The 133908-nt window shown below is 43.2% G+C and overlaps 3 protein-coding genes across 5 annotated transcripts; 2 read left to right on the forward strand and 1 right to left on the reverse strand.

Moving 5' to 3' along the window:
• The first annotated feature begins 13032 nt into the window (after nucleotides 1-13032).
• lifra (LIF receptor subunit alpha a) lies at nucleotides 13033-36258 on the forward strand. Its single transcript, XM_065011377.1, has 18 exons — nucleotides 13033-13237; nucleotides 18255-18408; nucleotides 18614-18750; nucleotides 18985-19138; nucleotides 21453-21728; nucleotides 21900-22029; nucleotides 22573-22703; nucleotides 22848-22993; nucleotides 23774-23927; nucleotides 24407-24471; nucleotides 24687-24903; nucleotides 25715-25900; nucleotides 26042-26143; nucleotides 29754-29903; nucleotides 30951-31088; nucleotides 31409-31502; nucleotides 31999-32065; nucleotides 32191-36258. The coding sequence occupies exons 2-18, from the start codon at nucleotides 18345-18347 to the stop codon at nucleotides 32839-32841; spliced, it is 2862 nt and encodes a 953-aa protein (XP_064867449.1). The 5' UTR covers nucleotides 13033-13237; nucleotides 18255-18344; the 3' UTR covers nucleotides 32842-36258.
• A 356-nt stretch (nucleotides 36259-36614) lies between these two features.
• spef2 (sperm flagellar 2) lies at nucleotides 36615-92578 on the forward strand. Its single transcript, XM_065011126.1, has 38 exons — nucleotides 36615-36791; nucleotides 37376-37478; nucleotides 37567-37819; nucleotides 38347-38517; nucleotides 41848-41988; nucleotides 45648-45730; nucleotides 45958-46165; nucleotides 46526-46714; nucleotides 51554-51741; nucleotides 53053-53221; nucleotides 53728-53947; nucleotides 54719-54792; nucleotides 54990-55080; nucleotides 56355-56404; nucleotides 61587-61690; nucleotides 61818-61883; nucleotides 69098-69232; nucleotides 69719-69873; nucleotides 70028-70201; nucleotides 70371-70445; nucleotides 70673-70815; nucleotides 71605-71732; nucleotides 77304-77442; nucleotides 77647-77784; nucleotides 80128-80291; nucleotides 80811-80879; nucleotides 81125-81254; nucleotides 81354-81516; nucleotides 81923-82048; nucleotides 82637-82775; nucleotides 82929-83158; nucleotides 87813-87919; nucleotides 88973-89155; nucleotides 89562-89654; nucleotides 89862-90032; nucleotides 90995-91189; nucleotides 91856-91978; nucleotides 92304-92578. The coding sequence occupies exons 1-38, from the start codon at nucleotides 36734-36736 to the stop codon at nucleotides 92367-92369; spliced, it is 5214 nt and encodes a 1737-aa protein (XP_064867198.1). The 5' UTR covers nucleotides 36615-36733; the 3' UTR covers nucleotides 92370-92578.
• Nucleotides 92579-99003: 6425 nt separating this feature from the next.
• LOC115111243 (G-protein coupled receptor-associated protein LMBRD2B-like) lies at nucleotides 99004-111845 on the reverse strand. 3 transcript variants are annotated; one of them, XR_003860785.1, is made up of 19 exons: nucleotides 111696-111845; nucleotides 111169-111422; nucleotides 110813-110913; nucleotides 108764-108862; nucleotides 108485-108652; nucleotides 108128-108338; nucleotides 107381-107455; nucleotides 107132-107245; nucleotides 106787-106970; nucleotides 106071-106252; nucleotides 105636-105769; nucleotides 105283-105388; nucleotides 101653-101750; nucleotides 101309-101415; nucleotides 101020-101066; nucleotides 100658-100757; nucleotides 100299-100427; nucleotides 100200-100266; nucleotides 99004-100108 (listed from the first exon to the last, which is right to left on the reverse strand). XR_003860785.1 is itself a non-coding variant. In XM_029637106.1 (18 exons), the coding sequence occupies exons 2-18, from the start codon at nucleotides 111340-111342 to the stop codon at nucleotides 100045-100047; spliced, it is 2061 nt and encodes a 686-aa protein (XP_029492966.1). In that variant the 5' UTR covers nucleotides 111343-111422; nucleotides 111696-111843; the 3' UTR covers nucleotides 99004-100044. The 3 variants fall into 3 exon arrangements, 2 of the variants coding, with proteins under 2 accessions (XP_029492966.1, XP_029492967.1); XM_029637106.1 differs by lacking the exon at nucleotides 100200-100266 and having other exon boundaries at nucleotides 100331-100427; nucleotides 111696-111843; XM_029637107.2 differs by lacking the exons at nucleotides 100200-100266; nucleotides 111696-111845 and having other exon boundaries at nucleotides 100331-100427; nucleotides 111169-111689.
• Between the last annotated feature and the right edge of the window lie 22063 nt (nucleotides 111846-133908).

Below are 133908 nucleotides of genomic sequence, written 5' to 3' on the forward strand. Positions count from 1 at the left end.
CTCCCGCTTTATGACATCGACCAGTATTGAAATCTGACATGTTTGATGTTTTCGCGATCTAAAGGTCGTATTCATATTCATGTCCAGTGTACTGAAGACGTTGTCGTTGTGCTGTGGATTTTGACTCTTGTAAAATAAATTATATAGATCGGTTTATAATGGATTAAGCGTACCCTTTCTTTAACTAATTTGTTAGTAAAATTCCAACTCCCTCAAATTTGTGCCATCAGAGCAGTGCCCCACCTTTCTAGCTAGCTATAAAAACAAAAACATGCCTATTTTGGCATTAATACGTGTCACATATCAGTTTGTAAAAAATATATATACAACAATTTAGTTAATAAAGCAGCATACAAACTAAGATCTCTTTTTTGCTTTCTTGAGTAAGGCAGCTCCAAAATGCAGGTGTTTCAGCCTAGCTCAGTGCTTTCTGTGGTGGTGGGGCAGCCAGTGGAAATACGGAGTGTTTGGGTTGGTAATGTTCTCTAGTAGCTTGGGGACACTACGTCATCACCAAATCTAAGGGTAGAGCTTGAAAATCAAATCAAATTTTATTAGTCACATACACATGGTTAGCAGATGTTAATGCGTGTGTAGCGACATGCCTGTGCTTTTAGTTCCAACAGTGCAGTAATATCTAACAAGTAATCTAACAATTCCTCAACAACTACCTAATACACACAAATCTAAAGCGGTGAATGAGAATATGTACATATATGTATATGGATGAGCGATCGCCGAGCGGCGTAGACAAGGTGCAGTAGATGGTATAAAATACGGTATATACATGTGATGTGAGTAATGTAAGATATGTAAACATTAAAGTGGAATTATTGGAAGCGTTGTTTAAAGTGACTAGTGATCCGTTTATTAAAGTGTCCAGTGATTGGGTCTCAATGTAGTCAGCAGCCTCTCTGGGTTAGTGATTGCTGTTTGGCAGTCTGATGGCCTTGAGATGGAAGCTGTTTTTCAATCTCTCTGTCTCAGCTTTGATGCACCTGCACTGACCTCGCCTTCTGGATGATAGCGGTGTGAAAAGGCAGTGGCTCGGGTGGTTGTCCTTGATGATCTTTTTGGCCTCCCTGTGACATCAAGTGCTGTAGGTGTCATGGAGGGCAGGTAGTTTGCCCCAGGTGATGTGTTGTGCAGACCGCACCACCCTCTGGAGAGCCTTGTGGTTGAGGTTGAGGGCGGTGCAGTTGCCGTACCAAATAAAACGTATCGGTGCTCATCGGCCATTGGACATAAACATTGCATAAGTTGGAAATCGCAAATTCAACAATGAGTGGTTTGGAAGGAATTGGTGTTAAGTGGAGTGGGTGTTTAGTCCCAAGTCTGGGTTTAAGGGTCTCTTTTCCAAGCTTAAAATGATAAACATTCAACATTGGCTATGGTGTCAATCCAGCACGACTTCTGCCACGCTCAAAACAACTGGAAACTCAGAACTTAGGAAATCTGATTTCAGTGAGTTCAAGACAACTGGAAACTCTGAAAAAAAATAGTTTAGACTGGGAAAATACATTTTGAACGGTCATCCAACTCGGAATTGCAAGTCGGGAACTCGGGCCTCTTTCTAGAGCTCTGACCTGAAGATTACTGACATCATCACGATTCCACCTTTTTTTCTGGGTTCCCAGTTGTCTTGAAGCATCATCAATCCAGAGAATGCCAGACTTTGATGACAAAGTTTGATGACAAAATTTAATCACGAAGGACCACCACGCCACCTTCTTGTTCAAGTGATCATAGCACAACAAGGTGAGTCCAAAAATGTATTGTATGCTGCTTCATGAATGATGTAATATGGGAGATATTTATACTGTAGCTAAGAAGGTAATACTACGTGTTTTGTTGTGCAGTAAGCTGTACGTAGCTCACGTGCCTCATCATAATAGTTTGGTCCCGTTTCCCCTCCTAATTTTGCCTACAGTTCTGGCTTGGTGGTGCACATGTAGCCTTTAGCCTGTTTTAGAGAAATGTAACAATTTAATATTGTAAGAGCTTTCATTGTCTGCTTAAATGCCCCCTTTATTTATCCTACGGTTCTGACTTGGTGTACAGGGAGAATACTGTAAGAATGTTCTGAATTCTGTCGCTGTACACTTCAGGGGCTCCCGAGTGGCACAGTGGTCTAAGGCACTGCATCTCAGTGCTACAGGTGTCACTCCAGACCCTGGTTCGATTCCAGGCTGTATCACAACCGGCCGTGATTGGGAGTCCCATAGGGCGGCGCACAATTGGCCCAGCGTCGTCCGGGGTTTGGCCGGGGTAGGCCGTCATTGTAAATAAGAATTTGTTCTTAACTGACTTGCCTAGTTAAATAAAGGTTAAATAAAAAATAAAAAACATTTCAAAAGTCCTGAACAAATTGTTATATTGACTGTTAATCCTAGCTCGCTCATTAATGTCTTAATTGAAATTACATATTGCCTCTTAAACACTGGTCGTCCTCGAATGCCATAGTTTGTACATCTCAATTGTCAGTAGAAAAAAACATTTGTTTAAGCAAGTCAGCCATATTAGCTTTGTTTTTTTTAAAGGCAGTAAATGAGGCTGAATGAACTGTTTCGCTGCCAGACAAGGCTCCGCTGATAGCCAGGTGTAGCAGTGGTAAGGTGTTGGGACTACTGTGTGGTCACCGTTTGTCACTGTTATAGTGCAATTAATGTATTGTTTAGTGTTGTGTCGTGGGTTTGCTGGCATGCATCTTAAACCAACAAAAACGTTTTGCCCCACAAAGATTTACATGCTAAAATCGCCACTGCAACAGGGGTGCAACTTTGATATTAGAATTTTGGGGGGCATCTAAAGCTAATATCCTGCAGTTCTACACTAATATGTAATATATATGTAATACTAATATATTATTTATAATATGACCCATTTAGCAGTCTCTATTTTAAACAAGAAAAAAGTAAGAAAAAAGGCCCACAGTCAGCAAGCTAGGTAAGATATCATTATTAAATATGTTTAAGTGATTGATAATTCAATTATCCTGGCCAAACTGAGCAATCAGTCGAGAAGGGCCTTGGTCAGGGAGATGACCAAGGACCTGATGGTCACTTTGACAGAGCTCCAGAATTCCTCTGTGAAGATGGGAGAATCTTCCAGAAGGGCAACCATCTCTGCAGCACTCCACCAATCAGGCCTTTATGGTAGAGTGGCGAGATGGAAGCCACTCCTCAGTAAAAGTTACATGACAGGGTTTGCCAAAAGGCACGGAAAGGACTCTCAGAGCATGAGAAACAAGATTATCTGGTCTAATGAATCCAAGATTGATCTTGGATTCATTGAACTTGGCCTGAATGCCAAGCGTCACGTCTGGAGGAAACCAGTCACCGCTCATCGCCTGGCCAATACCATCTCTACGGTGAAGCATGGTGGTGGCAGCATCATGCTGTGAGGATGTTTTTCAGTGGCAGGGACTGGGGGACTAGTCAGGATGAAGGGAAAGAAAAACGTAGCAAAGTACATAGAGATCCTTGATGAAAACCTGCTCCAGAGCACTCAGAACCTCAGATTGGGGCAAAGGTTTACCTTCCAACAGGACAATAACCCTAAGCGCACAGTCAATACAAAGTAGGAGTGGCTTCAGGACAAGTCTCTGAAAGTCCTTGAGTGGCCCAGCCAAAGGCCGGACTTGAACCTGATCAAACATCTCTGGAAAGACCTGAAAATAGCTGTGCAGCCACCCCTCCATCCAAACTGATAGAGCTTGAGAGGATCTGCAGAGAAGAATGGGAGAAACTCCCCAGATACAGGTGTGCCAAGCTTGTAGCATCATACCCAAGAAGACTCAAGGTTGTAATCGCTGCTAAAGGTGCTTCAACAAAGTACATGGAAACATGGAAAACGTGAAGGGGTGTGAATACTTTCCGAATACACTGTATTTCATAGCTTAAGCCTAATAGTACTGTAGAGCTCTTTTAACTTAATAACAGTCTCCAGTATCAACATTTCCAAGCAAACAAAAACAGGGAGAAGGGAGAATCTGTAGACATGCTGAGATAAAAGAACATACTCTTTGCCAGAATTCAGCCAGCCTTCACAAGAGCATAACATACTGTAGGCAATATGTCCCCTTTTGTGTTTTACACCTCCAGCAGCAGAATTACATGATATTCAGTTTAACTGGCATATACAGTGCCTTGCGAGAGTATTCAGCCCCCTTGAACTTTGCGACCTTTTGCCACATTTCAGGCTTCAAACATAAAGATATAAAACTGTATTTTTTTGTGAAGAATCAACAACAAGTGGGACACAATCATGAAGTGGAACGACATTTATTGGCTATTTCAAACTTTTTTAACAAATCAAAAACAGAAAAATTGGGCGTGCAAAATTATTCAGCCCCCTTAAGTTAATACTTTGTAGCGCCACCTTTTGCTGCGATTACAGCTGTAAGTCGCTTGGGGTATGTCTCTATCAGTTTTGCACATCGAGAGACTGAATTTTTTCCCATTCCTCCTTGCAAAACAGCTCGAGCTCAGTGAGGTTGGATGGAGAGCATTTGTGAACAGCAGTTTTCAGTTCTTTCCACAGATTCTCGATTGGATTCAGGTCTAGACTTTGACTTGGCCATTCTAACACCTGGATATGTTTATTTTTGAACCATTCCATTGTAGATGTTGCTTTATGTTTTGGATCATTGTGTTGTTGGAAGACAAATCTCCGTCCCAGTCTCAGGTCTTTTGCAGACTCCATCTTCCAGAATGGTCCTGTATTTGGCTCCATCCATCTTCCCATCAATTTTAACCATCTTCCCTGTCCCTGCTGAAGAAAAGCAGGCCCAAACCATGATGCTGCCACCACCATGTTTGACAGTGGGGATGGTGTGTTCAGGGTGATGAGCTGTGTTGCTTTTACGCCAAACATAACGTTTTGCATTGTTGCCAAAAAGTTCAATTTTGGTTTCATCTGACCAGAGCACCTTCTTCCACATGTTTGGTGTGTCTCCCAGGTGGCTTGTGGCAAACTTTAAACGACACTTTTTATGGATATCTTTAAGAAATGGCTTTCTTCTTGCCACTCTTCCATAAAGGCCAGATTTGTGCAATATACGACTGATTGTTGTCCTATGGACAGAGTCTCCCACCTCAGCTGTAGATCTCTGCAGTTCATCCAGAGTGATCATGGGCCTCTTGGCTGCATCTCTGATCAGTCTTCTCCTTGTATGAGCTGAACGTTTAGAGGGACGGCCAGGTCTTGGTAGATTTGCAGTGGTCTGATACTCCTTCCATTTCAATATTATCACTTGCACAGTGCTCCTTGGGATGTTTAAAGCTTGGGAAATCTTTTGTATCCAAATCCGGCTTTAAACTTCTTCACAACAGTATCTCGGACCTGCCTGGTGTGTTCCTTGTTCTTCATGATGCTCTCTGCGCTTTTAACGGACCTCTGAGACTATCACAGTGCAGGTGCATTTATACGGAGACTTGATTACACACAGGTGGATTGTATTTATCATCATTAGTCATTTAGGTCAACATTGGATCATTCAGAGATCCTCACTGAACTTCTGGAGAGAGTTTGCTGCACTGAAAGTAAAGGGGCTGAATAATTTTGCACGCCCAATTTTTCAGTTTTTGATTTGTTAAAAAAGTTTGAAATATCCAATAAATGTCGTTCCACTTCATGATGGTGTCCCACTTGTTGTTGATTCTTCACAAAAAAATACAGTTTTATATCTTTATGTTTGAAGCCTGAAATGTGTCAAAAGGTCGCAAAGTTCAAGGGGGCCGAATACTTTCGCAAGGCACTGTAGTACATTCTATGGGTGGTCTTAAACTGCAGTAATTTATGTGTGAGATTATATGAACATGACTGGACATTCTAACATATCTGTATCCATTCTTCATCATCTCCCAGGTCTTCTTCAGATATTGGTTTGATACAGTTTGGAAATCAACTTTGGAGGTTTGTCAGACTGCCTTAAAATAGTTGCAAATGTTGGTGCGTTAGCTAGATAGCTAACTTAAGCCAACTTTTGGCTAGCTCTTGCTAATGGTACAGTGGTATATCATCAAATATACTTCTGTTGAAATGGGACAAAACAAAGGCTACAAAACATTTTCATATACACAACATCTGTTTGATACTACTAAATCAAATCAAATCAAATGTATTTCTATAGTGCTTCGTACATCAGCTGATATCTCAAAGTGCTGTACAGAAACCCAGCCTAATAACACCCCAAACAGCAAGCAATGCAGGTGTTGAAGCACTACCTGACAGATAACTAGCTAGAGCTGAACTGGGTATGGTAGTTAATTCACTTCAGTTAAGAGGGAATGAAACATTAACAAACGTAACATGTCAGTTACACTACTAGCTCAGCACTGTGAATATTTTTTTCTTCTTCTGTCAAACAGCAGTTACCTTGCCAGCTAGGTCAGTCAACTAAAGAGTAGCCAGTTTCTGCTCTGCTTGCTTTTACAACTCAGAGTAAATGCGCAACACAGACAGCAGCTGCCTCTGTTAACCTCTGCTATGCTGGTCCTAAACTCCAGCCTTTCAGAAGCTTTGCCTTCTCACAGCCTGTCTGCATGCTCTGTGGTGTCCGTGTAGTTGCAGTCCTTAATCCAGCCAGCTGAAACTGGAAAACAGCCTACTCAACTGCTCTGAGGCGTCTACATGGTCCTAAAGCACACAGGCGCTGCATTTTGTATCACAGTGCAATGATAAAATTGGGGGGGACAAAAATGCCATTTCAGAATGTGAGGGGGTCATGTCCCGCCCGCACCCAGTGAAAGTTGCGACCCTGTGTGCGAATATCAGTTATTTTAAAGTCTTGGTTCCAATAGTTTCTATTTTTTCTAAAAGATTGTCAGTTGGGTAGGCAAGGTTTTGTGTATCTGAACAATCATATGAATATTCTTTTATGACTCAAATAGGATTCCCCCAAGATTGCTCTGGTGTCCAAAATATTTAAAATCAAGATTTTGTGATATGAACATTTTTAGTTGCATGTATTGGAAAATACCTGCATTGGTTTGTCAAAAATAGCTTTTTAATTCTGTCATGAAAATGAATCTATTTCCTATTAACAAGTAATTTACGGTTTCTATGCCTTTAGTTTTCCACGTGGGACAATTTATTGGTGCATTCTGAAAAGCTATCCAAGGATTGTTCCATAGGGTTGTGTTTTAGGGAGTGATATTGGTTCTTGTAGAATCCGTTTCATTTTATTCCATATTGTTATAGTGTTCTTAACTATGTTCTTAGCTTTATCATTTCAAATAAACATGTGAAAAGATTTTTGGGGGTGAGCATGTACATCTTCAATAATTACCCATTGTTCCTATTTAGTGCATTAAACAATATGTCTCAAGTAAAAGCCTTGGGTGGCGAGTCGATACAATACCAAGTCTGGGAGGCTATAAGGCTTTCCTTTTTATTCTATGAATTCTATGTGCCCATATAAAGTCTGTTATGGCCCAGAACGTTGTTGGTGGGGTAATTGGTATTATCAATGTGTATTTATCACCATGTAAGTTACAATTCAACATTGGAAAATGTCCTTCTTGATCTGTGAGCTGCGATATTAAGGGAAACGTGTATTCTTATTCGGCAGGACGCCTACACCTCTGCTGTTACTGTAGGTGGCAGCATAGACCTCACCAACCCAGCTCCTCTTTAAATATTACATTTCTCCTTTTTTGAAATGTAATTTTTTTTCTTCAGGAAAGCCACATCTGCTGATAATCTCTTGAAGTGTTCAAGAAACTTGTTCTCTTTTTTCTTCTTCTTTTTTTTCCCATCATGGAGCCCGTGCACATTCCATGGAAGGAGTTGGATTTTGTTGCTCTTTACTTGTATAGAATCAAAGTGAACCTCGTCTGTTTTGTCAATCATTGAAGAGCCAGATAAAACATTTCAGCAGACATGTCATATGAGGACGGTCAACATTCCATGGAATGGGAGAATCATCATTATAAAACATTACCTATATAGAGCGTGTGAGCAAGCCAATATGTCATTCATAGGCCTACAGTGTATTGCATTGGAGTGGGTGGATGAGAAAGTGTAGCTTCTTCCCCCAAGCTATAAGGCTGCTGAACAATTCATCAAATGGCCACCGGACTGTTTACATTGACCCCTCCCCGCACACACACACACACACTTTTTTTTGTTTTTAAACTGCTGCTACTCGCTGTTTATTATCTATGCATAGTCATTTTACCCCTACCTACATGTACAAATTACCTCGACTAACCTGTACCCTCACATATTGACCCCGCATATTGACCCCACATATTGACCCCGCATATTGACCCCGCATATTGACGCCGCATATTGACCCCGCATATTGACCCCACATATTGACCCCGCGCATTCTTAACTCTATTTCTTGAACTGCATTGTTGGTTAAGGGCTTGTAAGTAAGCATTTCACGGTAAGGTCTACACCTATTGTTTTCGGCGCATGTGACAAATACAATTTGATTAGATATATAGATTCTACAGACCCTACTGAGTAATTCTAACCCCACTGTTACATCGGCACATAGAATATATGTTTTTCTCTATAAACCAATATGACATTTTAAAGGCCTACAATACAGTGGTGTTCCATTGGGACCAATGGAATGGGTGGAGTAGAAAGGGTTGCTGGGTATTTAGACCACAGTTCCCCATGATATAACACCATATATAGATTCTAGTGCTAGATCAATAGCGTCTGTAGAATATTATGTTCTTTACATTAATTTACTTAAGCTTCAACCATTTTTCAATGTGCTCTACCGTATGTTCATATGGGATACAGTATGCCTACAATTCATTCATGGAATATATGGTGTCACTGCAGCTTCAGAATGGGTGGAAGCTTAATTGTCAATTTCATTGTTGTCATGATATCACAACAGGTAGTTTTATCTTTTTGTAAACATTATAAGCACATTGTGAAGATGAAATACACGTTGCTTTAAATGTTATACTCTATCCATGGATTTGGAAGTCAGAGGTGCTCCTGAGAAGAATGTATCAGATCTCCTAAGCCTGTGTTAACCTCAGACTTTATTTTCAGGGTGTTTATCCCAAAACCCCTTTTCGTTCCCCATGAATTTTTCACATAGGAATGGCAGAACAAACCAGAGGTAACTCATTTCCAGGTTTTAGGTCTACAAACTGGCGAGCTCTATTCTTGCTAGGTCTTGCTTATTCTTGCTGGAATAATGGAGGTCAGATTGGCACTATCGCTGCAATGCCAGCAAAATAATTAGGGACTTCCGAGTCACAGATTTTTGGAATCCTTCAGAATAAGAGTCCTGTCCCATGTTAGTTTTTGTGTACCTGGGTCTATGACCTAGATCAGGTGGTATTCAACTCTTACCCTACGAGGTCCGGAGCATGCTGATTCTCTGTTCTAACTGGTAATTTATTGCACTCACCTGGTGTCCCAGGTCTAAATTAGAGGGGAACAATGAAAAAATGCAGTGGAACTGTCCTCGAGATCCAGAGTTGAGTTTGAGGGACCTAAATATTTGTTCAAAACTGGATACTGTGGACTCTAATGAGTAGACTGAACCTTGGATTTATAGACCCACAATCAATATATTTTCCTGTAGTGCAATATTTGTACCACATTTATATTTGTATTTATTTATTAGAGATCCCCATTAGCTGCTGCCAAGGCAACAGGGAAAATCATAGCTGGCTCACAGAACGGTAGAAATTATAGAATACATTGTAAGCTTTTTTGTTTACTGTTAAAATAGCATTGTATCTGTTAAAATAAAATGTTAGGGTTGGTAACAGGCTGGTTGGTCGGCTATTTGAGCCAGTAAAGGGGCTTTACTATTCTTTGGTAGCGGAATGACTTTTGCTTCCCTCCAGGCCTGAGGACACACACTTTCTAGTAGGCTTAATTTGAAAGTATGGCAAATAGGAGTGTCAATATCATCCGATATTATCCTCAGTAACTTTCCATCCAAGTTGTCAGACCCCGGTGGCTTGTCATTGTTGATATACAACAATACTTTTTTCACCTCTTCCATACTCACTTTACAGAATTCAAAATGACAATGCTTGTCTTTCATAATTTGGTCAGATTTACTTGGATGTGTAGTGTCAGCATTATTTGCTGGCATGTCATGCCTAAATTTGCTAATCTTGCCAATGAAAAAAATCATTCAAGTAGTTGGCAACATCAGTCGGTTTTGTGATGAATGAGCCATCTGATTCAATGAAAGATGGAGCCGAGTTTGCCTTTTTCACAATTTAATTTAAGGCGCTCCAAACTTTTTACTGTCATTCTTTATGTTATTTATCTTTGTTTCATAGTGTACTGTAGTTTATTCTTCATTTTATTCAGTTTAGTCACATGATTTCTCAACTGACTTGCCTAGTTTAAATAAAGGTAACATTTTTTGTTCTTAAATTTAAAAAAATGTTAGCTTATCAAGCTAGGTAAAATCTTATTGGTTGAAGAATTGTTCCGCCCAAAAATAACATTTAACTGGGCAAGTCAGTTAAGAACTAATTATTATTTACCATGATGGCCAACCCTGGCCAAACCCAGATGACGCCAATTGTGCTCCGCCCTATGCAACTCCCGATCACGACTGGATGTGATGCAGTCTGGATTTGAACCAAGGACTGCAGTGATGCCTCTTGCACTGAGATGCAGTGCCTTAGACCACTGCACCACTCGGGAGCCAAACAAATGAAAAAAACGTTGTATTTCCGACATCACAACAAGGAAATAGAAAGCTCTGACAAGCAAGTGAAGCGTTTAGTTTGTGTACACGGGAAGCGTAATTCGGATATGTTGCCCAATTATAGTCAAAAGACCAATCAGTAGCAAACAAACAGAATTGTGCGGCGTTCAGATGCTAGTCGGAACTATAAAACTCTGACATTTCGACTTGCTATCTCGTTTTATAAAGATGATCCCGAGTTTACCACTTGGAAAGTATCAGAATCAACCAATATGAAGCTCTAAGCAGATAACTTATGTTAATTTTTACTCGGAGGTTCCGAGTTTCCGATAGCAAGTAAACATGGCATTGGACTGCCTGTGTAAACGAAGCGGAAGGTCTGAAGAATGCAAAAAATAACTTGCACTGTATTCATTTAACGAAAATTATCTCTGTAATTTGGTATGATAAAGAAGTGAAAACCCTATTCGCGCGGGACTAGTATTACAAGAGAACGTTGGTTATGTAATTATTACCATAGAATTACCATTATTCCAGTCGGCGATTATAAAAAAAAAAAAAAAAGTTTTAACTGTCTCCTGCAATAAGTAATTTAAAAAAATGGACAGTTATGACTGAAGCCTGGACGTTTTTTAAAATCTAGGCGTGAAGATATTTCAACATGTCTACGTGATAACAGGAAACAATGATAACTCCAGTTTGGCTCCCAAGTTTCTAAACCATACCGAAGCATCCTCGGAATAGTGTCGCCAAAATATCTGGATTGAGGAAGTGTAATTATAATCATTTGGATAGTTTCGCGATCCGCAGTAGAAGACGTCCTAAATGGCCCCAACTTGCAGATGTGAGCTAAAAAGCGCACTTGCACTTGAGATGCATTTTTAGGCTATAAATGAGAAAGTGCACTTGTCATTTCCAAACGTTTAGCTCAGTTGTAATACTGATTTGCGATGTATTAACAGCAAGATTGGAGACTTTTATCTCCCTCACCAACTTCAAACATCTGCTATCTGAGCAGCTAACCGATCGCTGCAGCTGTACATAGTCTATTGGTAAATAGCCCACCCATTTTCACCTACCTCATCCCCGTACTGTTTTTATTTATTTAATTTTCTGCTCTTTTGCACACCAATATCTCTACCTGTACATGACCATCTGATCATTTATCACTCCAGTGTTAATCTGCAAAATTGTAATTATTCGCCTACCTCCTCATGCCTTTTGCACACATTGTATAGAGACTCCCCCTTTTTTTTCTACTGACTTGTTAATTGTTTACTCCATGTGTAACTAACTCTGTGTTGTCTGTTCACACTGCTGTGCTTTATCTTGGCCAGGTCGCAGTTGCAAATGAGAACTTGTTCTCAACTAGCCTACCTGGTTAAATAAAGGTGAAATTAAATAAATAAAAAGGGTTGCATTACATAGGCGCAATGTTTTTACAACTGACGCATTTGGCGATGTCCAATTCATTGGCACACCTATAAGCAAACGCATTCACTGAAAGTTGATACATAGGCTTTTCATATATTGGCTATGCGCAGCACTTCGTTTCAAGCATCAAATGATCGAATAAGTTACTGTTTTCTTGCTGAAACCGCGAGAAACACTTGAGAGAAATGTAAAGCTCAGACATTTCTCTCAAAACACATGGATGTCGATTTGCACGGGACTAGTATTATTAGAGGACCTCGGTAGAGTTCGTCAATAAACTGTTGTTATTTCCGGCTGCAATCATTTCTCTCCTGCTATGTAAAAAATGACCGATATTACAGATAAGGACGAAATTTAAATTACAGATGTGGTTATTTGTGCTCGTGCACATAATTACATAACCAATATCCCCCAGTAATAACCAATCCCGTGCGACTCGTGCTTTCCTTGACCTGCATGGCACAGCAGGGGTTCTTGTGAGGGAGCTGTGTTTCTTTATACACTACCTTACATAAAGCTATCTGAATTCTTTCAAACATATAAACATATATTTGTACTTCTTTGCAAATATATTTATTGGCCACTGTGAAATACTACGGCAAAGGAAAATGATCTAACGTCAGCAAAGTGGATGGTCAATAAAATTATTCAATATAGGCGAGACCGGAAATGCTCTCCAGTTGTCGCCAATTTGACGTTTTCAGGCCCAGTTCCATTTCAGTCTCTAGCCTCTTATTCTTCAATCCCTTTGATGCACTGGACTTGAAAGCTCTTAATATATCAAATTAATTCGATGGCCAATCAAGATAATGTATGTAATCCATCACCATATTGATCTTAACTTTCAAATAACCTCAGATTTGCAAACCAGCTAAGGAACAAACGAGTAGGGAAGGGAGGCTCGTCACCGAAATGGAATCGGACGTGTATCGTAAGCCTTTTCCAGTAAATCCGACATTCTGGAATTCTGAATTCTCTGTACTCACGGAGAAGCTTGACAAGACCGCTAGCTCGTTGAAACTCACATTTCAACTCTCTCTCTACATTTGTTTTTATATCTAATATCCACCGGTTGTTGATCATTAAAAAGGTTAATTGTTATAGAAATAAACCAACTACTGCGTGATCCCAGGTCGGTGTAAGGTAATGTCTGATTTTTAAATGTTTTATTATTGGGTTGACGCGCTCTCCATAACATGAAACAACATCATGTCTGCGTGTAACGGAGTTAGCTAGAAAGCTAAATATATTTTGCTGGCAAGTAGCCTAGTAGAATTGAGTTAAACTATAAACTAGTTAGCTAACGTTATAGTGAGGTTGTTATTATTATGGTGTTGGTCTAGATACATTTTGTACAGAATCATTGGTGTGTAGGTAGCATCAAGGCCTAACGTTAGCTACTGATCTAAAATCAGCCAAAATATAAAACCTTAAAGTTAGCTAAAGTAAAGGCCATGGCATGTTTTGAAATACAACGTGTTATTATAATCATAACTAACCTTACTGGTTATCATGAGTTTTCTAACCATTTACTAATATTAATTTATGGTTAGCTATTTGAATATGAACATAGCTAACGTTAGTTTAGTAAAACAGGTATCAAAAACAGATTTAGCTCATTTTAATAGGCAGGTAACGTTAGATGGCTAGGTAGCCCCCCACCCTACAATTGCATTAATATCCTTAATAGCTCATATTCAACCATTATTTACATTTTAAAAATCTCTAGAAATTACATTTATTGTAACTAAACTAAATTACGAAATACAATGTTAACAGTACCCACTGGTGTTTTGGATTGCTAAATGGAATGGCCCGTTACTACATCTCTACATGAACACATGCTAGCTACCTCAAAGTGTGTTGATTTACAATAGGTATTTATCACTGAATAGTGTCAACTAACAAGCTAGTGCATGTAGGCTAGATGAAAATACTATTAAGTGGATCTAGAATGGGAGGAACGGATCACTTTACTCAAAAACAATATTTTGGTATCTTGTTCAATGGTCAATTTTGCATTTTAGCACTGTTTTCAAGATGGAGTACTTTCAGTACAGAGTTTAAACTGTGATCATTAGGCTTTCCTCTAGCATCCCAGCTCTGACTCAACATGACTTAAAATGCATAAAAAGGATGCGGTGTGAATTGTTCGACTTGTGTATTTAAAAATACAATGACCATCTTAATTTTTTCTCACTCGGCTGATTATTTACACAAGTGGAAGAATAGTTCCGTGTTCAAGTGAGGTGCTGCTGCAAGCTTTTGAAATTATACCCCTTTTCATTTAGGATACGTGCTAGCCTTATTATTCTGTCTGATAGTGAGTTGTATTTTCCCCAGAAAGAGAACAGGAAGGAAGGAAACAAATTAGTTGGTCATTTTCCTAAGACTGCCAAGTACTTGATCTGCTCCTTCCATTAAAACAGAAGCATACTGTTTCACATCCTTGGTTCCACAGAAATGCATTACGGAACATGGTTCTTATCGAAAGCAATCAGTTGTGGGATGCAGGCTGTTGTGGTGTTTGGTCTCTAGGCATTTGATGCTGTAAGAGGAGTAGACATAGCAGCCAATATTGGTTCCTCTACTCTGCATTTGTACTTCCTTCTCCTTATGGGACTTTGTGCTTGTGTGTTTTATCACACAAGCACGTCATTTTCCACAGAATTCTGAGGTTGTTTGGATGTGAAGGGTCACTTTATTATACACCTGTAGACTAGAGAGACCTTGTTCATTTCTGGGGGATGTGTGGACCAAACCATGCAATGCTTGGTTTTTATATTTTACCTTTATTTAACTATGCAAGTAATTTAAGAACAGATTCTTATTGTCAATGCCCTGCCTTGTTCAGAGGCATAACAACGGATTTTTACCTTGTCAGCTCGGGGATTTGAATTTGCAACCTTCCGTTTATTAGTCCAACGCTCTAACCACTAGGCTACCTATTGCCCCATGTCTTTTTCATTGTTCAGAAGGGAGATCTGCTTTAGGGCTGGGCTCTATTTAACCTCACCTGTACAGTCTTCTATTTTCTAATAATAGCAAACCCAGTTAACTGCCTACAATGTTCCTTTAATGGGTTTGGAAGAGATGGACACTCCTTTAAGTTACGGTTGTGTTATCATTGTAATGCAGGATGATAAGCCTGCTCAAGCTTGTCCCAGGGAACTGGACCAACTGGAGTGGAGTCATGACAACAACACAATGTTGATTTAACCCCAAATCTCTGTCTCGAGCACCTAGATGCGTCGCACCTAAGGGCATTTTATAGCCCGCTCCCAGAACTGTTTCTGCTCTCATGTCAACTCCTTGTATGTTTGGTATGACAGTGAATTGACATGATAGAACCAACAGATCTGGGACCAGGATACAGTTAACAGCTGTCTGATCCTAATTTGAGCCAGTTTGCTACAGCATGAAAATATTCCTGGATCAACAGGAAATGTGAATTAATATGTGGATTATAATTAATGGCCATTTTTTGGGGGGGAGGGGTTGATACATTTTATTTATTTGGGGTCATTCCACCTCAAAAAGTACAAGAACGATGATTCTGACACCCACCATCTGATTGTTCTGAAATTGTTTCTCTTCTTAGAAACAGATAAGATTTAGCATTCCTGCAGCATTATTTGTGGATTCATATAATATTCAATAAAAAAAGTGGGGCCTCCCGGGTGGCGCAGTGGTCTAAGGCACTGCATTGCATCGCAGTGCCACCAGAGACTCGGGGTTCGAGCCCAGGCTCTGTCGCAGCCGGCCGCGACCGCAAGGCCCATGGGGTGGCGCACAATTGGACCACTGTCGTCCGGGTTAGGGAGGGCCTTTGCAGGGATATCCTTGTCTCATTGTGCACTAGCAACTTGTGTGGCGGGCTGTGCGCAGTGCACGCTGTTTCCTCCGACACATTGGCTGGCTTCCGGGTTGGATGCGCGCTGTTAAGAAGCAGTGCGGCTTGGTTGGGTTGTGTTTTGGAGGACGCATGGTTCGCCTCTCCTGAGTCCGTACGTGAGTTGCAGCGATAAGACAGTAACAATTGGATACCATGAATTTGGGGTAAAAATAAATAAAGTACCGATTTGGACAACGAGTTAGACATGAGGAATCCAAAAAACTGGTAAAAAGCCACCCACGGACACAGCACATTAGTCATTGAAACTGTTGGGTTTACAAGGCTTTCAGAAAGTATTCACACCCCTTTACTCAGGGTGTAACACATTTTTTTGTTGTGTTGCACCCTGAATTGAATATGTATTAAATTGATCTGGCCTAAACAAAATACCCCATAATATGGAATTATGTTTTTAGACATTTCTGGCCTTGAGTCAATAAGTATTCATACCTTTGTTACGACAAGGCTAAATAAGTTCAGGAGTAAAAATGTGTTGAACAAGTCACATAATAAGTTGCATGGACTCAATCTGTGTCAAATAATAGTCTTTAACGTGATTTTTTTGAATGACTACCTCATCTCAGTACCCCACACATACATACATACATACATACATACATACATACATACAGATAATTGTAAAGCCCCTCAGTCGAGCAATGAATTTCAAACACAGATTCAACCATAAAGACCAGGGAAGGGCACCTATTGGTAGATGGGTATATATATTTTTATAAAGCAGACATTGGTTATTCCTTTGAGCATGGTGAAGTTATTAATTACACTTTGGATGGTGTATCAATACACCCAGTCACTACAAAGATACTGGCGTCCTTCCAAACTCTGTTGCCGGAGAGGAAGGAAACAGCTCAGGGATTTCACCATGAGGCCAATGGTGACTTTAAAACAGTTTAATGGCTCTGATAGGAGAACTGAGGATGGATCAACAACATTGTAGTTACTACACAATACTAACCTAATTGAGAGTGAAAAGAAGGAAACCTGTATAGAATAAAAAATATCCCAAAACATGCATCCTGTTTGCAAGGTTTTTTTCTCTGTTTATTTAGAACCGAACAATAGTATGAAGAAACGATACTACATGCCAGACATAGAGACCTGATACTAAATACTCATTGGCTTTTGACCATTTCTTTGTTTTCCCCATGTCTTACTCATTGTAAGAAAAAATCTTAGCCCAAATCAGATATTAGGTACTCTATCTATTGAATATTATATGAATTCTATAAATTAAAATGGCCAATTTGGGTGCAATCAATTAACACAATTGATTGCTTTCTCAGATATTCAAAGATTTGAATGCTAATCTTTTCTGTTTCTAACTACAGAAACGATTTCAGAACAATATGAGATTGCTGATGTGACATGGAACAATCCTTAGGGCAAATCAAGTCTTGACATTTTAAAGTTGAAATTGCAAATTTTATAAGCCTTTTTAAAGTTGTTTTAAACCTCGAATACACTACAAGTTTGCATTTCTTGTTGTGTAGGAACATTCTCAGCAACACAAGTCTGATCATGTTAAGATGCCACATATGTACCACTACAGTAAACACATCTGGCTATGTTCATGTGTAATGGAATAATGAAGAATCTGATCTGCATAGGCCTATCACTGTCTACTAAAAGCTCACTTAAACTTATTCACATGCATGTATTTACAGTCTGACGTTTCTCAAAACAAATCTAGCAATTTAATGACATTTTAAGCAGAACCAAGTCAAGTCATCCAAAATGTTGTTCACACCTCTTTAATTCTTCCACATTTTGTTAGGTTAATCATAACAAGCTTGTATCTTGTTAATTATTAGGCTATAGTAAGAGCTTACGAGTTCCCTCTGCTTTCTTTGTAAAGGGATGTGTACTAAGGCATTGTGCCAGAGCATGCAAATCTACTGTAGGGGAAATGGGAACAATTTGTCCGTGACATTTGTTTTACTAGTGCAGCTGCTAGTTGTATATTTATGCTGGTCACAGCATTTTTTTGTAGACTTTAAAGAAAACATTACATTATCTTGTACGTAATAGTCTAATATTTGTTTCTACTTTTTCTCGAAAATTGAAGTGGCTCTGCTGAATTCAAGTCAGAACAGCCACGTCGACTTGTACCACGTCATTACAGGGTGTCTGTAACTGGCATTGTAATTTTGGGGTCTCAGGTAAATTACGTGATGCAGAGACTAAGGCTCTTTTTATTCTTATTTTAATTTTATTCTAATATTATCTTATTGTGTGTGTCAACAGGGAAGTGCGGTTGTCTCCCGTTGCCATGTCTCAACTGCTGTTGCAGTAAACCACAGACTGCATCACCTGGAAGGATCTAACTTCACCACCATGCCAAGTCTGTTCTTCTGCATTCTGCTCCTGGGCCTGAGGGTCACAGAGAGCCAGGCCAGTGGTAAGTCTATCCAGTGAGATGGGATTAGTGTTTATAACATATTATATAAGCCTTCTAATAAGACTTTAGAAAGGTTACATGCACATAACAAGTCATAAAGCGCCATAACGTTTTATTATCAGATCATATTGATGCTCAGGACTTGATAGAGTCACTAACTGAAGCGTTCTGTATTTGGGTTTTCAAACTGTCGATGTGTCTGCAGGACTCACACCTCCACAGCAAGTGAGGCTGGATGCAGACAAGGAAACACAAACGCTATCGGTCACATGGGAGGACGGCCACGCCTCTACATTTGACGTGGAGATTCTACGCACTGAACTCATGGAGATGGTGCTGAATGTGAGTGAAGTATTATGTTTGATCAAGACTGTGTTTTAATTTTTTTTAAAGTATATTGTAACAGATCCTTACGCTTTCTTAGCATCGGTAGACTACATGTTCACTTGTAGTGTCTTGCTCTTCAGTCGTGTCTCTTGACTGGCGCACGTGCTTTTGTCATGGGTGTGATCTGAACCCTGGTCTCCCGCTCAGGAAAGCCAACGTCTTAACAATTCGACCTGTTTGTTTTGGTAGGAAACAGTGGGTGTAACAGAAGACCAGAGCACCGGGAAGCACCAATGGAACTGGACCTCTCCAGTACCCCTGGAGTGTACCTCTCTGTCGGTCAAAGTACGCTCCAGAGACGGCCAAGATGTCAGCGAATGGAGTTCTCAACAGATACTTCCAGGTTGGTCTCTCGCTGCACACGGGGGGGGGGGGGGGGGCTTGAACAACTCCCTATATGTTGTTCCTCCTAGAGGAGGGTAAGATTCACGCAATCAGACTGGAATGAGCACATATCCGGAATCCTCCAACCAGAATTTCTGGAAAACCTGGGGATTTTTGGGGAACGTTCCTGGAATTTTGCATAAAACAGGAATATCACATTTTCACCAATAGCATTATGTACTCTGGAAAACAATAGGTGTGGTGAGCCGTAGATGTCCTTTTTATGGACAGAATTGTTTTGATGCCTTTTTAGATGCCAGTAATGTCTGGTGGTTTAGGAGGATTTGATGACGATGTGAGTGGATGGGTGTGGTATGGTGTCGTGGTTGTTGCAGACCTACTCAAACTAATTGCCCCTCTGGAATAAATAAAGTGTTTTTACAGTGGGGCAGGCCTCTGCTGCCATAATCAGGGTTTCTTCTGCATAGAAAAGTATTGGGCGGGTCGCCTAAGTGTTTTTTTGTGGCCGCCTATGTCCAAACAGTTAAAAAAAATTAAAAAACATTAAGTGTAAACTTAAAGTAATAATACCGTGTGTGTGTCTGTGTGTGTGTATATGTGTGTGTGTATCCGATGTGAAATGGCTAGCTAGTTAGTGGGGTTCACGCTAATAGCGTTTCAATCGGTGACGTCACTCGCTCTGAGACCTTGAAGTAGTTGTTCCCCCCCGCGGCTTTTGTGGAGCGATGGGTAACGATTCTTTGTGGGTGTCAGTTGTTGATGTGTGCAGAGGGTCCCTGGTTTGAGCCCAGGTCGGGGCGAGGAGAGGGGCGGAAGCTATACTGTTACATATGTGTATATATTTATATATATGTATGTGTGTACAGTTGAAGTCGGAAGTTTAGAATGATTTATTTCAGCTTTTATTTATTTCATTACATTCCCAGTGGGTCAGAAGTTTACATACTAATTGAATGTATTTGGTAGCATTGCCTTTAAATTGTTTAATTGCTTAAACAATTGCTTCCCACAATAAGTTGGGTGAATTTTGGCCCAGCTGGTGTAACTGAGTCAGGTTTGTAGGCCTCCTTGCTCGCACAGTTCTTCCCACAAATTTTCTATGGGATTGAGGTCAGTGCTTTCTGATGGCCACTCCAATACCTTAACTTTGTTGTCCTTAAGCCATTTTGCCACAACTTTGGAAGTATGCTTGGGGTCATTGTCCATTTAGAAGACCCATTTGTGACCAAGCTTTAACTTCCTGACTGATGTTTTGAGATGTTGCTTCAATATGTCCACATCATTTTCCTACCTCATGATGCCATCTATTTTGTGAAGTGCATCAGTCCCTCCTGTAGTCTGGCCTTTTGTATGGCAGTTTTGGAGCAGTGGCTTCTTCCTTTCTGAGCGGCCATTCAGGTTATGTCGATATAGGACTCGTTTTACTGTGGATATAGATACTTTTGTACCCGTTTCCTCCAGCATCTTCACAACGTCCTTTGCTGCTGTTCTTGGATTGATTTGCACTTTTCACACCAAAGTACGTTCATCTCTAGGAGACAGAACACGTCTCCTTGCTGAGCGGTATGATGGCTGTGTGGTCCCATGGTGTTTATACTGATGAACGTGGTACCTTCAGGCGTTTGGAAATTGCTCCCAAGGATGAACCAGACTTGTGGAGGTCTACAATTTTTGGGGCTGATTTCTTTTGATGTCAAGCAAAGAGGCACTGAGTTTGAAGGTAGACCTTGAAATACATCTACAGGTAAACCTCTAAATGACTCAAATGATGTCAATTAGCCTAACAGAAGCTTCTAAAGCCATGACATCATTTTCTGGAATTTTCCAAACTGTTTAAAGGCACAGTCAACTTATTGTATGTAAACTTCTGATCCACTGGAATTGTGATACAGTGAATTATAAGTTAAATAATCTGTCTGTAAACAATTGTTGAAATTACTTGTCATGCACCAAGTAGATGTCCTAACCGACTTGCCAAAACTATAGTTTGTTCGTTTTCATGACTCCAACCTAAGTATATATATATATATATATATATATAACTAACTGTGTGTGTGTGTGTGTAAAAGATAAAAGCTCGAAAGGCCCTAAGTATATATATATATATAACTAACTGTGTGTGTGTGTGTGTAAAAGATAAAAGCTGGAAAGGCAGGAGTATTTTATTGATTTTGTTATGTTCAAGTCGTGTATTGCAGGAAATTTGCATTAAAACAGCTCAATAAGAGGGCCTCTTCAGTGTTCAGTCAGCGACCGTACCATTGGTGATGTCCACCATTCCATTTTGACCTCCATTTTGTTTCTTCTCCCAGGGTTGGATCTCCCAGACAACACAGACTCACAAATGTACCCAGAGGGGAAAACGGTTCCCGTGGGCAGCAACATGACGTTCTGCTGCATCGTGGAAGAGGGTCAACAGTTTGGAAGCCTGTGGTACAAAGACACACTCGTGAAAGAGAACATGCTGAGTAGGCGGACCTACGCTACCACGATGACCAATCAGGGCCCGTCCAACCCCTCCGGGACCAATGTGGTCTGCAGCAACGAGAAGAAAATGATTATCGCCGGCGCTGTTGTCTTTGTGGGGTGTAAGTCCACTTTGTAGTGTTGCTTCTACTCTCTCATACTGTCGTGTTCAATGTAGAATTGTGAATCAATCGCGGCTAATTTGCATTGTATGTCTTATCTATTGTATGTGAATGCCTATTGGCTAAACATGTTGAGATTTTCCTTGACCATATCCCCCCCACCATCTCTAGACCCCCCTTTGCCCAGTGACTTGGTGTGTGAAACCCATGACCTGATCTCCGTGGACTGTCAGTGGTCAAAGGGCCGAGATACCTACCTGTTTGGAATGACCCGTCAGACGTACTACACCCTGAATGGAAGGTACAGTCTTACAAACATTCACCTTTCATCCTCTATGTTTGCTGAAGGTGCAATAGGCAGAAATCACTCTGCCATTTCCTGGTTGCTAAAATTTGAATAATTCGCCTAATTTCAGTTTATGTGAGAAAATAAGCACTCGGGAGTGTAGAGAATCATTGTACCATCATAACCGCTGTGAAATATATTTTCAATAACAAAAATATTGTATTTTCAGCTGTTTGAAACTGGTGTACAAAACTGAAAGTAAAAGATGCAAAAATGAAACTTAAGCATGGGAAGCAGAGAAATAGTGCACATAGATCTACCGCTTCTTAGACTTGTTTCTAAAATCTATAACTCACATTTCTATGTGAATTTGGTTGAATCGCACAGAAAAAGTTACATATTGCAGCTTTAGATATGTCTGTGTTGCAAATGGCCTCTAGTCAAAAGTAGTTCACTGTATAGGAAATAGGATGTCATTCAGGACTCGTCCCTATTGCATAACATAAGCTTCCAATAATGTCTACTTTCATCACTTTTCATTGCCATTGCAATGTTCAGGAACTGCCCCAAAGCCAGGAACAGCAACATGCGTTGTGGTTTGGAGCAGTGGGATGGGAACTGGACCCTAGTCGCACGCAACCTGCTGGGCGAGTTCAGGCTTACAGACGCAGCCGAGCTGGGTCACAGAGGTCAGTGCTGCTGTTCTATACGGTCTCATTATTACTAAATAGGATTCCTATTAGATGACTGTATGTAAATCTCAATACAACAAGTCCACAGCATCAGCAGAGCGAGGTCTTTACACACTCTTTTGAATGTAATGTTGTTGCCAGTCCGCCCAGTGGCCCCTGTGAATTTGACCACCCCAGAGGTCTATAGCTGGAATGCCAGTGTGGGTTGGCTGTGGAAGGATAAGGGTTTCGAGAGGCTGTCCCTTATCTGCCAGGTGCAACGGACCAGCCACTTGAACAGCAGCACGGTGAGTGGACTTTAAAGGGGATTATTTATCAAATATACATGTTTGGTTTACATTAAAAGGACAAGTTTGTTTATTTTTCTGCGATTTCACTTGGTTTTGAGAAACTTAACTTAAGTGAAATCGTAAAACAGGTGTCTGTCTGGTCACGTTTATAACCTGCCATTTACATCAAATGGAGATTTGATTGAAAAAAAGCAAACGGGTCCTTTTAATCTTACCTTGAGTTGTCTCTGTAAGCCAGTAGTAACAGCATCCACAATATGTTGTTTACCTTTTGCTACAGGCAGTAGCTAGCATGATTTAGCATCAACCTCAAAAATGGATGTAATCCAATATCCCTGATGTTACCAAACGTCCTCACAAATGTGTGTGATACATTGTTTGGAATGTTATTTAAATTATAAGAGAGAGACATTTAAGGGGGAGAATGGAACATCTCAAAATATTCGACCACTACCACCTTTATTCGGCAGGGTAGCCTAGTGGTTAGAGCGTTGGACTAGTATCCGAAAGGTTGCAAGTTCGAATCCCCGAGCTGACAAGGTACAAATCTGTCATTCTGCCCCTGAACAGGCAGTTAACCCACTGTTCCTAGGCCATCATTGAAAATAAGAATTTGTTCTTAACTGACTTGCCTGGTTAAATAAAATTTCAACGAGGCAGTAACCATGAAAACATGTAGGAAAGGATCATGTGACTAGGTGTATGACATTGAAATAATTGATTGTATGATTATGGCTTTGTGTTGTTTAAAAACATGTTGTTTTTTTATGAATCTAGCAAACCTACACTGGTTACGGACTAAACACAGTGGTACTGAAGGACCTGCAGCCCGATGAAAAGTACAGCGTTAAGGTTCGCTGTGGATCCCAGAAGAACTTCTGGAAATGGGGAGAGTGGAGTTTGCCGCTGAATTTCCAAACCAAAATGGACCGTAAGCACACACCCCTGTCATTGGAGATATTTTTGTGAACATTATTTTATTTAAATAGAAATAGTGGTATTGAGATGAAATGCTATACTGAGTTCCATTGACCTGGTCATGAAGCATTGATATGTTTGGTTACATGGCGTTGCTGTTTCCACACATACTGCTTTCATTAGACAATGAGGAAAACACTGAAATACAGAACTAAAGATGGAATTCTGCAGTAGGGGGAAACGGCGCCACTAGCGGCTCCACTACCGTTGTTATTGTTTTAGTTTAGTTGAGGAAGCAGCGCTGGGGAGCATGGTGCATCATGGTAAAACATGTTGCAGTACATATGCTGCTGTTCTGTCACGCGTGTCAGTGGGGGAAAACAGTGTTCATTGTTTGCAGTCTTTGTTGTAATGTCACCAACGGCCGTGGCAGTTTCACCATTTAAGGATTCCCAGCTTTTAAGCTCTGTTTTTTTTCTTCTCCTGTGCCAGGCCCTGTTGCTCCTGACATATGGCTGTGGATGGACAGCGACAACCTAGGCCGTGTTTTGTGGAAAGTGAGTACTACCTAGCTGCTTATCATAATATTCTGGGTTTCTGTGTGTGTGAGTGGTCATGTGAGAAAGTAGCTACAATACTAGTCCTGGATTAAAAAGCACTTTCAATAGAAATACCCCATTAAGCATATTTTTTTGTCTAGCACGAGCCTTAATCTGTGTCTGCAAAACCGTTCCTAAATGTATTCCTCACCGGCTATCCATTTCTCCTCAAGCCTCTAACAAAGAGCGAGAGCCACGGCCAGATCAGCGGTTATGAGGTGATCCTGGGGAGCCCCGAGGAGAACAGCCAACAGACTCTCACCCTTCCCCAGAGCGTGTATAGTCTCCCCATCAACGTGACTGACCGCGGGAGTAAGGTCACGGTCACCGCTCGGAATCCTGCAGGAGTCTCCCTCCCAGCGAACGTTGTCATCCCCAGATACTTACCCGGTAAGAATGGGGGGAAACGGGTCGTCATCCCCAGACACTTACCCGGTAAGAATGGGGGGAAACGGGTCGTCATCCCCAGACACTTACCCGGTAAGAATGGGGGGAAACGGGTCGTCATCCCCAGACACTTACCCGGTAAGAATGGGGGAAAACGGGTCGTCATCCCCAGACACTTACCCGGTAAGAATGGGGGAAAACGGGTCGTCATCCCCAGACACTTACCCGGTAAGAATGGGGGGAAACGGGTCGTCATCCCCAGACACTTACCCGGTAAGAATGGGGGAAAACGGGTCGTCATCCCCAGACACTTACCCGGTAAGAATGGGGGAAAACGGGTCGTCATCCCCAGACACTTACCCGGTAAGAATGGGGGAAAACGTGTCGTCGTCCCCAGACACTTACCCGGTAAGAATGGGGGAAAACGGGTCGTCGTCCCCAGACACTTACCCGGTAAGAATGGGGGAAAACGGGTCGTCGTCCCCAGACACTTACCCGGTAAGAATGGGGGAAAGCGGGTCGTCGTCCCCAGACACTTACCCAGTAAGAATGGGGGGAAACGGGTCGTCATCCCCAGACACTTACCCGGTAAGAATGGGGGGGAAAGGGGGCCGAATTCAGCGTCTCAGAATAGGACTCCGGATCTACGACCAGTTTGGCTTTTGAAATCATCAACGATAGGGCACTCCTGCTCTGAGCCCATTTATGAATACTTGCCTTTGCACTCTCTCCTTTACACATGTAACTTTAAAAGTGATGCATGTTGGGAAAACTAGGTCTCCTGGAATGAGACTGAACTCCGACTATCTTTTAGACGCAGAGGACACCACCATCTCCAAGGTCGCATTCAATGGCAGTGGGTTCCCCCTGTCCTGGGTGTCCCATGCTAACGCTAGCTGTGGCTACGTGGTGGACTGGTACAACACTAGCTGCACACAGGACTGCAATGTGGAGTGGACCAGGGTGGCAGCGGACAACACCAACACCATGGTTCAATCCGGTGAGTCTGGGAAGATAATTATTATTATTTTTTTCAAGTTTACATAATGGATTTAGTGTGTGACTGGCCCGTCTGCGTTTGCCAGAAAGCCAGTCTATCACAGAGTGTGTCTCAATAAATGCATTTTTTTCTCCTTCACAGGGAACTTTTTTGCAGGAGTGAGATACACGTTTTCTTTGTATGCCTGTTCATCGGAGTCCACGGTGTTGCTAGAGAGGTGGCATGGGTACATGCAGGAACTGGGTAGGTTGGCTATGCCTGTTCATCGGAGTCCACGGTGTTGCTAGAGAGGTGGCATGGGTACATGCAGGAACTGGGTAGGTTGGCTATGCCTGTTCATCAGAGTCCACGGTGTTGCTAGAGAGGTGGCATGGGTACATGCAGGAACTGGGTAGGTTGGCTATGCCTGTTCATCGGAGTCCACGGTGTTGCTAGAGAGGTGGCATGGGTACATGCAGGAACTGGGTAGGTTGGCTGGCAATTGAATGACTGCAATTGAATGACAGCAATTGAATGACTGCAATTGAGCATATTGTAGTTGTCTTTTCTGGGATATTTTACTAAAAAAAAACACATTTGAGTATTTTGTTCGTTAATACACTACGCTTGTTTTAAATTATATATTAAATTGCTTAGATCATAGGAATCACTGTGCTGCCATATTTATATACCTATCCAAGGCCTTAGATACTGTCGACCATCGCCCTACTCATTCAATGGTTGTCTGAAATGGGCCTCGACCAATCGTCTTGCAAGTGGTTTGGGAACTATCTGTCAGACAGGAGACCATGTGTGCGTTGATGGTGTCAAGTTACCTCGATATTACTAAAGGTGTCCCGCATGGATCGATTTTGGGACCTGACCTCTTTACTATTTATATAAATAATGTTGGACTATTTGCAAAGACCTGTACTATTCCTCAGTATGTAGATGACACTTGTGTACTCTATTGTCCCTACGGCTACTGTCGGAGCTGCACTCAGATTTTGTCCCTTGTTGATTTAAAATTGTTACTTAATGTGGGAAAAACTAAATGTTATTTTCTCGTAGCAATATTTTAGATGGCTTACACATTTATGCATTGGATGGTTCTTTCATCGAGCATGTTCCAGCCTACAAATATTTGGGCTTTTGGAATTACAATAATTTGACGTTTAAAAAAAACATACAGATGAGCTAGTTAAGAAGCTGAGATTTAAAGTGGGCTTCTTTTTATAGAAATAGATCGTGCCTCTCCCTAAACAGCAGGAAGCAGATTGTACAGTCCACTTTCCTGCCAGTTCTTGACTATATGGTGACACTATTTACTGGAATGCAGAAGCCACTGCTCTTAAACCTCTGGATGCCATCTACCATAGTGCCCTCCGCTTTATCACAGGAGACCGTTTTAATATGTGTCAGTGCTTCCTGTATCAAAGGATTGACTGGTCGTCATCAATGTCCATTACTCCATTTTTGTTTATAAAGCTCTATAAAGCTCTACTACTAAAAGTTTCCAACCTACCTCACTTCACTGTTAAAATATAAAAACATATTTATTTATAATTTTTTACCTTTCTTTAACTAGGAAAGTCAGTTAAGAACAAATTCTTATTTTCAATGACAGCCTAGCAACAGTGGGTTAACTGCCTGTTCAGGGGCAGAACGACAGATTTGTACCTTGTCAGCTTGGGGGTTTGAACTTGCAACCTTCCGGTTACTAGTCCAATGCTCTAACCACTAGGCTACCCTGCCGCCCCGATATACCAAACACGTTCACAGGGATGGTTAACTCAAGGTTCCACTAGTAAGTATCGATCTACAGTGGCAAGAAAAAGTATGTGAACCTTTTGAAATTAACTGGATTTCTGCATAAATTTGACCTGATCTTCATCTAAGTCACAACAATAGACAGACACAGTGTGCTTAAACTAATACATTATTGTATTTTTCTATATTGAATACATCATTTAAACATTCACAGTGTAGGTTGGAAAATTATGTGAACCCCAGGGCTAATGACTTCTCCAAAAGCTAATTGGAGTCAGGTGTCAACTAACCTGGAGTCTAATCAATGAGACGAGATTGGAGATGTTGGTTAGAGCTGCCTTCCCCATAAACACTCACAAAATTAGAGTTTGTTATTCATGAGAAGCATTGCCTGAAGTGAACCATGCCTCGAACAAAAGAGATCTCAAGACCTAAGATTAAGAATTGTTAACTCTAAAAGTCAGTCCACGGTATGACAAATTGTCTAAAATTTGAGCCCTGTTGCTACTCTCCTTAGGAGTTGCTGCCCTGCAAAGATGATTGCAAGAGCACAGTGCAGAATGCTCAATGAGGTTAAGAAGAATCCTAGAGTGTCAGCTAAAGATTTACAGAAATCTCTGGAACATGCTAACATCTCTGTTGACGAGTCTACGATATTTAATACACTAAACAAGAATGGTGTTCATGGGAGGACACTACGGAAGAAACCACTGCTGTCCAAAAATAACATTGCTGCACATCTGAAGTTTGCAAAAGAGCACCTGGATGTTCCACAGCTCTACTGGCAAAATATTCTGCGGACAGATTAAACTAATGTGGAGTTGTTTGGAAGGAACACACAACATGAAAACCTCATCCCAACTGTAACGTATGGTGGAGGGAGCATCATGGTTGGGACTGCCTTAGGGCCTGGACAGCATGCGAAGTTTATCAAGACATTTTGCAGGAGAATGTAAGGCTCTGTCCGCCAATTGAAGCTTTGAATTGAACAGAAGTTGGGTGATGAAATAGGATAATGACCCAAAACACAGAAGTAAATCAACAACAGAATTGCTTGAACAGAAGAAAATACGCCTTCTGGAGTGGCCCAGTCAGAGTCCTGACCTTCTGGAGTGGCTCAGTCAGAGTCCTGACCTTCTGGAGTGGCCCAGTCAGAGTCCTGACATCAACCCCACTGAGATGCTGTGGTATGACCTCAAGAGAGACGTTCACACCAGACATTCCAAGAATATTGTGGCACTGAAACAGTTTTGTAAAGAGGAATGGTCCAAAATTCCTCCTGCCGTTGTGCAGGTCTGATCCGCAACGACAGAAAACATTTGGTTGAGGTTATTGCTGCCAAAGGAGGGTCAACCTGTTATTAAATCCAAGGGTTCACATACTTTTCCCACCCTGCACTGTGAATGTTTACACGGTGTGTTCAATAAAGACATTAACAATTATAATTGTTATTAGTTTAAGCAGACTGTTTGTCTATTGTTGTGACTTAGATTAAAAAGATCCTAAAATTTTATGATCAATTTATGCAGAAATCCAGGTAATTATAAAGGGTTCATATACTTTTTCTTCCCACTGTTGGTAAATCCTCCTTCAGTTTTAGTGCCCCTCATATTTGGAAAACTGGTCTCTCTGGGGGCAGTTTAGGACTTCAATGTTGAGTGGATTTAAAGAAAATTGCAACTGTTTGGATTGAATATAATTAATTGTATTTGTGGTGTTTTGAAGTTGTAGTATGTAATTTTTATGGATCATTTAGAATTGGTTGTATTGTTGTCCTCAGGGTAGCATTGTAAATGACTCCCTGGTCTCCAATGGGTTCCCCTGAATAAATAAAGTAAAAACAACATATGGTCTCAACAGTTGAAGATAAATCAAAAAGTATGCTGATGAAGCGTTATGCGTCATATGATGCATTTTCTATTACCACACTTTTCCTTCTGAAAAGTGCTCTATCTACAGTAACATGACAGCTGACATGTACAATTTTATGGGACAGTATCAACAGTGGACTAATGAACAAAATACTAAAATGTGTTTTGAGTGCACTATCCCTTTTTAAATATCTCCTTGTCACATCTGACCCTCCCTCTCCCCTCCTTTTCAGTCCCGTCGCGGACCGTCCCCAGGCTGTCACCCAACCAGGAGGGTGCTGATGTCCAGCTGACCTGGGATCAGATTCCACTGGAGCATCAGAGAGGCTTCATCCTGGGATATACCGTCTACCTGACCAACGCATCCCACCTCGCACTACTGGGTAACCCTTCACCCCTAACCCTGCCGGGCAACCCTTCAGACTTTACCCTACTGGGTAACCCTTCACCCCTAACCCTGCCGGGCAACCCTTCAGACTTTACCCTACTGGGTAACCCTTCACCCCTAACCCTGCCGGGCAACCCTTCAGACTTTACCCTACTGGGTAACCCTTCACCCCTAACCCTGCCGGGCAACCCTTCAGACTTTACCCTACTGGGTAATTCTTCGAAATAGCCCCTGGGCCTGGATTTATAAACGTCTTAGAGTAGGAGTGCTGATCTAGGATCAGACCCCGTCCCCGTCTATTATTCATTACTATGTAAATCAAATAAATATAAAAGGCTAAACTGATCTTAGATCAGCTCTCCTACTGTAGGACACTTTAGGAAGTTTTGTCATTCAGTTAATCATTGACGGAACACTGGTCTGCGCTAGCTAGAAAAACTCTGCCTCACACTGTGTATTATAGAGCTGGGCCATACGGACAAAATCGATATCGCCATAAATTGACACATTGTGTGTGTGGGGGGGGGGGGGGGGGTGCTAGAGCTGGGCGATAAATGTAACTATTTTGCTCGATAACAACAGAACAATAAAAGGTTTTAATGGAGTTAGGCCTACTTTACATTAGCATCAGGGCTCTCAACGAGAAAAAAAAATCCGTGCCAAGTAAGACAACTGAGATGGTAGCCTATGATGATAAATTAAAAAGCTATTTCATCTAACATATCCAGGAAATGCATGCATACATACATGATCTATGCATACATATACTGTACATACATCAGTGGAGGCTGTTGAGGGGAGGACGGCTAATAATGGCTAGAATGGCATCAAACCATGTGTTTGATTTATTTGATACTATTCCGCTCTAGTCATTAACACGAGCCAATCCTCCCCAATTAAGGTGCCACCAACCTCCTGTGACAAACATACATCCATCCATCAACAAGGACATATCAGTTGGCTGTGTTTAAGCCTCTCAACCTGAGGAACTCACCAGTGGTAACCATGGACAACATCTATGTTTCCTCTCTCTGATTGACAGCCAACATCACAGATCCACAGCTCACCAACCACACAGTCAGGAACCTGGTCCTAGGTTCCTACAAGTTCACTGTCAAGGCCTACACCGCAGCAGGGGAGGACGGAGGCGCCACAGTGTCCATCACACTGGAGCCCTACAGTATGTTCTGTCGACATTCTCTCACAGTTCTCACAGCTGTTTTTAGGCCTCACAGTTTAACAGTATGTTCTGTCTGTCTCACTGTTCTACAGTATGTTCTCTCACATTTGTTTGTTGTACTCTTGGATTCAAATTGATCAGTGCTGGAAGTAATGTGTTAGTATTTGACTGCTAGTATGTGTAGCTGTCATTGTGTGAGTTTCATGATAGTGGTTTTAGTCTGCTCCGATTGAACCAGGATGGAAAGATATGTAAAATATAGTTTTATTTCTCCAGCACAGCACCATGGCATCTCTAATATATCCCTTTCTTTCCTGTAGCCTATTGGCTGATCATGGAGATCCTGGTTGCTCTGGGCACCATGACCTGTCTCCTCATCGTCATCACCATCGCTTGCTACAGGAAGAGGAAATGGTAGGCTCGTGTTTCTCACTGCTTTGGCAGAGTCAAAATTAATGAGTTGAAGTTGCCCATAGAGACACTGATTTTGGGTCACTTTTGCATTTGTTGGCCATTAATGGTTGTAAAGCCATCGGATTGGGGGAGGGGAAGCTGATCCCATATCTGAACCTAGAGGAAACTTCACCCCGGAGCCAGTAAACTAAATCACCAACACCAGATTGTCTGTTATAATTAAGCAATAAGGCCTGAGGAGGTGTGGTATATGGTCAATATACCACGGCTAAGGGCTGTTCTTATGCACGGTGCAAAGCAGAGTGCCTGGATACCTCGCTTAGCTGTGGTATATTGGCCATATCACAAACCCCCGAGCAGTAAAAATAAATGTTTTGTCATACCCATGGTATACGGTCTGATATACCACGGCTTTCAGCCAAATCAGCATTTAGGGCTCGATCCACCCAGTTTATAAACAGAGTATAATGTTCTGTTTTTTGTTCTTCTTGAAAAGGGTGAAGAAGGCCTTCTACCCTGAGATTCCAGAACCCAAGCTACCAGGAGATTGGGGGATAACACAGGTAAGCTCTCTGTTCTTATACTATCAGTGGCCTAATCCCTTCTAGTCACTGGGTTCTCTTTCTCCATCTTCACCATCTTGTGGAAAACGATGCCAGGCACAGGACTAATATGTGTTTGTTTCCAGGGGACGTTGGATGTGAAGCCCTCTCCCCACAGCATGGTGCACATCGTGGAGGACTCTGTGTGGGACTCCAGCAAGGAGGCTCTAGTGACCGTTCCCGAGGAGGACGAGGAGGGTACCGGCGACGAGGCGGCCGACACCGACGAGCCCACCTCGCTTCGCTACTACAACCAGGTGGTGGAGGAAGGCTCCTCCTCCCAGCGTCGTCCTCATGCTTCTGACTCCTCAGCCTCCTCCACCGGCTCCATGGACTCAGGACACACCGACGTTACCTACACCGGCATCCAGACCTCGGCCTGCTCCCTGGCCCCCATGGCCCACTTCCAGCCTCAGCCTGATGCATCCCAATGCGTTGGCGGTGGAGGTTACCGGCCCCAAATGCAGTCTGCATCATGCCCCGAGGAGCCCCAAACTGGCCCTGAGGAGCACCTTCAGCCCCCTGTGGGTTCTTTTGGAGGGTACCAGCCCCAGTGCTCCTGGAAACAGGACTCTCCCGAGGCTGATGGCGACGGCTTGGACCAAACCTGTCTGGGCAGCCCTACCTCGGTCACCTCCTCCCAGTTCCTGCTCCCTTATGACACCTCAGAGGAGGGCAAGGAGCACCCGTCATCAGCAAGCACCTGGTTCCATAATCTCCTGACAGGCAAACCCTGAGGCAGCCCAATGTCATGACGACGAGTCATGAGCTTCACGTCCAATTCGCCACTGCCTTCTCTCACCTTCCCAACCGGCATTTGTTGATGTTACAATACACATTTCAATGTTATGTTTCTAAGCTCATGTTGGTGTGAATTTACAAATGGACACTCTTAAGAGAACACTAATTACACTAATCCTAGTTTTGCTGGACTGCATTTGTGGAGATTGAGCAGTTTGTGCTACTGAAAGAGTTGAAGGCATTCTAGTTCAAAGAAAGTTGACAGCATTTTCTTAAACATATGCCCTGAAAATCACCGTGACGTCTGCTACACACACTAGCAGTTAGATTCTAACATCATTAATGAAAAAGTCTGAATTACTTATTGTTGTCCTCTGGAACTTTCTGGAAATAGCAAATATTCACTGAAATAAGCTAGTAGTATATGGAAAAATGTACTATCATGTTATATTTTGTGGTGTATTTTTGTGTTTTCGTTCCAAGCCGGGGGCATCAGAAGGTGCCCTTGCTAAATGTGGAAGATAAGTTAGTCCCCATTGTTTTAAGTGTGCATTTGAAAAACACCACTTTTCACTTGCACATTCTAAGATATAACACAATTTGTTTCTGTGTTTTGCATGTTTGTATTGTTAAATATATTCCAGATATGTTGGGCCTCCACTATTGAACTGTTGATTGTTCTACAGCCCTTTACCAAAATCACGTCTTGACAGTTTAAACAAACATAAGTGTTGCCTTGAAAATGTTGTGCTTCCAATCATTTTGGCCTGTTTTCAAACAAACCTTTTTTGCCTTGTAGATGGATATGGGGTATCAAAACAACTGAACACATTATGCAGATTTGCATCATGGGATCTGGAGTTTACCCTCCAATGCAGTGGGATATGGATATAGAGGTAATCCTCCATAATAGTGCAATGCCAGCTTGTGGTCAATTTCAATGTAGTCAATTCAGGAAGTACACTCAAATTGAAATTAAACATTTCCTCAATGCTTTTCAACAAAAAGGAATTGGACTTTTCTGTTTACTTCCAGAATTGAAGTGGAATTGACCCCAAGCCTAGCGCAGTTTAAAAATAGATTATTGGCCAACGGTTTTACTTTGAAATAGTAATTAACACTATTTTTGGCATTATTCAGACATACTACATACATATGCCTATGGAATTGTTACTGTGAAGTGAAGACACATGCACTACGTAAATACAGGCTTGGGAGTTATTGTTGGTGTTTGAGAACAGCTGTTCTAAGTTAGCCTGGATCGCTAGTTGAAGTGGTTGCAGTGGATTTGCTGTGAGTGCCTGTTGATGTGTTTCAGGGAGATCCAGATGAACGTGTGTATAGTGTATTATAAACTGGGTGGTTCGAGCACTGAATGCTGATTGGCTGAAAGCCGTGGCATATCAGGTTATGACAAAATATGACTTTTAACTGCTCTAATTACGTTGGTAACCAGTTTATAATAGCAATAAGGCAGTTCGGAGGTTTGTGGTAAATGGCCAATATACCACGGCTAAGGGCTGTGTCCAGGCGCTCCACGTTGCGTTGTGCAAGAACAGCCCTTAGCCGTGGTACATGAGCTATATAATACACCCCCTGGGGCCTTATTGCTTATAGCATAGTATTTCCTGGGTTGTTGTCAGAGAATACAGGACAATCTGGGAGCTGGTGTCAAACTTTACAGCGAACATTGATATCTTGTCATAGCCTGGTCCCAGATCTGTTTATGCACTTGCCAGCTCCATTGACAAGGAGCTTGGCATGATGTCACTCTTCCATTTTCTGAGCACCTCCAGCAACAAAGCTTTGAGTACTACTGTGACATAGGTAGAAGGTTAATAGATTAACCATAATAAATGGTTTTAATAGACACGCTCCTCTGAAGTTGTCTTCGGAGTATTAGAGACTATCCTAATGCTATGCGTTAACATTTTGTTGATTTTTGTTTAACTCTGCACTTTCCTCTTGCTCGGAAGTTAGTTATTTTTCTTTTTATATATCGTTAATTGTGTATTTCCTATCTTCTCTGTCTCACCACGACTCTGTTCTGGAGTTCTAGAAGTCTGTTTTTTTTTGGGGGGGGGGTCAACAGACAATGTATCCATCTTGTTAAGTCTGTTATGTTACAAGCCATATCACTCACTCTGATGCAAGATATGTATTTGTCCAAACAGTCCTTGTAATGGCATTGACAGCTTCAGCTTGCTTGGGTTGTGTTGTAGGGATTTATAGTGATAGGAATCGTGATGTCTGCTAATGGCTCATTGCTTCTTGTTTTGCCTGTAAGTTTGTGCATGTTGTATAAGCTATTAACCATTTTAGAGTGGAATTTCCTTCAATGTCAAAATAATGAAGATATATATACTATATACTACTTAATATGTAAACACTAATAATGGCATTGTGCTTGACTCATGTCTTTCAGAAAATGATGCAGCTCTTATTCTTAACACTGAAAATGCTTGGTTTGGTTATGCCCAAAATGGTACCCAATTCACTATATAGTGCACTGCTCTACATAGGGAATAGAGCCACACAGTGGAGGTTTCATAATACCTATAAAACCTAGCGGTCAAACAGGGAAATGGTTCCAATCGTTTTTCCACCATTCATTTTTCCCTTAGTGGATTTTTAGAAACAATTAAAACAAGGGCTGTGTTTAATGTAGGCTTACCATGGTGTGACGTTTTAATAACCATGCAAATCTCTCTCGGACAAGGTGACCGACCCATCAATATATTCGGCACTATTTACTCTCAGGTTTCGAAAATATTAATTAGCATCAATGTAGACATCATACAAAACTACAAATCCCTGCAAGCTCCTTTATGTCATCTCTATATAAAACTTGCACAAGACAGTTCACAGAATTTACCATTTAAAGAAATGTAGACAATTTATTCATTACTACATTTAGCTAACATTAGATTAATCCAGAGATTCTTACCTTTGCCTCGATTCGGCAGTCCCGTCCAGATCATCATGGCATTTGTAGTTAGCCACATTAGCATCTAATTAGCATTTCATTTTGGGCGGATGAATATATTGATAAAAGTCACCTTGTCCTAAAGAGATTTACACAGTTACCAAAACGTCACACAAGGCTAAGCCTACACGAAACACAGCCCTTATTTTAAGTGTCTCTAAAAAAAATCTACCATGGGGAAAAAATGAATGGTGTAAAAATGTTTGGAACCATTTCGCTGTTTTTTAACGGCCAGGTATGATGACTCAATGTGGTACTCTATAGGGTCCCATTTTGGGAAGCAGCCTTGGCTTATTGGAGAGAAACACTGAACATTTCTTCAGGAAGATTATCAACTGAACAAAATTAGAACACTACTTGTAAACACTGCTAAGTGCTAACACTGCAATGTAACCTGTTTTTAAGGCAATAAAGAATTTAAAACCTCTCTTACTGTCAACTATTTTACAACAAGAAACTCAGACATATATATTGTATTTCATAAAGGTACAATTGGGTGAAATACTGAGGTATGTATCAAAAGTCACCGTTTCTACCTGTGAATTTATCCATTTTATTGGCTTCCTTTTGCAAATGTTTGCCTGTATGTTACATGCATGGCTACATATTGCTATTAGTGCAATCAATCACTACAGAGCAGCTTTAAACAGGCAACTAAAAAAATAATGTGAACAAAACAATGATTACTCAAGGAGCTGCTGATTTCAGTGCCAAGCACAACCCACCAGAGAGGCAGGCCCTGCTTGCTTTCCCCAAACCACACTTTTAGTTGGTATATATCACTAAGGCAACGGCACACCTTGTGGTTGTTGTCAATTTCCCCCCCTTAGCTAGCCAGAACAAGTTGAGAGCTATCATGTAGTTTCATAATTATAATATTTAGCTTTACAACAATAACGAAAATGTCGGATATATTATGCAGGTGGCTTAACGTAGAGCTCCGGCTATCAAAAACTGTTGGTAAGTGTGAACAGCTAACGTTAGCTACTGTAGCTAGGTAATGTATTAACTGTAAACTAACAACTTATCAAGCCAGCCTGTAGACAATTATATTTTGATGCGATGAGTCCAACTTGTGGTTTCCATTGTGCGTTTTGTGTATTGTGTTGTGTAGTATTTATAGTTAGCAAAAAAAAAAAATTAAAGCCATAACGTTAGTCTGCAATATTTCCTGCTGTTCAATAGTGATAAATTAAAAGGGCAATCTGGGATAAACGTACTTTTAAATGAATTATATATATATATATAGTCATTGATTCTTGAATAATATAACGTTAACTAAGAAATGCATCGTGAGCATAGTTCAACAGTCTTACCCCATCAAAATAACAAATATAAGCTTATTTCACTCTTTTGTTTGTAAACAATGTAATACTTAATTAACGCAGGGTATTGACATTGCAATATGTGACTTTAATAAGCTAGTTTGTTTGTTAGCTTTTTTCCCTTCTCATCTCAAAATCAAGTGTAGCTATAGGAGTTCCAGTTGTTGGTAGCCTATTGCCTAGGGTGGCCCTAAATGTTACACTCTTGTCTTTTTGCAGACCCCAGGTCCATCTCTAAGGATTTTGCAAATGGCTATCTTATTGGAGAGGTCCTGCATAAATATCAACTGCAGGGGGATTTTGACCTGTTCTTAAAGAGCAAGTAAGTTAATCAGTTGATATTTCTTTAATCAACAATGTTCCAATATCTTATTATTTTGCCTAGGTTACAAAACAATTGTCTCTCCTAGCACTGCAAACTCAAAGCTGAATAACTTCACACTCATGGAACCCACATTGCAACTGCTCGGAGTTTCCTTGGACCTGAGCATGGCCCAAGCAGTGATGCGGGAGCAGCACGGTGCAGCCACACGGCTGCTTTATCAGCTCTTCATACTGCTGCAGAAGAAGAGGAAAGCCGGCCTGACAGGCACAGCTATGGAGGCTATGCAGCCAGCTGCCACAGCTTTCCTCCACCGTGTTGAGAATGACATCTACTCTGAGGTAAGTGGAATAAGGCTCCCTCAACCCCCCACGTCTGCTTCATTCGTTTGTTGTCGCCTGGGTGGTCTAGCGTTGTAAGTTTTTTTTTTATTAAACCTTTATTTTGACAGGTTTATATGGAGTTATACTGAGACTGGGGTCTCTTTTTCAGATTAGTCCTGCATCAATACATGAAACATATATACAAAATTACAAAACATTTATTTTTCTGAACTGTCCAAGGATGAACAGAACATCTAATTTCAGAGATCTCTGTGAGTTGTTCCACATAAAGGGTGCAAAAAAAATGTGATTTGATATGAAAACTAAGAGCAGCTTTACCCAACTCTGTGGAGACCGAAGGGGCCTCCAGCGTTATCCAAGCCTGTGACCAGGTTTGCCTACAGTACACGTTTGCCAGTTGTGACTTGTGAATCTGACCCACTGCCTTTGTGACAGATACTGTCTATATTTTCCACAATCTCTCCTTTGACCAATAAGAATACGTTTTTTATTTTTTTAAATTGTATCTGTCTTTATTATCCCAGCGCCTGAGGACAGTCGTCAAGAGAGAGGCTGATCTGAAACTCCAAAAAATCGCTCTGAAGTACGAAATCAAAGGTCGAGAGATATATGACAAGTCTGTCATGGCCCACTTTGTGGAGGAGCAGAGACGGCAGAAAGTGCAGGAAGAGATGAGACTCCAGGACATTGAAAAGGTATCAGAAAGAATCCATGTTCACACTACATTTAGCCCTGGGCTACCAGCCTCCTAACCCTAATCCTAACAGCCTCCTAACCCTGGGCTACCAGTCTCCTAACCCTAATCCTAACAGCCTCCTAACCCTAATCCTAACAGCCTCCTAACCCTAATCCTAACAGCCTCCTAACCCTGGGCTAACAGCCTCCTAACCCTGGGCTAACAGCCTCCTAACCCTAATCCTAACAGCCTCCTAACCCTGGGCTAACAGCCTCCTAATCCTAGGCTAACAGCCTCCTAACCCTAGGCTAACAGCCTCCTATTCCTAATCCTAACAGCCTCCTAACCTTAATCCTAACAGCCTCCTTAACCCTGGGCTACCAGCCTCCTAACCCTAATCCTAACAGCCTCCTAACCCTAATCCTAACAGCCTCCTAACCCTGGGCTAACAGCCTCCTAACCCTGGGCTAACAGCCTCCTAACCCTAATCCTAACAGCCTCCTAACCCTGGGCTACCAGCCTCCTAACCCTAATCCTAACAGCCTCCTAACCCTAATCCTAACAGTCTCCTAACCCTAATCCTAACAGCCTCCTAACCCTAATCCTAACAGCCTCCTAACCCTGGGCTAACAGTCTCCTAACCCTAATCCTAACAGCCTCCTAACCCTGGGCTAACAGCCTCCTAATCCTAGGCTAACAGCCTCCTAACCCTAGGCTAACAGCCTCCTATTCCTAATCCTAACAGCCTCCTAACCATAATCCTAACAGCCTCCTTAGCCCTGGGCTAACAGCCTCCTAACCTTAATCCTAACAGTCTCCTAACCCTGGGCTAACAGCCTCCTAATCTTGGGCTAACAGCCTCCTAACCTTAATCCTAACAGCCTCCTAACCTTAATCCTAACAGTATCCTAACCCTGGGCTAACAGCCTCCTAACCAGTGATGTGTATAAACCCAGGATGACGGGGCGCTGTATTATAGCGCAGCCATCTTGGTACTCCTCCGTTTTTTTAAAAGATTTGGGAATCTATAGAAATACATTTATTAATGTTTACATTTGTTTTTGACACTTGTATTCTATTACAGACACCTTAATGCATACTTTTACATTATATTATGTGAGCTAAACATAAAAAGGAAAATATATATATATTTTTTTAAATCCTTAAAAATATTTTTTTTAGAGCCTGCTAATGTTACTACCCCACTAACAACAAAATACTCAAATATAACACATACAGTGCCTTGCAAAATTATTCACCCCCCTTGGCATTTTTCCTATTTTGTTATGTTACAACCTGTAATTTAAATAGATTTTTATTTGGATTTCATGTAATGGGCATACACAAAATAGTCCAAATTAGTGAAGTGAAATGAAAAAAAATCCTTAAAGTAACTTTTAATTAAAAAAAAAAATTAAAAATGGAAAAGTGGTGCGTGCATATGTATTCCCCCTTTGCTATGAAGCCCCTAAATAAGATCTGGTGCAACCAATAACCTTCATAAGTTACATAATTAGTTCAATAAAGTTCACCTGTGTTCAATCTAAGTGTCACATGACCTGTCACATGATCTCAGTAAATATACACCTGTTCTGAAAGGCCCCAGAGTCTGCAACACCACTAAGCAAGGGGTGCTACGAAGACTAAGGAGTTCTCCAAACAGGTCAGGGACAAAGTTGTGGAGAAGTACAGATCAGGGTTGGGTTATAAAAAAATTACCGAAACTTTGAACATCCCACGGAGCACCATTAAATCCATTATTAAAAAATAGAAAGAATATGGCACCACAACAAACCTGCCAAGAGATGGCCGCCCACCAAAACTCATGGCCAGGCAAGGAGGGAGTTCATCTGAGAGGCAACAAAGATACCAAAGATAACCCTGAAGGAGCTGCAAATCTCCACAGTGGAGATTGGAGTATCTGTCCATAGGACCATTTTAATCCATACATTCCACAGAGCTGGGCTTTACGAAAGAGTGTCCAGAAAAAAGCTATTGCTTAAAGAAAAAAATAAGCAAACACGCTTGGTGTTCGCTAAAAGGAATGTGGGAGACTCCCCAAACATATGGAAGAAGGTACTCTGGTCAGATGAGACTAAAATTGAGCTTTTTGGACATCAAGGAAAACACTATGTCTGGCGCAAACCCAACACCTCTCATCAACCCGAGAACACCATCCCTACAGTGAAGCATGGTGGTGGCAGCACCATGCTGTGGGGATGTTTCACATCGGCAGGGACTGGGAAACTGGTCAGAATTAAAGGAATGGTGGATGGCGCTAAATACAGGGAAATTCTTGAGGGAAACCTGCTTCAGTCTGCCAGAGATTTAAGGCTGGGACGGAGGTTCACCTTCCAGTAGGCCAATGACCCTAAGCATACTGCTAAAGCAACACTTGAATTGTTTAAGGGGAAACATTTAAATGTATTGGAATGGCCTAGTCAAAGCCCAGACCTCAATCCAATTGAGAATCTGCGGTATGACTTAAAGATTGCTGTACACCAGCGGAACCCAACCATCTTGAAGGACCTGGAGCAGTTTAGCCTTGAAGATTGGGCAAAAATCCCAGTGGCTAGATGTGCCAAACTTATAGAGACAAACCCCAAGAGACTTGCAGCTGTAATTGTTGCAACAGGTGGCTCTACAAAGTATTGACTTTGGAGGGGTGAATAGTTATACACGCTCAAGTTTTCTTTTTTTGTGTGTCTTATTTCTTGTTTCTTTCACAATAAAAAAATGTTGCATCTTCAAAGTGGTAGGCATGTTGTTTAAATCAAATGATACAACAACCCACCCGAAAACCTATTTTAATTCCAGGTTGTAAGGCGTTCGCAAGCCACTGTATAATAATACATATAATAATACTGAAACACTGTAGAATTACATTCATTTCTATGGAGGACTGCTCCTACTGGGGATTTCCAATATGGCCGACCGATGGCTTCAAAGCCTCTCAACGGCCAATACATAGCATCAGCAATCCAGGGTTTATATACCTTATTGCTCCTAACCCTAACATCCTCCTTAGCTCTGGACTAAGAGAGATTGTAGCCCAGAGCTAAGCTAATGTTCACATTTGCACAGTGGGACAGCATAAAACTTAGGCCAACCATTTTGGGCTAGCCAATCACAGACTTCCATTGTTGCATTGCTGGGTTGTTGTGGACAATGAAAAGACTGAAGGAAAAGCTGCTCCTGTCCAATGTCAAACAGTGCTTACTGCATACTGAACTGCTCTGGTCACATACATATAGTGAAGTGAATGAATTATGTGAGACGTTTAGCTACTCAATGTGGAGGCCTAGCTAGTATGCATATGAACTACATTGACATAATATTGTCGTTGCAGCACCGACACGCACGCAGAAAGCAGCATGAGATGATGACTCGAATTCAGACCGCCGTCATCCAAATTCCCAAACCCCCGCCCAACCGGACGTTGAAGGCCCTGGAAAAACAACAACAGAACCAGAAGAAGCAGGAGGCTCAGGTGAAAGAACAATGTCTATATTGTAAAGTGTCAGGCTATGTAAAAAGGGGTTGGAGTGTAAGGCAATGAGAGGATACATGACAGTAGGTGGCACAGATAATATAACATATTATACACTCCAGGGTGAGGTTTCCCCTAGCTACAGATCTCGGATCAGCTTCCCCTCCCCAAACCATTAGTGGGGGAAATGCTAAACTGACCCAAGATTAGCGTCTAGGGGTAACTTCCCCCTACCTCCACTATGTTTGGACTTCAGTGGGGTAGCTTCAGCCCGTTCAGTAGACCGCACTAAGGCCAGGTGACTGGCCAGATCTGCGGAGCCGCGGGAACCCCATGTAATACTCTCCAAAGCGTTGTTGTTTCTGTCATTGTTTTAAACAACAGTTGAGCTAGCTATCAAGAGACAATGGCCAAAAAATAGAGAATGTCGAGAATAGAAAATTACGGATTTAAAAATCAGCAATGTATCAACACAAAAGTGGAGCCCAAAAGAGGAAGGCCAAAAATGAGAAAGCAAAGGAGGTATCAACATTTGTTAAATTAGATTCCTTTTTGAATGCAGTTCAAGTGCAGCCATTGCTAGCACAAGCAATGTAGCAGGAGCAGACGAGGATGTATGTTTATCATCGCCAGCAGCAGCTTTTAGCGGGTCAAGTGAGCCAAGGCCAGGCTGTTCCATCGTGCCAGAAGAAGCAACAGAGGAGGATACATGCTGTCAAGTATCGGCGGATACGACCCAGACAAGCCAGGCTGGACAAGCTATCCCCTGGGGAGGAAGAGGAACGGGGCGAGGCTAGAATCGTGGCGTCTTTTGTTATTATCTCAAGCTAGATTGCGCGTATTGTGAGCCTTGCTGCTTGTTCGGAGATCGGAGTTCCACATTCTTATCTGATGGGTGAGAGATTGGCGCCATCTAACATCCAAAACAGCATGTTATGAGACATCCCAGAATCACATGGGTGACTGTTTGGTATATGAGCAATGGAAGCTCAATGGCACTATTGACGCAGAAATGAAGAGAGGCGTGCGTAACGCAGCACATTTCTGGCGACAGGTGTTGGAGCGCATAGTTAATGTAACTCTCATCATGTAATTTGGCGTTCAGAGTGCACCGTGAAAAGTTGGGGCAGGCCAACAGTGGGATTTTTCTCAGTATAATTGAACATTTTACGACCCAGTTCTTAAATAACTTTTGGGACTTCCCGCAGGATCCGTTATTAACTCCTGAAATCCAAAATGAGCTGATTTATATTTTAGCCGAGCGAGTGAAGTGTGACATTCAGGGAGAGATGCAGGAAGCCCCATTTAATATATAATAATATGATTATGGACACCACACCGGATGTATCCAAAGTAGACCAGCTAAGCCAAGTTAATTGCTATGTGAGAGTGATAAGCAATGCAAATAATGTCGCCACAGATCTGACCGACAGAGTCGTTTTGGGGATTTCTGGAGACTGCTTGACACATCAGCAGCTGAGCTTCAACACAAAATCCTGGGCAGCATAGAGGATAATGGGCTGGATTTTTCAAAATGTCGTGGGCAGGGGTATGATGGAGCTGCTAACATGTGCGGGGTCTATTCGGGTGTGCAGGCCAGAATATCCGGAAAAAGAGCCGCTTGCAGTTTATATGCATTGCGCAGCGCACAATCTTAACCGGGCTCTCAACGACTCTGTCAAAAATGTACCAGAGATTAAACCGTTTTATAATACTGTTGAACTGTTATACACCTTCTTCGGGCATAGCATAAAGAGATGGTCAATGTTGAGTGGTATATTTAATTTTGCATCAGAAAAAGAAGATGTAACTCTAAAACGACTATGTCCCACCCGCTGGTCATCTAGATAGGAGTCCCTTGTCACATACAGATATGTGGACATAATGAAGGCCCTCACCAACATTGTGCTTTTAAGTGACAAGAAGGACGAGATGGATGATGCAGCAGCACGGAAAAATATAATATTATTATAATTTTTAAAAATCGTTCTGCAGACTTAGGTTTTAGAAAATGGGAACGTCGTCTCCAAAATGCTCCGTATTCCAACAGGATTTTGAGAAGGCCAAAGTCACTGCCGACAAAATGGGGAGGCACAGAACGCATTTGAAGACACTCGGAGAAGGAAGGCGAGGAGTCATTTTGACGAGCTATGCGAGGACGAGCGACTGTCTGATGGGGAGAGTAGTTTTAGAGTTAACGTCTTTAATGCAAACCTTGACATCGTTATTCACCAGCTGTCAAACAGATTTAAAAGTCTGCGGGCAACATCGAGTCGGTTTGAGTCCATCCATCCCACTACCCTGGCCAACGCAGATGATGATGCGCTCTGCGAGACCGCTAACCGGCTGACTGAACATTACAGCAAAGATATATCAGCTAGCTTCCCTGGCCAATTACTCTCTTTCAGGGCCTGTTTTAAGAAGGAAATAGCAAAGCACACTACAATGGCAGACCTGGCCAAGATGCTCATTGTGGATTACAATTCAGTCACTGCTACATTTGGGGAAGTAGTTACATACATGCTCATTTTTATGACGGCCTATAACTGTAGCCAGTGCCGAGCGTTGGAAATCATTTGCAAATAAATTCATTAAAAATCCTACAATGTGATTTTCTGGATTTTTTTCTCTCATTTTGTCTGTAATAGTTGAAGTGTACCTATGATGAAAATTACAGGCCTCTCTCATCTTTTTAAGTGGGAGGACTTGCACAATTGGTGGCTGACTAAATACTTTTTTGCCCCACTGTATTTATGTTTTATAATATAGGCTATTGTCTATTATTTGTAGATAAAATATGGTGTTTTTTGACCGCTTTATGCCATCCGTGGTGCTGATCGACTTATACGGGTTCATTTCTGACCGCCATCCGTGGTGCTGATCGATTTATACGGGTTAATTTCTGACCGCCATCCGTGGTGCTGATAGACTTATACGGGTTAATTTCTGACCGCCATCCGTGGTGCTGATCGATTTATACGGGTTCATTTCTGACCGCCATCCGTGGTGCTGATCGATTTATACGGGTTCATTTCTGACCGCCATCCGTGGTGCTGATCGATTTATACGGGTTCATTTCTGACCGCCATCCGTGGTGCTGATCGACTTATACGGGTTCATTTCTGACCGCCATCCGTGGTGCTGATCGACTTATACGGGTTCATTTCTGACCGCCATCCGTGGTGCTGATCGACTTTTACGGGTTCATTTCTGACCGCCATCTGTGGTGCTGATCCGTGGTGCTGATCGACTTATACGGGTTAATTTCTGACTGCCACCCGTGGTGCTGATCGATTTATACGGGTTCATTTCTGACCGCCATCCGTGGTGCTGATCGACTTATACGGGTTCATTTCCATGGTGCTGAATGCATTGGCCAAATTGCTTCTCTGGTAACAGCTTCAAATGTGCCCTTAGATTAGGTTCTGCTCGGCTGTTACAATGCTTAGTCACAGTCTTACCAACAAAATTATTAAAATTGTAAGGGAAATATGGGTGGTGATAGGGGCCTGTCATTTTTTTGGGGCACTCGGGCCCATCGTGATTAAGCTACGCAACTGGTTGGCTTCACATCATACCACTCCGCTGTGGATCATTTCCATAGAACGTCACAGGCCCTTTTTGACATGACCAATCTCTCCGTTGTGGTTTCCCTACAGAAGGTTCACATGGAAATCGCCCAGTTTGAGAAGAACAGGAAGAAGTTGTCACCTGCTGGCGGCTTTGGCACCTCTTCTTTGAGGTACGTGTTGGAAAAATCCCAACCACAAATCTTCCCAAATATTTCCCCTAAAAAACGAGTATCAACTGTTTCAGAGTAGGGGTGCTGATCTAGGATCAGGTTCATCCTTTCCATTTGCTTGTATTCATTATGATCTAAAAAGGCAAAGCTGATCCTAGATCATCACTCCTACTCTAAGAAGCTTGATATATGCGGCCCTTGGACTTTACCATCCATCCTCTCCACAGTGCCCAGCACATGTCCGCTTTCCACAGTGAGGCCCCCAGAAGCCATGGCTCCCAGTTGCAGAGGCCTGAGGAGCTGGCTCAGGCCAACAGCGAGTACATCCAGAAAATCCGCCAGAGGCTGGAGGAGGATGCAACAGCTCGTCAGCAGAGGGAGAAACGCCGCCGTCACGTCCTAGTGGAACAACTGAAAGCCCACGAGGCCCAAGAGGTGAGCAGCAACCCAGACAGTGTATGACCTCTCATACTACATGACTATGATGTTACTAATGATGATCCATGTTCAGCACTAGTAACCAGTCATATAGTCATTTGTGAACAGGTGTAAAACCTACACATGGCAATTCAGCTAAGACTTGGGTAGCTACTTCCACGGTTATAAATAAATAAAAATTTCAATTTAGACCTGTGTTGTTGTGTCGCTCCGTGGTGATGTTTACCCTAGGTACAGATCTAGGATCAGTTTCCCCTCCCCCCCAATCCTAACCTAGTGGGGAAATTAAAAACAGACCCAAGATCAGCGTCTAGAGTCAACTTCACCCTACACAAATGGTGTCATTTTGTGGTGCAGGAGGCCCTTCGAGAGGAGCAGCTGGTGGAGCGTCTGACCCGTCAGTCCCAGCTGGAGAGACGCCTGGCCGTCCAGCTCATGCAGCTCCGCCAGCAGAAGGATGTTCTCCGACAGAACCGAGTGTTCCGCGAGAGACAGTACCAAGAGCAACGGCTGAGGGATTTCCAAGAGGCCTTGGAGAGGGAGGCGGTGAGATCCATGTAGTCCATCGCTCAATAGGATGGACCATAGATAGACTGTAGACCATAGATATATAGACCATAGATAGACTATAGGTGGACCATGGGTGGACCATAGATAGACTATAGACCATAGATAGACTATAGACCATAGATAGACTATAGACCATAGATAGACTATAGATGGACCATGGGTGGACCATAGATAGACTATAGACCATAGATAGTCTATAGACCATAGATAGTCTATAGACCATAGATAGACTATAGACCATAGATAGACTATAGACCATAGATAGACTATAGGTGGACCATGGGTGGACCATAGATAGACTATAGACCATAGATAGACTATAGACCATAGATATATAGACCATAGATAGACTATAGATGGACCATGGGTGGACCATAGATAGACTATAGACCAGCGTTTCCCACACTTTGTCCTTGGGACCCCAAGGGGTGCAAGTTTTCTTTTTTGCCCTAACATTACACATGATTAGTTGATTATTTGAATCAGCTGTGTATTGCTAGGACAAAAACTAAACCGTGCACCCCGTGGAGTCCAGAGGATAGACCATAGGTAGACCATAGATAGACCATAGGTAGGCCATAGGTAGACCATAGGTAGGCCATAGGTAGGCCATGGATAGGCCATAGGTAGACCATAGATAGACCATAGGTAGGCCATAGATAGACCATAGGTAGGCCATAGGTAGGCCATGGATAGGCCATAGGTAGACCATAGGTAGGCCATAGGTAGACCATAGATAGACCATAGGTAGGCCATAGGTAGACCATAGGTAGGCCATAGGTAGGTCATGGATAGACCATAGGTAGACCATAGGTAGGCCATAGGTAGACCATAGGTAGGCCATAGGTAGGCCATAGGTAGGCCATGGATAGACCATAGGTAGACCATAGGTAGACCATAGGTAGGCCATAGGTAGGCCATAGGTAGACCATAGGTAGGCCATAGGTAGGCCATAGGTAGACCATGGATAGACCATAGATAAACCATAGATGGACCATAGATTGGCCATAGACCATAGACAAACCATAGATAGGCCAAAGATAGACTATGAATGGACCATAGACCACAGATAGATCATAGACCACAGATAAACCATAGATAGGCCATAGACCACAGATGGATCACAGACCATAGATGGACCATAGATGTATCATAGACCATAGATGGACCGTAGACCATAGATGGATCATAGACCATAGATAGGCCGTAGACCGTAGATGTATCATAGACCATAGATGTATCATAGACCATAGATAGGCCGTAGACCGTAGATGTATCATAGACCATAGATGTATCATAGACCGTAGATGTATCATAGACCATAGATGTATCATAGACCATAGATGTATCATAGACCATAGATGTATCATAGACCATAGATGGACCGTAAATACACCATAGATAGACCATAGATGGACCGTAGACCATAGATGGACCGTAGACCATAGATGGACCGTAGACCATAGATGGATCGTAGACCATAGATGGATCATAGACCATAGATGTATCATAGACCATAGATGTATCATAGACCATAGATGTATCATAGACCGTAGATGTATCATAGACCGTAGATGTATCATAGACCATAGATGGATCATAGACCATAGATGTATCATAGACCATAGATGTATCATAGACCGTAGATGTATCATAGACCGTAGATGTATCATAGACCGTAGATGTATCATAGACCGTAGATGTATCATAGACCGTAGATGTATCATAGACCATAGATGTATCATAGACCATAGATGTATCATAGACCATAGATGTATCGTAGACCATAGATGGACCGTAGACCATAGATGGACCGTAGACCATAGATGTATCATAGACCATAGATGGACCGTAAATACCATAGATAGACCATAGATGGACCGTAGACCATATATGGACCGTAGACCATAGATGGACCGTAGACCATAGATGGACCGTAGACCATAGATGGACCGTAGACCATAGATGGATCATAGACCATAGATGGACTGTAAATACACCATAGATAGACCGTAGACCATAGATGGACCGTAGACCATAGATGGATCACAGACCATATATGGACCATAGACCATAGATGTATCATAGACCATAGATGTATCATAGACCATAGATGTATCATAGACCGTAGATGTATCATAGACCGTAGATGTATCATAGACCATAGATGTATCATAGACCATAGATGTATCATAGACCATAGATGTATCATAGACCATAGATGGACCGTAGACCATAGATGGACCGTAGACCATAGATGTATCATAGACCATAGACCATAGATGGACCGTAAATACACAATAGATAGACCATAGATGGACCGTAGACCATATATGGACCGTAGACCATAGATGGACCGTAGACCATAGATGGACCGTAGACCATAGATGGACCGTAGACCATAGATGGACCGTAGACCATAGATGGATCATAGACCATAGATGGACTGTAAATACACCATAGATAGACCGTAGACCATAGATGGACCGTAGACCATAGATGGATCACAGACCATATATGGACCATAGACCATAGATGGACCATAGACCATAGATGGACTATAAATACACCATAGATGGATCACAGACCATAGATGGACCATAGACCATAGATGGACCATAGACCATAGATGGATCACAGACCATAGATGGACTATAAATACACCATAGATGGATCACAGACCATAGATGGACTATAAATACACCATAGATGGATCACAGACCATAGATGGACCATAGACCATAGATGGACCATAGACCATAGATGGATCACAGACCATAGATGGACTATAAATACACCATAGATGGATCACAGACCATAGATGGACTATAAATACACCATAGATGGATCACAGACCATAGATGGACTATAAATACACCATAGATGGATCACAGACCATAGATAGACCATAGATGGACCATAGACCATAGATGGACCGTAAATACACCATAGATGGACCGTAGACCATAGATGGACCGTAAATACACCATAGATGGATCACAGACCATAGATGGATCATAGACCATAGTGTGACCGTAAATAGACCATAGACGGACCATAGATGGACCGTAAATAAACCATAGATGGATCATAGACCATAGATAGACCATAGATGGACCATAGACAGACAAATAGACCGTAGATGGACCATAGACTATAGATCATAGACCATAGATAAACCATAGATAGGCCATAGATAGACCATAGACCATAGATGGACCATAGACAGACAAATAGACCGTAGATGGACCATAGACTATAGATCATAGATAAACCATAGATAGGCCATAGATAGACCATAGATAAACCATAGACCATAGATGGACCATAGACCATAGATGGACAAATAGACCATAGATGGATCACAGACCATAGATGGACCGTAGACCATAGATGGACCATAGACCATAGATGGACCATAGACCATAGATGGACCATAGACCATAGATGGACTATAAATACACCATAGATGGATCACAGACCATAGATGGATCATAGACCATAGTGTGACCGTAAATAGACCATAGACGGACCATAGATGGACCGTAAATAAACCATAGATGGATCATAGACCATAGATGGACCATAGACCATAGATGGACCATAGACAGACAAATAGACCGTAGATGGACCATAGACTATAGATCATAGACCATAGATAAACCATAGATAGGCCATAGATAGACCATAGTTAACCATAGACCATAGATGGACCATAGACAGACAAATAGACCGTAGATGGACCATAGACTATAGATCATAGATAAACCATAGATAGGCCATAGATAGACCATAGATAAACCATAGACCATAGATGGACCATAGACCATAGATGGACAAATAGACCATAGATGGATCACAGACCATAGATGGACCGTAGACCATAGATGGACCATAGACCATAGATGGACCATAGACCATAGATGGACCATAGACCATAGATGGACCATAGACCATAGATGGACTATAAATACACCATAGATGGATCACAGACCATAGATGGACCGTAGACCATAGATAGACCATAGATGGATCACAGACCATAGATGGATCACAGACCATAGATGGACTATAAATACACCATAGATGGATCACAGACCATAGATGGACTATAAATACACCATAGATGGACCATAGATGGACCACAGACCATAGATGGACTATAAATACACCATAGATGGATCACAGACCATAGATAGACCATAGATGGACCATAGACCATAGATGGACCGTAGACCATAGACCACAGACAGACAAATAGACCGTAGATGGACCATAGACGGTCTGCTTGAGCAATGCCCTGCTTTAGTCAATCATCAGCAGCCAACATGTCAGAAGAAGTTGTGTACAGGGATTTCCCCTTCAGTGAGACCCTGACCTCGGCAAGTAGAGGAAGTATTGCACCTGCACATTGTACATATATACCTAGAATCAGCATGGAAAGTAATGCCTCATCTAGTTTAGCTACTTAGTTGTTCAAAATTGTAATGATATTATTATTAAAAAACAAAAGGTTTGCATTAGTTTCATGTACAGCCATGCTTCAAAAGAAATACAGTGTAAAGCCAAGTATAGTTTTGGGTGCCTTCAGGAGAATATGACTTTATTTTCAATTTCTTAGTGTTACTAACCATATGTTTTTGGAGTGGCTGGATTCTGGTCACGAGGGGGGGATTGAACTAAGGTCCTTACTATCCGGTAAGGGTTAAGGTTAGGGTTTAGGTTAGGACGTCCCAAGGATCCCGGAATAGCACTAACTATTAAACTAAAAGCTGATGTGAGGTTTGACCTTTGACCTGCCACTGGTGTAAACAGGCTCTAGCACGCCAGGCCAGTTTGGATCACGCCGAGGAAACTCGGAAGGAGATTGAGGTACATGACAGGATAGCGACGGAGCGTGCCCAGGCTCGCTACAGGAAGCACTCCGACAGCTGCAGAGAAATACTGGAGCAGATAGTGGACCTGGCCACGAAAGCTGGAGAGTACCGCCTCCTCACTGGAAAGTACGTGCCACCCTTCGAGAGTGTTATTCATTTCCACAAATTCAACGTTTTTTTTTTTAGGTTTTTATGTCATTGACATTTTGAGCTATTGAAATGTTTGAATATTGTCCCATGTACATTATGTCATTTACTGATGTCCCAAACTAGCCCCGTACGGATAACCAAAGTCAAACGAAATTGACCATGGTCAGTGTGATGGGCGTTACAATCTGGTCACGTGCAACTGTGCTCCGAATTGATTATGGCTTGAGTGCTGCCAGATGTGGGCATGTGGGCAGGATTGAAATAAACCCAATCCAAGGAAAACTGTTACGTACCCTTCAATACGTGACATACCCTTTTGTTTTAGTAATCTTGCAGATCTCTATTCTGGACGAGACTGATTTAATGACCAAAATTATCCTATTTACACTTTGTAGACAATTTTGACTAGAATAAATGTTTCTGACTCCCATCGATGCCACATAGGCTGTTTTCAACCAGATACATTTGTATTTTATTCAGTCACTCTTTAGAGTTTCATGACGTTCTGTACAAATGTTTGATATAATCTGAAAGACAAGGGTGTTTGTAATTTGTTTGAATTATAAAATAATGGAAGTGAAAAGGCTGCTATATCCATTTAATATACTAAAAGCACTCACAATATCATAAGCCAGCTATAGATGTTGAGGAGCTAAGACAATCTAAGAGTGTTTAACCCCCGTAGAAATGAACAATGTGTCAGAATGTGAGTATTTCACCACTCACTGGGCACACACTGGTTGAATCAACGTTGTTTCCACGTCATTTCATTGAAATTGAAATGACGTGGAACCAACGTGGAATAGACGTTGATTTGACGTATATGCCCAGTGGGAAGTTGTGTTTACTCATACCGTTATAGCTTTGCTTGTGCAAAATCGTTAGGTTCGCTCAAGGCACGACATGACGGAATCATGTATTTTCTTGCTTGTCAAATGACTTGACCATCAAAATCAAATAAAGAAAACGACCTAAAATTCTGTCTCATTCTTCTCGTGAAAGTTTTAGTGTAACTTGTTCACTTGTAGTGGTTCGAACAACAACAATTAGAATGTACTTGGAGGGAAGAGAATTAGAAAGGATATGTAAAGGCAAAAGCAGAAGACAAATAGACAAGGGTGGGAGAGCAACCTTTCTGTTTTGGGACCCTTTTTAAAAAAATATATCTTCAAGACCTTAATCGTTAATTCAGTAGAGTGATACTCCAGCAGGACCGACACAGTATTCTGACGGCATCATTTTAGATGCAACACAGCTCTGAGTGTACTTTGCTACTCTGTCCTGCAGTCTTATCCCTGGGAAGTTGATGCGGGAATGGAAGGAGCTCATGTTTTGCGGGAAGCCCCTGTATGACAGTGACAGTCTGGAGGAGCTACCTGCCGACCCCACCCCAGAGCAGTTCATTGAGGTTGAGAAACAGGAGATCCTTAACAACCAGGACTATGATGAGTATATGGTGAGTCCATTAGTGTGAGGTCATGCCCAAGAAATTATGTTTGGAATTGTCCAAGAAATTCTGTTTGGAATTGTCCAAGACATTCTGTTTGGAATTGTCCAAGACATTCTGTTAGGAATTGTCCAAGACATTCTGTTAGGAATTGTCCAAGACACGACATTATGTTAGGAATTGTCCAAGACATTCTGTTAGGAATTGTCCAGGACATTCTGTTAGGTATTGTCCAATAAATTCTGTTAGGAATTGTCCAATAAATTCTGTTCAGTGTGTAACTGGAATTCAGTTGTTCTCAAATTGTCTTGAAATGGTGTCGCAAGTCAAGAATATGACTTCACTGATATGTTGAATTTCACAATAGTGCAGGTTTATAGCCTGGTCCCAGATCTGTTTGTGCTTTCATGATAATTCCTTGTATTCCTGGTACCCATGCTAGCAGGTTCAGCGTTATTGTTGGCTGTAATCCCAGTGTCTTTAGGTGTGTTCTATGTGTTGATTCTATGTGTTAGAGCATGACTGGTGAGTGGACCTGGCCAGAGGAGGGGGAGAAAAAGCCCCCCCCATCCAACAACAATATCCTGGGACATGTGGTGCTCCGCCTGCAGACTATTGTGAACCCCCCCAAACCAGACACCCTTCCTCCCTTCTTTCCTCGGTTCACACTGAAAGCCTGTGTGCTAGGGAAGCTTTTCTCCGGGAAGACCACATGCTTAACCAGGATTGCCAAAGGTATCCCTCCAACCATATGATGCAGTATCACACAGTATTGTGCATTACCATGCTACTTCATTTCTTGCAAAAGATTAGGTAACAGATTAGGTGTTGTCGTGTGTCTTGCCTCGTGACAGTCGTCTATGTTCTTTGGTTAAAACAACCATAGAATAACATACAGGTAACTGCCAAAATAAAGGAAACACTAAATGAGGGATACAAACTATATTGAAAGCTGGAGCTTCCACACAGGTTTCTGAGTTAATTAAGCAGATAACTTCACATCATGCTAAAATACTGACCAGGTGAATCCAGGTGAAAGCTATGATCACTTATTGATGTCACTTGTTAAATCCACTTCAATCTGAATAGATGAAGAAGAGGAGACAGGTTCAAGAAGGATTTTTAAGCCTTGAGACAATTGAGACATGGATTGTGTATGTGTGCCATTCAGAGGGTGAATGGGCTAGACAAAATATTTAAGTGCCTTTGAACAGGGTATGGTTGTAGGTGCCAGGCGCACCGGTTTGTGTGAGGAACTGCAACGCTGCTGGGTTTTTCCACACTCAACAGTTTCACGCTTTCGACACCTTGTAGAGTCCATACCCCGACAGACTGAGGCTGTTCTGAGGGCAAAAGGGGGGCTGTGCAACTCTATATTAGTTTTTTATTTTTTATTAATGTTTTGTACAGTCAGTGTAGGTATACAGTATATATGAATAATATATATATATATGAAAATAGGATCTCTCTGCAAACCACCATCTATTCTCTCGTCTTCTAACCCAGTCCATCACATCCACATCCTGTCAGCTAATGTTCTGATCCAGGAGGCTCTGGCTGCACATCAGCTTGGACATGAGGTCAGAAAACCGTTTTTTTTTTTTATGTAAAGAAAATAAAAAATCTAAATCGTGTCCGAAAGGTTTTGAAGTGAAGTGAATTGGAATAACACATATATAAAACGGTCATAAGAATGGATGAATGACAGCTGTATGCAGTTTTATAGTCCATTTATCTGTATTTAATTCAAAACATTAACATTTTTGTACTGTATAAGAGCCCAGAGAGCTGTGAAACATTGGCCACTAAAGACATCGACCAGGTGGAGATGGATACTGAGATGGAGGAGGAGTCGTCACAGGGTTCAGGTGAAGTTGCCCCTAGACGCCGCTGATCTTGTGTCGGTTTTTCATTTTCCCCACTAATGGTTAAGGTGACGATTGGGCGAGGGCAAGCTGATTCTAAATCTGTACGTAGGGGAAACATCACGCCAGAGCGCAATATTAGGAGAATCAGCAGCACATGATTAAGCCAATGAGAAATGTAACTTGTGATTTCCAGGTGGCGCAGTTGTCTAGGGCACTTCATCGCAGTGCCACCAGAGACTCAGTGTTCGCGCCCAGGCTCTGTCGCAGCCGGCCGCGACTGGGAGGTCCGTGGAGCGACGCACAATTGGCCTAGCGTCGTCCGGGTTAGGGAGGGTTTGACCAGTAGGAATATCCTTGTCTCATCGCGCACCAGCGACTCCTGTGGCGGGCCGGGCACAGTGCACGCTGACCAGGTCGCTAGGTGTACGGTGTTTCCTCCGACACATTGGTGCGGCTGGCTTCCGGGTTGGACGCGCGCTGTGTTAAGAAGCAGTGGGTTGGGTTGTGTTTCGGAGGACGCATGACTTTGGACCTTCGTCTCTCCCGAGCCCGTACGGGAGTTGTAGCGATGAGACAAGATAGTAGCTACTACAACAACCTTCGTCTCTCCCGAGCCCGTACGGGAGTTGTAGCGATGAGACAAGATAGTAGCTACTACAACAACCTTCGTCTCTCCCGAGCCCGTACGGGAGTTGTAGCGATGAGACAAGATAGTAGCTACTACAACAACCTTCGTCTCTCCCGAGCCCGTACGGGAGTTGTAGCGATGAGACAAGATAGTAGCTACTACAACAACCTTCGTCTCTCCCGAGCCCGTACGGGAGTTGTAGCGATGAGACAAGATAGTAGCTACTACAACAACCTTCTTCTCTCCCGAGCCCGTACGGGAGTTGTAGCGATGAGACAAGATAGTAGCTACTACAACAACCTTCGTCTCTCCCGAGCCCGTACGGGAGTTGTAGCGATGAGACAAGATAGTAGCTACTACAACAACCTTCGTCTCTCCCGAGCCCGTACGGGAGTTGTAGTGATGAGACAAGATAGTAGCTACTACAACAACCTTCGTCTCTCCCGAGCCCCGTACGGGAGTTGTAGCGATGAGACAAGATAGTAGCTACTAATAATTGGATCCCACGAAATTGGGGAGAAAAAGGGGGTAAAATAAAAAAAATAAAGAAATGTAACTTGTGATTTCCAGGTGTTTTCTTACTTCATCCTGAATTGCCCGTCTGTAAACAAGCGTTTTTGTCTGATTTGGTCTTATTGTTTGGTAGGCCCACTCGCTCAGGAGCCTCAGCAGCAAGGAGCCAAGAAAAAACCCAAGGCAAGTACAGTACGTATTTTAACATGACCATGTATCTCTTATACCTACACACTGACACATTCAGTGTATTCAGAAAGTATTCAGACCCCTTGACTTTTTCCACATTTTGTTATGTTACAGCCTTGTTCTAAAATGGATAAACAAATCATCATCACCATCAAGCTACATGCAATAACCCATAATGACAAAGTAAAAACAGTTTTATTTGAAAATGTTTTAAATAAAAAACTGAAATATAACATTTACATAAATATTCAGACCCTTTACGCAGTACTTTGTTGAAGCACCTTTGGCAGCGATTACAGTCTCAAGTTTTCTTGGGTATGACGCTATAAGCTTGGCACTCCTGTATTTGGGGAGTTTCTCCCATCCTTCTCTGCAGATCCTCTCAAACTCTGTCGATCCTGACTAGTGTCCCAGCCACTGCAAAACATCCCCACAGCATGATGCTGCCACCAAAATGCTTCACTGTAGGGATGGTGCCAGGTTTCCTCCAGTGACACTTGGCATTCAAGCCAAAGAGTTCAATTTTGGTTTCATCAGACCAGAGAATCTTGTTTCTCATGGTCAGAGTCCTTTAGGTGCCTCTTGGCAAATTCCAAGTGGGCTGTCATGTGCCTTTTTACTGAGGAGTGTCTTCCATCTTCCTCCTGGAAGGTTCTCCCTTCTCCACAGAGGAACTTCAGAGCTCTGTCTGAGTGACGATTGGCTCCCTGACCAAGGCCCTTCTTCCCCGATTGCTCAGTTTGGCCGGACAGCCAGCCCTAGGAAGGGTCTTGGTGGTTCCATTTAATAATGATGTTCTTGGGGACCTTCAATGTTGCAGAAATGTTTCGGTACCCTTCCCCAGATCTGTGCCTCGACACAATCCTTTCTCAGAGCTCTACTTTCAATTCCTTTGACCTCATGGCTTGGTTTTTGCTCTGACATGCACTGTCAACTGTGGGATCTTATAAAGACCGGTGTGTGCCTTTCCAAATCATGTCCAATCAATTGAATTTACCACAGGTGGACTCCAATCAAGTTGTAGAAACATCTCAAGGATGATCAATGGAAACAGGATGCAGCTGAGCTCAATTTCGAGTCCCATAATAAAGGGTCTGAATACTTATGTAAATAAGGTATTTCTGTTCTTTATTTGTAATAACTTTGCAAACATTTCTAAACCTGTTTTTCTTTGTCATTATGGGTTATTGTGTGTAGATTGATCATTTTTTTAAAATAAAAAATACATATATTTTTTAATCCATTTTAGAATACGGCTGTAAGGTAACAAAATGTGAAAAAAAGTCAAGGGGTCTGAATACTTTTCAAATGCACTGTAGGTGCATAGGTGTTCTATTTTAGCAGTACGGCCCGAGGAGGTTTGGTATATGGCCAATATACCACGGCTAAGGGCTGTTCTTAGGCACGATGCAACATAATCAGAACAGTAAAAATAAATGTCAACCAGTTTATATTTATACCTCATACTGTATATACAGTACCAGTCAAAAGTTTGGACATACCTACTCATTCCAGGATTTTTCTTTGTTTTTTTACTGTTTTCTACATAATAGAATAATAGTGAAGACATCAAACTCACAGTGCCATCCGTTTTGTCACCAAGCCCCATATACTACCCACCATTGCGACCTGTACGCTCTCGATGGCTGGCCCTCGCTTCATATTCGTTGCCAAACCCACTGGCTCCAGATCATCTTTAAGTCTTTGCTAGGTAAAGCCCCGCCTTATCTCAGCTCATTGGTCACCATAACAACACCCACCCGTAGCTACCACTCCAGCAGGTATATCTCACTGGTCACCCCCAAAGGCAATTCCTCCTTTGACTGCCTTTCCTTACAGCTCTCTGCTGCCAATGACTGGAACGAACTGCAAAAATCACTGAAGCTGGAGACTCACATCTCCCTCACTAACTTTAAGCACCAGCTGTCAGAGCAGCTCACAGATCACTGCACCTGTACATAGCCCATCTGTAAATAGCCCATCCAACTATCTCATCCCCATACTGTTATTTTATTTATTTTGCTCCTTTGCACCCCAGTATCTCTACCTGCACACTCCTCTTCTGTTACTCCAGTGTTTAATTGCTATGTTGTAGTTATTTCACCACTGTGGCCTATCTTGGCCAGGTCGCAGTTGTAAATGAGAACTTGTTCTCTAGCCTACCTGGTTAAATAAAGGTGAAATAAAAATATATAAATAAAAAAAACTATGAAATAACACATGTGGATTCATGTAGTAATCAAAAAAGTGTTAAACAAATCAAAATATATTTCAGATTTCAGATTCTTCAAAGTAGCCTTGATGAAAGCTTTGCACACTCTTAAATATATTTCAGATTTCAGATTCTTCAAAGTAGCCTTGATGAAAGCTTTGCACACTCTTAAATATATTTCAGATTTCAGATTCTTCAAAGTAGCCTTGATGAAAGCTTTGCACACTCTTAAATATATTTCAGATTTCAGATTCTTCAAAGTAGCCTTGATGAAAGCTTTGCACACTCTTAAATATATTTCAGATTTCAGATTCTTCAAAGCTTTACACTCTTAAATATATTTCAGATTTGATGAAAGCTTTGCACACTCTTAAATATATTTCAGATTTCAGATTCTTCAAAGTAGCCTTGATGAAAGCTTTGCACACTCTTAAATATATTTCAGATTTCAGATTCTTCAAAGTAGCCTTGATGAAAGCTTTGCACACTCTTAAATATATTTTGATTTCAGATTCTTCAAAGTAGCCTTGATGAAAGCTTTGCACACTCTTAAATATATTTCAGATTTCAGATTCTTCAAAGTAGCCTTGATGAAAGCTTTGCACACTCTTAAATATATTTCAGATTTCAGATTCTTCAAAGTAGCCTTGATGAAAGCTTTGCACACTCTAAATATATTTCAGATTTCAGATTCTTCAAAGTAGCCTTGATGAAAGCTTTGCACACTCTTAAATATATTTCAGATTTCAGATTCTTCAAAGTAGCCTTGATGAAAGCTTTGCACACTCTTAAATATATTTCAGATTTCAGATTCTTCAAAGTAGCCTTGATGAAAGCTTTGCACACTCTTAAATATATTTCAGATTTCAGATTCTTCAAAGTAGCCTTGATGAAAGCTTTGCACACTCTTAAATATATTTCAGATTTCAGATTCTTCAAAGTAGCCTTGATGAAAGCTTTGCACACTCTTAAATATATTTCAGATTTCAGATTCTTCAAAGTAGCCTTGATGAAAGCTTTGCACACTCTTAAATATATTTCAGACACTCTTGATAAATAAATATTTTGATTTCAGATTCTTCAAAGTAGCCTTGATGAAAGCTTTGCACACTCTTAAATATATTTTGATTTCAGATTCTTCAAAGTAGCCTTGATGAAAGCTTTGCACACTCTTAAATATATTTCAGATTTCAGATTCTTCAAAGTAGCCTTGATGAAAGCTTTGCACACTCTTAAATATATTTCAGATTTCAGATTCTTCAAAGTAGCCTTGATGAAAGCTTTGTTACACTCTTAAATATATTTCAGATTTCAGATTCTTCAAAGTAGCCTTGATGAAAGTTTTTAAAACACTCTTAAATATATTTCAGATTTCAGATTGGTCTTCAAAGTAGCCTTGATGAAAGCTTTGACTAGTAACCTTAAATATATTTCAGATTTCAGATTCTTCAAAGTAGCCTTGATGAACAGGCAGTTAACACACTCTTCCTATATTTCAGATTTCAGATTCTTCAAAGTAGCCTTGATGAAAGCTTTGCAAACTCTTAAATATAAAACTGATTTCAGATTCTTGAATACTTGATGAAAGCTTTGCACACTCTTAAATATATTTCAGATTTCAGATCAAAGAACATCCTTCCACACTCTTAAATATATTTCAGATTTCAGATTCTTCAAAGTAGCCTTGATGAAAGCTTTGCACACTCTTAAATATATCCGCCCCAGATTTCAGATTCTTCAAAGTAGCCTTGATGAAAGCTTTGCACACTCTTAAATATATTTTGATTTCAGATTCTTCAAAGTAGCCTTGATGAAAGCTTTGCACACTCTTAAATATATTTCAGATTTCAGATTCTTCAAAGTAGCCTTGATGAAAGCTTTGCACACTCTTAAATATATTTCAGATTTCAGATTCTTCAAAGTAGCCTTGATGAAAGCTTTGCACACTCTTAAATATATTTCAGATTTCAGATTCTTCAAAGTAGCCTTGATGAAAGCTTTGCACACTCTTAAATATATTTCAGATTTCAGATTCTTCAAAGTAGCCTTGATGAAAGCAACACTCTTAAATATATTTCAGATTTCAGATTCTTCAAAGTCTTGATGAAAGCTTTGACTCTTAAATAGCTCAGATGCTTGACGGTCTGATTCTTAAATATATTTCAGATTTCAGATTCTTCAAAGTAGCCTTGATGAGCTTTGCACACTCTTAAATATATTTCAGATTTCAGATTCTTCAAAGTAGCCTTGATGAAAGCTTTGTCACACTCTTAAATATATTTCAGATTTCAGATTCTTCAAAGTAGCCTTGATGAAAGCACACTCTTAATCCATATATTTCAGATTTCAGATATAACAGGTAGTGTAGAAGAAAGGTGATACAACAGTAGAACAGCACATTCTTCAAAGTAGCCTTGATGAACAGGTTAGAACAGTACAATATAATATTTTGATTTCAGATTCTTCAAAAGGTGTAGAACAGTACACTCTTAAATATATTTTGATTTCAGATTCTTCAAAGTAGCCTTGATGAAAGCTTTGCACACTCTTAAATATATTTTGATTTGTTTAACATTTTTTGGGTTACTACATGATTCCATATGTGTTATTTCATTTTGATATCTTCACTATCATTCTACAATGTAGAAAATAGTTTTTAAAAAATCCTTGAATGAGTAGGTGTGTCCAAACTTTTGATTGGTACTGGGGCAGCAGGGTAGCCTAGTGGTTAGAGCGTTGGACTAGTAACCAACAGGTGTAGAAAGTTCAAATACCCGAGTGATAAAGGTACAAACAGGTTCTGCCCCTGAACAGGCAGTTAACCCACTGTTCCTAGGCCGTCATTGAAAATAAGAATTTGTTCTTAACTGACTTGCCTAGTTAAATAAAGGCAAAATAAAAAATAAAAACTGTATATATTACTTGAATACTTGTATTCGGAATAACAAAGAACATCCTTCCCAGCTCTCTGTGAGGGCCCAGCATGGAGCAGCAGTGGAAACGTTTCTCAGAAAAGGGAGATCCGTCCCAGACGAGCTCCTTGTGGACATTGCAGTCGAAGCTATCAGGTTTAAACACAAACAAATTCCTATTCTGTTCTTTAGAAGCAATAAATCGAATTGAATGCTAAATTTAAAGGAATAGCCCTTTTCGTTTTGAATGTGTATTGACTGTAATCTCTTTACTCTTTAACAGGGCAAACAGCAGACTACCAGGCTGGATTCAGTACAGGATAACAGTACAGGATATGACCCAGGCCAAGTACAGATAGGCCCTGGGTGTATTGACACAGGATATAAGGATGAGAAGAGAAGGAACAAGCGGTGTAGACCTGTACAGGATATAATAGAAACAGCGATACAAAGGAGTATAACAGTACAGGATATCCTGTGCTGGACTAGCTACTGCTGCAGGTGTACAAACAGTACAGGATGATAACAGTTTTGGACAATATAACAGGCCAAGCAGGAACCTACAGAACAGTTTCATAGCCCCGGTCCCAGATCTGTTTGTGTTGTCTTGCCAACTCCTATGGTCGTTGTCACAGGTCCTATGGTCATTGTCACGCAGCGTTACCTCTACCATAGGGGTCGGCATGACAACACAAACAGTAGTAGGTATCCAGGCTGTATGTTTCAAGTTTTCACGTCTATTCACCACAACAGTACAGGATACAACAGGTGTAGAACAGTACAGGATATAACAGGTGTAGAACAGTACAGGATACAACAGGTGTAGAACAGTACAGGATATAACAGGTGTAGAACAGTACAGGATATAACAGGTGTAGAACAGTACAGGATATAACAGGTGTAGAACAGTACAGGATACAACAGTACAGGATATAACAGTACAGGATATAACAGTACAGGATATAACAGTACAGGATACAACAGGAGTATAACAGTACAGGATATAACAGGTGTAGAACAGTACAGGATATAACAGGTGTAGAACAGTACAGGATATAAAAGGTGTAGAACAGTACAGGATACAACAGGTGTATAACAGTACAGGATATAACAGGTGTAGAACAGTACAGGATACAACAGGTGTAGAACAGTACAGGATACAACAGGAGTATAACAGTACAGGATACAACAGGTGTAGAACAGTACAGGATACAACAGTACAGGATATAACAGTACAGGATACAACAGTACAGGATACAACAGGTGTAGAACAGTACAGGATACAACAGTACAGGATATAACAGTACAGGATATAACAGGTGTAGAACAGTACAGGATATAACAGTACAGGATACAACAGGTGTAGAACAGTACAGGATACAACAGTACAGGATATAACAGTACAGGATACAACAGGTGTAGAACAGTACAGGATATAACAGGAGTATAACAGTACAGGATATAACAGGTGTAGAACAGTACAGGATATAACAGGTGTAAAACAGTACAGGATATAACAGGTGTAGAACAGTACAGGATATAACAGGTGTAGAACAGTACAGGATACAACAGGAGTATAACAGTACAGGATATAACAGGTGTAGAACAGTACAGGATACAACAGTACAGGATATAACAGTACAGGATACAACAGTACAGGATATAACAGTACAGGATACAACAGTACAGGATATAACAGGTGTATAACAGTACAGGATATAACATGAGTATAACAGTACAGGATATAACAGGTGTAGAACAGTACAGGATATAACAGGTGTAGAACAGTACAGGATACAACAGGAGTATAACAGTACAGGATATAACAGGTGTAGAACAGTACAGGATATAACAGGTGTACAACAGTACAGGATACAACAGTACAGGATATAACAGTACAGGATACAACAGGTGTAGAACAGTACAGGATATAACAGGTGTAGAACAATACAGGATACAACAGGTGTAGAACAGTACAGGATACAACAGGTGTAGAACAGTACAGGATATAACAGTACAGGATATAACAGGTGTAGAACAGTACAGGATATAACAGTACAGGATATAACAGTACAGGATATAACAGTACAGGATACAACAGGTGTAGAACAGTACAGGATACATCAGGTGTAGAACAGTACAGGATACAACAGGAGTATAACAGTACAGGATATAACAGGTGTAGAACAGTACAGGATACAACAGGAGTATAACAGTACACGATATAACAGGTGTAGAACAGTACAGGATACAACAGGTGTATAACAGTACAGGATATAACAGGTGTAGAACAGTACAGGATACAACAGGTGTAGAACAGTACAGGATACAACAGGAGTATAACAGTACAGGATACAACAGGTTTAGAACAGTACAGGATACAACAGTACAGGATATAACAGTACAGGATACAACAGTACAGGATACAACAGGTGTAGAACAGTACAGGATACAACAGTACAGGATATAACAGTACAGGATACAACAGTACAGGATACAACAGGTGTAGAACAGTACAGGATATAACAGTACAGGATACAACAGGTGTAGAACAGTACAGGATATAACAGGAGTATAACAGTACAGGATACAACAGGTGTAGAACAGTACAGGATACAACAGGTGTAGAACAGTACAGGATACAACAGGTGTATAACAGTACAGGATACAACAGGTGTAGAACAGTACAGGATACAACAGGAGTATAACAGTACAGGATATAACAGGTGTAGAACAGTACAGGATATAACAGGTGTAGAACAGTACAGGATACAACAGTACAGGATATAACAGTACAGGATACAACAGTACAGGATATAACAGGTGTAGAACAGTACAGGATATAACATGAGTATAACAGTACAGGATACAACAGGTGTAGAACAGTACAGGATATAACAGTACAGGATACAACAGGTGTAGAACAGTACAGGATATAACAGGTGTATAACAGTACAGGATATAACAGTACAGGATACAACAGTACAGGATATAACAGGTGTAGAACAGTACAGGATATAACAGGTGTAGAACAGTACAGGATACAACAGTACAGGATATAACAGTACAGGATATAACAGTACAGGATACAACAGGTGTAGAACAGTACAGGATATAACAGGTGTAGAACAATACAGGATACAACAGTACAGGATATAACAGTACAGGATATAACAGTACAGGATACAACAGGTGTAGAACAGTACAGGATATAACAGGTGTAGAACAGTACAGGATATAACAGGTGTAGAACAGTACAGGATACAACAGGTGTAGAACAGTACAGGATATAACAGGTGTAGAACAGTACAGGATACAACAGGTGTAGAACAGTACAGGATATAACAGGTGTAGAACAGTACAGGATACAACAGGTGTATAACAGTACAGGATACAACAGGAGTATAACAGTACAGGATATAACAGGTGTAGAACAGTACAGGATACAACAGGTGTAGAACAGTACAGGATATAACAGGTGTAGAACAGTACAGGATATAACAGGTGTAGAACAGTACAGTTAAATGTTTACCTTGGGATCTCTTTCCCAACAATACAGTGATAATAATAATATAGATAATAATAATATAGATAATAATAATATAGATAATAATAATATAGATAATAGTAATATAGATAATAATAATATATATATACCGTAGTAATAATATAGATAAGAATAATATAGATAGTAATAATATAGATAGGAATAATATAGATAATAATAATAATATATATATAGTAATAATATAGATAATAATAATATAGATAATAATAATATAGATAATAGTAATATAGATAATAGTAATATAGATAATAATAATATATATATACCGTAGTAATAATATAGATAAGAATAATATAGATAATAGTAATAATATAGATAGTAATAATATAGATAATAGTAATAATATAGATAGTAATAATATAGATAATAATATAATATTTTTTTAAAGTCAGAACACACTGAACAAAAATATAAACGCATGTAAAGTATTTGTCCCATGTTTCATGAGCTGAAAAAAAAAGTCACAGCCATTTTCCATACGCACAAAAGCTTATTAAAATGTTGTATACAAATTAGTTTACATCCTTGTCATTTTTCCTTTTCGAAGCTAATGAATCCACCTGACAGGTGTGGCATATCAAGCAGCTGATTAAACAGCAGGATCATTACACAGGTGCACCTTGTGCTGGGGATAATAAAGGCCAATCTAAAATGTTCAGCCTAGGACCTCCACATATGGCTTCTTCATCTGCAGGATCGTCTGAGACCAGCCACCCGGACAGCTGATGAAATTGTGGGTTTGCACAACCAAAACATTTCTGCAATAACGGTCAGAAACCGTCTCATGGAAGCTCATTTGCGTGCTCATCGTCCTCACCAGCGTCTTGACCTGAATGCAGTTGGGCGGCGTAACCGACTTCAGCGAGCAGATACTCACATTCGATGGCCACTGGCACACTGGACAAGTGTGCTCTTCACGGATGAATCCCGGTTTCATCTGTACCGGGCAGAATGCAGACAGCGTGTATGGTGTCTTGTGGGCGAGCGGTTTGCTGATGTCAACGTTGTGAACAGAGGGCCCCATGGTGGCGATGGGGTTATGGTATGAGCAGGCATAAACTACGGACAATGAACACAATTGCATTTTATCGATGGAAATTTGAATGCACAGAGATACCGTGACGAGATCCTGAGGCCCATTGTCATGCCATTCATCCACCTCCATCACCTCATGTTTCAGCATGATAATGCATGGCCCCATGTCACAAGGATCGGAACACAATTCCTGGAAGCAGAAAATGGCCCAATTCTTCCATGGTCTGTATACTCACCAGACATGTCACCCATTGAGCATGTTTGGGATGCTCTGAATCGACATGTATGACAGCGTGTTCCAGTTCGTGCCGATATCCAGCAACTTCGCACAGCCAAGAGGGGTTTGACAACATTCCACAGGCCACAATCAACAGCTTGATCAACTCTATGCGAAGATGTGTCACACTGCATGAAGAAAATGGTGGTCACACCAGATACTGACTGGTTTTCTGATCCACGGCTCTACTTTTTCTTTAAGGTATCTGTGACCAACAGATACATATCTGTATTCCCAGTCATGTGGAACCCATAGATTAGGGCCTCATTTATTTATTTCAATTGATTGATTTGCTTATATGAACTGTAACTCAGTAAAATCTTTGAAATTGTTGCATGTTGCGTTTATATTTTTGTTCAGTGTCCATCTAAACATGAGTAATAGTGACCAGTAGCAGGATAAGTAGATAGATACTAATGGCAATCAATAATCAATGGACAGCAGTTTAAAGGAGTAACACATTGAATCAATAATCATTTTAGCAGCAGCGTAGGTTGTGTCTGAGTGGGTAGAGACCTGGGGATGGACATAGGGTCAGTATGGGAGAGGTCTGTGGGAGAGGGAGAGCACTAGTTGTTAGCCATTTAACAGTCTTGTGTTCAGGGCATTGAAGCTGTTTAGGAGTCTGTTGGTCTGAGCCTTGATGCACCGGTACCGCCTGCTGGACGTGAGCATGGAGAACATTCAATGTCTTGGGTGGCTGGAGTCCTTGGCCTTTTTTCAGTCCTTTCTCAGACACCGCCTGGCATGTATTCAGACCCCTTTGGCTTTTTACACATTTTGTTGCTTTACAGCTTTGTTCTAAAATTGATTAAAAAGAATCCCTTATAAATCTACACACAATACCCCATAATGACATCACAATACCATATAATGACATCACAATACCATATAATGACATCACAATACCCAATCATGACAAAGCGAACAAACAGGTTATTAGAAAAAAATAGCACAAAAAAACAGAAATATCTTTACACAAGTATTCAGACCCTTTGCTATGAGACTCGATATTGAACTCAGGTGAAACCCGTTTCCATTGATCATCCTTGAGCTGTTTCTACAACTTGATTGGAGTCCACCTCTGGTAAACTCAATTGATTGGACATAATTTGGAAAGGCACACACCTGTCTATTTAAGGTCCCACAGTTGACAGTGTATGTCAAAGCAAAAACCAAGCCATGAGGTCAAAGGAATTGCCCGTAGCGCTCCGGGACACAATTGGGTTTGAGGCACAGATCTGGGGAAGGGTACCAAAACGTTTCTGCAGCATTGAAGGTCCCCAAGAACACAGTGGCTTCCATCATTCTTAAATGGAAGAAGTTTGGAACCACCAAGACTCTTCCTAGAGCTGGCCGTCCGACCAAACTGAGTAATCAGGGGAGAAGGCCCTTCGTCAGGGAGTTGACCAAGAACCCAATGGTCACTCAGACAGAGCTCCAGAGTTCCTCTGGAGATAGGAGAACCTTAGAAGGACAACCACCTCTGCAGCACTTAGGCCTTTATGGTAGAGTGGCCAAACGGAAGCCACTCCTCAGTAAAAGGCACATGACAGCCCGCTTGTAGTTTTCCAAAAGGCACCTGAAGGACTCTCAGACCATGAGAAACAAGATTATCTGGTCTGATGAAACCAAGATTGAACTCTTTGGCCTGAATTCCAAGCATCATGTCTGGAGGAAACCTGGCACCATCCCTACAGTGAAACATGGTGGTGGAAGCATCGGGATGTTTTTCAGAGGCGGGGACTGGGATGCTAGTTAGGATTGAGGGTAAGATGAACGGAGCAAAGTACAGAGAGATCCTTGATGAACACCTGCTCCAGAGCGCTCAGGACATCAGACTGGGGCGAAGGTTCACTTTCCAACAGGTCAACGACCCTAAGCAGAATGACAAACTCTCCAAATATAGGTGTGCCAATCTTGTAGCGTCACAGCCGAGAAGACTTGTGGCTATAATCGCTGCTAAAGGCGCTTCAACAAAGTACTGAGTAAAGGGTCTTGAATAAATGTGTACCAATGTCTAAACCTGTTTTTGCTTCGTCATTATGGGGTATTGTGTGTCGATTGATGAGGGGAATAAACTATTGAATCAAGTTTAGAACAATGCTGTAACGTAACAAAATGTTGAAAAAGTCAAGGGTGTTGTGTACCTTCCGAATACACTGTATGTCCTGGATGGCAGGGAGTTCGCCCCAAGTGATGCGCTGGGCCATTCGCACCACACTCTGTAGGGCCTTCTGGTCATGGGCATTGCAGTTACCATACCTGACGGCGATACAACAAGTCAGGATGCTCTCGATTGTGCAACTGTAAAAGTTCCTGAGGATACCAAATAGCCTCCTGAGGAAGAAGAGGCGTTGCCGTGCCTTCACGACTGTTCTGGTGTGAGAGGACCATGTTAAGTCTTCAAGTGATGTGGACACCGAGAAACTTGAAGCCCTTGACCAGGGGTGGGCAATTACAGTCCTCGGGGGCTTGATTGGTGTCACAGTCCCAGCTAACACCCCTGACTCCAATATTCACCTAATCATGATGTTCAGTTTAGAATGACATTTGATTAATCAGCTGTGTTTGCTGGGGATGGAGAAAACGTGTGACACCCCCGAGGACTGGAGTTGCCCACCCCTGCTCTCGACATTCTCCACGTGTCATATGAGTTGCATGTGTGTAATGAATGACACAGACGGACTGTGTTTGTAGATGAGGAGGAGAGCTCTGGCCTGGCTGGGGCTGGTGAGGAGAGCTGTGCCCCTGCTAGAGAGCACACTGTTGTCATCGCCAGGGACAAGAGCCTGGAGAAGAGACAGATCCAGCACAGGTACAGTTAGTACGATGACCACAAGACGCAGATCTGGGTTCAAATAGTATTTGTTTTCCTTCCAATAATTTGAGCCTTTGATCGAGACTGCCTTAGATGACAAAGTGGGTGGGCTTTACACTTTTGGGACTACTCCATTGGTACCATTGTGCCAGTCAAGATCAATCGAGTAGAACTAAATGGTTTGAAAGAAAAAAGAATACTATTTGAACCCAGGTCTGATTATTGAGTACATCATCTCTAACATTGTTGTAAGTGATATTCAGGGCTCTGAGTGTCTTTGAACTTTTAAACTAGCCCACTGACACACCATTGTTCTCTTCACACATTGAGTGTATTCACTAGGAACCAAACAGAAGCAAAACAGGCCAAAACAGGGAGGGGACCCACCTTAATTTGTCCAATAACAAACACAATTATTTCCATTGCAAAACATTTAGCTATGGTGTGCGCTAATGAATACAGCCTTTGTTATTATCACTGCAGGATCACAGCCTTCCAGGATACCTGGCCCAAGCTGGAGAAGTGGTTATCTGGTAAACAGAGCATTCTGATGAGACTGAATGCTGAGATGTCGGAGGACATGCTCTTTAGAAAAGTGGAATCCATCCTGTACCAGGCCATGATGCAGTCGGAAAAAGGTACAGGGCACTAAGGGAATGGTCGATTTTAAGATAAGATATTAATTCCCCAAAATGGGAGATTTGACTTAATGCTACTTTGACTCTAAAATTGCCCAGTGAGATGCCTACTGTTCCTAAAGTTGTTCTATGTGTAATTATTCTGACCCACCAGGTGAGGGAGTTGTTTTGGACAGTGGGAAGGCACCAGCGGTCTCAACTGCTCTCGTCCAGGTAACTCCGGTTGCGGTCCCAGCTCCCACTGAGTCCACCTCCACCCTCACCCAGGAGGGCCTGACTCCACCTGTGAAATGCTCCAGCTCCAAGTCCAACTCTCGCTCCCCCAAAGGTCGGCTAACAACCACGCAGTGTATCAAATGGCACCCTATTCCCTACATACTGCACTACTTTTGACCATAGTTGTTCACTATATAAGGCATAGGGTACCATTTGGGACAGATGGTTTGTTTCAAAGACAAGAGAACCATGTGGTCAAACAGTTCTGTTCCATTCTGTAGATTCACAGAGCAACATCGAGAAGAACACATCCGAAGGGAAAGATGTCCATCTTAAGCTGTCCAAGTCAGGATCAGGTCCATTACTGATATCAGCCTAGCTATTAGTAACATTCTACAACAAACAACAGTTGCTCTCACACTGTTTTTAAACCACATTAAAAAAAGAGGTGTGGTGGCCTAGGGTCTTTGGAAGACACTCAATTTCCTTTCTATATCCGATCCAATAAACAATGAATATGAGAGGAGTGGGACTGCCCTGTTCCTTTAAAAAAAAAAAAAAACTTTTTCCCCATTGCTTCCAGGAGGAGCCGAGGGGCATTCTAGAAAGTTGTCCATAGCCTCCTCCTTTGAGAATTCCCATGGTGTGACCACCAGCCCTACAGAGCCCCTAGCTCCCACCCCTGGTACTGCACACTGGGTGTATGTGGACGAGCCCCTTCCCAAGGTACAGTAGGAGTAGGGTGTTGTTTTCCATAGATGCTAATCTTGGATCAGTTTTGCATTTCCCCCACTAGTGGTTAAGGTTAGGATGGGGAAAAACAGAAGCTGATCCTAGATCTGTACCTAGGGGGGAACTTTACCCTGTACTGGTGGAAGACAAGAGAACCATTATAGGTTTGCATGGGCTTTTTCTCTTCCCATGAGCTCTCAGTCAGAATGTATAATCTCATGAGCTCTCAGTCAGAATGCATAGTCTCATTAGCTCTCAGTCAGAATGCATAATCTCATTAGCTCTCAGTCAGAATGCATAGTCTCATTAGCTCTCAGTCAGAATGCATAGTCTCATTAGCTCTCAGTCAGAATGCATAATCTCATTAGCTCTCAGTCAGAATGCATGGATGTGTTCAGCATAAAGGTTCAGGCAAATTACGAATCAATTAACAAAGAGAACCAGGCATTAGTCCTTCTGCCCTCATTCTTGAAATCAAGGAGGTCGAGAACGATAAGGTTGAGTTGAGTCATTTGCGATAGCCATGGATGGCTACAAGAGGGACCTCCCAAACTTCTATTTACACTCATTGGCCTGGTCTCTGTCTATGTTTGAGCCTGCATTTCCCCATTCGACTTTCTTTTGTGGAGTAGGGTGAAGTTGCCCCTAGACGCTGATCTTGAGTCAGTTTTGCATTTCTCCCACTAATGGTTAAGGTTAGGATTGGGGAAAAACAGAAGCTGATCTTAGATCTGTAACTATGGGAAACTTCACCCCAGAGCATCTTTTGTCTCTCTTCCCCAGGAGATACCAGAGTACCTGGTTCCATACTGGGAGAATGTGTGTAACTCCTATGTGACTAACGTCAAGGCTGTGATGCAGAACCTCCGCGCAGAACGCATCTTGATCATTCACCATCTGTTTAACATCAGGTGAGGATAAAGGATCGGTGTCCCGCTAGCGGGACAACTTCCGGTGAAACTGGAGGGTGCGCAATTCAAATAAATTATCATAAATATTATGGATCTTAAACATTTAGGTACATATAAGTGTCCTCTTTAAGGAATACCTAGGATAGGATAAAGTAATCCCTCTCACCCCCCTTAAAAGATTTAGATGCACTACTGTTCCACTGGATGTCATAAGGTGAATGCACCAATTTGTAAGTCGCTCTGGATAAGAGCGTCTGCTAAATGACTTAAATGTAATGTAAATGTTGTCAGCTGAAAGCTTAAATTCTTGTTAATCTAACTGCACTGTCCGATTTACAGTAGCAATTACAGTGAAAACATGCCATGCGATTGTTTGAGGACGGCGCCCCACATCAAAATATTTTTCCACTGGCACAGGTTTCATACATTCACATATAATGATTAAATAATCACTTTTTGAAAATCTTCCTCTGATTTGTCATCCAAATGGTCCCAGCTATAACATGTAGTGTCATTTTGTTAGATAAAATCCTTCTTTATATCCAAAAAGGTCAGTTTAGTTTGGGCCATCGAGGAAGGAGGAAACCTGAAAATCTACCCCTAAACTTTGTTTCAACAAGTCAGAAAATGTTTCTATTTACTCACCCTAAAATGTAATCAAACTATAATATTTATTTCGGAAAGAAGTATGTTCAATGGGAAACTGATTTTAGCAGGTGCATAATGTCTTCATGGCGCGCACAAACACACATTTCCAAGACTGTCCTACTAAAACTCTAAAATTTCTTATTCGTTTTTTGAAGTTTTTAAGCCTGGAACCTTGAACATAGACTGCTGACACCCTGTGGAAGCCATAGGAATTGCATCCAGGGAGCTAATTTTCAATATGACCTATCTCTTGCATTTCTAAGAGGATGGTCTCTCTCAACAACAAAAAAATATGGTTGGTTTTTCTTTGGGATTTTCTCCTACCATATCTATTGTGTTATATTCTCCTACATTATTTTAACATTTCTACAAACTTCAAAGTGTTTTCTTTTCAATGGTACCAATTATATGCATATCCTGGCTAGGGGCCTGAGCAACAGGCAGTTTACTTTGGGCACGTCATTCAGGCAGGAAGTGTAGAAAAAAATGGGCCTAGCGCTAAGAAGTTTTAACAATGGCGCCGGAGAAGAAGGCCGATTGTGTTTTTTGTTTGTTTATTTGCGTTGTTTGTAACTTTTTTATTTTGTACATTATGTTGCCGCTACCGTCTCTTATGACCGGAAATAACTTCTGGACATCAGGACTGCGATTACTCACCACGGACTGGCAGAATACCATTTTTTCCTTTGAAACCTCTTTGGGCTAGGTGGGGCGCTACTGACACACCTCGACAACATCTGGTGAGATCTGAGGACAACACCCCTCATACACCAGCATTAAAAACATTTTCCAAACCAGCAGAGGCGTCACAAAAATCAGAAATAGCGATAAAATAAATCACTTACCTTTGAAGATCTTCCTCTGTTTGCAATCCCAAGGGTCGTAGCTACACAACAAATGGTCATTTTGTTCGATAAAGTCCTTTATATACCAAAAAGGTCAGTTTAGTTGGTGCGTTTGATTCAGTAATCCACCCGTTCCACTCGTACAACGGGCAGACAAAGGAATCCGAAAGTTACCAATAAACTTTGTCCAAACAAGTCAAACAACGTTTCTAATCAATCCCCAGGTACCCTAATATGTAAATAAATGATACAATTTAAGACAGAATGTAGTATGTTCAAAACCGGAGATAAATAACGAGGTGCGCACCCTCATCCACGCGCGCCACAAGACTACAGTCAAAATGAGAGCCACCTTGAAAAACTACAACTACTAATTCATTTTTCAGAAAACAAGCCTGAAACCCTTTCTAAAGACTGTTGACATCTAGTGGAATCCATAGGAACTGCAATCTGGGAGGAATTCCTTTGAATATCCCATAGACAAGCATTTGAATGGACTGTGACCCATACCATTATTTTAACAGTTTTAGAAACTTCAGAGTGTTTTCTATCCAATGCTACCAATTATATGCATATCCTAGCTTCTGGGCCTGAGTAACAGTCCGTTTACTTTGGGCACGTCAGTCATCTGAACTTCCGAATACTGCCCCCTAGCCTTAAGAATTAACAAGTCTGAATGAGCCTGATGTGAATGATTTACTGCTTTCTCGGGAACAGGCCTAGATCCCCGTAGTTTGCGTGAAGAGGAGGCAGAGAAAAAGGGGCCAGAGGGCGGGCTGCCTTCTGAGAATTCGTAGGCGATCGAATAAACCCCAACTTCCTTCCATTCTGCTAGCAAAAGTGCAATCTTTGAAGAATAAAAATGATGACCTAACGGAAGATTAAACTACCAACAGGACATTCAAAACTGTAATATCTTATGCTTCATGGAGTCGTGGCCGAATGATGACACCATCAACATACAGCTGGCTGGTTATACGCTGTACTGGCAGGATAGAACAGCGGCGTCTGGTAAGACAAGGGACTGCGACTATGTATTTTTGTAATTAACAGCTGGATAACTAAGGAAGTCTTGAGCTATTGCTCGCCTGATAAGCTGTAGACCACACTATCTACCTAGAGAGTTTTCATCTGTATTTGTTGTAGCTGTTTATATACCTCCACAGACGGAGGCTGGCACTAAGACAGCATTGAATGAGCTGTATTCCACCATAAGAAAACACTCACCCAGAGGCGGCGCTCCTAGCAGCTAAGGTAACCTGCCTAAATGACTACCGACCCGTAGCACTCACGTCTGTAGCCATGAGGTGCTTTGAAAGGCTGGTCATGGCTCACATCAACACCATTATCCCATAAACCCTAGACCCACTCCAATTTGCATACCGCTCCAACAGATCCACAGGTGATGCAATCTCTATTGCACTCCACAGTGCCCTTTCCCACCTGGACAAAAGGGACACCTATGTGAGAATGTTATTCATTGACTACAGCTCAGCGTTCAACCCCATATTGCCCTCAAATCTCATCAATTAGCTAAGGACCCTGGGACTAAACACCTCCCTCTGCAACTGGATCCTGGACTTCCTGACGGGCCGCCCCGAGGTGGTAAGGGTAGGTAACAACACATCCGCCACGCTGATCCTCAACACAGGGGCCCCTCAGGGGTGGGTGCTCAGTCCCCTCCTGTACTCCTTGTTCACTCATGACTGCACAGCCAGGCACGACTCCAACACCATCATTAAGTTTGCCGAAGACACAACTCCAACACCATCATTAAGTTTGCCGAAGACACAACAGTGGTAGGCCTGATCACCGACAATGACGAGACAGCCTATATGGCCATGTGGTGCCAGGACAAAAAACCTCTCCCTCAACGTGATCAAGACAAAGGATATGATTGTGAACTACAAGTAAAGGAGGACCGAGTACGCCCCCATTCTCATCGACGGGGCTGCAGTAGAGCAGGTTGAAAGCTTCAAGTTCCTTGGTGTCCACATCACCATCAAACTAACATGGTCCAAGCACACCAAGACAGTCGTGAAGAGGGCACGACAAAACCTATTCCCCCTCAGGAGACTGAAAAGATTTGGCATGGGTCCTCAGATCCTCAAAAGGTTCTACAGCTGCACCATCGAGAGAATCCTGACTGGTTGCATCACTGCCTGGTATGGCAACTGCTCGTCCTCCGACCGCAAGGCACTACAGAGGGTAGTGCGAACAGTCCAGTACATCACTGGGGCCAAGTCTCCTGCCATCCAGGACCTCTATACCAGGCGGTGTCAGAGGAAGGCCCTAAAATTGTCAGACTCCAGCCACCCTAGTCATAGACTGTTCTCTCTGATGCCGCGCCAATTCTAGGTCCAAGAGGCTTCTAAAGAGCTTCTATCCCCAAGCCATAAGACTCCCGAACATCTAATCAAATAGCTACCCCCCCCCCCCTCTTTTACACCGCTGCTACTCTCTTATCTATGCATAGTCACTTTAATAACTCTACCTACATCTACATATTACCTCAACTGGTGCCTCCCACATTGACTCTGTACCGGTATCCCCCTGTATATAGTCTCGCTATTGTTATTTTATTGCTGCTCTTTAATTACTTGTTACTTTTATTTCTTATTCTTATCTGTAAAAAAATTTTAACTGCTTTGTTGGTTAGGGGCTCATAAGTAAGCATTTCACTGTAAGGCCTGTTGTATTTGGTGCAGGTTACTAATAAAATTAAATTTGACATTGTTTAGTGCACAATGGACGTAAGAGAAAAGGGAATACCTAGTCAGTTGTACAACTGAAATGTATCTTCCGAATTTAACCCAACTCTGACAAACCCATATTATTTCTCCTGGTCCCAGATCTGTAAACTCCTATATCACAAACAGATCTGGGACCAGGCTACAGTATTATTACCTCCTTTCTTAGAACAGTGATGTCTGTTAAATGCACTTAAAATTTATTTCACTTGACATGCCATCTCACAACATTTAATCTGTGCTGATCTCTAACCAAATTGTATTGGTCACATACACGTGTTTAACAGATGTTATTGGTCACATACACGTGTTTAACAGATGTTATTGCGGGTGTAGCAAAATGGTTATGTTTCTATCTCCAACACTGCAGTAATATCTAACAATTTCACAACAATACACACACATCTAAGTAAAGGAATGGAATTAAGAATATAGAAATATATGGACGAGCAATATCAGAGTGGAATAGACTAAGATACAGTAGAATAGTATAGGATACAGTATATACATATGAGATGAGCAATGTCAGAGCGGAATAGACTAAGATACAGTAGAATAGTATAGGATACAGTATATACATATGAGATGAGCAATGTCAGAGCGGAATAGACTAAGATACAGTAGAATAGGATACAGTATATACATATGAGATGAGTAATGCAAAAAATATGTAAACATTATTGAAGTGGCCAGTGATTTCAAGTCATGTCTGTTGTTTTTTGATCTGATCTCGCATCAGTGAGGATGACTTGGATCTATACTCCTGCTGTAAAAAGATCAAGGGTGTGGGGTTTCCATGTCACCAAGTTCAATAAGAAAACCAGTAGCACAAATAGAACGCAAAGGGGAAGTTTATTAGGGATTTTGGTACACGGGGAATTCACCAATCACCTCACAATCCACAAGCTGTTCTCTTTGTCCATTCCGTTTTCCAAGGGAAATCCTCACACTCGGGTCCTCAGCCAATCCAGCACATAAGGGGGGTAATCCAACATTCCAGGTCACACCAGGCAATCACACAGATTTGTTTTGTTGCTCTCGTTTCTCTCACCCTTCATACCTCTCTTGTCTCTCACCTCCTCTGCCTCTTTGTGAAGGCTGCTTCCTCCTTTATCCCCAAGCACTCCCTGGCTTAACGATTTACAGTCTTGCCTCGTTGGAGCAGGAAGTCCATATAAGGCTTTGGGGTGGAGCCAGCGACCTGCAAGATATCTCTCCTCGATTACCACTCCCCTCACCTCTTCCTGCCGTCTGCCACACTGCATTTGGGATATGTACAGTGTGAACAAAGAGAAGTAACTCTGACTCTTATCTTGTGACGCTTGCAGAGAGGAGTTTAAGCAGTACCTCCGACGGCCCGACCTGAAGCAAGAGTTTGTATCCCAGTGGCAGCAGAACTATAACAGCATCCCCAAGGACATGAGAGATGACGAGGAGACCAAGGCAGAGCTGCACCAGCGTCTGGATGTAGGCTACAGTAACACAAACGCCATCAAAGCCGTGTCTGTTATGACATTTGCCCATGTCTGTTGTGTTTCCCATTTGCCTGTCAATGCTGAGAGTCTGTCTGTCGCTATGTTGGTCCGTCTATCCGTCCGTCCTTCTGTCTCGTCGGTCTGTCCTTCTGTCTGTGTTTGTCTATCTGTCTCGTCTGGTGTCGTGACACTGCAGGACCTGCGCGAGCGTCTGTGGGACATCTGTGATAAGCGTAAAGAAGAAGCGGGGCAGGAGCGGGCGGCGATCATGTGCGACGGCTGGCTGGAAGACCATACGGCGGTGCTCATCAACCATTTCTCCACACTAATGCAGGTGATGCTCCTCCCATCCTGTCCATGAACATGTTATCTCAGCATCACCCAGAACCAAATATCACAAGCGCTTGCCAGCTGACAATAAAAAGCAAGTTGAAATGAGAATCTCCATCTTAAATTTGCTCCAGGTGTGCCATACTACTATGGCTGACCCTTTAAAACAACACATCACTGCACTTTAAAACAACCCGTATCACTGGTGTATGTGACAATAAAACATTTTTAAAATATATATATATATATATATAAATATATACAGTACCAGTCAAAAGTTTGGAGACACCTACTCATTCCAGGATTTTTCTTTATTTTTACAATTTTCTACATTGTAGAATTTTAGTGAAGACATCAAAACTATGAAATAACACATATGGAATCATGTAGGAACCAAAAAAAGTTTTAAACAAATCAAAATATATGTTATATTTGAGATTCTTCAAAGTAGCCACCCTTCGCCTTGATGACAGGGTTGCACACTCTTGGCATTCTCTCAACCAGCTTCATAAGGTAGTCACCTGAAATGCATTTCAATTAACAGGTGTGCCTTGTTAAAAGTTAATTTGAGGAATTTATTTTTTTCTTAATGCGTTAGAGACAATCAGTTTTGTTGTGACATGGTAGCGTTGGTAAACAGAAGATAGCCCTATTTGGTAAAAGTCCATCTTATGGCAAGAACAGCTAAAATAAGCAAAGAGAAGCGACAGTCCATCATTACTTTAAGACATGAAGGTCAATCAATGCTTTAAAATTTCAGGAACTTTTAAAGTTTCTTCAAGTCTAGTCACAAAACCCATCAAGCGCTATGATGAAACTGTCTCTCATGAGGACCGCTACAGGAAAGGAAGTCCCAGAGTTACCTCTGCTGCAGAGGATAAGTTCATTAGAGTTAACTGCACCTCAGCGTGCAGCCCAAATGCTTCACAGATTTCAAGTACAGACACATCTCAACATTAACTGTTCCAAGGAGACTGCGTGAATCTGGCCTTCAGGGTCGAATTGCTGAAAAGAAACCACTACTAAAGGACACCATTAAGAAGAAGAGACTTGCTTTGGCCAAGAAACACAATCAATGGACATTAGAGCGGTGGAAATCTGTCCTTTGGTCTGATGAGTCCAAATTTGAGTTTTTTGGTTCCAACCACCGTGTGGTTATCGACATAACTTATATGTCGATAAATGGTATATCGGCATAACTATATCGACATAACTTGAAAGGCCGCTCACCAAGGAAGAAACCACTGCTCCAAAACCGCCATAAAAAGCCAGACTATGGTTTGCAACTGCACATGGGGACAAAGATCGTACTTTTTGGAGAAATGTCCTCTGGTTTGATGAAACAAAAATAGAACTGTTTGACCATAATGACCATTGTTATGTTTGGAGGAAAAAGGGGGAGGCTTACAAGCCAAAGAACACCATCCCAACCGTGAAGCACGGGGGTGGCAGCATCATGTTGTGGGGGTGCTTTGCTGCAGGAGGGACTGGTGCACTTCACAAACTAGATGGCATCATGAGGGAGGAAAATTATGTGGATATTTTGAAGCAACATCTCAAGACATCAGTCAGGAAGTTAAAGCTTGGTCGTAAATGGGTCATCCAAATGGACAATGACTCCAAGCATACTTCCAAAGTTGTGACAAAATGACTTAAGGACAATAAAGTCAAAGTATTGGAGTGGCCATCACAAAGCCCTGACCTTAATACCATAGAAAATTTGTGGCCAGAACTTTAAAAACTTGTGTGAGCAAGGAGGCCTACAAACCTGACTCAGTTACACCACCTCTGTCAGGAGGAATGGGCCAAAATTCACCCAACTTATTGTGGGAAGCTTGTGGAAGGCTACCTGAAACAATTGACCCAAGTTAAACAATTTAAAGGCAATGCTACCCAATACTAATTGAGTGTATGTAAACTTCTGACCCACTGGGAATGTTATGAAAGAAATAAAACCTGAAATAAATCATTCTCTCTACTATTATTCCGACATTTCACATTCTTAAAATAAAGTGATGATCCTAACTGACCTAAAACAGGGAATTTTTACTAGGTGTAAATGTCAGGAATTGTGAAAAAACTGAGTTTAAATGTATTTGGCTCAGGTGTATGTAAACTTCCGACTTCAACTGTGTATATATATATATTTTTTTAAATCCAGGACTAGGCTTAATATGTGTCTGGGAAACCGTCCCTAATTGTTAAATCTGTCATGAGCGACTGTGCAATTGCTTACGTGTATTAGTGAAAACGGGAATGTTTCAGGTTTGGTTTTTATCTCCATTTCGAGGTTGGTTAGCTCCTTGGCTGAAATGCACACTGATGTACTAATGTTGTCCTCCTCCAGGTGGAAGTGGACCGATTCCAGGACTCTCTACGTCTCCTGCGGGATTACTACACAGGCATGTACAAACAGGTGCTGTCTGAGGCGGGGCCAGAATTCACCTGTATTCCACTGCTAGACATCGTGGCGCTGGAGGAGCCAGGAAACCAGACTGACAAATCCAAGAGGCAAGCAGAAGGCTGCTGCTCAGGGGAAGGGATTCGTCCAGATTCATCCAAAATACCTAGGGTGTATTCACTAGAAACCATTCTGAACCAAATGGAAGCAAACAAGGAGGGACCAATCTACATTTGTCCAATAATATAACTCCTGTTTTGGTTGCAAAACAGTTTTTTTCCATTGAATTTTTTTTTTGCTACGGTGTGCCCTAATGAATACACACCTGCTTTTCTGTCAGTTATTCTCCATTGATGTATAATAGAAACTGACCTAGCTAGCTGCTCTCCCCTAGCCCAAATCTGGATTTTCTATCAGTTATTATCCATTTATGCAGAGCATAATGACGTGGCCTTTTGCGCAGCCAATCACAGCACGGACCCATTTGATCTGGTATACCCAATGCCAGTCAGGGAGAGTCACAGCTATTTCAATAGTTAATACCTTTGCTTATTTAGGGGACTTTACAGTATTAGGTTTTTCATCAATTGTTACTGTCGTCTCATCGTCAAACACTCCTGTCCCTCCAGTTCTGAAAGAGTCACCAAGAGTGCTGGTAAAAGAGACTGTGAAGGAGACGAAAAGAAGAAAACCAAAGTGTAAGAGAAAGCACTGCCCAATTTACCTCTCACCTTGGTCAAATATAGACACGTCAAAGGGATATTTCCTACAAAAACAATATTCTAGAACTTTGTTTCACATAAGTCCACTGTTAATGCAATCCCATTTTTTGTTTTGCATGTCAGCAGACAGGTTTTCAAGATAAGGCACTTTCAGTACAGAGCAAGAACTTCCATTGATGATGCGTTTTGCATCGTGTGATTTTGTTCGTCTGTTATTGCAGTGTTCCACTGATTCCCCGCAGACCTCCCTCTACCGAAGTGGCCTCTATGAAACAGAAGGGCTTCCAGGACCCCGACGAGAAGCTGCTGCACGACATCTATCAGACTGCTCTGACAGCCATCAACAACATGGTGTGTGTGTGTGTGTGTGTGTGTGTGTGTGTGTGTGTGTGTGTGTGTGTGTTTGTGAGCGTATGTATGTGTTTCTCATAGGTAGTTGTGTGTGTCCAGGTGTCAGTGGAGGCGGCTCAACGCGAGGCAGAGGAGAATGAGGAGGCTCAGCAGCAGATGGATAGAGAACGGCTACAGAGAATGTCCCAAGCCTCCGCCTCTGCTGCAGCCGCCGCAGCCAACTCTGGCAAGGACAAGAAGAAAGCTGGCACCAAGAAGAAAGGTTGGACTTATTCTATCCCAGTGGTTTTCAAATCCGAGCCTGGAGGTCCGGTGTACTGCTGGTTTTCTGTTCTACCTGAAAATAATTGTACCCACCTGGTGTCCCAGGTCTAAATCAGTCCTTCATTAGAGGGGAACAATGAAAATCACCAGCTTCAAGGTCCAGATTTGGATTTGCCCCGTACTCTCTCTCACTCCACAATCGTCTCCTCTCACCGTTCATAAGAAGTGTCCCTCTTTAAATTGAGTACATGATCTACTGTCACAATCTACTATGATCAGCATTGTTTGTTTGATGGGACTGGGATCCCTGCACATCAGTATGTGTCAAGCATATTTATTTTTGTGTCAACTGTTTTGAGGATTTTCTCTTGAAAATCTAAAAAAAAAGTGACTTCCTTTTTTAGGCCCTCCCTCCCCTGCTCAGGAGCCCAGCCCACCCCCTGCCCCAGAGGAAGATTCAGAGGAGGTCTGCAAGAGGGCCATACGGAACAAAATCAGACAGGAGTATGCTGCAGCCCTCGACCATGAAGGTACCAAACTACAGCATTGGCTGTAGAGCCCAAATACCACCCTATTCCCTATATAGGGAATAGGGTGCCTTTTGGGATGCAGCCTTCCCCAGCGGAGACACCCATGCATACCCCACAAGACATGCCACCAGAGGTCTCTTCACAATCCCCAAGTCCAGAGCAGACTATGGGAAATGTACAGTACTACATAGAGCCATGACTACATGAATCTCTGCATCAGGTAACTGATGCAAGCAGTAGAATCCACTTTTTTTTTAAACAGGTAAAAATACACCTTATGGACCAGCGGGGACTGTGAAGTAACACAGACATAGGCACAGACACATGAATACATAACATACGTACTATACACACACACATGATAACATACGCGCTATACACACACGTACACATGGATTTTGTGTTATAGATACGTGGTAGTGAAGTATGGGCCTGAGGGCACACACTTAGAGTGTTGTGAATTCTGTAATGAATGTATTGTAATGTTTTTAAAATTGTATAGCTGAAGAGTAGCTAGCTGGCAGCAGCTAATGGGGATCCATAACAAATATAAAGGCTTTTACGTGCCCCTCCACCCCACCCTTCCAGACAGTGCAGTGAAGGTGCGTGTGGAGCTGGTCAAGGCCTGTGCTCTGTGCATGGTGAGGGTCCTGCACAGACAGGCAGAGCAGGCCTTCAGGAACATGGAGGAGTGGCTGGGAGCCCGCTTCCTGTCTGAGATGAACAGGTATACTCCGGCGATGAAGTTCCCCCTAGGTACAGGTCTAGGATCAGCTTCCCCTCCCCAATCCTAACCTTAACCATTAGTGGGGATAAAATGCTAAACCGACCCAAGATCAGCATCTAGGGTCAACCTCACGCTACTTCTCTGTCCCCCCAGCATTGACCAGCTGGCTGAGGTGGTGCGTCACCACATCGAGTCAGCCGCCAAGCTCCAGAGTGAACTGATGCTGGTATGCACAGACTTCTTCCTGAACGGGGACATTCGGGTTGTGGTCAGCCCCCCTAACCCTCCTCGCCCCGCCCCTTTGGAGCTTCCCACAGACAGCACTCTCACCATCCTTCAGTTGGAGGCCTTCTACCGCCAGCTACGCAAGGTGGCGCCCACAGGTCTGCAACATTAATATATGTACACAGTATTAGCCAAGTGTATGTACTAATCTATGTCATTATTTACATTTACATTTACATTTAAGTCATTTAGCAGACGCTCTTATCCAGAGCGACTTACAAATTGGTGCTTTCACCTTATGACATCCAGTGGAACAGCCACTTTACAATAGTGCATCTAGGTCTTTTAAGGGGGGGGAAGGATTACTTTATCCTATCCTAGGTATTCCTTAAAGAGGTGGGGTTTCAGGTGTCTCCGGAAGGTGGTGATTGACTCCGCTGTCCTGGCGTCGTGAGGGAGTTTGTTCCACCATTGGGGGCCAGAGCAGCGAACAGTTTTGACTGGGCTGAGCGGGAACTGTACTTCCTCAGTGGTAGGGAGGCGAGCAGGCCAGAGGTGGATGAACGCAGTGCCCTTGTTTGGGTGTAGGGCCTGATCAGAGCCTGGAGGTAGTGAGGTGCCGTTCCCCTCACAGCTCCGTAGGCAAGCACCATGGTCTTGTAGCGGATGCGAGCTTCAACTGGAAGCCAGTGGAGAGAGCGGAGGAGCGGGGTGACGTGAGAGAACTTGGGAAGGTTGAACACCAGACGGGCTGCGGCGTTCTGGATGAGTTGTAGGGGTTTAATGGCACAGGCAGGGAGCCCAGCCAACAGCGAGTTGCAGTAATCCAGACGGGAGATGACAAGTGCCTGGATTAGGACCTGCGCCGCTTCCTGTGTGAGGCAGGGTCGTACTCTGCGGATGTTGTAGAGCATGAACCTACAGGAACGGGCCACCGCCTTGATGTTATTTGAGAACGACAGGGTGTTGTCCAGGATCACGCCAAGGTTCTTAGCGCTCTGGGACGAGGACACAATGGAGTTGTCAACCGTGATGGCGAGATCATGGAACGGGCAGTCCTTCCCGGGAGGAAGAGCAGCTCCGTCTTGCCGAGGTTCAGCTTGAGGTGATGATCCGTCATCCACACTGATATGTCTGCCAGACATGCAGAGATGCGATTCGCCACCTGGTCGTCAGAAGGGGGAAAGGAGAAGATTAATTGTGTGTCGTCTGCATAGCAATGATAGGAGAGACCATGTGAGGTTATGACAGAGCCAAGTGACTTGGTGTATAGCGAGAATAGGAGAGGGCCTAGAACAGAGCCCTGGGGGACACCAGTGGTGAGAGCACGTGGTGAGGAGACGGATTCTCGCCACGCCACCTGGTAGGAGCGACCTGTCAGGTAGGACGCAATCCAAGCGTGGGCCGCGCCGGAGATGCCCAACTCGGAGAGGGTGGAGAGGAGGATCTGATGGTTCACAGTATCGAAGGCAGCCGATAGGTCTAGAAGGATGAGAGCAGAGGAGAGAGAGTTAGCTTTAGCAGTGCGGAGCGCCTCCGTGATACAGAGAAGAGCAGTCTCAGTTGAATGACTAGTCTTGAAACCTGACTGATTTGGATCAAGAAGGTCATTCTGAGAGAGATAGCGGGAGAGCTGGCCAAGGACGGCACGGCACGTTCAAGAGTTTTGGAGAGAAAAGAAAGAAGGGATACTGGTCTGTAGTTGTTGACATCGGAGGGATCGAGTGTAGGTTTTTTCAGAAGGGGTGCAACTCTCGCTCTCTTGAAGACGGGAGGGACGTAGCCAGCGGTCAGGGATGAGTTGATGAGCGAGGTGAGGTAAGGGAGAAGGTCACCGGAGATGGTCTGGAGAAGAGAGGAGGGGATAGGGTCAAGCGGGCAGGTTGTTGGGCGGCCGGCCGTCACAAGACGCGAGATGTCATCTGGAGAGAGAGGGGAGAAAGAGGTCAGAGCACAGGGTAGGGCAGTGTGAGCAGAACCAGCGGTGTCGTTTGACTTAGCAAACGAGGATCGGATGTCGTCGACCTTCTTTTCAAAATGGTTGACGAAGTCATCTGCAGAGAGGGAGGAGGGGGGGGGGGAGGAGGATTCAAGAGGGAGGAGAAGGTGGCAAAGAGCTTCCTAGGGTTAGAGGCAGATGCTTGGAATTTAGAGTGGTAGAAAGTGGCTTTAGCAGCAGAGACAGAGGAGGAAAATGTAGAGAGGAGGGAGTGAAAGGATGCCAGGTCTGCAGGGAGGCGAGTTTTCCTCCATTTCCGCTCGGCTGCCCGGAGCCCTGTTCTGTGAGCTCGCAATGAGTCGTCGAGCCACGGAGCGGGAGGGGAGGACCGAGCCGGCCTGGAGGATAGGGGACATAGAGAGTCAAAGGATGCAGAAAGGGAGGAGAGGAGGGTTGAGGAGGCAGAATCAGGAGATAGGTTGGAGAAGGTTTGAGCAGAGGGAAGAGATGATAGGATAGAAGAGGAGAGAGTAGCGGGGGAGAGAGAGCGAAGGTTGGGACGGCGCGATACCATCCGAGTAGGGGCAGTGTGGGAAGTGTTGGATGAGAGCGAGAGGGAAAAGGATACAAGGTAGTGGTCGGAGACTTGGAGGGGAGTTGCAATGAGGTTAGTGGAGGAACAGCATCTAGTAAAGATGAGGTCGAGCGTATTGCCTGCCTTGTGAGTAGGGGGAAGGTGAGAGGGTGAGGTCAAAAGAGGAGAGGAGTGGAAAGAAGGAGGCAGAGAGGAATGAGTCAAAGGTAGACGTGGGGAGGTTAAAGTCGCCCAGAACTGTGAGAGGTGAGCCGTCCTCAGGAAAGGAGCTTATCAAGGCATCAAGCTCATTGATGAACTCTCCGAGGGAACCTGGAGGGCGATAAATGATAAGGATGTTAAGCTTGAAAGGGCTGGTAACTGTGACAGCATGGAATTCAAAGGAGGCGATAGACAGATGGGTAAGGGGAGAAAGAGAGAATGACCACTTGGGAGAGATGAGGATCCCGGTGCCACCACCCCGCTGACCAGAAGCTCTCGGGTGTGCGAGAGCACGTGGGCGGACGAAGAGAGAGCAGTAGGAGTAGCGGTGTTGTCTGTGGTGATCCATGTTTCCGTCAGAGCCAAGAAGTCGAGGGACTGGAGGGAGACATAGGCTGAGATGAACTCTGCCTTGTTGGCCGCAGATCGGCAGTTCCAGAGGCTACCGGAGACCTGGAACTCCACGTGGGTCGTGCGCGCTGGGACCACCAGATTAGGGTGGCTGCGGCCATGCGGTGTGGAGCGTTTGTATGGTCTGTGCAGAGAGGAGAGAACAGGGATAGACAGACACATAGTTGACAGGCTAGAGAAGAGGCTACGCTAATGCAGAGGAGATTGGAATGACAAGTGGACTACACGTCTCGAATGTTCAGAAAGTTAAGCTTACGTAGCAAGAATCTAATTGACTAAAATGATTAAAATGATAGAGTACTGCTGGGGTAGGCTAGCTGCGTTGTTGACACTACCCTAATCAAGTCGTACCGTTGAGTGTGAAGTTTCTACAATGCTGCTTATCGGGAGCTAGCTGGCTAGCTAGCAGTGTTGGTTACGTTACGTTGCGTAGGAGAACGACAATAGCTGGCTAGCTAACCTAGAAAATCGCTCTAGACTACACAATTATCTTTGAAAGTGCTGGAACAAGTACTCAATTGTCATACTTGAGTAAAAGTAAAGTTACCTTAATAGAAAATGACTCAAGTAAAAGTCACCCAGTAAAATGCTTACTTGAGTAAAAGTCTAAAAGTATTTGGTTTTAAAAATACCTAAGCATTAAAAGTAAATGGAATTGCTCAAATGTACTTAAGTATCAAAAGTAAAAGTATAAATCATTTAAAATTCCTTATATTAAGCAAACCAGTAGGGGTGACCAGGGATGTTTTCTTGATAAGTGTGTGAATTGGACAATTTTACTGTCAAAATGTAACGAGTACTTTTGGGTGTCAGGGAAAATGTATGGAGCAAAATAAAAGTAAATGTTGCCAAAAATATAAATAGTAAAGTACAGATACCAACAAAAAATACTTAAGTAGTACTTTAAAGTATTTTCACTAAAGTACTTTACCCCACTGGCGTAGTAACATTAAATAGTACCCGCAAAACACCAGTCTCAACGTCAACAGTGAAGAGGCGAATCCGGGATGCTGGCCTTCTAGGCAGAGTTCCTCTGTCCAGTGTCTGTTCTTTTGTCCATCTTAATATTTTATTTTTATTGGCCAGTCTGAGATATGGCTTTTTCTTTGCAACTCTGCCAAGGCCAGCATCCCAGAGTCGCCTCTTCACTGTTGACGTTGAGACTGGTGTTTTGCAGGTACTATTTAATGAAGCTGCCAGTTGAGGACTTGTGAGGCGTAAATACTCATGTACTTGTCCTTGTCCTCAGTTGTGCACCGGGGCCTCCCACTCCTCTTTCTATGCTGGTTCTATGACTATGTAGATATTCCATAAAAAATCTGCCGTTTCCAGCAACAATAGTCATTTACAACATTAACAATGTCTACACTGTATTTCTGATACATTTTATGTTATTTTAATGGACAATTTTTTAAAATTTTCTTTCAAAAACAAGGACATGGATTCCCCTGATTTATGTTAATCTCTATTGTATTTCTTTGATTCCTCATGTCCTTTTTTCTCGCTTCCTTCTCAAAACGCATTGGAGGAGGAGATCCGAGGTTCCTCTCCTCTGACCTCCTCCAATGCATTTTGATAAGGAGGTGAGGAGAAAGGATGCGAGGAATCAAGGATTTATCAACTGATACGCTTGAGATTCACCCATCAACTCTGTGTGTCCCGTCAGGTGTGCAGTGCAGTACTGACTTCTGGGAGATCCTGCAGGAGATCACCTCTCTGAACATGGGGACCAACGCTCTGCCAGACCCCTGGATGCACATCTCAGAGTCTCAGGTACACTCACTGGCTGGCTGTCTGGCTGACTGACTGACTGACTGCCTGGCTGACTCACTGACTGACTGGGCGACTCACAGACTGACTGACTGGCCGACTCACAGACTGACTGACTGGCCGACTCACTGACTGACTCACTCACTGACCCGCTGACTGACTCACTGACCCACTCACTGACTGACTGGCTTGACTCACTGACTGACTCACTGGCTGGCTGACTGACCCAGTGGCTGTCTGGCTGACACCGCTGACTGACTCACTCACTGGCTGACTGACAGACCAACTCACTGACTGACTCGCTGGTTGACTGACTGACTCACTGACCCGCTGGCTGACTGACTGACTCACTGACCCACTGGCTGACTATCTGACTGACTGACTGACTCACTGACCCACTGTCTGTCTGACTGACTGACTGATCCACTGGCTGACTGACTGACTGACCCACTGACTGACCGACCCATTGGCTGACTGACCCACTGGCTGACTATCTGACTGACTGACTGACTCACTGACCCACTGTCTGTCTGACTGACTGATCCACTGGCTGACTGACTGACCCACTGACTGACAGACCCATTGGCTGACTGACCCATTGGCTGACTGACCCATTGGCTGACTGACCCATTGGCTGACTGGCTGACTGACCCATTGGCTGACCCAATGGCTAACTGACCCATTGGCTGACTGACTAACTGACTGGCTGACTAACTCACTGACTGAATCACTGACTGACTCACTGGCTGACTGTCTCACTCACTGACTGACTGATTCACTGACTGGCTGACTAACTGACTGGCTGACTGACTCACTGACTAACTGACCTGCTGACTGACTGACCCATTGGCTGACTTACTGACTGACCCATGGGCTGGCTGGCTGGCTGACTGACCCATTGGCTGGCTGACTGACTGACTGACTGGCTGGCTGACTCACAACTTGGCTACTAGGGTGTCATCACGGCCACAAACAGTCATGTTCTCATGAACAGACATGGAGTGTGTGTGTGTGTATGTTTGTTTGTGTTTGTGTGAAATGTGTGTGTGTGTGTAGCTGGTGGAGCTGGTGTCGATGCTAACCCAGAACACAGAGATGCTGGACTGGCGTCAGTTCCTGCTGAGTGCCGCCCTCCCCTGGCCCACCCCTACTCTGCCTCAGCTGCTGCAAGTGTTGGCCCGCTTCAAGATGGAGGACGCTGGGGCCACAGGGTCTTTGACTGAGGAGCAGTACTTAAAGGTACCTTCCTACGCTATGGGGTGAAGTTTCCCCCTAGGTACAGATCTAGGTTTAGCTTCCCCTTCCCCAATCCTAACCTTAATCATCAGTGGGGGAAATGCTAAACTGACCCATGATCAGCATCAAGGGGAAATTTCACCATATACCACCTACCTACAGTACACTACCAGCTCTTCAACAAACTCTACTATCACCATCACATTTCCCATTACACACAGTGATATTAGCACTTTTTAAACATATGGCAGTCAAATCTTTATGTCTTGGTTAGCATCAAATGATGGCTGCCAAAATGCATGAATTACACATCATTACAGGTGGTAGGTGAAGACTTGACATTGTCGCTCATACTGTGATACCTGGTTGACATGTATGAATGAATCATATTTTCTTGCTTCATTATTAGGTTGAGTTGTGGTTCCCTAGTGAGCGGGCACTGCCCATTCCCGAAGACCTGTCTGAGCCACTTCCTTACGATCGCTTGGCTAATCTACGGAAGGTACACATAGCAACAACACCCAGACCTGGATTCAAATACTATTAGAAATCTTTTAAATACTTTTAGTGCTGAGTTAAGTCTGCCTGGAGTGTCAGATGGGCGGGGTTTGCAGTCTCACAACAACCAACTGCTTGAATTTATAAATGGAATAATACAAATCATCACACAATGTTGCATTGATAACTCATCTGCAAATATTTCTTGCAGTTTTTCTTCCTGCTTTTCGCCGACCCCGATTGCTCGCCAGCTCGTGTGGACTACGTGACCATGCTGCTGTACTTCGCCGCCCACCCTGACCCTACGCAGGGCTTTGTCCGAGCTCTCAGTGTCGTCATGGGACAGCCGCTTCGACACCAGTCTAGCAGTAGACTTCTCAAGGTTGGCTTCGTCACTCTGCATCCAAGGCTGCATGTGAAGCAGCATCCTATTCCCTTATATAGTGTCCCGACTCTAGTCAAAAGGAGTGTACTATATAGTGTCCTGCCTCTAGTCAAAAGGAGTGTACTATATAGTGTCCCGACTCTAGTCAACAGGAGTGTACTATATAGTGTCCTGACTCTAGTCAAAAGGAGTGTACTATATAGTGTCCCGACTCTAGTCAAAAGGAGTGTACTATATAGTGTCCTGACTCTAGTCAAAAGGAGTGTACTATATAGTGTCCCGACTCTAGTCAAAAGGAGTGTACTATATAGTGTCCCGACTCTAGCCAAAAGGAGTGTACTATATAGTGTCCCGACTCTAGTCAAAAGGAGTGTACTATATAGTGTCCCGACTCTAGTCAAAAGGAGTGTACTATATAGTGTCCTGACTCTAGTCAAAAGGAGTGTACTATATAGTGTCCCGACTCTAGTCAAAAGGAGTGTACTATATAGTGTCCCGACTCTAGTCAAAAGGAGTGTACTATATAGTGTCCCGACTCTAGTCAAAAGGAGTATACTATATAGTGTCCCGACTCTAGTCAAAAGGAGTGTACTATGTAGGGGAATATGGTACCGTTTTGTCCTTAACTACACCTCATAGTCCCTATTAGATGTATCATGTGCATATGTTTCAAGTCCAGTGTCATCAACATACTGTATGGTATGTTGATAACTAAGTAGCAGTAGTAGTAATAGCAGTAGCACTAATAGTCATAGTAGCAGTAATAGTATCAGTATCAGTAGTATCAGTATCAGTAGTAGCAATAGCAGTAGTAGTAGCAGCAGTAGTAGTTGTTGTAGTAGTGTCAGTAGTTGCAGTAGTAGTTGTAGCAGTAGTACCAGTAGCTTGGCCTTGGTGCAGATGCTCAGAGCATCTGCTCATTTCTATCCATTGTTTGATGACTAACTGTGAATTTGTAGTCGGTGCCTTACATGGAGGAGGGGCTGAGTGAGTCGACCGAGCTAGAGGAGGAGGTGGAGCCTCAGGGGGGGCCAAGAGGGGAGGAGGGGGTGTCCATTCCTGCCCTCCTCCGAGCTATCTGTCACGGGGGAGCCTGGGGGGCATGCCAGAACCGCTTCCATCCCAACTGGAAGAGTCCTGATGAATATCAAGAGGTACAGGACAGGAGTTTCACTCCATTCTGTAAGATATATATATATATATATATATATATATAAATATAACCTGGTCCCAGATCTGTTTGTGTTGTCATGACAACTCCCTGTCATGACAAGGAGTTAGCAGAAACAGATCTGGGACCAGGCTAAGAAACATATGAAACACTACTTCCCACTTAATCATATTGCTTATGTTGCTGTTTTTTGCCAAATGATATTGCCACTCTTACCCACTCCTACCTAACACTTCACAGTGATTGGTAGCATTTTGAAAATGCATTTGCAAAAATAAAAAATAACCTAATTTTGATTTACTGGGATGAACTGAACTACCTGGCTGATTGATGAACGATTTCAACAATCAATCAATCCATCAATCAAATGTATTTATAAAGCCTTTTTTTACATCAGCCGATGTCTCATACAGAAACCCAGCCTAAAACCCCAAACAGCAAGCAATGCAGCTGGAGAAGCACGGTGGCTAGGGAACAACTCCCTAGAAAAGGCCAAAACCTAGGAAGAAACCTAGAGAGGAACCAGGCTCTGAGGGGTGGCCAGTCCTCTTCTGGCTATGCCGGGACATCAATCTGTCTTTTGAACGAAAATGTGTACATTTTTGTTTGGGAGCTGCTTGTTAAGTCTAGGATTGTTCTTTACCCACAGGACTTTGTGAAGGTCTACAGAGAACTGGGGTACAAGGTTGAGGACAAGATTCCATTCTCCATCCTATCCCAGCATCCGGTCATACAAGATCTGATCGAGGGCTCTGCTCAATACCAACTCATTGTTAGTATGGAACAATAGAAAACTTCACACTCAAAAGATAAACACACTGTATAGTATTCACAACACGATACCTAGGTTCAAATAGCATTGGCTTTCTTTCACATACTTTGAATGTTTGTTTGAGTCTGCCGAATGGGTGAGATCTGTGTGCTTCTGGGACTGTTTCATTGGTCCCCAAGATTGATCAAGCACAGCTCAAATATTTGAAAGAAAACGACTACTATTTGAATCCAGGTCCAAGCCCATAAAGAAAGACAGCCCCTCTTCACGTTCCTATTGAACAGTGATCAAGCTAACCTCTCCATGCTCTCCCTCTCATTCCCAGGATATTCACCGAGCTCTGCAGGTCCAACAGAGCGAAGGGGAGCCTCTGTCTTTGATGGTGTCTTAAGATAAATATACCTAATATATCACGCAGTTAACTCTCACAAGCCAACCTGAGATTCCCATCCACTTAGAAATGCAGTTGATTTCAAATTAATTCTGCAAATTATAAAGTAAAATAATTAGAATTAATTATTTCAAAATGTTAACCTTCAGTTTATGAATGACATGCCTCTTTCTTGAAGTAAAGTGTTTCATTAAAATCACAAAAATGAAGACTTTGTTGCTCTTGTTATGCTGATAATGATTGTGGCTTTAACATATCCTCAACAAACATTGTCCCCAATATCAAATCAAATTTTATTTGTCACATACACATGGTTAGCAGATGTTAATGCGAGTGTAGCGAAATGTTTGTGCTTCTAGTTCCGACCATGCAGTAATATCTAACAAGTAAGCTAACAATTTCACAACAACTACCTTATACACACAAGTGTAAAGGAATGAATAAGAATATCTTGTGGCAGACCAGGGGGTTGGGTCAAGACGTTTACACCGATCAGACACGGACAGAGTATGATTAGCTCCGTTTCAAGAGTGTTTATTAAACAATACATCAAAAGGAAAGGTCTCCCCCATGACACCCTCTCCGGGATACCGTCTTGCTCTATCCTGTCGGGCACACAAACTCCCTCGTCTTAGCTCGGGCACCATCTCCAACTACACGGAAGTCACCTTACTTCCCCCAGTCCCCCCTGTTTGCTGCCCTTCTGGCAGCGTTATGGGGCTTGAACAGCTGGTGAGCAATCAGCCCTTGATTAATCACCAACTCCACAATCAGCCCCAATTAGTCCTGGGCGGCGAGCCCGTCGAGACCTGGCACGTCCAGCAGATGGAGCCATCGCCTTGTGATGTATACACCTTCTCTCACCAGGCCTCGACGAGTCTCCCCCTGGTGGCTAACCTGCTGTAGACCACAATGTACATATAAATATATGGATGAGGAATGGCCGAACGGCATAGGCAAGATGCAGTAGATGGCATAGTGTACAGTATATACATATGAGATGAGTAATGTAGGGTATGTAAACATTATATAAAGTGGCATTGTTTAAAGTGACTGGTGATACATTTATTACATCCATTTTTTAATTATTAAAGTGGATAGAGATTTGAGTTAGTATGTTGGCAGCAGCCACTCAATGTTAGTGATGGCTGTTTAACAGTCTGAGAGCCTTGAGATATAAGCTAATTTTCAGTCTCTCAGTCCCAGCTTTGATGCACCTGTACTGACTTCGCCTTCTGGATGGTAGCGGGGTGAACAGGCAGTGGATCGGGTAGTTATTGTCCTTGATGATTTTTTGGGCCTTTCTGTGACATCGGGTGGTGTAGGTGTCCTGGAGGGCAGGTAGTTTGCCCCCGGTGATGCGTTGTGCAGACCTCACTACCCTCTGAGCCTTACGGTTGTGGGTGGAGCAGTTGCAGTACCAGGTGGTAAAAGTTTGTCAGTGTTTTTGGTGACAAGCCAAATTTCTTCAGCCTCTGTTGCGCTTTCTTCACAACGCTGTCTGTGTGGGTGGACCATTTCAGTTTGTCCGTGATGTTTACGCCGAGGAACTTAAAACTTTCCACCTTCTCCACTACTCTCCCATCGATGTGGATGGGGGTGCTCCCTCTGCTGTTTCCTGAAATCCACGATCATCTCCTTTGTTTTGTTGACGTTGAGTGTGAGGTTATTTTCCTGACACCACACTCCGAGGGCCCTCACTTCCTCCCTGTAGGCCGTCTCGTCGTTATTGGTAATCAAGCCTGCCACTGTAGTGTCGTCTGCAATCTTGATGATTGAGTTGGAGGCGTGCATGGCCATGCAGTCATGGGTGAACAGGGAGTACAGGAGAGGCGCTGAGAACGCACCCTTGTGGGGCCCCAGTGTTGAGGATCAGCGGGGTGGAGATGTTGTTTCCTACCCTCACCACCTGGGGGCGGGCCGTCAGAAAGTCCAGGACCCAGTTGCACAGGGCAGGGTTGAGACCCAGGGCCTGAAGCTTAATGATGAGCTTGGAGGGTACTATGGTGTTGAATGCTGAGCTGTAATCGATGAACAGCATTCTTACATAGGTATTCCTCTTGTCCAGATGGGTTAGGGCAGTGTGCAGTGTGATTGCGTCGTCTTTGGACCTATTTTGGCGGTAAGCAAATTGGAGTGAGTCTAGGGTGTCAGGTAGGGTGGAGGTGATATGATCCTTGACTAGTCTCTCAAAGCACTTCATGATGACGGAAGTGAGTGCTACGGGGCAATAGTCATTTAGTTCAGTTACCTTAGCTTTCTTGGGAACAGGAACAATGCTGGCCCTCTTGAAGCATGTGGGAACAGCTGACTGGGATAGGGATTGATTGAATATGTCCGTAAACACAACAGCCAGCTGGTCTGCACATGCTCTGATAGATGGTTAATAGATGTTCAATTCATTGTCAACAAACTATTCAACTGTCAACTATTATATTTAAATATATGGCTCTGCCTAACCCTAGCAGCCTAAGTTAACCCTAGCAGCCTAAGTTAACCCCAACCCTAGTATCCTAAGTTAACCCTAAACCTAACCCTAGCAGCCTAAGTTAACCCTAGTAGCCTAAGTTAACCCTAGCAGCCTAAGTTAACCCTAGCAGCCTAAGTTAACCCTAACAGCCTAAGTTAACCCTAGCAGCCTAAGTTAACCCTAACCCTAGCAGCCTAAGTTAACCCCAACCCTAGTATCCTAAGTTAACCCCAACCCTAGTATCCTAAGTTAACCCTAACCCTACCAGCCTAAGTTAACCCCAACCCTAGTATCCTAAGTTAACCCTAAACCTAACCCTAGCAGCCTAAATTAACCCTAACCCTAGCAGCCTAAGTTAACCCTAATCCTAACCCTAGTATCCTAAGTTAACCCTAAACCTAACCCTAGCAGCCTAAATGAACCCTAACCCTAGCAGCCTAAGTTAACCCTAAACCTAACCCTAGTATCCTAAGTTAACCCTAAACCTAACCCTAGCAGCCTAAATGAACCCTAACCCTAGCAGCCTAAGTTAACCCTAAACCTAACCCTAGTATCCTAAGTTAACCCTAACCCTAGCAGCCTAAGTTAACCCTAAACCTAACCCTAGTATCCTAAGTTAACCCTAACCCTAAGCAGCCTAAGTTAACCCTAGTATCCTAAGTTAATCCTAACCCTAGCAGCCTAAGTTAACCCTAACCCTAGCAGCCTAAGTTAAGCCCAACCCTAGTATCCTAAGTTAACCCTAAACCTAACCCTAGCAGCCTAAGTTAACCCTAAACCTAACCCTAAGCAGCCTAAGTTAACCCTAGTATCCTAAGTTAACCCTAAACCTAACCCTAGCAGCCTAAGTGAACCCTAACCCTAGCAGCCTAAGTTAACCCCAACCCTAGTATCCTAAGTTAACCCTAAACCTAACCCTAGTAGCCTAAGTTAACCCTAAACCTAACCCTAAGCAGCCTAAGTTAACCCTAGTATCCTAAGTTAACCCTAAACCTAACCCTAGCAGTCTAAATGAACCCTAACCCTAGCAGCCTAAGTTAACCCTAAACCTAACCCTAGTATCCTAAGTTAACCCTAACCCTAGCAGCCTAAGTTAACCCTAAACCTAACCCTAGTATCCTAAGTTAACCCTAACCCTAAGCAGCCTAAGTTAACCCTAGTATCCTAAGTTGACCCTAACCCTAGCAGCCTAAGTTAACCCTAACCCTAGCAGCCTAAGTTAAGCCCAACCCTAGTATCCTAAGTTAACCCTAAACCTAACCCTAGCAGCCTAAGTTAACCCTAAACCTAACCCTAAGCAGCCTAAGTTAACCCTAGTATCCTAAGTTAACCCTCAACCTAACCCTAGCAGCCTAAGTTAACCCTAACCCTAGCAGCCTAAGTTAACCCCAACCCTAGTATCCTAAGTTAACCCTAAACCTAACCCTAAGCAGCCTAAGTTAACCCTAGTATCCTAAGTTAACCCTAAACCTAACTGTAACATTAGCAAGTTATTGCATATCAACAGTTGCAGCAGTTTAAGCATTTTCAAATCATCTATTGGGGACTGTCCAAATCAAGCGTGGCCCGATCGGCCAACCATGGAACTGATTTGAACCTGGATGTGGGATGGAGTGATATAGGGAGGGGAAGAGGGAGGGAGGGAAGGACGCAGTAGGGGAGGAAAAGGTAGCGAGGACCATTAGTCATGTTTCCTGCCTGCCCAACATAACTCTCTGGGTGTGTCCCAAATGGCACCCTATTCCCTATATAGAGCACTACTTTAGACCCCACTTTCTTCTCATCCCTCCAACCCCCAAGAGACAAAAGCAACACTCCCCATCCTTTAGATCAGCATGGTCCCTGCCCCTCCCCATCCTCTAGCACCTCCCCATCCTTTAGCACCTCCCCCATCCTTTAGATCAGCATGGTCACTGCCCCTCCCCATCCTCTAGCACCTCCCCATCCTTTAGATCAGCATGGTCACTGCCCCTCCCCATTCTCTAGCCCCTCCCCATCCTCTAGCACCTCCCCATCCTTTAGATCAGCATGGTCACTGCCCCTCCCCATTCTCTAGCCCCTCCCCATCCTCTAGCACCTCCCCATCCTTTAGATCAGCATGGTCACTGCCCCTCCCCATCCTCTAGCACCTCCCCATCCTTTAGATCAGCATGGTCACTGCCCCTCCCCATTCTCTAGCCCCTCCCCATCCTCTAGCACCTCCCCATCCTTTAGATCAGCATGGTCACTGCCCCTCCCCATTCTCTAGCCCCTCCCCATCCTCTAGCACCTCCCCATCCTTTAGATCAGCATGGTCACTGCCCCTCCCCATCCTCTAGCACCTCCCCATCCTTTAGATCAGCATGGTCACTGCCCCTCCCCATCCTCTAGCACCTCCCCATCCTTTAGATCAGCATGGTCACTGCCCCTCCCCATTCTCTAGCACCTCCCCATCCTTTAGATCAGCATGGTCACTGCCCCCTCCCCATCCTCTAGCACCTCCCCATCCTTTAGATCAGCATGGTCACTGCCCCTCCCCATCCTCTAGCACCTCCCCATCCTTTAGATCAGTGTGGTCACTGCCCCTCCCCATTCTCTAGCCCCTCCCCATCTTTTAGATAAGTGTGGTCACTGCCCGGCGTCAGTCCCCGTGAGAACCAGAGTGGGACTTGGCCCCTCCCAACCTACTTTGAAGAATCTCAAATATGAAATATATTTTGTTTAACACTTTTTTGGTTACTACATGATTCCATATGTGTTGTTTTGATGTCTTCTAGTATTCTACAATGCAGAAAATAGTAAAAAAATAAATAAAAACCCTTGAATGAGTAGGTGTCGCCAAACTTTTGACTGGTCCTGTAGATTAGGGGAAATAATAAGCGATTAGAGAGGGCTGTCAGGCAGATGAAGGTGCTGGACAGGCCCGTCTCGCACGAGAACATGGCGACGAAGGGAACAGACTGTACAGAGAGTGGCCGGTCAGGATCGGCTGAAGCCATTGAAGTTTGTTATGGATTTCAATAGAGAATACAGAATGGGCTTCTCTGGGTCAGTTCCCGTGAAACATGGGTAATCCCTGCCCTGCCTCAGGGCTACATTTAACCCCTACAGAGAAGAACACTGGAGCCAAAGGACATCCACTGTCGGGGTAGGTTCCTTGTCAATCATTTGCTTATTGGTGAAATCAGCAATATCTTTAAGTAAATAAATCAAAAACCTTTATTAATGCAATTGCAGACAAGTTGACAACGGGAACATGACACGCATGTTTCCGAGTAAGTTCTGCACCCCACCTAAGGGCACAGCTGATTTTCTACATGTGTTCACTCCCTAGTGGTATGATCACCTACATCAACGTATGTGTGTATCAATAAGCTGATGTTACCGTATAAGGCAACCTGGTACAGTAGCTTCTCTGAATTCATTAGCATTGTCTACTGTCACTCAAGATCAACATGTCAAAACCAGACAGTGGTTACTTCTCTCTATCTAGTTTCAGTCTGACTCAGACCCAGTCTGCAAGCACACTCTCACAACAGCCAGGGCTTAACCACAAAGACTGATATAGACTCAGACCCAGTCTGCAAGTACACTCTCACAACAGCCAGGGCTTAACCACAAAGACTGATATAGACTCAGACCCAGCCTGCAAGCCCACTCTCACAACAGCCAGGGCCTAACCACAAAGACTAATATAGACTCAGACCCAGCCTGCAAGCACACTCTCACAACAGCCAGGGCTTAACCACAAAGACTGATATAGACTCAGACCCAGTCTGCAAGCACACTCTCACAACAGCCAGGGCCTAACCACAAAGACTAATATAGACTCAGACCCAGCCTGCAAGCACACTCTCACAACAGCAGGGTTTAACCACAAAGACTGATATAGATAGCTTGTGCATCGTATACTCAGAGTTTTTAGACACATAGCAAAACATGAATCTTCACGTCCCCTTAATAACGAGGAGGGTCTTTGGGATCCACCCCCTACACCACAGTATGGGATCCACCAGTCCACACATATAGGCTGTGTGCCAAATGGCTCCCTATACAGTGCACTACTGGAATGCAGTCATAGAACCATAGTAGCCTCCACACATACTGCACGGCCCAGTAGCAGGTATGAGGAGGTCAAATCATCCCTTCATCACCATAAACCATCACTAATAATATAGATCAAAGTTAATTTACAAATACATACCTTTAATTGAATTGATATTTGACAAAATAGTTTCACAATTTTTTGGGGGGGGATGATTTATTGAAACTGGATCTGAGATATAATGGGGGATTTTACATAATCAAACCTTGACTCACACAGCTCTTACTGGTTAACATGGTTCACACCATCCTCACCCTTAAGGTCCAAGCATCAAACACCACTGAGCTCAGTTATTATTCATAAAAAACGACAGTGCAGTCAATACTTGTTGATTAAAAAATGACAGTACATCTATAAAAGGACATCGATATTTAAATATACAGCATTTATGGAAATAAAACCATTTAAAATGGAGCACATCCATTATGACTTTAGAAAAATCAAGGCACAGGAAAATCTCCTAGAAAGAAGACATGTATTATCATTGTACCCTAAAAACTCATACATACCCTGGCAAAGAAGAGGCATTGTGAGATGAGTGGCATCGTAACCTAGTGGTTGAGCGTTGGACTAGTAACCGAAAGGTTGCAAGATCAGATCCCCAAGCTGACAAGGTAAAAATCTGTCGTTCTGCCCCTGAACAAGGCAGTTAACCCACTGTTCCTAGGCCGTCATTGAAAATAAGAATTTGTTCTTTCCTAACTTGCCTAGTTAAATAAAGGTAAAATAAAATGACTGAGTAGTCGTTACAGAATTAATGGGTTCTAAAAACACAAACGGAAATCAAAGGAGGGGGAGAAAAGGTAAGCACTTGGTCAGGGGCCCTAATGCATCCCTTGTTCCTAAGGTTAAAAGTCACAGTTGTTCCTGAGGTCAGACAATGTTTTGTTCTTGGGGCACTACTGGAACCACAGTTGGAGTGCTGATCTCAGATCAGGACCCCCTGGTCCATGTTATCTTATTCATTATGATCCCCCAATGTGCATTAAATAAATATCTATCTCCAGACAAACAGGCTAAAGGACAAAAGAGAAGAAGAAAATATCCATGGAACTCTAGCAGCCGTGTGGGCAATGAGGAAAGGTCAGTTCAGTCCCACAGCCTCTGAGCAGGGGCTCCTCTCAGACATGGTTGAAAATGTGTGTCCGAGAGGACGCCAGGGAGAGGTAACGTCCTCCTGCGTACCTAGAGAGGGACAGACCAAGGAGAATTAATATCAGATCAATCATTCCCCTTTCTCTTCTACTGCCATTATAATAAAACAATGTTTTCCCACCATGCACTAGCCTGGGCGCCAGTCTGTCATCCACTGTCCACGAGGTACTATGACTAGGGCATAGTACCTCTGGGTTGGAGAATGACTAGGATCTAGTACCTCTGGGTTGGAGAATGACTAGGATCTAGTACCTCTGGGTTGGAGAATCACTAGGATCTAGGCTTGTGGTGTCCACGTCCTGAAGTAGCCCAGTGTGATCCCCGCTCTCTCTCCTGGTCAACTGGGCAGCTGAAGAGAACACACATTTAAGTTTGAGTCCCAAATGGCAACATATTCCCAATGTAGTGCACTACTTTTGACCAGGGCCTATAGGGAAAGTAGTGCACTACATAGGGAACAGTATTCATTTGGGACGCAAAATAACATTTGATTGACGGCTATAATGCATCAGGCATTATGCCATAAGCATTAAATATTTTAAGTCTGTTGAAAATGATCATCATAAACATCATACTCACTGTCACTGTTGTCTGAGGGAGAGTCGTTGTCCTTTAACTCGGAATAACCATTTCTGCTCCTCCTCACATTGCGCTGTTCTCCATAGCGCTCTCTCCATCCCTGAAAAACAGTTACTTTACATGGTATAGGGTTAAGTTGACCCTAGACGCCCGTTCTTGAGTCAGTTTTTGCATCCAGGATTAGGGAAGCTGATCCTAGATCTGTATCTAAGGGAAACTTCATGCCGGAGCATTTTACATAGATAATGAACCCAATGAGCTGGCAGGTGGTTCATAGTTTGGGAATGCAGTGGTGTGAACATTGATACGGGGTCTTCTCCAGTGTCCAGAGAAGACTCCAAATAAGAAAGGACCGTGCTCACTCGTTTCCGACTCTCCGCATCCTCGCTTCTCTGTCGGTTTCTTCTTTCTGCAACAACAACAAGCAGAGATAGTGGCAACATTGTCCCAGACTTGGTCTTATCCACACTGGACTCCAAAAGGAGAGCTTCTCAAACGGCATCCAGGCTGAGTGTACAACTGTTGCTCTGGGGTGAAGTTTCCCTTAGTTACAGATCTAGGATCAGCTGCCCCTCCCACAATATTAACCTCAACCAATGCAAAACTGATCCAAGATCGGAGTCTAGAGGCAACTTCACCCTACAATAGTACCTCTTCTGATAAGCTCTCTGCCTTCTTCCACCAGCTCAGAGGTCAAGTCATCGCTCTGACTAATATACTGTGGGAACCCCAGGAGGTTGAGACAGCGGGTACCCAGGCTGAAAATACACAGGGAGGAGGGGAGGAAAAACACACAGCCATGTGTTAGGTAAAGGAGGCAATCTGGGGTTCCATTTCTGGACTTTTAAATGAATATAGCCATTGATTGTTAAAGCATATAACTTCCAAACTGATCCTAGATCACCACTATGAGACAAATGTCAATACAGACACTGTGGTCTTATGATGGGAATCCCCTGGAGAGGATGTCAAATAGACCTGCAGTCCAGACATACCTGCAGTAGGTGGCGATGCAGAGGAGGACTATGAGCATGGGGTAATAGATGTAGAAACCATCTGCTATGAAGGAGAGGAGACGCATAGAGCCCATGATCTGGTAGACACAAGAAAAAAAAAAAGGAGTTGAGAAAATGGTGGCTTCGATACCTAGAACGTCTAGCTGTTTAAATAAATCCCAGTATGGTGATGTTCATTGTTCAGTAGCATGCCAAGTGGGTTCCTCACGACTTGACTAGTTTTCCTTTACAATGAGAGAGCCCATGTGACGAGGCTACGTCCCAAAATGGCACTGTATTCCCTAAATAGGGAATAGGGCTCTAGGCAAAAGTAGTGCACGACATAGGAAATAGGGCTCTGGTGTAGAGTAGTGCACTATAGATTACCACAGTATGAGTCATAATACTCATAAAACCTAGCGGTCAAATTCAATCAATTTTCCCACAACCCATATTTTAAGTGTTTCTAAAATGCACTACGGGAAAAATGAATGGTGGAAAAACAATTGTAACCATTTCCCTGTTTGACCGCTAGGTTTTATGGGTATTATGACACCTCCACTGTGGGGTCTATACTGCCCTACAAAAGGCAAAAATGCAGAAACTACACTTTTGGTCAAAAATGTGGTTAAGACTAAAATAAGGCTTTGCAGTATCTGTTTTATCTTGTGGCAAAGTGTCCTGGTTCAAATATGTTCCGTTTCAGAGAAAATGGAGTGTGACATTTGCACTTCGGCTTTTTCACACCATGTTTTGACTCCCGTTTCCCACCAAGCAAAGGCAACGAGCAGTAAGTACGCAAACAATGACACTGAGAAAAATGTCTTTCAAATGCATTTACTGTCCAGCCAAAAATGTCAAATATGTTGTAGGTAGATAAGTGATACACTGATGACCATCACGGTCACCTAATAATCCCCAGTTTACAATTGGCTCATTCATCCCCCTCCTCTCCCCTGTAACTATTCCCCAGGTCGGTGCTGTAAATGAGAATGTGTTCTCAGTCAACTTACCTGGTAAAATAACAGATAAATAAAAAATATTAAAATGTATCATCCGATTATGAAGTTATTTTTATGCATATAAACCATGACCATTGATTTGACCTATGACCCCTAAGTCAAATAAATTACCATACAAAGTCAAACAGAAAAAACAACAAGAAAGTTGAATAAACACATTTAGATTGTAGATACTGCACAAAGACAAATATTTAGTATAAACATTTTGCGTGATGAAATAGTCCTATGGCGAAAGGATTATTGAGGGCTACTACAATAAAACATTCAAAACATGAAAACACAACTACATATCATTAAATACAGTTGGAATGTAGTGAGAACTCTCAAACAGCTCCCATCAAACAGAAACACAACAAGAAAGTTGGATCAACACATTTAGATTGTAGATACTGCACTTTGCCTTTGCATTAACCACATACAGTGCCTTCAGAAAGTATTCACACCCCTTGACTTTTTACACATTTTGTTGTGTTAACAGCCTGAATTTAAAATGGATTCAATTGAAATGTTGTGTCACTGGCCTACACACAATACCACCTAATGTCAAAGTGGAATGATGTTTACAAACTAATAAAAAATGAAAAGCTGAAATGTCTTGAGTCAATAAGTTTTCAACCCCTTTGTTATGACAAGCCTAAATAAGTTCAGGACAAAGAAATGCTTAACAAATCACAAGTTGCATGGGCTCACTGAGGGCAACAATAGTGTTTAACATGCATTTTTAATGACTACCTCATCTCTGGACCCCACACATACAGACAATTGTAAGGTCCCTCAGTCGAGCAGTGAATTTCAAACAAAGAGTCAACAAAAAAGACCAGGGAGGTTTTCCAAAGTATCGCAAAGAAGGGCACCTATTGGTAGATGGGTAAAAAAAACAGACAGTGAATATCCCTTTGAGCATGGTGAAGTTATTAATTACACCCAGCCACTACAAATATACAGGCATCATTCTTAACTCAGTTGCCAAAGAGGAAGGAAACCACTCAGGGATTTCGCCATGAGGCCATGGTGAATTTAAAACAGTTACAGAGTTTAATAGCTGTGATAAGAGAACAGAGGATAGATCAATAACATTGTAGTTACTCCACAATACTAACCTAAATGACAGAGTGAAAAGAAGGAAGCCTGTACAGAATTAAACATATGCATCCATGCATCCTGTTTGCAATAAGGCACTAGAGTAAATCTTCAACAACAAAAAACAGCAAAGAAATTAACTTTATGTGCTGAATACAAAGTGTTATGTTTGGGGAAAATCCAACACAACACATTACTGAGTACCACTCTTCTTTTTTCTTTCTTTTACAATTTTTCTCCCTAATTTCATGGTATCAAATTGGTAGTTGCAGTCTTGTCTCATCGCTGCAAATCCCGTACAGATTCGGGAGAGGCGAAGGTCGAAAGCCGTGCGTCCTCCGAAACACAACCCAACCAAACCGCACTGCTTCTTGACACAATGCCCACTTAACCCGGAAACCAGCTGCATCAATGTGTCGGAGGAAACACCATACACCTGGCGACCATGTCAGTGTGCACTGCGCCCGGCCCGCCACAGGAGTCACTAGTGCATGATGGGACGAGGACATCCCTGCCGGCCAAGCTCTCCACTAACCCGGACGACGCTGGCCAATTGTGTGCCGCCCCATGGGTCTCGGTCGAGGCCGGCTGCGACAGAGCCTGGAGTCTAACACAGAATCTCTAGTGGCACAGGTAGCACTGTAATGCAGTGCCTTAGACCACTGCACCACTCGGGAGGTCTGTTCATATGTTCAAGCATGGTGTTGGCTGCATCCTGTTATGGGTATGCTTATCATCTTCAAGGACTAAGGAGAAAACCAGGTTCATTCTGCTTTCCAACAGACACTGAGTGACAAATTCACCTTTCAGAAGGGCAATAACCTAAAAGCGCAAGGCCAAATATATACTGGAGGTGCTGAAGATGTGGATGTAAATTAAGGCAGCCCCCCGCACCTCTCTGATTCAGAGGGGTTGGGTTAAATGTGGAAGACACATTTCAGTTGAAGGCATTCCGTTGTACAACTGACTAGGTATCCCCCTTCCCAAGACGATATTGAATGTTCCTGAGTGGCCTAGTTAGTTTGACTTAAATCGTCTTGAAAATCTATGGCAAGACTTGAAATGTCTGTCTAGCAATGATCAACAACCAACTTGGCAGAGCTTGAAGAATTTCAAAAAGAATCATGTGCAAATATTGTACAATCCAGGTGTGGAAAGCTCTTAGAGACTTACCCAGAAAGACTCACATCTGTAATCGCTGCCAAAGGTAATTCTAACATGTATTGACTCAGGGGTGTGAATATGTATATAAATTATATATCTATCTGTCTTTCACTTGCAAAAAAACATTTTTTTAATAATTTGAGGGGTCATAGGTCAAATCAGTGGTCATAGTTTATATGCATAAAAAATTACTTCATAATAATATGATACATCAGTTAATCTACCTACAACCTATTTGGCTGGTTAGCAAAAAATATATATATATTTTAATTTTGACTGTTGCCGTAGTTACTGTGTTTTGTGTTTGTAGGGCAGTGTATGTTGAATAGGGTGCCATTTGGGATGCACACCGGGTGTGACTCACTGTGGTGTATGCTGTCTCTATTCTCTGCTGGTGAGAAATGGAGGCGTCCATGTGGATGAGACCCAGGAAGTTGAGACACAGCGGAGGAGTCAGTCGACAGAACAACCTGCGTTTTAACGGTATACACACAGTACTCAAAGTGATACTCAGACAAACATGTAGACTGAAATGTTGTAGAGTTCTAAAGCTCTAGAACCAAGCTCAAATAGTGACATCTACGGTGTCCATATTAGGACAGCCGCAGTCTCAGCTTCTTTCAGTCTCAGCAAGACTTCTTTTCGAGGCTGTCCTAAAATGGACACTATAGACACACCTTCACAAAACGCGGTATATTTTAGCGGTGAGAGACGTACATTCCGCTGAACAGTAGGCTGTAGGCGTCTGTCTGATGATGAGGTACTAGGTAGTAGTAGTTGAAGACTCGGATGCGGAACACGGTGGAGTAGACACAAACGCACAGGAACAAAATAGTGAGGAAGCACGCCATCTGGTGGTGGACAGAACATCACAACGATCATTTGGCTCGTTGGTACTCAACGGAAAAACCTTTCTCCATATTTCCTGTTATACTTCTACATTTTCATGTATGTCATTTATCCACACTGTGTTTGCAACTATGCTATCCTAAACATCTAGTAGTAGTAATAGTATTAGTTACTTTATTGACGCAGGTAAGACATTTTTCAGATCAACACGACAATAAACTAGCCCGGTCCCAAATCAGCTTGTGTTCTGCAGACTGGCACCCAGGCTAACTATACACACAGAATCCTCAAAATAATATCTACCTCTATGTACAAGTAGTTGTAGTCACTCTCTGCTAACTGGATGAAGATGGCGAAGAGAGAGAGGACAGGATGTGTGCTGAAGAACGTGCATTCAGACCACACCACAGCCACAGAGAGTAGAGACAGCAGTAGTGCCAGCATCCGGTAGCACCACTGTCGCAGCACACACTCCCAGTACCACTCTGTAGAAAAACATCACAACAAATGTTGCTAAATAGATCCATTCGATTGTTGGACGCTTTAAGATTACTGGTGTGAGGAGTTTAGCTTCTTTTCAATAAGTGTACTTTTTGCTCCATGCACCGGGTAAATTAAGGTGTGTGAGTTTACTCTTTTGAAAAGTTCCCATTTCAGTCAGATATTGGCACGAGTATTGGGGCAGGGAGGGACACGCATGAGGATAGATATCAAGAGCCAGTCTGTTGAAGATACCGAATAAAGTCATTCTCTGTGTACATTTGATAAGTGGATTTTCTAAAGGGCCTGATACAGCTTCCACAACACAGTCCTTTCACGACAGCCAGAGTTCAACGTGTTCACAGGTAAGCTGACCGTGGCCTGACAGTAGGCATACAGTAAACTGTATCCCAAATAGCATCGCATTCCCTATAGGCCCTGGTCAAAAGCAGTGCACTACATAGGGAATAGGCTGCCGTTTGGAACACAGCCTATTGAAGGACTATTGAAGAATTCCGTTGTCCCCTACTTGAACTCACCTATGGTAGGAGTGTACAGGTATTTGCCGAGCCAGCCGGGTGGCTGGGAGGAGAGGAAACTATGGACAAACTGATGGGAGGTACTGGTCTCATTCTTACACACGTCCTCTAAATGGAAGGCTTCTTCCAGAAGGATCGCCCACTGGACCTGGGTTTGACTGTGTCTCTGGCCAGCACAGATCACCTGGTCAACACACAATACTAGGATCACCCCACTCCTAGACACTATGTACATCATGGGTTACTTTCACAACAATGTGAGTCGAATTCAATCACCGTCTGACCATGTAAAGGGACATTTCAGAATGTTTCATTAGGGGGGGGGGGGGTTCAACCCATAATTACTGTCTTATGAAGCTTCACTAGGCTCCTTTTGGAAGGATAGGTCCTCTGTGTGCTTTCATCCTCACTGTCCTCCGTGTTCAGCCTCACCATTTTCTCCTGGATTTCCATGGGACACTAAAATGGATGTGCTTATTTTAGATTTTAGACTTAGTCGTTCATATTAACAGTGAACATGATTAATTATCATCATTGTAGACTGTACCGCTGATTTACACACGGACGTATTCAACTTTGTTCTGACATTCTTACCTTTCTCAAAATAGTGTCAATGCTGATCCTTAGGGGGTGACCGTACCCGATTGATTCGTTGACATTTGTCACCTCCTGTCAAAGAGAAATTCATTCAATGGCCTAAAACAATGCATTGATTTGTCCTACCTCTACGCAGCGATATGACTGTCTCTATAAAGAGTAGTGTAAACACCAGAAGGAGTGCAAAGCGAGAGACTGATCTGTTATGAACTGCCTCACAGATAACGGTGGGCGTCAGTCATTTATGAACATTTGAACATCTTGGCCATGTTCTGTTATAATCTCCATCCGGCACAGCCAGAAGAGGACTGGCCACCCCACATAGCCTGGTTCCTCTCTAGGTTTCTTCCTAGGTTTTGGCCTTTCTAGGGAGTTTTTCCTTGCCACCGTGCTTCTACACCTGCATTGCTTGCTGTTTGGGGTTTTAGGCTGGGTTTCTGTACAGCACTTTGAGATATCAGCTGATGTACGAAGGGCTATATAAATCAATTTGATTTGATGGTCACCCCATTCTATAAATTTAACCAGGGCCCACAGGGAGCCACAATATTTACCATCTGCACGGGAGTGCGCTCCTCTCTCATACAACGCGAGAACAAATGCTGCCGAGATTAGCGTCTTGCGTCGTACTGTCTTTGTTTGTGTTGGAGGTCTGCCCCGCTATACTTACGGACACGTCGCTGAGTGGACCTTTGAAAACCATCATACTTTACGACTTCCTTTAGTTCTTCTCATCCATCTCACCTCCATGGCGTCATCCATGTTTTCCTCGGCGTCTGACTTTTCCTTCGCCAGCTTGGCCGCCTTGAAGTAGGTCTTGGCCAACAGGTAACCGTGGCGAGAGGAGTTCCAGTACAAGCACGGGATCTCCACCAGGCCATAACCTAGCAACAACACCAAGAGGAAAAGCCCCCAGGTGTTTGCTGCTGCGATGCTAATGGTTTGCAGACCCTGCCTGGAAGAGAAGACAGAGACGCTTACATGCTGATCTAGGGTCAGATTTGCATTTTCCCTACGAATGGCTAATGTTTAGATTGGGTTGGATTGATTCAGGAGGGGGGACGGGACAGGGATGCAGAAGGTGTGATGGGGTCTACTCACCAGGTTAGCTGCCACTGGGGATGGACAGCCAAGTAGATAAGCAAGGAGCAAAAGATGACCAGGTAGGTGCCATAGTAGATGGCGTTCTCGATAAGGGCCGTCTTAATCTTACCTGGGATAGAAAAGCCCCCAGAGCTTGCATAGGACTGCATGAAGGGGAGCAACAGCCTGAGTAGACAAATAAAAACAACAAAAACACATTAGCCAAAAATAGAGTGAAAAAAATCCACTGGTAAATGGTTGCTATTGCAGTCAGGGTGGGTGGACAGTAGAGCTCACCAGGTCAGACCCTGAGAGGTCCAGTAGACCACGCGCCAGAACACTGGCAGAATTCCATCAGGAATATAGCTCCATGGCTTGTGACATACTTTAGGTGTGCTGTAATTAAAAGAGACAGCAGCACAGGTCATCCTCCTAAGAGGCAACACTATGTACACATTGTAAAGGAAACCACATGAATACAGGACAATAAACACAAGTCATAAAGCTGTCAGCAGACAGTCCAGTGGGGACTCACAGTTGAAGTGGGAAGTTTACATACAACTTAACCAAATACATTTAAATAAAGTTTTTCACAATTCCTGACATTTAATCCGAGTAACAATTCCCTGTCTTAGGTCAATTAGGATCACCACTTTATTTTATGTGGAAATGTCAGAATAATAGTAGAGATAATTATTTATTTCAGCTTTTATTTCTTTCATCACATTCCCAGTGGGTCAGAAGTTCATACAATCAATAATTATTTGGTAGCATTGCCTTTAAATTGTTTAACGTGGGTCAAATGTTTCAGGTCGCCTTCCACAAGCTTCCCACAATAAGTTGGGTGAATTTTGGCCCATTCCTCCTGACAGAGCTGGTGTAACTGAGTCAGGTTTGTAGGCCTCCTTGCTCACACAAGCCTTTTCAGTTCTACCCATACATTTTCTATAGGATTGAAGTCAGGGCTTTGTGATGGCCACTCAATACCTTGACTTTATTGTCCTTAAGTAATTTTGTCACAACTTTGGAAGTATGCTTGGAGTCATTGTCCATTTGGAAGACCCATTTACGACCAAGCTTTAACTTCCTGACTGATGTCTTGAGATGTTGCTTCAAAATATCCACATAATTGTCCTCCCTCATGATGCAATCTAGTTTGTGAAGTGCACTAGTCCCTCCTGGAGCAAAGCACCCCCACAACATAATGCTGCCACCCCCGTGCTTCACAGTTGGGATGGTGTTCTTCGGCTTGCAAGCCTCCCCCTTTTTCCTCCAAACATAACAATGGTCATTATGGCCAAACAGTTCTATTTTTGTTTCATCAGACCAGAGGACATTTCTCCAAAAAGTACGATCTTTGTCCCCATGTGCAGTTGCAAACCGTAGTCTGGCTTTTTATGGCGGTTTTGGAGCAGTGGCTTCTTCCTTGCTGGGCGGCCTTTCAGGTTATGTCGATATAGGACTTGTTTTACTGTGGCTATAGATACTGTTGTACCTCTTCCTCCAGCATCTTCACAAGGTCCTTTGCTGTTGTTCTCTGATTGATTTGCACTGTCGCACTAAAGTATGTTCATCTCTCAGAGACAGAACGTGTCTCCTTCCTGAGCGTTATGACGGCTGTGTGGTCCCATGGTGTTTATACTTGCGTACTATTGTTTGTACAGATGAACGTGGTACCTTCAGGCGTTTGGAAATTGCTCCCAAGGATGAACCAGACTTGTGGAGGTCTACAATTGTTTTTCTGAGGTCTTTGCTGATTTCATTTGATTTTCCCATGATATCAAGCAAAGAAGTACTGAGTTTGAAGGTAGGCCTTGAAATACCTCCACAGGTACACCTCCAATTGACTCAAATTATGTCAATTAGCCATTCAGAAGCTTCTAAAGCCGTGACATAATTTTCTATAATTTTCCAAGCTGTTTAAAGACACAGTCAACTTAGTGTATGTAAACGTCTGACCCATTTGAATTGTGATACAGTGAATTATAAGTTAAATAATGTCTGTTAACAATTGTTGGAAAAATGACTTGTGTTATGCACAAAGTAGATGTCCTAACCGACTTGCCAAAACTATAGTTTGTTAACAAGAAATTTGTGCAGTGGTTGAAAAATGAGTTTTAATGACTCCAACCTAAGTGTATGTAAACTTCCAAATTCAACTATATCTCTGGTCCAGGTACTTAGTTAGTGAGTTCCTCTACTAGAGCTCTCTTACGCTACATTGAAGCCAGTCACTACACAAGTTGGTCATGAATTTAGTCAATGGCATTCATCAGTGCATAGCGTAACAGGGTGTTTAGTTGAGGAATACGGTACCGTCCTGAACCAGATGTGTTGGTACTGTACCTTGTAGGGAAGACAGAGGAGTTGGATGTCTGATTAGAGGGGTCTGAACTGGTCAGAGCCCTGGGTTTCTCGTTGTCAATCTTACACTGGTTATATATGGTCTGAAATAAGAACGTGTGAGTACGCAAACACACGCGCACACACACACGCACAATTTAATGTCCTACTATTTTACATGACAGAGTAACAGTTATTCATCACTTTAACACCCCTACTGTACAGCTTCCTACATGAGCAGATTTCCATACACTCTGGGGTGAAGTTTCCTCTCTGTACAGATGTAGGATCAGCTTCCCTTAACCAATAGTGTGGGAAATGCTAAACTGACTCACGATCGGCGGGTAGGAACAACATACCGTGCTGACATCCAGGGGAAGGATGAAGACGATGAGGAAGCAGAGATACCAGGACAGGAGGGTCCCGAACAGCACCAGTGGGTGCTGCTTGCGGAAGTGTCCATAGCGATGCAGGAGAAATAGTGGCAGGAAGAAGACCAGCACAATCTCGATACCCAGGGCTCCAGCGCTCATCCTGTTGCTGCTATACCCACATACTGTGCCATCACCTTCACACACTGTCTGTCTGTATGTCTGTGTGAACTCTGCACAGACTGTGGGGGCGGGTACATAGGTAGCAATACAAACACATTGACAATGCTACGGAACAAATCCAAAGGGCTGTGTTGGCTAAATGCAAATATGACTCATCTGTTTTACCCGTTATATAACGTTGTCCTAATAGGTTGAAAATGTAATGTTGTAATCTAGCCTATAAGAACTAGTGGCCTATAAATTAACGTTAGCGATATTTTTGGTTGATTTAATTCATTAAGGTTAACAGTATTGTTAATATCAAGCCACAAATAAAAGTATATTAAGTTTACCTCGATCCTTGAACCCCAGCTGAAATTATTCGAGCCGGTCTCTTCTCTCACGTATAATAACCTGACAATAACATTGTGTTCCCGAAAAGTGGAATCCGCGTACACAACCTTTGAAACAGTTAAGCAACAGTACGCGTGTCTGGACCAACTTGGCATGTCGGGAAATGTAGGCTATGTGCGTACACCCTCTAGCTCACAGAGGTGTCAAAACTCATTCCACCGAGGGCTGAGTGTCTGCGGGTTTTTTGTTTTTTTCCTTTCAATTAAGACCTAGACAACCAGTTGAGGGGTGTTCTTTACTAATTAGTGACCATAATTCATCGATCCAGTACAAGGGAGGAGCAAAAACTCGCAGACACTCGGCCCTCAGTGAAATGTGTTTGACACGTGTGTGCTAGCATAATATTATGTTTTTTGAATGGGTATGCCTCATCTGCATTTCAAACAAAAACACAGTGGATACTCCGCCATTGTTTTGGAAAAACAGCTTGAGAAATGGGCTGGAGAAATGTACTGTACCTTCTCTCAAATGATTGGACAGAGCCAAGGATGCATGTAGGCTTACTGACCAATCCTGAGATCAACATTTTATAGTTTTAACCATCTTTTGAGGCTGTATACAATTTGTTCTTTACAAACAATGGTAGTAAAACAAGCTTATGTTTTGGGATCTGATGGTCTACTCAGTTGAACTAAACACATGAGACATTTATATGTTTTAGCCTATTCCCCAAGAATTGATGGATATACAGTATATTCATAATATCAAAGTCCAATAATGTATTATTATTATTAATAAAACCAATCGGAGATTGCCCCTTAAACTCCAAGGGGTCAAAAAAACGAGGTGTCAAAACTGTTTTAACTGTTTTTGTTTTTTAAAATCTTTCTGAAATTGTAGGACTTTGTCGAGCTGCTAGTTACCGACATAAAAAAACAAAACAATTTAAGATGATTTCTGTGTTAATATGGAGGAATGAAAAATAATCTATGTTTTGTACACTAGTGGTGTGCTGCTAAACTGAAAATGTGGACTCAAAGTTTGTGATAAAATCACAAAATCTGGGACAGCGGTAGATGTATGTACCCTGAAAATATATAGATATGGAGCCACCCCAGATTTGGCCCCTGGGGGTGTGGCAGCCACTATATATTTTAAATTCCAGTCAATGTCTCTATACCAAGTTGATAGTCTTATCTTTCAGATACATTTGGAACTAAGTTGAAAGCTCAAGTCTGATGACACTGGTGGCCAAATCGCCTGTAAGGCATATCAGTGGTTATTTTAGATCGTACTGGTACATAAAATAAGCTCAATCGCCAATTTCTGAGCCTCTGAGGGTCACAGAAACACAACACTTTAAATGAACAACAGCAACATGCCTATGACAAGTTGCTCTGGGTTGATCAAAATAACTGTTAAAAACATACAAAAACGTATAATTTTAAACATCGAATTTGGCCAAATATATGCTCATTGTCTCACAAAAGGTTACAAAAAGTAAATGTGTTAACGTTCGACAGGAAGTGTAATTTTGCCACCATTTCCAATTTGGGGTAAAAAAAAAGAAGACACCTTTAGTGCTTTTATAGAGAGGACTGTCTTCATGAATTTCAATGGACAATCTGAAACCACAACAAAGCAGTGAGGCTGACACTTTTTAGGGGATAAACAATTAAGGCTAATATTGTAGGCTAATTAAACTATGTAGGCTATCTAATGTTCTGTAGGCTAATTAAACTATGTAGGCTAATGTTCTGTGGGCTAATTAAACTATGTAGGCTGATGTTATGTAGGATAATTAAACTATGTAGGCTGATGTTCTGTAGGCTAATTAAACTATGTAGGCTGATGTTCTGTAGGCTAATTAAACTATGTAGGCTGATGTTCTGTAGGCTAATTAAACTATGTAGGCTATCTAATATTCTGTAGGCTAATTAAACTATGTAGGCTGATGTTCTGTAGGCTAATTAAACTATGTAGGCTATCTAATATTCTGTAGGCTAATTAAACTATGTAGGCTGATGTTCTGTGGGCTAATTAAACTATGTAGGCTGATGTTCTGTAGGCTAATTAAACTATGTAGGCTGATGTTCTGTAGGCTAATTAAACTATGTAGGCTATCTAATATTCTGTAGGCTAATTAAACTATGTAGGCTGATGTTCTGTAGGCTAATTAAACTATGTAGGCTGATGTTCTGTAGGCTAATTAAACTATGTAGGCTATCTAATATTCTGTAGGCTAATTAAACTATGTAGGCTATCTAATGTTCTGTAGGCTAATTAAACTATGTAGGCTGATGTTCTGTAGGCTAATTAAACTATGTAGGCTATCTAATATTCTGTAGGCTAATTAAACTATGTAGGCTATCTAATATTCTGTAGGCTAATTAAACTATGTAGGCTAATGTTCTGTGGGCTAATTAAACTATGTAGGCTGATGTTCTGTAGTCTAATTAAACTATGTAGGCTATCTAATATTCTGTAGGCTAATTAAACTATGTAGGCTATCTAATGTTCTGTAGGCTAATTAAACTATGTAGGCTATCTAATATTCTGTAGGCTAATTAAACTATGTAGGCTATCTAATCTTCTGGAGGCTAATTAAACTATGTAGGCTATCTAATATTGTATGCTAATTAAACTATGTAGGCTATCTAATATTCTGTAGGCTAATTAAACTATGTAGGCTATCTAATATTCTGTAGGCTAATTAAACTATGTAGGCAATCTAATATTATGTAGGCTATTTAAATTATGTTGACTAATATTCTCTAGGCTAATTCAATTATGTAGGTTATCTAATATTCTGTAGGCTAATTCAATTATGTAGGATAGCTAATATTCTGTAGGCTATTTAAATTATGTAGGCTATCTAATATTCTGTAGGCTATTTAAATTATGTAGACTAATATTATGTAGACTAATTCAATTATGTAGGCTATCTAATATTCTGTGGGCTATTTAAATTATGTAGGCTAATATTCTGTAGGCTAATTCAATTATGTAGGCCATCTAATGTTCTGTAGGCTAATTCAATTATGAAGGCTATCTAATATTCTGTGGGCTAATTCAAGTATGTAGGCTATCTAATATTCTGTGGGCTAATTCAATTATGTAGGCTATATAATATTCTGTAGGCTAGTTTAAATTATGTTTTTTTTCTCACCTTTATTTAACCAGGTAGGCCAGTTGAGAACACCTTTATTTAACCAGGTAGGCCAGTTGAGAACATCTTTATTTAACCAGGTAGGCTAGTTGAGAACACCTTTATTTAACCAGGTAGGCCAGTTGAGAACATCTTTATTTAACCAGGTAGGCCAGTTGAGAACACCTTTATTTAACCAGGTAGGCCAGTTGAGAACATCTTTATTTAACCAGGTAGGCCAGTTGAGAACATCTTTATTTAACCAGGTAGGCCAGTTGAGAACATCTTTATTTAACCAGGTAGGCCAGTTGAGAACACCTTTATTTAACCAGGTAGGCCAGTTGAGAACATCTTTATTTAACCAGGTAGGCTAGTTGAGAACACCTTTATTTAACCAGGTAGGCCAGTTGACAACACCTTTATTTAACCAGGTAGGCCAGTTGAGAACACCTTTATTTAACCAGGTAGGCCAGTTGACAACACCTTTATTTAACCAGGTAGGCCAGTTGAGAACACCTTTATTTAACCAGGTAGGCCAGTTGACAACACCTTTATTTAACCAGGTAGGCCAGTTGACAACACCTTTATTTAACCAGGTAGGCCAGTTGAGAACACCTTTATTTAACCAGGTAGGCTAGTTGAGAACACCTTTATTTAACCAGGTAGGCCAGTTGAGAACACCTTTATTTAACCAGGTAGGCCAGTCGAGAACACCTTTATTTAACCAGGTAGGCCAGTTGAGAACACCTTCATTTAACCAGGTAGGCTAGTTGAGAACACCTTTATTTAACCAGGTAGGCCAGTTGAGAACACCTTTATTTAACCAGGTAGGCCAGTTGAGAACACCTTTATTTAACCAGGTAGGCCAGTTGAGAACACCTTTATTTAACCAGGTAGGCCAGTTGAGAACACCTTTATTTAACCAGGTAGGCCAGTTGACAACACCTTTATTTAACCAGGTAGGCCAGTTGACAACACCTTTATTTAACCAGGTAGGCCAGTTGAGAACACCTTTATTTAACCAGGTAGGCTAGTTGAGAACACCTTTATTTAACCAGGTAGGCCAGTTGAGAACACCTTTATTTAACCAGGTAGGCCAGTCGAGAACACCTTTATTTAACCAGGTAGGCCAGTTGAGAACACCTTCATTTAACCAGGTAGGCTAGTTGAGAACACCTTTATTTAACCAGGTAGGCCAGTTGAGAACACCTTTATTTAACCAGGTAGGCCAGTTGAGAACACCTTTATTTAACCAGGTAGGCCAGTTGAGAACACCTTTATTTAACCAGGTAGGCCAGTTGAGAACACCTTTATTTAACCAGGTAGGCCAGTTGAGAACACCTTTATTTAACCAGGTAGGCTAGTTGAGAACACCTTTATTTAACCAGGTAGGCTAGTTGAGAACACCTTTATTTAACCAGGTAGGCCAGTTGAGAACACCTTTATTTAACCAGGTAGGCCAGTTGAGAACACCTTTATTTAACCAGGTAGGCCAGTTGAGAACACCTTTATTTAACCAGGTAGGCCAGTTGAGAACACCTTCATTTAACCAGGTAGGCCAGTTGAGAACACCTTTATTTAACCAGGTAGGCCAGTTGAGAACACCTTTATTTAACCAGGTAGGCCAGTTGAGAACACCTTTATTTAACCAGGTAGGCCAGTCGAGAACACCTTTATTTAACCAGGTAGACCAGTTGAGAACACCTTTATTTAACCAGGTAGGCCAGTTGAGAACACCTTTATTTAACCAGGTAGGCCAGTCGAGAACACCTTTATTTAACCAGGTAGGCCAGTTGAGAACACCTTTATTTAACCAGGTAGGCCAGTTGAGAACACCTTTATTTAACCAGGTAGGCCAGTCGAGAACACCTTTATTTAACCAGGTAGACCAGTTGAGAACACCTTTATTTAACCAGGTAGGCCAGTTGAGAACACCTTTATTTAACCAGGTAGGCCAGTTGAGAACATCTTTATTTAACCAGGTAGGCCAGTTGAGAACACCTTTATTTAACCAGGTAGGCCAGTTGAGAACATCTTTATTTAACCAGGTAGGCCAGTTGAGAACATCTTTATTTAACCAGGTAGGCCAGTTGAGAACATCTTTATTTAACCAGGTAGGCCAGTTGACAACACCTTTATTTAACCAGGTAGGCCAGTTGAGAACACCTTTATTTAACCAGGTAGGCCAGTTGAGAACACCTTTATTTAACCAGGTAGGCCAGTTGAGAACACCTTTATTTAACCAGGTAGGCCAGTTGAGAACACCTTTATTTAACCAGGTAGGCTAGTTGAGAACACCTTTATTTAACCAGGTAGGCTAGTTGAGAACACCTTTATTTAACCAGGTAGGCCAGTTGAGAACACCTTTATTTAACCAGGTAGGCCAGTTGAGAACACCTTTATTTAACCAGGTAGGCCAGTTGAGAACACCTTTATTTAACCAGGTAGGCCAGTTGAGAACACCTTTATTTAACCAGGTAGGCTAGTTGAGAACACCTTTATTTAACCAGGTAGGCCAGTTGAGAACACCTTTATTTAACCAGGTAGGCTAGTTGAGAACACCTTAATTTAACCAGGTAGGCTAGTTGAGAACACCTTTATTTAACCAGGTAGGCCAGTTGAGAACACCTTTATTTAACCAGGTAGGCTAGTTGAGAACACCTTTATTTAACCAGGTAGGCCAGTTGAGAACACCTTTATTTAACCAGGTAGGCTAGTTGAGAACACCTTTATTTAACCAGGTAGGCCAGTTGAGAACACCTTTATTTAACCAGGTAGGCTAGTTGAGAACACCTTTATTTAACCAGGTAGGCCAGTTGAGAACACCTTTATTTAACCAGGTAGGCCAGTTGAGAACACCTTTATTTAACCAGGTAGGCCAGTTGAGAACACCTTTATTTAACCAGGTAGGCTAGTTGAGAACACCTTTATTTAACCAGGTAGGCCAGTTGAGAACATCTTTATTTAACCAGGTAGGCTAGTTGAGAACAAGATAAATCAAAGCAGTGCGACAAAAACAACACAGAGTTACACATAAATAAACGTAGAGTCAATAACAATAGAAACATCTATGTACAGTGGGTCTGAGGCTGGGATAAATTGATACATAGGTCATAGTAGGGAAGTAATTACAATTTAGCAAATTAACACCAGAGTGATAGATGTGCAGATGATGATGTGCAAGTAGAAATACTGGTGTGCAAAAGAGCAAAAAAGTCAATAAAAACAATATGGGGATGAGGTAGGTAGTTGGATGGGCTATGTACAGCTGCAGCGATCAGTAAGCAGTAATCTAATATTCTGTAGGCTATTTAAATGATGTAGGCTATTTAAATGATGTAGGCTACATAATATGCCATCAATGTAAATAATCATTTGTTCTTAACTAAGTTGCCTAGTTAAATAAAGGTTACATTAAATAAATACAATATTATGCCCACACGAACTAATGGGGCATGGAGCTGGAAAAATGGAACCACTCTCAAATTCGGATATGGAGCTATGGATGCAAGGCCTGACCATTCAGATCAAAATGATGTGTTCAACAAACAATGGAGAAATATATATATATATATACACTGATTATATTTTGGGCTCTGAGGCATGGGGTAAGACAGCCTTTAAAAGTTACATTCTTCAATGATCAATGGCTATAGTCCAAATCTGAAGGCCTAACTGTAAAGTAGGCATCCTAAAACCATACTAATGGGTTTCTATAGGATGTGTCCATTTATCCCAGCCTCAGACACTTGCATTGGGATACAGACCTACTGAGAGTTATGTAAGCTGAGACTACATCTCTACATGAGACACTCATTGTGACAGTGCAGGGGGTTTACACTGTCTATGGGCGGTCAGGCACAGGAAAGGACTCAAAGGTAAAGACACAGGTGTGCTGTGTAAACAAATGGGTTTTTATTAAGAAAAACACTCATTTAATCCTGGCTCTTCCAGAGCTCTACATGGTCACAAAAATACATTTCCAAGAAAATGATCAGGTGGTTGAGGAACTCATTTCTATGTAGTCACCTACATTGAGATACTATTTGAGTCTCTATTCCACCTGAGACAGCCTCGTTTCCGATTTCAATTTCAATCTGTGCATTCCTTCCTGTTTCTCATCACCTTCCCATTTGATGTTACATTCAGGTGGAATGTCATGTTGTATACATTTCATCAAGGAACTTGGAAGATTATATGAACTCTTACACGACTGGTTGTTTTAAGGTCTTTTGGGACCTTTTCAAGTATACGCCCGTGTACACAGGCGCAGGCCTGCTCTCATGACACATAACATTCAAGTCAGCAATGTGAAAACATCCAAACATAGGCATCCTCAGAGCCCAGAGGCCCTAGAAAGTTAAAACACACCATTCTGTCCTCCAGGAGAAAGTCTAGTTGTCCAATGAGGTCCAAGCTGAGATGTTCCAGCAGACACAGACAGACGCTCCAGTCATCCACGCTCTCTGGACCTCCGAGTAAATTCAACCAGAATGATCCAAAAATGTCCAGAGATTGTGGCCAATCTTCAAGTAGGTCATCCATTGCTTGTGTCCTGTTTGTTCAGTTTGGTTTCAATCAGACTCCATGGTAGTAGTTCATGTGGTCCATTCTGCCAATGATGGTGTGTGGCAAAGTGCTCTCCCTCTCTCTCTCTCTCTCTCTCTCTCTCGCTCTCTGTCTCTCTCTGTTTCTCTCTCTCTCTCTCTATCTCGGTCTCTCTCTCTCTCTCTCTCTCTCTCTCTCTCTGTCTCTCTCTCTCTCTCTCTCTCTCAGGAGCTTAGTGAAGCCATCTGTCTACATCCTGAATTTAACCCCCTTCCCCAGTAACACACACACAGGGCAAAGGAGCCTGTCAGACTACAAGGGATTAGTCCTCATATAGAAGAACCTCATTGGCCAGACTGGCACTGCCAGTAAGCATCTCTCACTTGTCTCCTAATCAATTTGTGAGGTGTAAACATCCTTTGATGACGGTGGAGAACCATCTTTTTACATGTCACATCTTTTTACATGTCTTCACTTACAATCATATCACGAATAACATACTTCAGTGAACACACGTAACTCCAAATGGTCCTAAGTATACAAGTGTTTTCCATACATATCTGTGCTTCACAGGACAGTGGCCTCAACTCGATCTGACCCTGAACTGGCTCAAGCTGCTGAACACTGTCTGTACCCGAAGTAGCAAATGTTTCACTGTTCTCATTGTTCAACTGAAAGCTGTATCAGTTTCGTATCAACCAACATTTATAATGGCACATGTATATAGCATTCAGATTTGCTATAGAATCTCAAGACTAATTTGCTCTCTGCCTTTAAGCTATTTGCCTTTTAGCCCCCAGGGTTCAGATTAGTAATATAACCTGCTATTCTGATTACCATATTTAGTACTATGCCCTTGCATGTAAGATTGAACCTCCTCTCGCAATTCGGTATTAGATGTATTATTTCTACCACCTCCATGGCCTCGAGTCTCCTCTCTCTCCAGCCAAGTCAACGTATCATTACTTGAGGGTCTAGCCCTTCCTATTCAATCACATATTCATGCAGGGAAGTTGATGCAAACATGTCCCATGAGTGGTCAAAGACCTTGGAAAAAGTAGGGAAAATGTTCGCAAATGCATTTTTCTGAATTTCCTAAGGATAACCACCAGGTGGCACTGATGTCAACATTGTGACGCTGATCTCTGTGGAGGATTGTTTACAAACCGATCTGTCACATAAAGCCCGCAATGTCTTATTAACTCAAACGTCGTTACACGTAAAGGTTTCACTTACAAAGGAGAATCCCAGTAGCTTCGAGGTAAAGTCAGCCGTGGGACTGGCTACAGACCTTCCTGCAATAAGTGTTTCTTTGTCAGTAGAATAAGACACGTGTGAGTTTCGGCAGCTATATGAACGACATTAAAAAAATATGTAATGGGGAGTAGTTCACACTCTTGTCTCTGGGTTCACAACCAGGCTGACGTGGATACTTTAATTACATTATCTTCACCACGATATACTATTAACTACTAACTATGTATTACTTTCTACAGAGAAATGTCAAATTGTTATGATAGGTATATTTCTTTCTTCACAAATTACATTTCACAAATACTACAGTAATGCAGTTTAAATGACGTGTCTAACTGAGTTGCAGTTCACTGACTATAATTAAAACAATATAATAAGATAAGAACAATTCTAAGATGTTATTCTCCAATAAAGGATATCTACTATCATCCTCTTTCTATTGTGTTTCAATCACAAGGCCATGCCCACATCTTTTAGAATGTTAAAGGGATAGTCCACTCAAATTACAAAACTACTTTATTTTGGTTTCTTTGCCCTGTAAGCCATCTATGGACAAGGTGTAGATTGGTTTTGTTGACCTGTTCACTGTGTCATTTTGTAATTTGGGTGAACTGTCCCTTTAAACAGGCTGGGCTAGGAAAGCAGTAGGAATTCTCACAGAGCAACCTATTCTCTGATTTAGGGTTTGTTTTTATCCAGAATGTCATGCCTTGATATTTTATGATATTGATGGCTTCTCGTGTCAATTGTTTTTTATCAAACAATACAAGTTTAATATGGGGGATAAAAAGATCAGCAGTATTTTCCTCCTTTCTAAAGAAAGGTAACTTTAAACAGGGAACTAACAAAGGCTGCTACTGGGGTTCTGATAACTCCCCTTGGCACCATAAGAATTACACCATGGGCTTGTGAAAGAGGAACTCTTCAGCCCTTGTTGCCAATGAAAGTGAAAATGGACTCCTCCTGAGCAGATTACGAAATACACTGGATATTTCTGGTGATGTACAGGAAGATGTGAGGGTGTTTCTCAGACAGACAAGTAACCAGCCGTGGGCAGATGAAGTAGGGTCCATTCAGATATGAGAACAACCCACTTGCCTTGTCCTGGACTCTTCTAAACAACAGACTACGGCTACGTTGAGACCTTTTGTTTGAAGTTTGATCCATGGGAAACCTTGGGCACAAAGATGCTGTGGGACAAAGCGGGCACAGTGCTGCCGGTCCCTAGAGTGGCACTGTAGAGCACGGATCCCATAACCTGCCCCCGATTCAGCACCCCCTGGGAGGGGCCACTCCCCAGCCCACCTATGGTAGCTTCAGCCGAGGATATCTCCACAAAGAGGTATACGTTTACACACTGAAATCGAGGGCAGGGTACAAGCTAGTTTGGGACGCTTTGTGACAGTGTCCATTACAGCCTATTTCTTGGGGCATTAGGTGGTCAGTGACATAAAGTGGGTTTGAGTTGTAGTGAACATGCAACCATGGAGGGAAAGCTAACTCCCAGGTAGCAAAGTAAATAAGCACACCTATTTCACACCTATTTCACACCCTCAAACAAGTTCCCTCCCTCAAACAAGCTGGAAGTGTTAGAAAATGAAACGAGGTGTGGAAATGATTTACAGAACTGAAATACTAATGTGAAACAAGAACAAGCTTGAACTTTGACTTCATCTTGAGAGAGCCATGCCTTAAGGAAATGTTAACTATTCTTTTGTCTACTTCACTCTGCTTGCTCACCCAGGCCTAGAATGAATCACTTTCCACCCTTGACATCTTAGTAAATTGAACCGTTTTCACCTGAAAGAATGAGTGAATTTTTTGTAAAAGTGTTTTCACTAAATATCATTTTTCATGCAAAGATGTTGATTTGTCAGTCAATCCCAGGGATAACACCCTTCAAATTCACATGACGTGTGGTGACAATGGCCATTATAAGCCCCTACTGTCACCCCATGACCAAATGGGACAGAAATACCCGAATTTGTTCTGTTCTGCATTTCAGACAGAATCTATTCACCAGACTCCACAGCATTACAGCATGAAGAGACTTAGCGAGCTCAAACCTTCCTCCAGGCAGAACCTCACTGACGCTAAGATAATGTACTTCGGTATCTCAACGACAAACGTTTGTGTTTACGACTTATTCTTTTACATTTGTAAAAGCCACTGGGATGAGGAAACATCAAGGAAACATCATACTGAACATTAAGGAAACATCATACTGAACATTAAGGAAACATCATACTGAACATTAAGGAAACACCATAGAATATTAAGCAACACCATACTATACATCAAAGAAACATCATACTGAACATTAAGTAAACATCATACTGAACATTAAGGAAACTTGGACATTTTCAGCTTCCAGGGAATGTGTGCAGATCCTTGCGACATGGGGCTGTGTATTATCATGCTGAAACATGAGGATGGGACAACAATGGACCTCAGGATCTCATCACGGTATCTCTGTGCATTTAAATTGCCATCGATAAAATGCAATTGTGTTCGTTGTCCGTAGCTTATGCCTGCCCATACCATAACCCCACTGCCACCATGGGGCACTCTGTTGACATCAGCAAACACCATACCATAACCCCACTGCCACCATGGGGCTCTCTGTTCACAACATTGACATCAGCAAACACCATACCATAACCCCACTGCCACCATGGGGCTCTCTGTTCACAACGTTGACATCAGCCACCACCATACCATAACCCCACTGCCACCACCATACCATAACCCCACTGCCACCATGGGGCTCTCTGTTCACAACGTTGACATCAGCAAACACCATACCATAACCCCACTGCCACCATGGGGCTCTCTGTTCACAACGTTGACATCAGCAAACACCATACCATAACCCCACTGCCACCATGGGGCACTCTGTTCACAACGTTGACATCAGCAAACACCATACCATAACCCCACTGCCACCACCATACCATAACCCCACTGCCACCACCATACCATAACCCCACTGCCATCATGGGGCTCTCTGTTCACAACGTTGACATCAGCAAACACCATACCATAACCCCACTGCCACCACCATACCATAACCCCACTGCCACCACCATACCATAACCCCACTGCCACCACCATACCATAACCCCACTGCCACCATGGGGCTCTCTGTTCACAACATTGACATCAGCAAACACCATACCATAACCCCACTGCCACCATGGGGCTCTCTGTTCACAACGTTGACATCAGCAAACACCATACCATAACCCCACTGCCACCATGGGGCTCTCTGTTCACAACGTTGACATCAGCAAACACCATACCATAACCCCACTGCCACCATGGGGCTCTCTGTTCACAACGTTGACATCAGCAAACACCATACCATAACCCCACTGCCACCACCATACCATAACCCCACTGCCACCATGGGGCACTCTGTTCACAACGTTGACATCAGCAAACACCATACCATAACCCCACTGCCACCACCATACCATAACCCCACTGCCACCATGGGGCTCTCTGTTCACAACGTTGACATCAGCAAACACCATACCATAACCCCACTGCCACCACCATACCATAACCCCACTGCCACCATGGGGCTCTCTGTTCACAACATTGACATCAGCAAACACCATACCATAACCCCACTGCCACCATGGGGCACTCTGTTCACAACGTTGACATCAGCAAACACCATACCATAACCCCACTGCCACCACCATACCATAACCCCACTGCCACCATGGGGCTCTCTGTTCACAACGTTGACATCAGCAAACACCATACCATAACCCCACCACCACCATACCATAACCCCACTGCCACCATGGGGCTCTCTGTTCACAACGTTGACATCAGCAAACACCATACCATAACCCCACTGCCACCATGGGGCACTCTGTTCACAACGTTGACATCAGCAAACACCATACCATAACCCCACTGCCACCATGGGGCTCTCTGTTCACAACGTTGACATCAGCAAACACCATACCATAACCCCACTGCCACCATGGGGCACTCTGTTCACAACGTTGACATCAGCAAACACCATACCATAACCCCACTGCCACCATGGGGCTCTCTGTTCACAACGTTGACATCAGCAAACACCATACCATAACCCCACTGCCACCATGGGGCACTCTGTTCACAACGTTGACATCAGCAGACACCATACCATAACCCCACTGCCACCACCATACCATAACCCCACTGCCACCACCATACCATAACCCCACTGCCACCATGGGGCTCTCTGTTCACAACGTTGACATCAGCAAACACCATACCATAACCCCACTGCCACCATGGGGCACTCTGTTCACAACGTTGACATCAGCAGACACCATACCATAACCCCACTGCCACCACCATACCATAACCCCACTGCCACCACCATACCATAACCCCACTGCCACCATGGGGCTCTCTGTTCACAACGTTGACATCAGCAAACACCATACCATAACCCCACTGCCACCACCATACCATAACCCCACTGCCACCATGGGGCACTCTGTTCACAACGTTGACATCAGCAAACACCATACCACAAACCCACTGCCACCATGGGGCTCTCTGTTCACAACGTTGACATCAGCAAACACCATACCATAACCCCACTGCCACCACCATACCATAAACCCACTGCCACCATGGGGCTCTCTGTTCACAACGTTGACATCAGCAAACACCATACCATAACCCCACTGCCACCATGGGGCTCTCTGTTCACAACGTTGACATCAGCAAACACCATACCATAACCCCACTGCCACCATGGGGCTCTCTGTTCACAACGTTGACATCAGCAAACACCATACCATAACCCCACTGTCACCATGGGGCTCTCTGTTCACAACGTTGACATCAGCAAACACCATACCATAACCCCACTGCCACCACCATACCATAACCCCACTGCCACCATGGGGCTCTCTATTCACAAAGTTGACATCAGCAAACACCATACCATAACCCCACTGCCACCACCATACCATAACCCCACTGCCACCACCATACCATAACCCCACTGCCACCACCATACCATAACCCCACTGCCACCATGGGGCTCTCTGTTCACAACGTTGACATCAGCAAACACCATACCATAACCCCACTGCCACCATGGGGCTCTCTGTTCACAACATTGACATCAGCAAACACCATACCATAACCCCACTGCCACCACCATACCATAACCCCACTGCCACCATGGGGCTCTCTGTTCACAACGTTGACATCAGCAAACACCATACCATAACCCCACTGCCACCACCATACCATAACCCCACTGCCACCATGGGGCTCTCTGTTCACAACGTTGACATCAGCAAACACCATACCATAACCCCACTGCCACCATGGGGCACTCTGTTCACAACGTTGACATCAGCAGACACCATACCATAACCCCACTGCCACCACCATACCATAACCCCACTGCCACCACCATACCATAACCCCAGTGCCACCATGGGGCTCTCTGTTCACAACGTTGACATCAGCAAACACCATACCATAACCCCACTGCCACCACCATACCATAACCCCACTGCCACCATGGGGCACTCTGTTCACAACGTTGACATCAGCAAACACCATACCATAAACCCACTGCCACCATGGGGCTCTCTGTTCACAACGTTGACATCAGCAAACACCATACCATAACCCCACTGCCACCACCATACCATAAACCCACTGCCACCATGGGGCTCTCTGTTCACAACGTTGACATCAGCAAACACCATACCATAACCCCACTGCCACCATGGGGCTCTCTGTTCACAACGTTGACATCAGCAAACACCATACCATAACCCCACTGCCACCATGGGGCTCTCTGTTCACAACGTTGACATCAGCAAACACCATACCATAACCCCACTGCCACCACCATACCATAACCCCACTGCCACCATGGGGCTCTCTGTTCACAAAGTTGACATCAGCAAACACCATACCATAACCCCACTGCCACCACCATACCATAACCCCACTGCCACCACCATACCATAACCCCACTGCCACCATGGGGCTCTCTGTTCACAACGTTGACATCAGCAAACACCATACCATAACCCCACTGCCACCATGGGGCTCTCTGTTCACAACATTGACATCAGCAAACACCATACCATAACCCCACTGCCACCACCATACCATAACCCCACTGCCACCATGGGGCTCTCTGTTCACAACATTGACATCAGCAAACACCATACCATAACCCCACTGCCAACACCATACCATAACCCCACTGCCACCATGGGGCTCTCTGTTCACAACGTTGACATCAGCAAACACCATACCATAACCCCACTGCCACCACCATACCATAACCCCACTGCCACCATGGGGCTCTCTGTTCACAACGTTGACATCAGCAAACACCATACCATAACCCCACTGCCACCACTATACCATAACCCCACTGCCACCATGGAGCTCTCTGTTCACAACATTGACATCAGCAAACACCATACCATAACCCCACTGCCACCATGGGGCACTCTGTTCACAACGTTGACATCAGCAAACACCATACCATAACCCCACTGCCACCACCATACCATAACCCCACTGCCACCATGGGGCACTCTGTTCACAACGTTGACATCAGCAAACACCATACCATAACCCCACTGCCACCACCATACCATAACCCCACTGCCACCATGGGGCTCTCTGTTCACAACGTTGACATCAGCAAACACCATACCATAACCCCACTGCCACCATGGGGCTCTCTGTTCACAACGTTGACATCAGCAAACACCATACCATAACCCCACTGCCACCACCATACCATAACCCCACTGCCACCACCATACCATAACCCCACTGCCACCATGGGGCTCTCTGTTCACAACGTTGACATCAGCAAACACCATACCATAACCCCACTGCCATCATGGGGCTCTCTGTTCACAACGTTGACATCAGCAAACACCATACCATAACCCCACTGCCACCATGGGGCTCTCTGTTCACAACGTTGACATCAGCAAACACCATACCATAACCCCACTGTCACCATGGGGCTCTCTGTTCACAACGTTGACATCAGCAAACACCATACCATAACCCCACTGCCACCACCATACCATAACCCCACTGCCACCATGGGGCTCTCTGTTCACAAAGTTGACATCAGCAAACACCATACCATAACCCCACTGCCACCACCATACCATAACCCCACTGCCACCACCATACCATAACCCCACTGCCACCACCATACCATAACCCCACTGCCACCATGGGGCTCTCTGTTCACAACGTTGACATCAGCAAACACCATACCATAACTCCACTGCCACCATGGGGCTCTCTGTTCACAACATTGACATCAGCAAACACCATACCATAACCCCACTGCCACCACCATACCATAACCCCACTGCCACCATGGGGCTCTCTGTTCACAACGTTGACATCAGCAAACACCATACCATAACCCCACTGCCACCACCATACCATAACCCCACTGCCACCATGGGGCTCTCTGTTCACAACATTGACATCAGCAAACACCATACCATAACCCCACTGCCACCACCATACCATAACCCCACTGCCACCACCATACCATAACCCCACTGCCACCATGGGGCTCTCTGTTCACAACGTTGACATCAGCAAACACCATACCATAACCCCACTGCCACCATGGGGCACTCTGTTCACAACGTTGACATCAGCAGACACCATACCATAACCCCACTGCCACCACCATACCATAACCCCACTGCCACCACCATACCATAACCCCACTGCCACCATGGGGCTCTCTGTTCACAACGTTGACATCAGCAAACACCATACCATAACCCCACTGCCACCACCATACCATAACCCCACTGCCACCATGGGGCTCTCTGTTCACAACATTGACATCAGCAAACACCATACCATAACCCCACTGCCACCACCATACCATAACCCCACTGCCACCACCATACCATAACCCCACTGCCACCATGGGGCTCTCTGTTCACAACGTTGACATCAGCAAACACCATACCATAACCCCACTGCCACCATGGGGCACTCTGTTCACAACGTTGACATCAGCAGACACCATACCATAACCCCACTGCCACCACCATACCATAACCCCACTGCCACCACCATACCATAACCCCACTGCCACCATGGGGCTCTCTGTTCACAACGTTGACATCAGCAAACACCATACCATAACCCCACTGCCACCACCATACCATAACCCCACTGCCACCATGGGGCACTCTGTTCACAACGTTGACATCAGCAAACACCATACCATAAACCCACTGCCACCATGGGGCTCTCTGTTCACAACGTTGACATCAGCAAACACCATACCATAACCCCACTGCCACCACCATACCATAAACCCACTGCCACCATGGGGCTCTCTGTTCACAACGTTGACATCAGCAAACACCATACCATACCCCCACTGCCACCATGGGGCTCTCTGTTCACAACGTTGACATCAGCAAACACCATACCATAACCCCACTGCCACCATGGGGCTCTCTGTTCACAACGTTGACATCAGCAAACACCATACCATAACCCCACTGCCACCACCATACCATAACCCCACTGCCACCATGGGGCTCTCTGTTCACAAAGTTGACATCAGCAAACACCATACCATAACCCCACTGCCACCACCATACCATAACCCCACTGCCACCACCATACCATAACCCCACTGCCACCATGGGGCTCTCTGTTCACAACGTTGACATCAGCAAACACCATACCATAACCCCACTGCCACCATGGGGCTCTCTGTTCACAACATTGACATCAGCAAACACCATACCATAACCCCACTGCCACCACCATACCATAACCCCACTGCCACCATGGGGCTCTCTGTTCACAACATTGACATCAGCAAACACCATACCATAACCGCACTGCCACCACCATACCATAACCCCACTGCCACCATGGGGCTCTCTGTTCACAACGTTGACATCAGCAAACACCATACCATAACCCCACTGCCACCACCATACCATAACCCCACTGCCACCATGGGGCTCTCTGTTCACAACGTTGACATCAGCAAACACCATACCATAACCCCACTGCCACCACCATACCATAACCCCACTGCCACCATGGGGCTCTCTGTTCACAACATTGACATCAGCAAACACCATACCATAACCCCACTGCCACCATGGGGCACTCTGTTCACAACGTTGACATCAGCAAACACCATACCATAACCCCACTGCCACCACCATACCATAACCCCACTGCCACCATGGGGCACTCTGTTCACAACGTTGACATCAGCAAACACCATACCATAACCCCACTGCCACCACCATACCATAACCCCACTGCCACCATGGGGCTCTCTGTTCACAACGTTGACATCAGCAAACACCATACCATAACCCCACTGCCACCATGGGGCTCTCTGTTCACAACGTTGACATCAGCAAACACCATACCATAACCCCACTGCCACCACCATACCATAACCCCACTGCCACCATGGGGCTCTCTGTTCACAACGTTGACATCAGCAAACACCATACCATAACCCCACTGCCACCACCATACCATAACCCCACTGCCACCATGGGGCTCTCTGTTCACAACGTTGACATCAGCAAACACCATACCATAACCCCACTGCCACCACCATACCATAACCCCACTGCCACCATGGGGCTCTCTGTTCACAACGTTGACATCAGCAAACACCATACCATAACCCCACTGCCACCACCATACCATAACCCCACTGCCACCACCATACCATAACCCCACTGCCACCATGGGGCACTCTGTTCACAACGTTGACATCAGCAAACACCATACCATAACCCCACTGCCACCATGGGGCTCTCTGTTCACAACGTTGACATCAGCAAACACCATACCATAACCCCACTGCCACCATGGGGCTCTCTGTTCACAACGTTGACATCAGCAAACACCATACCATAACCCCACTGCCACCATGGGGCAGTCTGTTCACAACGTTGACATCAGCAAACACCATACCATAACCCCACTGCCACCATGGGGCACTCTGTTCACAACGTTGACATCAGCAAACACCATACCATAACCCCACTGCCACCACCATACCATAACCCCACTGCCACCATGGGGCTCTCTGTTCACAACGTTGACATCAGCAAACACCATACCATAACCCCACTGCCACCATGGGGCACTCTGTTCACAACGTTGACATCAGCAAACACCATACCATAACCCCACTGCCACCACCATACCATAACCCCACTGCCACCATGGGGCTCTCTGTTCACAATGTTGACATCAGCAAACACCATACCATAACCCCACTGCCACCATGGGGCTCTCTGTTCACAACGTTGACATCAGCAAACACCATACCATAACCCCACTGCCACCACCATACCATAACCCCACTGCCACCACCATACCATAACCCCACTGCCACCATGGGGCTCTCTGTTCACAACGTTGACATCAGCAAACACCATACCATAACCCCACTGCCACCATGGGGCTCTCTGTTCACAACGTTGACATCAGCAAACACCATACCATAACCCCACTGCCACCATGGGGCACTCTGTTCACAACGTTGACATCAGCAAACACCATACCATAACCCCACTGCCACCATGGGGCTCTCTGTTCACAACATTGACATCAGCAAACACCATACCATAACCCCACTGCCACCACCATACCATAACCCCACTGCCACCACCATACCATAACCCCACTGCCACCATGGGGCTCTCTGTTCACAACGTTGACATCAGCAAACACCATACCATAACCCCACTGCCACCATGGGGCACTCTGTTCACAACGTTGACATCAGCAAACACCATACCATAACCCCACTGCCACCACCATACCATAACCCCACTGCCACCATGGGGCTCTCTGTTCACAACGTTGACATCAGCAAACACCATACCATAACCCCACTGCCACCACCATACCATAACCCCACTGCCACCATGGGGCTCTCTGTTCACAACGTTGACATCAGCAAACACCATACCATAACCCCACTGCCACCACCATACCATAACCCCACTGCCACCACCATACCATAACCCCACTGCCACCATGGGGCTCTCTGTTCACAACGTTGACATCAGCAAACACCATACCATAACCCCACTGCCACCATGGGGCTCTCTGTTCACAACGTTGACATCAGCAAACACCATACCATAACCCCACTGCCACCATGGGGCTCTCTGTTCACAACGTTGACATCAGCAAACACCATACCATAACCCCACTGCCACCACCATACCATAACCCCACTGCCACCACCATACCATAACCCCACTGCCACCATGGGGCTCTCTGTTCACAACGTTGACATCAGCAAACACCATACCATAACCCCACTGCCACCATGGGGCTCTCTGTTCACAACGTTGACATCAGCAAACACCATACCATAACCCCACTGCCACCATGGGGCACTCTGTTCACAACGTTGACATCAGCAAACACCATACCATAACCCCACTGCCACCATGGGGCTCTCTGTTCACAACATTGACATCAGCAAACACCATACCATAACCCCACTGCCACCACCATACCATAACCCCACTGCCACCACCATACCATAACCCCACTGCCACCACCATACCATAACCCCACTGCCACCATGGGGCTCTCTGTTCACAACGTTGACATCAGCAAACACCATACCATAACCCCACTGCCACCATGGGGCACTCTGTTCACAACGTTGACATCAGCAAACACCATACCATAACCCCACTGCCACCACCATACCATAACCCCACTGCCACCATGGGGCTCTCTGTTCACAACGTTGACATCAGCAAACACCATACCATAACCCCACTGCCACCACCATACCATAACCCCACTGCCACCATGGGGCTCTCTGTTCACAACGTTGACATCAGCAAACACCATACCATAACCCCACTGCCACCACCATACCATAACCCCACTGCCACCACCATACCATAACCCCACTGCCACCATGGGGCTCTCTGTTCACAACGTTGACATCAGCAAACACCATACCATAACCCCACTGCCACCACCATACCATAACCCCACTGCCACCATGGGGCTCTCTGTTCACAACGTTGACATCAGCAAACACCATACCATAACCCCACTGCCACCACCATACCATAACCCCACTGCCACCATGGGGCACTCTGTTCACAACGTTGACATCAGCAAACACCATACCATAACCCCACTGCCACCATGGGGCTCTCTGTTCACAACGTTGACATCAGCAAACACCATACCATAACCCCACTGCCACCATGGGGCTCTCTGTTCACAACGTTGACATCAGCAAACACCATACCATAACCCCACTGCCACCATGGGGCTCTCTGTTCACAACGTTGACATCAGCAAACACCATACCATAACCCCACTGCCACCACCATACCATAACCCCACTGCCACCATGGGGCTCTCTGTTCACAACGTTGACATCAGCAAAGCGTTCACCCACAAGAGGCCATACACCTGATCTGCGGTTGTGAGGCCAGTTGCCAAATTCTCTAAAATCATGTTGGAAGTGGCTTATGGTAGAAAAATGAACATTCAATTCTCTGGCAACAGCTCTGGTGGACAATCCTGCAGTCTGCATGCCAATTGCACGGTCCCTCAAAACTTCAGACATGTGTGGCATTTTGTTGTGTGACAAAATTACACATTTTAGAGTGGCCTTTTATTGTCCCCAGCACAAGGTGCACCTGTGTAATGATCATGGCATGCCTGGGTTCAGTCACTGCCTGGGTTCGAACCCGGGTCTGTAGTGGTAGATCGCTGCGCCACTCGGGAGGCAGGAACAGCAGTGTTCTAATCATTAGAATGCCTATGTCATAACTGCCATATCTGCATGTTAATTGGTTTGATGGTTCCTTCCTTTCACCCACAACTTGATCACTCATCAACTGAATCAATAACCTGATCCCAGATCAGTCTGAGTTTGCTATACAGATATGGGATCAGACTACTGAATCGACTCCGTATTGATTACTATAAATGTGTAAATGTGGTGAAAATCTTACATGTAACATACAACTGATTCATATTCTATTATCCATCAGCAGTCCTGTATTTCTTTTTCTCTCATAAACTTTGCCCTCGTTTTCCTGTAATGCAGAAAGCTTTCCATAGCTGTGCTCTTCCCTGAGAGGCCCCTGAGTGTGGTCCCTAGTTCAGCCAGTGTAGTTTAATAAGCCAGGCGCTGGCCAGTCCAGTATACTATAGGT

Source organism: Oncorhynchus nerka, linkage group LG27 (assembly GCF_034236695.1).
Source record: "Oncorhynchus nerka isolate Pitt River linkage group LG27, Oner_Uvic_2.0, whole genome shotgun sequence".
Lineage (NCBI taxonomy): Eukaryota > Metazoa > Chordata > Actinopteri > Salmoniformes > Salmonidae > Oncorhynchus > Oncorhynchus nerka.

Coding starts and splice junctions, on each gene's coding strand:
- lifra (XM_065011377.1), top strand. CDS start 18,345: ATGCCAAGTCTGTTCTTCTGCATTCTGCTCCTGGGCCTGAGGGTCACA. Junction 18,751..18,984: donor TCATGGAGATGGTGCTGAAT/GTGAGTGAAGTA, acceptor TTGTTTTGGTAG/GAAACAGTGGGTGTAACAGA. Junction 22,704..22,847: donor AGCCGAGCTGGGTCACAGAG/GTCAGTGCTGCT, acceptor TGTTGTTGCCAG/TCCGCCCAGTGGCCCCTGTG.
- spef2 (XM_065011126.1), top strand. CDS start 36,734: ATGTCGGATATATTATGCAGGTGGCTTAACGTAGAGCTCCGGCTATCA. Junction 45,731..45,957: donor TTTGGCACCTCTTCTTTGAG/GTACGTGTTGGA, acceptor TCCTCTCCACAG/TGCCCAGCACATGTCCGCTT. Junction 91,979..92,303: donor CTGCTCAATACCAACTCATT/GTTAGTATGGAA, acceptor TCTCATTCCCAG/GATATTCACCGAGCTCTGCA.
- LOC115111243 (XM_029637106.1), bottom strand. CDS start 111,342: ATGAGCGCTGGAGCCCTGGGTATCGAGATTGTGCTGGTCTTCTTCCTG. Junction 108,339..108,484: donor CCCCAGTGGCAGCTAACCTG/GTGAGTAGACCC, acceptor CTTCTCTTCCAG/GCAGGGTCTGCAAACCATTA. Junction 105,770..106,070: donor ACAACTACTTGTACATAGAG/GTAGATATTATT, acceptor GTCCACCACCAG/ATGGCGTGCTTCCTCACTAT.